Genomic DNA, 144179 nt, shown 5'->3' with positions numbered 1-144179 from the left:
TCCTCCAACACTCAGATGATCATTAGCATATTTTAGCAATAAAATATTTAAAAATTAAGGTATGTATGTATTTTTTTTTTTTTTTTTTTTTTGAGACAGAGTCTCACTTTGTTGCCTGGGCTAGAGTGCCGTGGTGTCAGCCTAGCTCACAGCAACCTCAAACTCCTGGGCTTAAGCGATCCTACTGCCTCAGCCTCCCGAGTAGCTGGGACTACAGGCATGTGCCACCATGCCCAGCTAATTTTTTCTATGTATACTTTTTTAGTTGTCCAGATAATTTATTTCTATTTTTAGTAGAGACGGGGTCTTGCTCAGGCTGGTCTCGAACTCCTGACCTTGAGCAATCCACCCGCCTCGGCCTCCCAGAGGGCTAGGATTACAGGTGTGAGCCACCGCGCCTGGCCTGTATTTTTTTAGAACTTGATACTACTGCACACTTCATAGAGTACACTACAGTATAAACATAACTTTTTTTATTTCAGCATATTGTAGGGGTACAAAAGTTTAGGTTACATATATTGCCCTTGCCCTCCACCCCCCGAGTCAGAGTTTCAAACATGTCTATCCCCTAGACAGTAAACATAACTTTTATATGCACTGGGAAACCAAATAATTTGTGTGATTTGCTTTATTATGATATTGTTTTATGGTGGTGGTCTGAAACCAAACCCATAGTATTTCTAAATTATATCTATACCCAGGTATGGAATTGCTGGATCATATGGTAATTCTATTTTTAATATTTTGAGGAATCACCATATTGTTTTCCACAGTGACTGTACCATTGTATATTCCCACCTACAGTGCATAGGTTCTGTTCAATGGAATCTCTATTCAAGTCTTTTGCCTATTTTTGAATCCAGTTGTTTGGTTTCTTTTTGTTGTTGTTGTTGTTGAGTTTTAGGCATTGTCTATGTATTCTGGATATCAATCCCTTATCAGATACATGGTTTGCAAATATTTTATCCCATTCTTTGAGTTGCCTTTTTACTCTGTGAATAGTGTCATTTGATACATAATTTTTAAAAATTTTTATGAAGTCCATATTTTTCTTTTGCTGCCTGTGCCTTAGTGTGATAGTCAAGAAATCATTGAAAAATACAATGCTATGAGGCTTTTCCCTTAAGGTTTCTTCTAAGACTTCTGTATTTTTAGGTCTTACATTTAGGTCTTTGATCCATCTAGAGTTAATCTTTATATATGGTGTTACATAAAGGTCCAACTTCATTCTTTGGCCTGTGGATATCCAGTTTTCCCAGCCCCATTTGTTGAAAAAACTGTCCTTTCCCCAGTGAATGGTCTTGGTACCCTTGTCAAAAATCATTTGACCATATATGCAAGGGTTTATTCCCGGGCTGTTTTATTTGACCTATATATCTATCTTTATGCCAGTACCACACTGTTTTGATTATCATAGCTTTGTACCAAGTTTTCAAATTAAGTAGTGTGAGTCCTTCAGCTTTATGCTTCTGTTTAATATTGCTTTGACTAATTCAGATTCTAAAATATGAATTTTAGGATAGCTCTTTATATTTCTCCAAAAAAAATCATTGAATTTTTGATAGGGGTTGCATTGAATCTATAGATTGCTTTGGATAGTATGAGTGTGTTAACAATATTGCCTTCTAATCCATGAACATACAATGTGTTTCCCATTCATTTGTCTTTAAGTTCTTTCAGCAATGTTTTGTAGTTTTCTTTGTACAAGTCTTTCACCTCTTTAGTTAATGTAATTACTAAGTGTTTTTTGATGCTGTTATAAATGAAATTTTTTAAAAATTTCCTTTTCAGATAGCTCATTGTTAGTGTATAGAAATGCAACTAATTTTTGTGTATTGACTTTGTATCTTGTTACTTTGCTGAATTCATTTATTAGTTCTAACATTTCTGTGGGTGGAATCTTTAGGGTTTTCTACATATAAGGTCATATCATCTGCAAATAGATCTACCTCCTGATCAAACTATCATTTGATCCAGCAATCCCACTATTGGGTACTTACTCAAAGGAAAAAAGTCATTTTATCAAAAAGACACTTACACTAGAATATTTATAGCAGCACAATTCACAATCTCAAAGATGTGGAATCAACCCAAGTGCCCATCAATACATGAGTGGGCTAATAAAATTTAGTATATGTAGATCATGGAGTAATATTTAGGCATAAAAAAATTGGTGAACTAATATCTTTTGTAACAACCTGGATGGAACTGGATACCATTCTTCTAAGTGAAGTATCAAGAATGGAAAAACAAACATGATATGTACTCACTACTAAATTGGAACTAATTGATCAACACTCATGTGCACATATGGAAGCAAAACTCATCATAAACCAAGCAGTTGGGACAGAGTAAGAAGGGATAGGTAAATACACTATTTGGATGATGGTCACTCTTATAACTTTGACTGAAATTGTACAACAGCAATTCATGTACCCAAAATGTTTGCACCCCCATAATATTCTGAAATAAAAAGAGAAAGAAAAAAAATCCAAGAAAGAAAAATAGGAGAGGAAAGGAAGGAAGTGAAAGAATGAAAGGAATTAACAAAAAAAAAAAAAAATCAGGCATTAGAGGTTTTAAGCTAAGAAAGTACTCATATTAAATGTTTGGTTGTTTCTGTTTTGTTCTTCCCTAGAATACTCTAAGAGTTTTTAAGGGTTTCCAAGGTTCCTGCTTTAGTATGGCTTCCCATCTCCAATAAAATTAGATCTAAAGAAGTTATCCTAATAGAAGTGTATAATAAAACAAATTTTTAAAATGGAAAAAAAATAAAAAATAAATAAATATATGGGATTTGATTAAACTAATAAGCTTCTGCACAGCTAAGGAAAATAATTAACAGAGCAAATAGATAATCTATAGAATGGTAGAAAATATTCACAAGCTATATGTTTGATAAAGGGCTAATAACCAGAATCTACACAGAACTCAAGCAAATCAACAATAGAAGAACAAAGGACCACATTAAGAAGTGGGCAAAAGACATGAACATAATTTTTTCAAAAGAAGATAGACAAATAGCCAGTAAACATATGAAAAAATGCTCAACGTTGCTAATCCTCAGGAAAAAACAAATTAAAACCACATTGAGACATCACCTTACCCCTGTTAGAATGGCTTTTATTAAAAAGTCCAAGAACAACAGATATTGCCATGGATACAGAGAGAAAGAAACGCTTCTACATTGTTGGTTGGACTGCAGATTAGTACAGCTTCTATGGAAAACAGTGTGGAGATTCCTCAAAGAACTAAAAGTAGACCTACCATTTGATCCAGCAATCCCACTACTGGGTATTTACCCAAAGGAAAAGAAGTCATTAATCAAAAAGACACCTGCACTGGAATGTTTATTGCAGCACATTTCACAATTGCAAAGATGTGGAATCAACCCAAGTGCCCATCAATTCATGAGTGGAATAACAAAATGTGATATATGTATATCATGGAGTACTATTCAGCCCTAAAAAGCATGAATTAATGCCTTTTTCAACAATTTGGATGGAACTGGAGACTATTATCCTAAGTGACGTATTCCAAGAATGAAAAAACTAACACCATGTGTACTTACTATTATACTAGAACTAACTGATGAGCACACATATGCACAGAAGAATGTAAAACTTAATGGAAATTGAGCAGTAGGGGATGGGGGGAGGGGAAAAATCCCCTAGTGCTGGCAGACAGGGAACTCCCAGACTAAGCAGTCCTGGGTCCACTTCAGGTCCTCAAGGGAAAGGTGTGGGCCCCACTGTGGTGATCTCAGACTGGAGGACACACCAGGAAGAGAGAGGCAACCGCTCCCAAAAGTCTTAACTCAATCTTCCCTCCCAGCTGCAGTGGGCAAGGAAAGGGCAGGGGAGGAAAAAAGTCTGAAAAGAAAAGAGCCAGGACTCCAGCTCCTCTGGTTCCTCTTCCTGGAAGGAAGCCCACACAGAATGTCCAAGCTCTTGGATCACACAAGTTTTCACACAGTTCAGTGGTTGCAGCAATGCTTGGGCTTATGAGGGTAGAAAAGCTTCCAAGCAATCAGTAGCCCGCTGATTACCAAAGGTGAGTGGGAAGGAGAAACAGAAACCACACTTACTCCTTCACTGGGCGCTGAGCCTCTCTAGGTTTGATCCTCACTGAGATCTTTTTTTGTTTCCTGTTCTGCTTCACGGTTTCCCTCCATGAAGTCCCTGGCAGGCTCCAGTACTTCTTCCTCTGAACTACTCCTGAGCTGTGCCAATTCCTCCCTCTCCTTTATCTGAAACCCCTCCTTCCCTCTGGGATGATCTGGAAAGTGATGTCTCTAGTCAGCCATCTTGCTTCAGAGTCTGGAGTATTTTTTTTCCATCTTTTCACTTCAATCTATTTGTGTCTTCGGATCCGGAGTAAGTCCATTGTAGACAGCATATAGTTGGATCATATTTTTAAAATTCATTTTGGCAATCTCTGTCTTTTGATTGGGGATTTGAATCCATTTACAATTAAAGAATCATTTCTAATAATTGTGAAGTCATTTTTAAAGGTTACATATTATGAGTTTTGTGACTATTATCTTAATGCTCTGCCATAGCAGAAAACGTGATAGCACGAAACAGGAGACACTTTGAAATGCCTCTTAGAAACTTGTAATCGCAGGTTACTTTGAGGAAAATTTGATCACCATGGCAAAGAGGCAGTGGATCCCATTTGTCTAGCATAGGCATTGGTCCATGTCTTCATATTTACATGGTCTATGTCTTTAAATTTATACATTCTATATCATATTTATATTCTATATCTTAATGAAATATAGTGACCTTTAAAGACAAAAGAAAGTAATTTAGATGAATTCAAGCCTTTCTGATGCTCTGTCTTCCAGTTCTTAGTAAAACATATTTTTTATTTTTTTTAATTTTGTTTTTTTGAGACAGAGTCTCACTCTGTTGGTCAGCCTAGCTCACAGCAACCTCAAACTCCTGGGATCAAGCAATCCTCTTGCCTCAGCCTCCCAAGTAGAAAATTGACTACAGTTCCTTTGGCACTAGGGTCCCTTGTCATCTAGAAAATAGTGATTGGATTACAGAGTGGATTAGCATAATTTAGTGGCAAAAGCACTCGTAACCATTTATCTTCTGGACAAATGGCTACCGAACCAGGTTTCTTTGATTCCTTTGCTTCTACCTGCCTCAGTTTGGTAGGAAAAAAGGGGATGGGGACCAAAGGAGTATGATGTAACTCTAAAACACTAAAAGCACAAGACCACATGGCACAGGAAGACTACATGCATGTGCCACTGTGCCCAGCTAATTTTATATATATATATTTTTAGTTGTCCAGCTAATTTCTTTGTATTTTTTTAGTAGAGACAGGGTCTCGCTCTTGCTCAGGCTGGTCTCGAACTCCTGAGCTCAAATGATCTGCTCGCCTCAGCCTCCCAGAGTGTTATGATTACAGGTGTGAGCCACCGCAGCCAGCCAAAAAAAAAAAAAAAAAAAGTATTTTTTAAATGAGATGCTATAAATGGAGAGTGAAAAGAAGGAGAATGTCCACATTTTTATGATTGTTCTTGTTTTCAAGGTCAGAAGATAATATATGACTATATTTTTCTGGAATTTCTAAGAAAACAGCTTAAAACTTACATTGTTCTCTAATTTTAGATGTTTCCAAATAAACCTAGGAAAAAGGGTGAATGTGTGAGGTTAATATGAGTGAATACTCATATTCACTAGAGAGATATGTGTTTATAGGCCATGTTCATTTATTTATTAAACAAAGGTAATGGACATGTACTATATGTTGGGCACTATGCTGGAGGAACGGCATGAAAAAATAATATGATTTTTTTCTCTTTAAGGAATTCATAGTATACCTTAGTAGATATAGACCTAAATGTATAATTATAATACAGTGTAATGAGGACTCTGTTTCTAGGTGGTCTTTTATTAGCCTAAAGCTACAGACAAAAATATATGTTATGGGAGCTTGAAGGTGGTAATTACGTCACCTTAGGGAGCCAAGGTGGCTTCCCAGAAAAGGTGACATTTTTATGGATAAAGTAGGCATATGAGTTTTTTATTTTCCTTCCAAAAAAGAAAAATAATTATAAAACTCAGAAAACAATAAAGCAAAACAAATACAGCAAAATATTACAAGAGAATAATGATCTAAGTAAAAAGCAAACTCAAATATGGCATGATTTCTTATAACTAATGATTTCTAAGAATAGGTCATTCATTTGACTGAGTGTTTGGTTCACTTGATCCTTCTTCTTTGAATGGCACAAATGCCATGACTTTGAATCTGTGAAGAGAAAAGTATAATCTTGGCACACTGCCTAGCTCTCCAGTGAGCACTATTTTACATGTCATGTTAATCCAAGCACTTTGATTGGTTTTTAGTCTTAACCTAGCTAAATCCTTATCTTCAAGTTGAAATAGAATGCCTTCCCAAAAATCAATAATTTCAGTATAATGCATTATTTAGGGTCAACTAAATAACTAAAAATAGTAAGCTTAAGGTGATTGTCTCTGGAAAGCAGGACCCTGGGGTGAAGAAAGGGGGAAAAATGAGATGAGGACAACTCTTTAAATTTTAAAACCACTCCTGTAGTATTTGACTTTTTATACTATATATGTATTACTGTAGTTTTTTAAAAAGGACTCATTAAAACTCTAAAGTAGTTCATCCAATCAGTTCAATGTAGAGGAAAATAATTATTCAAAATGGCCACCCTTCCTTAGCCATATGAAATCTAGAGATCCAATGGTACTATATGCAGCACTTGTCATCCCTGCTCACAGTGGGACCCTTCCTGTGCCATGTGGTCTTGTGCTTTTAGTGTTTTAGAGTTACGTCATACTCCTTTGGTCCCCATCCCCTTTTTTCCTACCAAACTGAAGCAGGTAGAAGCAAAGGAATCGAAGAAACATGGTTCGGTAGCCATTTGTCCAGAAGATAAATGGTTACGAGTGCTTTTGCCACTAAATTATGCTAATCCACTCTGTAATCCAATCACTATTTTCTAGATGACAAGGGACTCTAGTGCCAAAGGAACTGTAGTCAATTTTCTCCTTTGTCCCAATAGGTCAATTATTCTTTTTTCCTGAGGTAAAAGAATAACTTTCTTTCCTTAGAACTTGTGAGGGCTCTGAAATGTACACCATCCACAGGATCTGCCGGACTGTTATCGCTCCACTAGAACTGGCTGAGATCATAATTACCTAGGAAATGCCATTCTTCAGCGGTCCTGGATGTCAGCAACTCCAGGCACCTCAGCTCATTCGGGAGCTAAGGTTCATATATCCTGCCCTTTATTTTCCCTCTGGACTTCTGTGATTCCACGTGCTGAAGAATACTTAGAGCGTTGCCTTACAGTTACTTGTGTGGGAGTGAAAATCCAACCATTTGGAACTAATATATTTATTGCAGTATCCACAAGAAAGATGGCATGAAACATTCTTATTTTTAAGAAGCATGAAAACTCCTCATACTCTGGTTCCTGAAATAACACCATACACACAGAGAAAATGAGAAAGGACTAAGAGATTTCTCATCATTTGGATAGCTGGTATGTATAGAGATCCAGGAATATAAAACAAATAAATATAAGGCATACACTTTTCAACATTAATGAGGCTCAGAGTTGCTGCCACTGTAGAATGCGATGTGAATAGGAGCCTTAGATAATCTCTCTCAAAATAACTGAATTTGATGATTTTTTTTCTCTTTGTTTCTACCTTAGTATACTATTACTTACTAATAATTTGCCTTGTTTGGAAGACCTGGAGATGTGTGTGTGTGTGTGTGTGTGTGTGTGTGTGTGTGTGTGTGTGTGTATGTGTGTGTAGGGCACAGGGTGTCTTGATTAGCTTTGAAGTGTCCTTGTATAATCAATATCATTCTGACAAGAGCTGGCTCTACCATCCAGGCTTCATTGTTAGGGAGGCTTTATCAGCACTCTCCTTAGTCACTGACACATTCAAAAGAATGTTATCAGTGATTTTTCATCCTTTGAGGGTACATGTGGATTTGGAAGATTGTCAAAATGTATTTGGAGCCAAGCCTGATGAGTAAATGGTGGGTGATGAATCTGGGAAACAGAATATTTAGAGAAGTGGTAAAAACCAAATGATTCTAAAACTTTGTTTTTTCTTTTCTGGAAATGAGCATTTTGTAATAAATAGAATATATAACACCACAAGGTAACTTGCTGTAGGACTTAAGTTTCTTCTCTGCAGAAACTCGAGAGAGGCTACAGAGGCCTGCCTCTGAGAAAATGCCAGGTGGGTGGCGATGTTATTTATGTGGACAAATAGCTCGGGAAGTTTCGCAAGGCTCTCTCCAGACAAATGGAGGGTATTATACTAGCCCTGGGATCCAGCCTCTGGCTTCTTTTCTCCAGCTCCCAGTTCTATAGTAATCACTCGGCCTTCACAGCAAATGTCATTAACCTGGGGAAAGGAAAAAAGAAATTTGATCTATTTCAACATCTTAGATTCTTAGATAGAGCCTGTCAGGTGTGTGGACAACAGAGAGTAACAGAAAAGGCCAGAGAAAGCAAGCAAATTAGGGACACCACCTCTTTCTCATCCCTCAACCCAAGGATTCAATTATATTCCAAAAACATTTGTGTACTCTAATTATTTACTAATTTACTATTTACTAATTACTCTAAAACATTTTTAATGGAGTAAAGAGAGAATAAAAAGCTGCAAAAGAATCTGTTCTTTGTAATACCAAAATTTTTCTTTCAGAGGAGAACTATCAAGGAAAAAAGCCCTATCTCAACAATACTCCCATTTCCAACCCCCCAAAACCATACCCTACAGATTAGTTTCTTGATTTTCTAAAACACTATTTGCTTTGACAAGGTTTGGGTTACATATTAAGAGTAGTTGTTATCCACAGGAATTTTAACCACGTGTTTGTCCTACAACAGAGATGAATATACATGTATGTATAGTAATCAACAATGGAAGTACCAACGAACCACTCAGCTAGAAGAAGAAACCTCACTAAAGGAAGGCGCAGTTCAGAGAGGTGTCGACTTTGATTTGTAGCCCTGACATTGAACTTAGTGCTGTGCAACCATCACTCTGAGAACTATTTTAGATCTTCTTTTCATCTAGGAATAAAAAGAACAGTTTCATGGATCTCTTTTCATAGTTGTTTTGGAAATGCTCCTTTGGAACATCATATAATTATGTGATCATTCAACTTTATATAAATCTTTTTATTCTTTCCTGCTTTACTTCATGTATTTGTTTGGCTTCCTGGTCAGTTTTAGACTTTGACTTACATTTTAGGGTCATAGAGATTTTATTAATTGCTTTGTTTCCATAAATCAATTTTTTAAAAAATTAAGAAGCACATCAAATCAACCCAATAGAACAAATGGTGGAGTCAGTTAATATGTACTCAAGTGTGAGTGATACCAAGAGTTTCAAGTAGTTCGATTTGTGTTTATATATACATATTAAGGAGGAACATTTTTCACATTTTCCCAAGTGTAAAATAACATCTGATTTTAGTCTTTTGTGACTTTGAAAGAAAAGTTTTGTTCCCATATTTTCTATATCAGGTCATGAAATGGCTAATGTTTATAAAATACAGTTTATCTAGACAGTGTTTTTTATTATAAAAGGGCCTAGGATAGACGTTGAAAGCAGACGTTTTATATATAAATAAAAAATTTTAAAGCCTGCATGAACTCAACATGTTTATGAACTGGTTCCTGTCATGTCTGCTTCTTTCGTGCTTATATTTCAAACCTTTCCATGAAGGGTTCCTTCTCTTAAATTGAGAAATATTGTAGGATAATAAAGTAGACAGTATCACGAAGTGAGTTTTTCCGCACTTTTCTGTGAGAAACACTTGTTCCACGAGAAGAGCCTAAGACGGAGGCTGGGCCCAGAGAGTCTCGATCCCTATGTTTTAGTTCTGTGTTGGGTGGGGCCTGTGCTTTGGTGATTTCGCAGTGAAGTCATTCTAGACCAAATTATTTGCCTTTAGCACCAAACATTGCTGAGGAGCTGAAATGTGACTTCAGATAAATTATCTAGTAATTTTAAATATCAGAAGAATATTATTGGCTTCAGACAAATCTTGTAATAATCAATTAAATTTGAATGATACTTTAAAGTTAGCCCTTATGGATAAAGAAAAAAACCTGGAATTCTCCACAGTTAGAGGAATAACTTTCAGATACTCACTGCCCAGGCATGGCCAGTTTTCAGGTTCCATGTGGTTAGTGTTGGTCCTCTTTGGGGACACAGGCATGTATATTTTTGTTTTGAGGAACTCATTTTTTTTCCTATAGTGATGAAGGACTTAGGTTTCTCTCCTCTAACAGGCAACAGTTACAGGTGGCATCACAGTCAATTTGTCATTACTTTCACTATTTCCAAATGTAAATATGTCACTCTGTTGTGATCTGACTCCATTAACATTGCTACAGTACATTAAATAATGTTTTTATATCTAGAGCCCTGTGCATTAAAAGAAAACTTTTAAAAGAGGCCCATTATATTAGTCACATGAATGCTAGCAAAAGAACACGGGTGTTTTCAATTAACTTGTCTTCCTTTTGCTGCTCTATGGGGAACAGATGGGAGACTCGTACCTAACTGCAGGGAAAAGAGCACTGGATGTGACACTAAAAGTTTTGAGCTGGGGGACACTTTCTTGCTGTGAGAATATGAGCAAGTTGTTTAAACCCTTTGTGACTTTTTCCCACATACAAAGTGTGAACAATATCTGGTCTACTAATGTCAGAGTGTTGTGGGGGTGACATGGGGTACTAAGTGAATAAATGCATTGTAAACTGTGGGTCATTGTATAAATGTTGGTGTTAGTTACATGCCTTAGATTACAAGCAATTGAAACGAACTGTGGCTAAGGGAATTTCTTAAGAGGACATTGAGGCTCACAGAATTGCCAGGAGGCTCGAAGACATGCTAGGGATGTGGCAAGGCACACAGCAGCTTCTGGAGCAAAGAAACAGGACATTTCAGAGACCAGCAGGAGGCAGCCATGAGGTTGCAGTGGGCTCTAGTCATTTCCAGTCCCTTGACCCTCTGCTCAGGTTTAAACACTGGGGAAAGGGCATTCAGTTGGCTGAAGTGGAATCTTGTGCAGGTCCCTTGGGCAGGGAAGGGCATGGCCCCTGATTACTGTCCCCACCATACTGTGTCTAATAAGGAAAAAAAAAATTCTCAAAAGGAATCAGAGTGCTGGTAGAAAATGGATGCTGGACAATCCAAAAATCCACAGATGTGAAACTGATATTCCTTACTTCCCCAGTTTTGGATATAAAATTTATACAAATTTAATGACTTTGGGCCCCTGTACCCTGTGCTATGGTCTGAATGTTTCATATGTTGAAATCCTTATCCCCAAAGTGATGATATTGGTAGGTCAGGCCTTCGCCTTCATGAGGTGATCAGGTCATAGGGTGGGGCCCCCATGAGAGGGATTAGTGCCCTTCTAAAAGAGACTCGAGGGTGGCTCCTTGCACCATGTGAGGCCACAGTGAGAAGGCACCATCTACGAACCAGGAAGCAGGACTTCTTCAGACACTGAATCCACTGATTCCTTGATCTTGGACTTTCCAGTCTCTAGAATTGTGAGAAATATATTTCTCTTGTTTAAGCTCCCCAGTTTATGTTATTTTGTTATAGCAGCCCACATGGACTAAGATAACATCCTGAAATCAATATTCCTTATTTCCCCAGTTTGGGATATAAAATTTATGAATTTAAATTCAATGACTCTGGGCCAGGCATGGAGTAATTCAAGGATTATAGCTCACACCTGTAATCCTAGCACTCTGGGAGACCAAGGTGGGAAAACTGCTTGAGCTTAGGAGTTCAAGACCAGCCTGAGCAAGGGTGAGATCCCGTCTCTACTAAAAATAGAAAAATTAGCTGGGTGTGGTGTGGAGTGCCTGTAGTCCCAGCTACTAGAGAGGCTGAGGCAAGAGGATTGCATAATCTCAGAAGTTTGTGGTTGCTGTGAGCTACGGTGATGCCACTGCATTCTGCCCAGGGAGACAGAGCAAGACTCTGTCTAAATGAATAAATTCAATGAATCTGAGCACTTGTCTCCTGCAATGAAGGGATGCCTTATTTTTCCTCCCTGGGATTTCACTTGATGACTCCCAAGAGCAGCAGTAATTATGGTGCAGACCAAAGGGTCAGTCCTGATTACTACACCTCAAGCAGAGAACAAAAAACCTGAGATCTGGGTCAGCCCACTGAGGAGTTCTTGTTTGGGGCTTGTTGTTATTGCAGCCGATTGTTACCTATTGAAATCCAGATGGTCCAGCTTCCCTGGGGTTGGCCTCCTTGTATACTGTTTGAAGTTGGGAGTTGGCTGGGTCTCTAAATCAAGGGGCTTTTCCATGGGAGAAACACACTGTCCATCATCCACAGCTCCTATCCTGGTAGTTGTTTTTCCTCTTTGTGTTGAGGTGGAAGAAAGAATCTGTCTCCCCATCCCCCAAAGTTTCAAGGCTTGGCCATAATGCCAGTAACAGGGTCCAGAGGGTTTCTTGTCAGTCCTATGCTGTGCCTGGACTGCTCCTTTCTTGGGATCTCTGAGCACTTGCCCTGGGAGTAGGGGAAGTTCCTCCCTTTTGTGTCCCAAGGCCAAGCTCTCTGCTATCTTAGTAAAAGTAAAGATTTTCCATGCAAAAGAAAAATTCTTGTTGAGGGTATTATTTACTGACTATATGATCTTTCTTAAAGATTTAAAGGGAAATGCAAGAATGATGTATACAGACTAATATGTCTAAGCCACTCATTCAGATGGCACAGCAACTTAGTTTTGAATGAAAATTGAGTCAGAGAAACTTAGGGCACTTAAAGGAAGGAATGAAATACAGCTAGGGAAATACTACTGGTAGCTTTGCTGAGGCAAGAGCTGCAAGTGTCTTGTAACTCACCTTCTCCTTCCCCAATCTGAGTTTCTGCCATTCTTTTCACAGGGTCGGTCTGCTTTCCTCATCTGAAGATGGAAAAAGCTCATCTTTCCATGGGCCCCTACAAGCACCTAGGTTGGTATAACCAAGTAAAGAAGAAAAGTGATAGTGCTTGAGTTGGCAGTGCAAGGACAGAGAGGGGAAAAAAGACAGGTGAATTTGAAGTAAAAGACAGTGGTGGACATTAGAGAAGGCATGTGTGGGGGCTGGCCTCTCAAGCTGCCAAGGTGAGGCCAAGAGAAACTTCTAGTGAAGACGTACATGGATGCCCTTCCCTTCTTCCCATCACAAACCATGCTCTAGTGGCTTTTGTGTGGAGACAAGGTTAGGATAAGGAGGACTTGTTCATTGGCCGCCTGGGCTGATCTCAAACATCAAGTCACTTGCAAAGAGGATGGGAGCTTTGTATTTGGATGAGTCGCATGGGACATTCAGGAAGAACAGAAACAGCCAGAGCTGCTGACTCCCTCTGTGCCTTGGGTCAAGCTGCATGGTGTTAGGGCTTTTAGTGAAGGTCAAGTGGTTACCAGTCTGTGTGCCAACGAGCAGTGTATGTGAAAGTCTGAGATCATGTCCTTACTCAAGATTCCTTTTCATCAAAGAAACTCAGTGGACACGAAATTGAGTTATGGTGATACTAGGCTTTCCCATAATGCATAACCATCCAGAAATGCTTCCAAGAATGCCACAAATGGTTTGTTTGGGAAACTTTCTCTCCAAATGTCAACTGATCTATGTTTGCTGTGAAATCAGAACACATGAGAGTAATCAGATCTGCTGGGAAGATGATAGTTTGGAATTCTTGCTTTCCAAAACATTTCACAATTTCAGTTGTGGTTTTTCCTGAGAGCCCTATATCCTCTGGTATTTCTATCTAGTTATAGATACCTTTAGGCTATGTTCTACTGCTCAGCCAGCACACTAGCCAACAAAGGTTATATTCATTTATAATACATTTCAACTATTTGGCAGGAGCTTATCAATGTGCTTTGGTTCATCAAACAGAACGATTAACATCTAGTTTGTGTGTTTGCTTTTTTTCTCTAACGCAGATGTATTTTTTTTAAATCAAGACATCTTGTTCAAATATTTTGGTTTGACTTTGAATAATGTTCCAGAAAAGGTAGGAAAGAGGCTCTGTGAAATGTTTTTGGTGTGATCTAATGAGTCAAATAAAGAGCAGCATACAGAAATACCTTGCAGGTTTTCAACACATCAGAAATGTGCTCAGAGCATTAAAGGAGAGAACTTGAAATACACTTGTTTTCTGTTTGTTAGCAAATTTTGACCATAGCCACAATTTATATGGGGAACTTGAGTCAACCTAATTTAACATGATGTCAGTGTGTTTTGGTATAAAAATGTGTGGAGTATATGATGAAATTATGCACTGACACTAGAATCAAATAATATCAGAGCTGAATGAGCTAAGAAGGTATCCAGCTTCTTCCTCTCATTTAAGAGATGAGAAAATTGAGGCATGAACTTGCAAAGTGACTTGCCCAAGATCAAATAGGTAGTCATTTGCAGAGCTGAAATAAATTGAACTTATGACGTTTATCTGCTATGCCTTCTACCTTTCCATAAAGATAGAGATATATTTTCTCTATGGTTCTTCTAGAAGACCACTTTGAATTAATACTTCCATTGAGGTGACTAAAGTATATCAGACTATAAATGAAAGACTCAAAATTAAAACCAAGACTAAATGGTTGCCTAGGCCATAGAACCTCTACACTTCCTCTATTAGCCTGAAAAATTTAAATAAGCTCTTCAGGTAAATTGGAAAAATTCATGTTTTCTCTGAAGTTTACATCACGATTCTGTGACTGAATTTGGCCTGAATTAGAACCCATTTCTATACAAGGGACATAGACCTTAGGGGAAGGGAAAAATTGGAGACCAGAGAGAGGGCATTAAAGTCTTCCAAAGGAGAAGCTGAATCTCTTGGATAAGTATACTTAAAAGGAATCATTTGTTTGAGTCCTGACGTCCTGACATATTTTTTTTTTTTTTTTGAGGAAAAGTCTTTCTCTGTCTCTGTGGCTAGAGTGCAGTGGCGTCATCGTAGGTCACTGCAAACTCCTGGCCTTGGCCTCCCAAAGTGCTAGGATTACAGGCAGGAGCCACCGTGCCTGGCCGGCTTTTCAGGATTTAATCAACTGTACAACACTGCTTCAGTTTCTCAGTCTCTCACACTTACAGTCTCTTAAATTTCAATATATATCTATATATCTACATATCTATATCTAAATATATCTATGTCTATGTGTTTATCTTTACATTAGACATTAGGTTATTTTTTCTAGCTTTGGTTTGATGAGCTTCTGACCACCTACTGGTGAGAGGAGCAGAAAGCAGGGTTAGGTCCTTACTAAATATGTTTGATTCTTGTTCGCTTTTGCTATTGAATGTGAAAATGCTTGATTTTTGATTATAAATTTGAAAATGATAATGACAACTGAAATTTCCACATATATATTAAATTACATAAAAATTACCAGTGACAAAGAAAAAAGAATTATATTACCTTTATCAGTGTTAATTTTGAAGATATTTCAAACTTTCATCAAGGATAACCCTAAAGGTAAAGTATTGAATGCAGAAACCAGTAAAAATTTTGGTTAGCTTGTTGGAAAACAAAATGCTCTAAGAAATGTCCTGAACATTTTCACTAGAAAAGGGAAGATAATTTTTATAGTTGTTTGAGGTGTTGTAATATATCTACTGATACTCCCAGCTGGCTAAACTGGCTATCTGTTCTAAAATCCAAATGAAATTTGGGTTTTCAGACTGTGCATGCTCCGATGTTTTACAACATCCTAAATATGAACAATCTATCCCACTAGGGCTCTTGTTACAGTTTTTGTTAAACTCAGCATTATTTTCACAGTCTTTCATCTGCAGCTTCATGGAGGAGTGTGCAATTTCCATAGGAGCCTTGATCATAGGAAACAAAATTCAAATCTCTAGGTTCAACAGTAAGTGTTAGACAGACCTTGGTTCAAACCTGGATCTGCCACACAAGCTGAAGTTCTCTTAAGCTTAGGTCTCAATTTCCTTATCTAAAAAATGGATAATAGTTGACCTCATGGTATTGCAGTAAGCTCATGGCATTGTTATAAGTAAAATAAGGCTCCTGTGTACAGGTGGGGTGGATTAAATACAACATATGATGTTCTCCAATGTCAAGAGGTAGAGTCCATTCCTCCACCTCATTGCATCTGGGCTGGCTTTATGACTAGCGTTGACTTTGAATGTAGCAGAAGTGCCATTGTGGGAATTCTGGGATCTAGGCCTCCAAAAACTATGTATTTGCTTTTTCAGAACAGTGCCCTGACACCACCTTGAGAAGAAGCAAGTTTAGCCTACTGAAGAATGAGAAGTCACACGGGAGAAATGATCTGCCCCAGTCAACAGGTTGGTGAGCTGCTAGACATGGAAGTGAGGTTGTCTTAGACCCTTTAGCCCAGCCAAACCTTCAGCTGCATGCAGCCACATGTGACAGCTCCGGTGCTGAATCTGCACGCCATGCAGGCCACGCCCACACTTGGTAGGGCACACACATGCTCACCTGGGAGGCATGTGTGTGTGAGGCTGTGCCCCGACCCAACTTTGCTTTGGGTTTTCCCGGAGGTGGTTTCTTTTGGAAGTCTGCTGCATTCAGAGCCCCATGTCTGCCCCTTCCCCCATCAGCATAGCTGGGGACACTGAGTACCAGTGCTACTAGCGGTGCTGTGCCTTGATGTATGGGGCATGTGTGAGCATGTCAGCCTATTATGACTGTAGCCGGAGCTGCTGCCCATGGATGGTTATACAGATTATGTAATAATACACTGAATTAAGAAAAACGCCACATGAGGTTGGGATTTCTTTTTCTAAGTACCATAAAGACACCATATTTGCTGGACTTGAAGTTCAGCCCCAGCACAAAACAAATTTTCAGTAAATTTAAACTATTCTTACTGTTAATAAGTGTCAGAAAATAATAATTTACATAGTGTTTTACAGTTTATAAAGCAGCCTCAACAACCTTATCTTAATTAACCCTCACAATAAACCCATAGGGAAATTACGTTTTCTATCTTTAAAGTTAGTGACTTTTTGAAATCACTAGGATCAGAAATTAGAAACAGGGCTCATACTCTGCTCTTTTGATGCCATTTTTAGTTTCTATGTCCCTGCTTCCACATAAGTGAGATGTAAATATGTGGCATTCCTGATGTCACGGATGATAAGAGTGTTACAGTTTGGTTTTATATAGTAAATTAATGATGGGATTTGATTGCAACTTTTCCTCTTGGCTTAGCCTCTGAAACCCTCCCTCAGTGTATAGTTGGTTAACATGATGTCTGCCTTCCTGATGCTCTTGCTTTGAGACGAGCAAGTTATTCCTAATGCACTTCCCTTCTTCTTTCCCATTGCAAAATGCTGTGTAACATGTTGTCACAAAGACCTAGGCTGCAAAGCACCCTCTCAGGCAGCTGTCTTGCTGCAGTAAAGCCTACATTGGCTGTTTGTCATCTAGGAAGCACAAGGAAGCCAGAGCAAGATACTCTCAAAGGCAGTGGCTTATGGTGGAGGTCACTGAAATATTTTCTCAACAGACTAAGACAATGAGCCACTGGGAAAGTGCAAATCCAAATTGCAAGGAGATATCACCTCACATCCCCTCTGATGGCTGTAATTACAAGGACAGATAATAACAAGTCTTGGCTTGATGTGGAGAAATTAGAATCTTTATGCACTGCTGGTGGGACCTTAAAATGGTGCAGCCACTTTGAAAAACAATTTGGCAGCTCCTTGAAAAGTTAAAAATAGAATTATCATGTGACCCAACAATTCCTACCCTGACTATATACCTAAGGGAATTGAAAATATATGTTCATGTAAAATCTTGGCGTGAGTGCTCATAGCAGCATTGTTCATGATAGCCACAAAAGTGGAAACATCCCCAATGTGCATCAGCTGACGAATCAGTAAATAAAATGTGGTCTACTCATACAATGGAATATTATTTGGCAACAAAAAGGAATGAAGTAGTGGTTCGTACAACATGAATGGACCTTGAAAACATTATGCTAAGTGAAAAAGCTAGATACAAAAGACTACATCTCATATGATTTCATTCATATGGAATGTCCTGAATAGGCAAATCTGTAGATAGAAAGGAGATTACTGGTTGCCTAGGACCATGAGGGAACAGGAGGCTGGGAAGTGATGGCTGAGCAGGATTTCTTTTTGGGGTGGTGAAAATGTTCTAAAATTGACTGTAGTGATGGATGCACAACTTAGTGAATATACTAAAAGCCATTGAATTGTGCACTTTAAGTGGATGAATTATGTGGTATGTGAATTACATCTCAATAAAGCTGTTAAAAAAAAAGATGAGAAATTAAGGCTCTGGCTCAAGGTGTTAGCATGCTGAAAGCTGATCTAGTATGCATGATATTAATATGTTCAAGGAGAGGAGTGGTCAGGAAGGGAGCAATCTGGTCTATGGCCAGACCACCCTGAACACACCCGATCTCCTCTGATCTCTGAAGCTAAACAGAGTGGGGCCTGGTTAGTACTTGGATGGGCAAAAGGGAATGAATCGCCTAAAATACAGAATATAGGAGTTTGAGATAAAAATACTAGAGATTTGTCTCCATTACCAAGGAGGAAAGCTGTGACTCAGGCTCAGAGATGTGAACTCTGATTACTGGGGATGGTGTTCATTCCTCCAGATGCACTAGGCTGTTGTTGATTCCATTAAACACTTGCACCCGTGGTCCTGCTCGTTGCTCCCCAAACAGCAGGACGCTGCAGGAAGAGGTGGTGCTGGCCAGTGTTCTTGACAGCGGATTGCTCACTGTTAATTAAGAAACTGGCATTGAGGCCTCCGCGAGGGCAGTAGAAGGAGGAGGCTCAGAGACAGGGGGAGGGAGCTAATGTTTGTGCAGATCAGCTACTATATTTGAGGCACTATATTAAGCTCTCTATCTTTTAATTTTCACAATTATCCTACATGGTAGATATCATTATTTCTAATTTAGAGTTGAATAAATTGAGGCTGAAAGACAACAAATGCTTGATCACCCATCCCACAAGTGGCAGCACCCACGTATAAAACCAGGTCTCATTCTCACCAAAGCCCATGACTTTCCCACTTAAATGTCCATCAGTGTGATTCAAAATCCCCGATTCAGGCAAATATGGGGATTTGACATACTAGAGTTTGGAGCCTGAAGAACTGAGGACAGACAAACACACCATACAGGAATTGACCAGGATAATCCTGGTTCAACTAGTCATACTTCCCTTTGGTTAAAGGGAGGGGGCTGTGCACTGAGGCTGGAGACAGGGACAGGCGGTCCTGCTGACCATTAGTACCCAACCTTCTCTTGCTGAGCACATCTGACTGTTCTTCTTTGCAGATGGCCAAAACACTGGCCCTTCCAGCTAGGTGCACCCCCTGCTTCTGAGTGTCCCCTTGGCACCCAGGGGCTGCTTTGTGTAACAGGACTCCAGGCAGCTGCTGTGAGCTCGGAGGTCAGGCAAACACGGGCTGAGGACGTGCGGACACCTGCCTTTTGCATGCAAAGATGGAACAAATGACAACATTTGTTGCCTTGGATCTGAGCAGCCCAGGCAGCATGTGTGAGGGCCTCACAAGCTCTGTTTTCTTCACGAGCTTGGGTCCCTCTTTTCATATCTGGAGCAGGGAACAGATGTTTCATCAAAAGACACATTTAAAATAAAGATAATTATGCAGTAAGAGGCTTAATTACATCAGCTTATTCAGGTCCACTTAATTGCTTGACAGCCCGAGTGCCTCCCACTTATTTGCAGCAGAGGCTCTTGTGTTTTGCTGGTTTATCAAATCCTTTGATGGCTCAAGGAAGATGTTATTGACTTAGCAATTCAGAAAATATCAATTCCTTATATACAGCTGGTAGAGGAAAATGTAAATATTTTTAACAAGCAATAAAGAATCATCATTTTCCTAGAGGTGGCTTTTGGTGTCCTATAAATGATTAATAACTGGAATAACTCTGAGAGGTAAGCCTGGACAAGATATTTCATCTTTAGTTGTCTCTTGGTCATATTTGAAACGTTTCTGTCATATTAAAATCCCAGGAAGAAGGTGATTTGTTAATTTAAGGAGGCCATTTGAATCATGTGACAATGAGGCAATTGACCAAAAAAAGCAGTTTTATGGTGCTATTTCCATCTCTCCTTAACTTTAAAGGCATAGATTAGTTCTGTTTCACAGTGGTGTTCTTTCTGTTTCTCCCATAAAACACCAGCCGTTTTACTCACTCTCTTACCATTCACTTCCTCCACCAGACTCTGCAACCTGACTCCTGCCTGCACCAGTCTTCTGAAAAAGAAAAAAAACCAAGTCAAACTCTGTTTGTTTTTAGTCCTCATCCTATTACGTGGTCTATAGCATTTATGTAAACTCTTCTACCATGACTTCCAGAATGTTGCACCCTCCTGGATTTACCCCTAAATCAATATGAATGCTAGCAGGGGCAGATGACACCTTCACATGGAGTAATTGAAGGGAGAAAAATGAAGAGAGCTCTTTGAGAAGAGGGGGCATGGTACAGGGAGTGCACAGGGATGGGGCAGTACCATGGGACTAGTGACAGGAGGGGTTGTGACCAGAACTGCTGTGTGGAGAGGACCACCTGACAGAAGCTTCGGACTTCAGAGAGGGACGCAGCTAATCTGGACCAACCCAGTAGGGAGGGAACCAGGAGAAAGAAATAGACGAACTTCACTTTTCCCAACCTTTGCTCTTGACCGAAGCTTCCCAGTGGCCCCATTAGACCCAGTGTCAGAGGACAAGAGAGCCATGTATGCAGCTCGACAAATCAGCCTCCCAGGGCACAGAGCAGGGTGTACAGCAGATTTTGAAGGACAAATGGAAAATATCCACCTCGTCTTCATGTCTCTTATGTTTTCTTCTTAGTCTCACGAGTTGGCACTTCTTCCATCAGCATCTCTGTAAGTATAGTGTTCCTTAGGGCTCTCTATTCCCTCTTTTCCTTGTCCTGGACAATCTTACCTAGTCTTTAGCTTCAAATATCACTCAATGTTGATGATTTCCAAGTTCCCTATTTAGTTCTTTCTTTTTTCCTAATCTCCATTTGCTGCATGTGTCCATATTAAATGACTAGTCACTTCCTTCATTTTAATACATTCAAATGGAACTTCTCTTTCTCCCCAATTTAATCCTGAATTTATCCTCTGGGTTAATGTTTTCCTCCCAAACTCTTAGGCTAAAATGATTATACTCACCTTAATTTTGTCACTCTTGTCAATTGACTACTAAGTCCTGTGGATTACCTCCCTGAATTTTCTACAATATTCCTTCCCTCCATCATTGTGGGCAAGGTCATAGGTCACACTCATATTTTTTTTATGTTCACATTTCTATTAATATAATACCCTCCTTGTTTCTACTGTTTAACTTTTAAACTGTGTCCTTCACACTGCTTCTGACGTTATCTTTCTAAAAGAGTTCACATTTTGTTAAACTCTTTGGTAAAAGCCTTCTTAACATTACCTAAAGAATAAAGCTCAATAGCTTCTTACGGTTCTCACACCATTCCCATTGTAGCTCCAACTGCTGTTTCCATCTGAGTAATTCATTCTTTATACCTCCCTTTCTTTTATCATGCTATACCCACTGTCTTCTTTCTTCCTTTAAATTAGGATATGCAAACACAACTGTAGACAAGGGAAGCAGTCCCTATAACACAACAGAAAGTGGAGAAGATTGTGGCCATTGGAGAGAACATGCCAGGGTAAAGGGGGTAGTTTTCAATTCAGGTACTATGGATTGTTGCCATGGGGGAATGTAGAGCCTTTGTTTTAAGGTCTTCATTTTTCAAGAGAACCTGAAAATTCGGTGCATATCTACGTGATGAGTGCAATGAACACTGTCTAGGGAATGGACACACTTGAAGCTCAGACTCAGGGGGATGGGGGGGCATGGGGAATATATATAACCTGAACTTTTGTACCCCCATAATGAGCTGAAATAAAAAAGAGAAAAGAAGCAGCAAAGAAAAAAAAAGAATAGTAATGGTGAGAAAAATACCTATAAAAAAAAAAAAGAGAGAACCTGAAAATTTAAATTTTATATGAAGCTCCTGTGGGTATGTTTTTAGGCCACCAACAATCATACGAGTTTATCATTTGTCCGGGATCTACTTGGATTAAAGCCTCTCTGACAGTTCAGTCCGACAGAACCTTTGATAGGCACTTCGGGCATTCCCCAAAGAGAGCAATTTGGACATTCCTTGTGTTACACAAGGTTCCAGATCCAGCTGCTCATTTTCCGGACGGGGTCAATGGCCACATGCCATGCCTGGCTACATACATGCCACCCTGCTGTATTACACTACATAGCACTGTGGTAAAAGAAAAAAAATATGGAGCAAGGCAGCCATCTGATGTTTCCCAAATGTTGGAAGCTGAAACCTGCCCACACTCTTGCCTCCTGAGAGAGTTTAGGGGAGTCTGTCAGTTTTTCCCCATATATAATGGTAAAAGCAGATACCTATGGAGACCCAGGGTTCAGTGCTCAAGAGAGAATGCAATAAAGTACTGTTTTTCCAAAGAGGTGGAGTAATGGGTGGTTTGCAGCTTCAACATGGTAACCTGGATGCAAGGCTGACCCCAGATTCTTCAACTCAGAAGAGTCGTGTTTGATAGCTTTATTAGCCAGGATGTGGCCAGTGCTGCGAATTAACTGTTTAAGGGGTAGATTTTGTGGACTTATGTGAACTGAATTCTGCATTCGCACCTGATCACCTGAGCAGAATTGTTCAATACCTTGACTAGAGAACTAGAAAAGATCTTAAGAACGTACATGTGGAGTTATCTAGAACATTAGAATCCTCCCACTTCACAGCACTTATCGACTTCGGCAAGGCTAGAGTTTTGCCAAAACTCATACCATAGCGATGAGTGGCTATATTGGAGTGGAGATATGTGATGTGCCAGCTACCTAGCTGCTTGCTGGGTCTCTTGTGTGTACTTGAAAACTGCATGCATCACCAGTAGGGGCAACAGCGCTGGTGGTGTGGTGAGGCCAGGCGCCTGGTGCTAGCCACTAGTCTGAGGGATAGCAAGCGTGCTTAGACAAATAACCAAGCCACTGATGGGGGAACTTCCCACTCCTAACGCCTGCACTCCTTTGGACACTCTCATGTCCTCGGGCTTTATTTGAGATCTCACATCCTCTACCTCTTGCAGTCATGATGGTGGATGCACTTTCTTAAATGGCATACTTTATCCCTTGAACTTAGCCATCCCTCCATTCTCCCCACATTCTCGATCACTTCTACAACCCTTCTCATAAAGGAAGATTTTTCAGCTCTTTGAAGTACCACTCTTCCTAATCTCAGACATTTGCTCTAAGCTTATATCTAGGGTAGGAGAACACCAAATTCCTTCATGTTCACAAACGTGTTCACCATCACCCACTACAGACTGATGACTTGATGGAGCAATTTAACTGGTCCCACAAGCAAGTTCTGTTTCTACTTATCCTGCATAAATCATGACTTCTTCAGACACTACAGAATCTGGACAAAACAACCCACTTATTGATCACCCACAATACAGCCATTCACGTCAACTAACTCATCTCTCAATGTCAGGTTGTTAGCCACCGCCTGTAGAAGTTACAGACCACTCAGAAGGACCTAAATGACACATTCCAGTAATCCTAAGAACCATGTACAACCTAATTTTCCTGTTGCTGAACCCCACAAGAAACCATTTGAATAAGATATGACGTCTGAATTTGTTCTCAAGAAATATCTGTGTGCTTAGAACTGTAGGATTTGCCCCTGGGGTCCAATACTTCCTTTCATGGTTGTCTGCCATGAATGGCTTTCTAAGCCCTCCTTCCCCAGATCTGAGCTCTGGGGACCTGGGGATTACCTTATGCTCCATCCTAGACCCTATAAATCTAGCCCAGAGTGCTTCATGCCACATGATGGGGACATGTGAACGCAAGTGGTGAGCAGTGGTGCCTGCTCCAGACTTGCTCCCTGCTGCGCTACGGGGACGCTGTTTACCACACTTGGCCCCGCAGAGCCCTCGTCAAGTGGCCTTCCCCTTCCCCCCATCTCCCTACAATAAGAGACTCCAAACCTTAGAAAGCCCCCCATCCCTTCTTTGTCCATGGAAATCTTTCCCATCCTTCATGAATGGCCAGTTCAAATGGCCACTTGCTTTTGTGACATGTTCCCTGACCATCCAGGCAGAATTAATGGATCCTTCTGAACTTCCATTGGCATCTACTGCAGGGGAGGGAAAGGATGAGTACCAATACTCAGAAACTACACAATATGACAGGTCCTGTGCTAATTAGAAATATTATCTTGTCTAATCCTCATTACTATACTGTGAGAGAGCATTCTTAGGTCCTTTTACAGGTAATAAAACTAAGGCTCAAAGAAATATAACTTATTAAGATCACATAGATATTAAGTGGCAGAACCAGGATTTATAAATGAGTCTCTTTCAGACAAAAAATATGTTTTCCTCTATGACACATGATCCTCTGAATTATTTCATTCACTTATGTTGTACATTTAGTTGTTTATATCAGCATTGCAAGCTCAATTCCTTCAGAGTTCCAGTGGGTAATGTAATTCTGTGGAGTGACCAAATGTAAGTCAGCGGAAAATGAGCTGGAGAGTGTATGCCTAGCTTAGAACATTCAAATTAAAAACTCAACAAAACAAATAACAGAGGTGTGGACTACATTTGCCTACAGGCCATGAGTTTGCAACCCTGGTTAAATATCTGATTCCATGATTACAGTGTAAGATCTTCAGGGCTGGACCTGTAACCTACTCATCTTAACAAATCCTATGGTGTCTAGCCGAGACCTCTTCACGAAGTGGATATCCAGTAGATGTCCACTCACCTGAGTAAAAACGGAAAAAACTTGTCTTCAATCTTTATATTGATAGTCATTTTATTTGTATAGAATCTGTCCATAACAAGGTAATTTAAAACTATTAAAATGGTTTGGTTAACATTCCTCCACTCCCCCCCACCCCATGCCCATCTAGAATTTGAAATGAGATGAGACACTAAGGCCAGAAATTACCAATTAGTCTGATGCCTTGTCATTGGCCTTAAAAATCACAAAGCAGATGCTTGGTTTCCCAGTGGCCCTGAAGATGTGGTCTGCTCAACAGGACAGAGTGATTTTACCACTGAGATGCATTTTGTTTATTACCCACAGGCCTTGCTTAAAATGAGTGCATTATGCAATGAAGTCTTGAATGAGACTCAGGTGTGCCTCACGAATGTACCTGTGAGAACAATGGCTCTGACCAGTTCTGCATTCCAGAGGTTACCCATCCCCACTAGCCAATACATCAATCTAATTGGCCTCAAGGAGAAACCCTGGTATGTGGTTTTCAAAATACAGAAAATGAAAGAGAATTGCTTCAAGGAAGCCAAGATCCAAAAAACACTGTCAATTACTGTTGGTTTACTGACAAGAAAGATTTATAGGTAATCTTATTTTATAAAAATTATAGAGCCTCCAAGCTAAAAATAAGCATCTGCACCCAAACGGGAATGGAAAGATTATTTCGTCACTCTAGAATGTGTTTGCCTTCATATTCTACTATTGTAGACTTTGTATGAATTTACACATACAGTTTTCTCCAAATGAAGTTTAAAATTGTCCTTAAAATAGCAGACCTTACTTAAGATGAAATTACCAAATTTATCTTAAAGGAAAAGAAAGATATCTTAAAGTCATTAATAGTAATGACTTTAAACCCACGCTCATGGGTAGAGTCATTTTAAGCATATACTGATAAATTTTGGAAATCTCCCCAATAAACATTGAGATTTCAAAATCATTTATTATCATTCTGGAGCTACATTAACTACTCTTTTTAAGGACACCCACAAAGGTTGACCATTTTCAGTTGGAAATCTTAAAACTGCTTTCCCTATATTTATTTAGGTGTAATTAGCACATGCTATGAATTAAGTTTTGTACTACTTTGCCCATATTTCTTCAAATTAATTTATTTTTAGACAAATGCAGATACTAATATATAGGACAACCTACATTTCTAACAATTACTGCCTAGTTTTACATCTCTGCTTTTTAGCTTGCATCTTGGGACTTTCTCAGTAAATCAAAGACTTGTCTCAGTTCCTACCAGTAATACTTGAGATATTTTGAGTTTTCTACTGATCTTTGGATTTTTATTCTCCAACTCTCATCCTGTTCCGTGATTCAAAAATATACACCTCTCCCCACTTTATTTTTCCACTCTAGTTACATCACACTTTCTGGCCATTAAATGAATATCCAATGTTTGCATTATTATGACCATGTAAATATGTAAGTAGGTAATTATGTAAATATGACCATAGATACCGTGAAATCCATACTAGACTATACTTAATATATTTGAAATCCTTTTTATTATCTCTGAAGCTAATATTAATATGAATATTTTAAAAGTTGGGCATGTACTCTCCAGCTCATTCCTTGATAATTTACATTTGGTCCCTTCACACAATTCTATTACCCACCTGACCCCTGAAGGAATTGTTTTCTGTGATCCTATAATTCATACTAGTGTTTTCTGACAGAACTCTAAAACACTTTTCAATCTGATCTAACACATCAGGGTGTATATTGGTTCCTTTTTTTTCCCCTCTTAGAAATTTCCCTCCTGAAACCTCCCGGTCCCCCCTCCCTGGCGTGTGGTGGCTGTCCTCCAGACCCACTGCACAGCTGATGTCTTGGAACTTCTGCTCTAGGGAATGGCAGATTACAAAAATGCCAAATATCCTTTACTCTTTTCTGAATTCATACCCTTTGCAATGTGACTTTGCAGTTTCTCTCATCAAGCAGAGAAATTTGCTTCTTTTTTGAATCTTGACTGGGTTTGTGACTTGCTTTGGCCAATAGACTGCAATGGAAATGATGATGCTGCCCCTTCCTCTAAGCACACTTTTTCTCTCTCTCTCTCAGAATCCTGCTGCCCCCCTTCCCCTCCTAATAACAATGCCAGCCTAGCTGGAGAATGAGCAGCTACACCCCAGCTGAAGCTGCCCTTGACTAGATGGCCCCTAGTTGACCCAGAAGCTGACTACAGACACATGTAACTACCCAACACCAGAGAACTGCCCAGCTGAGCCCAGCTCAACATGCCAACTTGCAGAATTTTGAGCTAAGTAAATAGCTGCTGTTTTAAGCTACTAAGTTTTGTGGGCGGAAGAAAGATAGCATCTTGAGGATGTGATAATGGTATTGGTCCTCATTAGGCCCCAGGGGCACAGAATTCTGAAGTAGCAATAGCAGCTTTGGTTCAAGAACATGTTGAGTGATTTTGTTTTTCTTTGTAAATTGAGATATAATCCATATACCACAGGATTTACTTTTTAGTTTTTTTTTTTTTTTTTTTGGAGACAGAGTCTCGCTCTGTTGCCCGGGGTAGAGTGCTGTGGCATCAGCTTAGGTCACAACAACCTCAAACTCCTGGACTTAAGCAATCCTTCTGCCTTAGCCTCCCAAGTAGCTGGGACTACAGGGATGCACCACCATGCCTGGCTAATTTTTTATATATTTTTTTAGTTGTCCAGATAATTTCTTTCTATTTTTAGTAGAGACGGGGTCTCACTCTTGTTCAGGCTGGTCTTGAACTCCTGACCTCGAGCAATCCTCCCACTTCGGCCTCCCAGAGTGCTAGGATTACAGGCGTGAGCCACCACATTTGGCCAGGATTTACTTTTTAACAGTGTAGAATCCAGTGGATTTTAATATATTCACAAGGTTGTGCGACCATCCCCACTATCTAGTTCCAGGGCATTTTTATCACCCCTAAAAGACACCTGTATACATTAGCAGTTACTCCCCATTCTTCTCTCCCTGTACTCCCTGAAAACCCCTACTCTATTTTCTGTATCTAGGGATTGACCTATTCTGGACCTTTCATACAAATGGAACCATGCAATATGTGCCCTTCTGTCTTTGACTTCTTTCAGTTAGTATATAGTTTAGCTCTGACATTCCATTTTGAGTTAACTTTTGTATATGGTGTGAGGTAGAGAAATCAAATTCATTCTTTTGCAAGTGGGTATCCAGTTGAGCATGCTTTTCTAGCTGAATATATTCAAATGAAGGTGAAATTCTTCCCTAAGCAATTCCAGTGCAAGGGGTAGAGGTAGCAGCACAAGCTGAGCAGTGCTTTCTCACAGACACTGTGGAGTCTCTATTATTAGATTGCACTCGCTGGCACTGAAGTTCCAGGATCCCAGAAGACAAAAAGGCAAGAAAACCTAAGTATTTAAATACACTGGATGGAAAAGATGAACACTTCAAATAATCCCTGCTGACTTTGCCTTCATCATTTCAAATTTTGAAATTTTGTAAGAAGGCAGTAATGACTTAAGTGACACTCTGAGAAATGAGACAGTAAGTTTAGAGAGATCACCTAGGAAATGCTGAATGAATAGTGCCAACATTAACATGTTGGCTGGTAGATCTCGCCCACTGATTATAAGTTCACAGCTTGCGGAATCTGGACAACAGGCATCAACTGCACATGGTGATGCTGAACCAAGAGTTTTTCCATTTACTCTTATTCCTTCAGCTATCATTGAATTTTGCTACATGGCTTTTAGCAACTCTTAGAACTGGGTTTTCAGGATATACTTTTGCCTGTAGTAACTGTTCTAGAGGCTGGGAATTGTCTCGTTTTTATCAAGTTGGTGGCTATGGAGCCAGGCTTATGATAATCTTGTTGGTCTTCATAAATGTTCAGGATCTTGGAAAAACGATGTATACAGAGAATCAGCACTGGACTAATACCACTTTTGATGTACAGAAGGAACTACATCCATTGCAACGAGAAACAACCCAGAATGAAGCTGCTAAAGGAACCACAACTTTACCGAGGCATCAAGAACTCCCTTACCTGAGAAATGAAAGAATATTAAGTTAGAGAGAATGGATTTTGAACTTAAAAAATTTCAGACTTTGGACCATTAACTCACTAGGCCAAGAAAAACTGATTTTAAACTTAAATGCCTTTGGACTTTAATTTGCAAAAGCTTTTACTCATAAGGCCAAAATAATATGATTTGGACTTTAATATATTTGGAACGTAATACCTGGAAATTTGAATATGTTAATGGGAGGGTGTTTGTATTAAAATTTGGGTCATTTCTGCATTGATGACATTTTATTATTAGAGTATCTTTATGCAATTTTTATTGAATATTTTAATGTTTTCACTTCATTGATGAACTTCTCATATATTATGTTGGACAACATACTCAGACATTATTTAGAATGGGAAAAAAATAGTGAATGGTGCAGAGAAACCTTGAAGTTATTTTAACTACCACATTACTCGAACTCACTTTAGAGCATTTTATGAGGGAAAAAAAATCAATATTTCTCCCCAGTGGCCCCAAAGGAGAGTGGTATTATGGGAATGACCTCATGAAGGGTTGTCCTAATGAACCCCTGTCCTTATCCCAGTGTGATAGACCCCAAGCCCCTCCCCTCACCTGAAACTGACCATATATTTCACGGTTAAGTCCAATATCTTAAGGAAAAAAAACAAAGTTAGGGAATTCTGTGGAGAAATACTTCCCTTCTATTCTAGATGTTTCTGTCCACACCAGGGGACAGAATTATACTATATGACAGTATAATTCCTTCCTCCTTCCCCTCTTTTACTCATTCCACAGGGGAGGACCCAGGTTTCTCACTACCTGGTGGTTCGTTTCTCAAAGGGAGCACCAAAAGCCAAGCATGCCAAGAGTCTCAGGCAGAAGCTGCAAAGCTTATGGTCAAGTAGCCTCAGAGGTCCCGGAATGTCATGTCTGCTATATGGTGTTCTTTAAATAAATAAGTCACTAAAGCCAGCCTAAATTCAAGAGGGGAAGAATTAGACTGTATGTTTTGATGTGAGGAGCAGCCCGTTTGTCTAAGCAAGGTAGGAATTGCTGGTGGCCTTTTCTGGAAATTATCTTCCATCCTTTTATTTCAACCTGTCTGTGCTTCATAACTAAAATACGTTTCTCATAAGAAGCATAAAGTTAGGTCTTGATTTTTTCATCCAATCTAATAATTTCTTTCAATCAGCACATTTAGTTCATTTACATTTAATGTAATTATTGGTATAGTTGCAGTTAAGTCTCCCACGTTGATGTTTGCTGTATATTTAATCCATTTGTTTTTTTTTTCTGTACCTCCTTTACTGACTTCTCTTGAGTGAATTGCATTTGTTTTAGTATTCTGTTTTGTCTTATGTATTACCTTTCTAATTCTTTGTGTTAAATTTTTTTTAGAGATTGCTTTAGAGTTTACAATATGAATCATTAAGTTGTCATCTACTTTAATAAACCTCATAAGAACATTTAAAAAGGAATAATTCTTTCTATCTCCTTTCACGTTTTGTGTTCTTGTCATTTTATAATTTACTACTATATGTGGTATAAATACCATAATCATTGTTAGTGGTTTTGCTTTAGACAAAATTTTTTTTAAAGAAATCATATGTTTATATGTGTCCATATGTACCATATGTGTATACATTATACTATTGGCAAATATATATATTACATAAAATGCTGTATAATATAAAGAAATAATATATAATTTCACATTATATAAAGAAGTTGTATATATGTATAGTTGCACAATACGTAATGTATGATATAAAACATATTTATACACACGTGCGCACACACCCTAGCTCAAGGGCGTCTCTGTCGGATCTCTGTCACTGCCCCTACTCTCGGTCTATACTACTCCTGAGCACTCAGTGAAGACTCTTGGAAATGACACTGTGAGTGGCTGGGGCTCCTTCCGCCTGTCATCTCTCATGCCTCCCACATGGAGCTATTAAAATATCGTTAGAATTTTGGCTAGTAAGTCTTTGGTGGATTCTTCTTCCTGCAGTTCTTCCAGATCTGACAGCAGTGGTGAGGCTTTTCTGTCTTGAAAAGGGTTTCTCACTCTCTGGAGTTTAGTTCATGTGGGTTTCTTTGTGTCCTTTTCTGATGGCTTTTTAAAAGCTATATTCTTCAGTTTTTCCAGCCATTTTTTTGTTAGAATGAGAGCCGCTGCCTCTTGTCACTTTCTACATGTGAACTAGGGCAGAATTTTCTAAATTCTTTAGAGTTAAGAAACTTTACATTTAGGATTCTTTAACCTCAAGCTCTTGAATTTTTCTTACTTCATGTTTATTCCTCAAATTTCAGATTAAATATCACTTCCTCATGGGAAGCTTGCTCTAATAATCTTACATCTTTTGTAATTGCAAATCATTCTCTTCATGAGATGCTCAGTAGTTGTCATAGTGATGGGACTAATACTCTGTGATTAGTGTGGCTATTGTAGCCCACAGAAAATAGGAGCAGTTAGAGAGAGAGAGGATTTCCAGGATAGTTGTTGTCTGTGTTTTTGTCGTCTTGCATTTCTTTTGTTGTCTTTTGCTAGCAGTGGCCACCATTCCTTTGGGGAAATGCCGCTCTTGCATTTCGTGGAGACTGGGGGGCTGTTGTCCTGCAGCCCCTCTCCGCAGCACCTCTCCCCACTCTGGGCAGGCAGGTGACCTAGGCTAAGCCAGCCAGCACACCCACTCCCCGCACCAGTGCAGGTGCTACCCAGCGCTCCTTGGTTGCAAGTGACAGGACCCCAACTTAAAGAAACCCAATCAAAAAGGGAGATTCATTTGTTTAGATAACTGATAAGTATAAGAATTTTGTTTCAAAAATTGAACGACAAGCATTCCTTTTTAAGTATGTGGGAATTTTCATTTAAAAATAAAAAAAATCATGTTTTTAAAATTCAACAATAAAAAATTCATTTAACAATAAAAATAATGAATGTTTACTCTTTCTCTTCTTATACTATTTTAGATATTATATAATTTAATAAGTTCCTTAGGGTCTGGTTTCATTGCTGGTACCTTAATAATTGGCTGATATCCTTTGGATTGTTATATACCTTCATTTTGGGGATAATACTTTATATGCTAAGTGGGAAATGCCAGAACCACTTCAGTTCATTAATGAAAAACAGATTATTATGGAAGAAGCGTATGTGTGGCAATAACAATTTCTTTCACTAATTTCAAATGGTCTAGTTTTAAGGATATAGCATCAACCCCACAGACTATGGGAGGATCTATTTACCTCCTTGTCTCTTTTTCTTGTTTCTCCCTTCTTGAATTAGAAGGCACATAAAAATGTTTAATTAGGATGCATATAAAGAATAGAGTAGGACTAAATAAAAAAGATAATTTATTGGGACAGTATAGGCCAATGGAGAGTCCCTGAGATGTTACAGCCTCTTCTGAGGGTGGGCCAGTTTCTATTTAAGTCATTTAGTGGAAGAGAATTGCCCAGGGTAAGGATCTGGCTAAGTCTGGTAGGCTCTGGGGCAGAGTTACTGCCTCTCCAGGGCTCCTCACTGGGTGGGTTGTGATGATAACACCAGCTCTGCGTACAGGAGATTTTCATTTGATGAGTGGTCTGAACATCTACTTAGTGGTTATAAAATATTTGCTGCTGAAAGCCACAGAGCATTGATAAACAGATCCTAGACAGCTGAGTTATTGCGATCTACTTAACATGAGGAGAACAAATTATGAGTCAAATGTTCCTGTTTAATAACCTCACTCGGGGCAGGGAGCTGCACAAGGCTGGCGTTAACCCCGCGCGCACCGCGCCTGGCCGCAGTCCCGGAGAGGGCGACGCAGGCACCGAAGCAAAGCAGGTGGGGTTTCCATTAGGACTTAGGTACACAGAGAGGAAATTTAAAAAGGTCCATCTGGTAAAGGAAATAAACAATTTGTAAAACTGCTGTATGGTATTGAATATACTATTAATACCTGGCCTCCCTCTGAGACTTCCATTCTGTCTTGCTTAGATTACACGTGTTTATGCTTATTAAATCGTGTCTTCAGCATGACACTGTGTTCTTTTATGTTATTGGGGGAAGGGAAGACATGTTTGTCTGCTCTCCATCCGTCATTTGAACCTAGGTCAATCCTCTCGGCCGAAGTGCTGTAAATACTCTCATTGAAAACTGACTCCTTTCCTCTCCTGCCAAGACCATTCTTTACTTTAACACGTGCAGAAAGGGATGTCTTCATCTCATTCACAGGAAACAGATGAGAAATACATTTCCCGTGCACATTACTTAAAAAATAAATGAATTTTAAATAGTGCCTTTCTTAACTGGCTCCCAAGCATGTACTTAAGGGCATGTATGGAGCACACATGTTTGAGGGGGAGTCAAAGTATTTCTGCTGGGCAGCGGGAAAACAATTTCTTTGATGCTCATGACCTGAATGTTGTTCTGAAAATTTTGCTTAATCAGAGCCATGGAATGAGGTTGTCTTTGAGCCTTAGCCAGAATGGGACATCATATTTCTGTGCTACATGTCCACTTTGTTTACTAGCACTCTGCCACATGCCCACTTCCACCTCCTCCTGCAACAAGCACACACATGCACATGCATACACACACGTGTACACATGCACGTGTACCCCAGACCTGTGCTGTAACTACTTGGGAAGCCTTGACTCCCACAGGCCACTCTTCATTCTTGTCTTGATCCCAAGGCTGGAATTGCTGCTAAAAATATACCTGCAGAATCCAGAGTCTCTGCAGACACAGCGTTGGAAAATAAAGGTATGCAAAATATATGCTTAAAAAAAGTACACAGAACCAAATTAAGGCCACACAGGAATTTTTTTTTTCTGTTGGCACATTCCCAATAGCCTCAAATTGGTTTTCCTGAGCCAAGAATTTCCTTAAATGAAATGCAATGTGCTAGGAAGGCTTTTAAGACCTTTTCACCTTAAAGTGCAAACCTCTGAATGGGGCCCTAGAAAGCAAAGCCTAGATTTGGCATGCCACTTAAACCGTGATTAGTCGAGAGTATCAGCATGCTAGAAATAGCTGTATTTGTGAACCTCCTGTTCTTCAGCTCTTGACTGCCAGCCAAGCCCCAAATCAATCCCAGAGAATGAAAACTAAGATAATAATGAGAAAATGGACTTTTCATGCCAAAACTCAGAAAAGCATCTTATTCTCCATATGCTGACTTTGGGCCACATAAAACAGGGAACAGCACCCCTGGCCTGCTGGCCCTGTCTTCAAGACGCTTCACCGTGTCACTGTAGACATATCCTCTCTATTGTTCAGGCTTCAGTTTCCTCGTTAGAAACCTGGGGGCCGATTGTGCTGGCTCCCTCCTGTGGAATATCACTCATTTCTTAAACCTGTGTACCTGGTACTTTCAGCTGGCATATTTTTGGGAGGAAGGTTTTTCAGTAGGGCCAGATACTAAGCTTAACTCCTGCTCTGAGTTAGCTGGAGGCAGACTTGATTTTTTTTCTTTCCATTGAAATATGTCCTTGTGCCTTACTTGACAAGCTGTTGTAAAATGCTTAGAAAGATCTCTTTTGTTTTGAGGCTGCGCTTGCTTGGGTTTGAACCTGAGTTGGGTGGGGAATGGACACACTTAACTTTTCCTCTCTACATAGCCGGGTGGGCGTTTTCTTGCTGCCGCTATTTGTTATGAAGAATCGGCCATAAATTAGTACTCATTTTCCATTTTTTTCTTATTAATGGAATTGCTGCAGGAAGACAGCTTGTCTCTCCCTCCTGGAGCCCTGCAGGACTGAGGGCTGCACACAATAAAAGTTGTTTTGACAGAAAACTGACCAAACATGACAATGGACAGAGGGGAAGACAGAAGGGAGGGGAAGGGTGTACATGCCTGTCTGTTTTGAGCAAGGCGTGCTCTCTCTCTTTTTTCTTTGTTAAATTACTTTTTCGTATGAAGGACACAAAGGGAACAGCCCCTACTGGCAGCCAGAAGGCAGAAAACAAACCCTTTGAAATTTCTAATTTGTTTATAGATGGTCCTCCAGGAGCCGGCTGGAAAATAATTTTGTCTGCCAGAGACAGCGAACAGCTACCCGAGGGTGTTGTGCTGAAAAAAATGACTCTCTGGTTTTGGTCCTTGAATGTCTTATTGTTCAACACTCAGTAGTCGTTCTGAAATCACTCATCTGACAGAGATAGAAAATGAAAGAAATTCCCCCTCCCCTACTCTCTGGCCTGAGTTTCTAGGAAAAGTGGTTTTAAAAAAATTATTTTGATTGGGCTTTAAACTGCATGTTGATTAATTTTAGAATTACACAAAGGTTTTCTAATCTTGTTCCCTAATATGTTTTTTTCCTCCTTGAGGAGGATGTGTATTTTTGTGGATACTTTTCAGATCAGTCACTTGCATGGTTCAGGAGGTGCTGTCTTCTCTGGATGATATGCTAATAAATTGAGCTGCTTTTCTAGACAATGCCACGGATTCTCTAGACGTCTCACTCTGCAAGCTGGTCTGAGGCTGTCTCTGAATGTGGGCAAGATGTGGGTTTGGAGGTAGTCAGGTGATTGCTGCTTTCCAGTATAAGGGGTCTTCTGGAAGTTTACCCCTCAGTTTTGCTGTTTGGGAAATGTTTTCTCCGATTCATGGTGATGTTGTGGAGACAGTCCTTTGCCCAATATAGTTGGGTAGCAATGTTTTCACAGAAACTTGGATCACTGACTTGGAGAAGAATGTCTCATCCTTTTATTTTATAGATCAGGGAACTGAGCTGCAGTGACCTGACGAAGCAGGCGTAGGCGTTGGGGGCAGAGTTGTCCGAGTCCTGACTGGTGGCACACTGCTGCTTCCACTGTTCCTGTTGTCCTTGTGGCACTGAGAGTGGTGGTCGTTTTATGCATTTTATGTAACATGCCAATTTTACACGAATCCCTTAGTCTGTGCATTTATCTTTCTCCTGTAAGCCCAAGTGAGGGCCAGCTATTTGTCTTCTCAAGCTAGAAGGATAAGCCAAGTGGTTCCATCCAACTGCCTGCTGCTGGGGCCTACGGGTGCTGAAATGGCTAAAATCACGCAACTCCAAAGTTTGGCCCAACCACAACTTGTGATCTCCAGAGTCTGAGGCCCCTCAGTGATTATCGTTCTCTATTTTCCCAATGTGCTCTTTTTTCTCAAGCCTCTGTTTTCCTCCAATTTCCTATCCCACCACCTTCCCCCAAACTCTCATTAGACTTCACTTTCTGTCTCACTGAGAGAATGGAAGCCGTCAGCCAACGTCTCTTCGATCTCTGACCGCCACACCCACACACTTGCATCTCTGGCCACCTCATTCTCCTTCGTATTTTTGTGGAATATGTTTCCCTTCTCCCAAATAAATGCCCTCTCTGAACTGGGCTCTTTATTCCCATTATTTATGCTTTTTCAGAGGCCTCTCTCTATTGATTGTGCTTCTTCTTTCTTATGCCTTTAACTTTGCTCTCCTTGGTAATTCTCTGTAGTCTGTGCATACGCCACGCCTGCTGGCTCTAGCTCTTCCTTTGGCTACTGCCTCAGCGGTCTCTCTTCCTTCACAGCAAACCTTCCTGAAACAGGAACTCTATGTGCTACTTCCATTATTTCACCTTGAACTCACACTCTCGCCCTAAAGAACCTGGGTTTTGCTCCCATAACTCTTCTGAACCTACTCTTATAGGTCACAAGGGATGAGCTTGTTGCAAACTTTATTAAACAGACACTTTTCAGGCATAATCATATTTAACCCATTCCCAGCATTTGACACTGATAATAACTTCAGTTATCTTAAAACAGTCTCCTCATTGACATGATGTGGCATCATATGCCCCTGGCTTCCCCAGAACTCTCTGGCTACTACCTCTCAGTTTTCTTTGTGCTATTTTCATCTGCCCAGGTCTTTAGTATTGGTATTGGGTAGAGTCTCCCCTAAATGTATGATCAAGTCCATTTTCTACTCATATTCTGCAAACTTCCAAATCTTTTTTGTTTGTAAGAAATGACTTAAAGGTGGACTTTATAATTAAAAGGGAAGCAAAGCAGAAAGGTTTGGAAACTTTCACCCTGGCTGTGTAAAGAGTGAAAAGGAATCTTTAGGAGAGGAAACCAAGCGTGTGGCCATGCAAGGCTTTGCTAAAGAGATTACCCTGGATAGTAGGGAGCCAGGTACTGTTCATCAAGACAATGGAAAAGTGGTCGTAAAGGCATTTCAAAGATATTTGAGGCTGTTCCACCCATCATAGGCCCAGAGAGCTAGGAGAGCAGAAGGTTCCGGAGGATGGGTTCATGGTGCCCTCCATAGGCCTCCTGTCCAGGGCCCTCTTGGGACTCTGCTCCTTTATTCTGGTGCCTCACTCCCCACCAACCCCAGCTGTGGCTCAAGCAGTCAATCCAGAAGGTACAAGCTGCAAACATTAGCAGCATCCATGTGGTGCCAATTCTGCAGGCACACAGAATGCGAGAGCTGTGGGGACATGGCTTCCTGTACCTAGATTTCAAAGGCTGTCCTAGCTAGCCTGGGGGCCAGGCAGATACCTGCCTGGAGGTCGAGCTACCACAGAGAATTCTCACTAGGGTAGTGCCTAGTGGAGCCATGGAAGTGGGGCCATCCTCAAGTCCACAGAGCTGTAGGACCACTGGTGTTCAACTCTGGCCTGGGAAAGCTATAGGCATGGGACTTCAACCCAAGAGAGCTGAAGCATGAACTAAACCCAGCAAAGCCATAGAGGTGGGGCTTCTTGAGGCTTTGGGGGATCAATCTCCCTGCTGTATCCAGGAAATGGGACATAAAATCAAAAGAGATTATTCTCCAGCTTTAAGACCTAATATTGTTTTCCCTACTGGGTTTTGGACTTACTTAGGGCCAGTTAACCCTCTTCTCTTGCCTTATTTTCTCCCTTTGGGAAGGAAAATGTTTATCCTATGCCTATGTCACCATTGTATTTTGAAAGTAGATAGCTTGTTTTGATTTCACAGGCTCACAACTAAAATGGATTTGTCTCCAGATGAATCATGCCTTGAGTCTCACCCATATCTGATTTAGATGAGACTCTGGACTTTGGACTTTAGAGCTGATGCTGGAATGAGTTAAGACTTTTGGGGCTATTGGGATGGAATAAATATATTTTGTATGCAAGAAGGACATGATTTTGGGGAGCCAGGGGCAAAAGGCTATGGTTTGAATGTCCCCTCAAAAAATTATGTTGAAATTTAATTGCCATTGTAACAGAATTAAGAAGTAGGCCATTACGAGGGGATTAGGCCATAAGGAACCATCCTTAAGAATGGATTAGTGCCATTATCACAGAGGTGGGTAGGTTACTGTGGGGGTGGGCTCCTGACAAGGGGGTAGGCTTAGCCCCCATTTTCTCTCTTGCCATGTGATGCCTTCTGTCATGTGAAACAGCAGCAGGGCCCTCACCAGATATGGCCCTTCGATCTTGGACTTCCTAGCCTCCAGCATCATAAGACAAATAAATCTCCTTCCTTTATAAATTACCCAGTCTGTGGCATTCTAGTACAGCAGCAGAAAATGGACTAAGACACATTTTCACCAATATGCCCTGCTTTCTCTCTCTCTTTCAATCATCAAGGGATTACCGAGCTTGAGCTATGTGTCAAGCTCTGTGTAAGAGATTCACTTGCTTGCTTTATATGTGTGTTCACTGTTTCCTCTGCCTTTACTCTTTCTTTCCTTCATCCTCTTTTTAAAGTAGTTAAATTTACTCATTATCCTAGACTTCTCTCAGGGAGTCCTTCCTGATATTTTTCAAGTTAAGTGTTCCTGCTGTATGTTGTTACCTTGAGTCTCTTCTATGGAAGTGTTTACTGCTCTCTCTTATAATTGCTTGTTCAATTAGCAGTCTTTACATTAGGTTTTATGGGTATAGGGGCACAGATTCTATTTGCATTGCTTGCTACTATGTTTCTACCATCTAGAAAAAATGGATAGGCTTAGGAAATATTTATTGAATGAATAGAAAAGTGAACATTTATAAAGCTTGGAGAGTGAGCGTGCATCATATTAATAATAGTATCACCATTCCACTAAATAATAATAATGCCTCTTACCTAGGAAGTTAAGAAAAGATATTTTAAATTTCATCCTTTCATTCCAAAGATTTTAGAACATGCCTGGAAATACCTGGGTAAAGGAAGGGTGAGAGAAAGAAATTTGTTGGCCTGATGTAGTTATAAATGTCTACAGAGGGCCCCCAACCAGTACCATATTGACATAATTCAGGGAAGGCCACAGCAGGGAATGTCATTATTGTTCTTTAGTACTTGGAGCTAGATACTCAAGTCACACTTATGTGGGTGCAATATCCAGATTCTCCCTCAGGTGTGTGGAGAATGGGAAAGGAAAAGAGAAAACCAGAAAGGAAGCACAGAGGTTTATAGTGATTGTAGAAGTGCTGCAAACTGTGTGTTTTTATTCTGACAGCTTAGTTTCAAAGCTGAATGGGCTGTAGCACATCTAACCTGTGATAAAAGATAAAGCAACATTTGTGGCAAGGTTGCTAACTGCAAGGAGTCCTTATTAGTATAAAATCACCCAGAGGAGAAAAAATAAAGAGTGACAGAGGATGACTTTATAACAGTACAAAGTTAATGAGCACAGGAGTAAAGAGCTTAGGGCTAAAAGGCAAAGCTTAATATTTGTGTACAGGACAGCACAGCGATCATTAATAGGACCAGTAATACATTGCTAATGGAATCAGAGCTCGCAAGAAAGCAAAGATTCCAACATGTTTATTCTATTAGTCTGTTTATAATCTGTGTGGCTATGTAAACAATCCCCTGGAAATATTCTCATATCACATCTAATGGTAGATCAGATTTAATAAAAGCTATACTGTTTATTGAGTTTTATCATATACCGTAAACTGCACTAAGACCTTATGAACATTATTGGATTTAGTCTTAGCCCCAACCATGAAGTGGATATTACTGTTCCCATTTCACGTACTGACTACTGGAGTGGGGAGCGTGACTCCGCAGCCCGTCCTCTCAGCCTCTGTGCTGTGCAGTTGCTCCCCTCTTCTCAGTTACTAAGAAAATACATCTAACTGGTATGCATCTATTTCTCATAATAAGAATAAACCATGAAATTCATATCTCACTGAAATAAAACCATCTAAGTTGTGGAAAAGTCCTTTTCCTACCGTGATACATAGGGTGGGCATGATGGAGTGAGTGGTGGTGAAAAGGAGAGACTGGAGCGTGAACTGTAAGCTTCCTTCCAACTCTGAGATCATGTGTTTCCAATTGCAGTGATTTGATGTGCTTAGATGAATTGCTTATCCAAAAGTGTAATCTGTAATTTTTATCAAAACTTAAAAAACATTGGGCAATATTGCTAGAAGATTCCTGCTATGATTGAAAGAGCTCTATGTATCTGATTTTTAAAATAGGCATTGGGGACATTGTTTAAAGCAATATCAAGCTCAGCAAGGGTGATAGACATATAAACAACACAATGAAATGCAAAGTGTTAAGTACCATACTTAATATCGTAGCAGGAGTGTAGTAAGCTGGCCCTCCCATCATCCCTTCCTCTTTCTCTGTGGCAAAAATTGCTTTTTCTCAAGAGAATCCATTCTGACTGTGACAATGAGTGCTATCAACCACCAGTGTGGTTGACTGATCCTTAGCGAATGGTTGACTGATCCTTAGCCAATCAAAGGGAACTTAGAGAAGTATCAAAGAGACACTTAGCCAATCAAAGAGAAAGTACTCCATTCCCACACCTCACCCCATCCCAAATAATTCAGGAATGGGCACCTGACTCAAACTAAAACAAACACATTCTCTTCCTCAGGAATTCGAACCTTGAGCTAAAATGGCATGTGGGTAGAAAATAGCAGGAGTGATTCCATTCTGACGGCAGCACTCTGGAGAGATGGCCTACAATTTTCTGCCACCAAGATTCCTAGAACTGCACTGTCTCTGTCCTTCCTGGAGCCCGATGGTCCAACTTCTCCTGCCTCATGGGAGAGACTTTCAGTTCATCAATGAGTTTCTCTTGTAATTTCCTTCCTTCCCTCCCTTATTCTTTTTTGTTATTTTTAGCTGTTTTTTGTTTGCTAATTGGCATCTCCTTTTGTTGCTTATAACCAACAAAACCCAACTGGTATGGAAATTAGTATCAGGAATGGGGTGTAACATATAACCAAAGCTAAAAGATGGAGTCAGCTGAGTCATGGTGGGTGTGGAGCAGTGAAGATTCTCCCGTCTCTGAGGGAGAAGCTGTCAGTATTTAAGTGGCAACAAAACAGCTTGTTCTGATGTCTTTGCTGGTTCCTTGACATAGAAATACACTTACTGCAATTTAGGACGGTTTTGTAGGAACATATGAGGATCTTGGAATTTGGTGATTACTTTTTTAAAATTAGTAAGCTTTATGCTTTAGAGTAGTTTTAGGTTCACTGCAAAATAGAGCAGAAAGTGTAGAGTTCCCATATACCTTGTTCCACACAAGCACAACCTACCCCTATTAATAACTTTTTAAATTTTTCAATAAGGAGTTATAAGAAAGGTATCAGCTCAGGTCTAAGCTGGGCTATGTGGAAGCAGAGAGATGAGGAGAGCTCTGCTGTGGAAACACTTCATATTGAGGGCTGTGAGGATGACTGCCATGCACACCTCTCACTAGTAAGATGGAAGTAGAAAGAGTAACTCTAACCCTAACCCTGATTCAGAGACCGTGCCTTGACAAATTATTTGACTTCAAGTACTGGTCTGTGGATTTACTAGCAAATTAATTGTGCAGTGGCCAAGTGAAGTTTCAAGGTCCTTATTTTCCAAGGCTTAGGTCTGTAATCTACTATACCCTAAAATTTAATCCCCTAACAGGAATTGGGGTACTATGGCAATTAAATCCCCAGGAAAGGAATATTCCTCAATACTTCTCTCAGATGTGCTCATGAAGAGCAATGGACAAATATAATTTTCCCGAAGGACAGAACCAAGGGCAATATCAACTGACCTAGCAAGCCACTTTACTTCCAAGGTTGGGAATCTTTGCAATCCCTGTCTGGCAGGATATGATATATGTTTTGGAGCGGTAACCATTGTTTTGCAGGTGGTTTCTAAAAGGTAGTTCTTGGTTTTCCTGCCACTGTTCTATACTGAGTGTATTGAGGTGATTAATTTCACAAGCTACTATAGCATTAGGATCCTCATTTACTTTGACTGAGACCAGAGGCCCTGAATATGGTACTGGGCATATTAATTGGAAAATTTTTTGGATTGTCTCTTTTGAATATTTTTGAGTGTTTTTGGTTGCTAGTAGAGGAGTTCATGGTGAAGGTGTTTTTGAAATATTTTGTACAGGTGTACCTTGTTTTATTGCACGTTGCTTTATTGCACCTTGCAGATATTGAATTTTTTACAAATTGAAAATTTGGGGCAACCCTACATCAAACAAGTCTATTGGTACCATTTTCCAACAGCACTGTATGTCTCTGTGTCACATTTTAATAATTCTTACAATATTCAAAACTTTTTTCATTATTATTATATCTGTTATAAACATGCATGATTTGTTATCTTTGCTGTTACTATTGCAATTGTTTTGGAGCACCATGAACCATGCCTGTACAAGACAGTGAATTTAACCAATGCATGTTGTGTGTGTTCTGCCTGCTACACCAAGTAGCTGCTCTCCCATCTTTCTCCTTCTCCTTGGCCTCTCTATTCTCTGAGACACAAAACTATTGAAATTAGGGAAATTAACAATCGAACAATAGCCTCTAAGTGCTCAAGGAAAGGAAGAGTTGCACATCTCTTGCATTAAATCAAAAGCTAGAAATGATTAAGCTTAGTGAAAAAGATAGACCAAAAACTAGGTCTTTTGTGCCAAACAGTTAGCTAAGTTGTGAATGCAAAGAAAAGGTCTTGAAAAAAATTCAAAGTGCTACTCCAATGAATACACAATTGATAACAAAGTGAAACTGCCTTATTGCTGATACGGAGAAAGTTTGAGTGGTTTGGATAGAAGATCAAACCAGCCACAGCATCCCCTTAAGCCAAAACCTAATTCAGAGTAAGGCTCTAACTCTCTTCAATTCTTTGAAAGCTGAGAGAGGAGAGGAAGTTTCCAAAGAAAAGTTGGAAGCTAGCAGAGGTTGGTTCGTGAGGTTAAGGAAAGAAGCCTTTTCTACATCATAAAGTGCAAGGTGAAGGAGCAAGTGCTGGTGTAAAAGGTGCATCAAATTATCCAGAAGATCTAGCTAAGATTATTGATGAAAATGGCTACACTAAGTAACAGATTTTCAAATTAGGTAAAACAGCTTTCTGTTGGAAGAAGATTCCATCTTGGACTTTCATAACTAGAGAAGAGAAGTCAATTCTGATGGCAAAGCTTCAAAGGACAGGCTGACTCTCTTTGTAAGGGCTAATGAAGCTGGTGACTTTAAGTTGAAGCCAATGGTCATTTACCATTCTGAAAATCCTAAGACCCTTAAAAGTTATGCTAAGTCTACGGTGCCTGTGTTCTATAAAGGGAACAACTAAGCCTGCATGACAGTACATTTGTTGACAGCATGATTTACTGAATATTTTAAGCCCACTGTTGAGAACTACTCCCAGAAAAAAAGATTCCTTTCAAAATATTACTGCTCATTGACAATGTACCAAAAGCTCTGATAAAGACATACTAAGAGATGAATGTTGTTTTCATGCTTGTGAATATAACATCCATTCTGTAGCCCATGGAAGAAAGACTAACTTTGACTTTCAAGCTTTATTATTTAAGAAATACATTTCATAAGGCTATAGCTGCCATAGATGATGATTCCTCTGGTGGATCTGGGCAAAGCAAATCGAAACACTTCTGGAAAGGATTCACATTCTAGATGCCATTAACAATATTCATGATTCATGGAAGTTCAAAATTTCAACATTAACAGGAATTGGAAGAAGTTTATTGTAACCCTCAGGGATGACTTTGAGGGGGTCAAGACTCCAGTGGGAGAAGTCACTGCAGATGTGGTGGAACTAGCAAGGGAACTAGAATTAGAAGTGGAGTCTGAGGATGTGACATAATTGTGGCAATCTTATGATCAACATGAGATCAACATAACACAACAGATGAGAAGTTTCTTCTTATGGAGGAGCAAAGAAAGTGGTTTCTTGAGATGGAATCTACTCTTGGTGCAGAAGCTGTGAACAACAAAGGATTTAGAATGTTATATAAACTTAGTTGATAAAGCAGCACTAAAGTTTGAGAGGCTTGACTCGAATTTTGAAAGTTTTACTCTGGGTAAAATGCTATCAAACAGCATTGCATGGGGCAGAGAAATCTTTTGTAAAAGGATGAGTCAGTCAATGCGGCAAACTTCATTGCCATGTTATTTTAAGAAATTACCACAACTACCCCAAACTTTAGCAACCACCACCCTGAGCGTGAGCAGCCATCAACATCAAGGCAAGATGCTCCACCAGCAAAAAGATTATAGTTTGCTGAAGGCTCAGATGGTCAGATTCATGGGGGCATCACAGGAAAAAAAATTGAATATCTCAGAAAACAGTGAAATATAGTAGCTTATGTACCTCTTCATAGGGGAGGGGAGGATACAGACAACTTAGGGGAGAGTAAAGGATTTTTGCAAAAGATGAATGGGCCACTAGAAGAATAGGTGACAGCCTGAGACAGTCTGTCTGGGTGTGGTTTGGGCCTCCAGTCTCCTCTCTTGTGATAGGAGCTAATCTTCCCTGGTTAATGAGACTACCAGAGAGGGGACTCATGACAATGGAGTTCTTTTTGGAGGATCTGTCTGTAGGCGAATGGGGGAGTTCAGAGAAAGCTTCTTCCTGCATTTGCTATTTTTCAAATACCTTCAATTTGAAGTAATCAGTATACCAAGTGGCATATTTTGGGGTGGCATTCTTGAATTTTTTCAGAAGGAAGACTAACAAGGATATGTATTATATCAAGGGAATGCACATGCCAAATACTGGCATGTATAGAGAAATGGAGGATTTCAAAGGGAGTTTGTGACCAGATTATGAAGAGTTTGTTTGCTCTTTGGGTGGTGCCAGCATCATCCAGCCTTTGAGGTATTTACGTAGCAGAGTGGCAGGCTGGCTCGCACTAGGTTGACAGAGAACATGCAAGGTGGAAAGAGCAAAGCGGCAGCAGCCAAAATGCCTGGAAGAAAATCCTGGCTCTATGTGACTTTAGGTGAATTATTTAACCTCTTTAAGCCTCAATTTTTTTTATCTGTAAACCGAGGGTGATAATAATAGCACTTAACTCACAGGGCTGGTATGAAGATTAAATGTAAAACACTTGCATAAGTGCTTGATCCATGGCAATTGCTCAATAGGGGACTTAGAAATAAAATTCTGAGGAGAGAAATGAGGGTTTCTGGTGAGGATGGATGGAAGGAGAACTTTTGGTCATTTACAAATGTTATCCCTTTAACCTGGGTTCATTTCTCAGCCCATCTAGCTGTCCCCTAACACAGTGGTCCCCAACCTTTTTGGCATCAAGGACCAGTTTCATGGAAGGCAATTTTTCCATGGGGGGCGGGATCACGGCCTCAGCTCCACCTCAGATCATCAGGCAGTAGACTGTCATAAGGAGCTGCAACCTAGATCCCTCGCATGCGCAGTTTACAGCAGGGTTCTCACTTCTATGAGAATCTAATGCCACCGCTGATCTGACGGGAGGCGGAGCTCAGGCCGTGATGTGGGCAGCGGGGAACAGCTGGAGCAGCTGTAAATAAAGACGAAGCTTCGCTCACTCGCCCACTGCTCACCTCCTGCTGTGGGGCCTGGAGGCTGGGGTTTGCAGCCCTAACAGAGAAGTCCCAGGAGAACAGGATGTAGGACTAGCATGTTTGAGTAGGAGAAAAGGAAGAGGAAAAAAGAACAGTTTCCAAAGATGTGATGCCACCCAGCAATGCGTTGCAGGTGTACTTCTCAAGTTGGAGGGCTGAGATGGCCAGAAATAGCCTGAGATCACTGGGAGTTGGGGGGGAATTTCTGTGACTGGGGAGAGGCCTCTAGAATTCAGCAGCCAATGGGAAAATCTTACCTAGAAATGGCCTTGACTGTAGCAAATCAGTGTAAGAGACTTTGAAGATGTGTGGGATATTCTTCAATTGAAACTGCAGAGGAGGGTCTGCAGGAGGCCGGAGCAACAGCAAGGGGCCAGCTGGTGCCGTTAAGACCATAGTGAGAAATTCCACAGGCTCTCAATAACTCAGCCTGTCGGGGATTCCATTTGATGCCCCATCACCCAGAACACAGGCTTAGCAAATGCCTTAGCCCCAGAAGGCAGCACCAGGGCAGGCACAGCCCCTGAGGGCCACTGTTAGGCTTAAGGCAAAGGCAGAGAAACATTTAAAGGTACAGAAAGACAGGAGAAAAGCAAAGGAAGGAAGGAATGTGTAAGAGCATTGAAAAGGAGAAAGTGAGAAAGAGGGTAAAACGAAAAAGGAGGCACATAGGATGGGGGAGAATGAATAGCACAGATACTTTGTATGTTCTCTAAGGATCATTTTTTTACTCTGCCAGTGAGCATTCTGGGGAGGTATGATAAAACCAGAGAATTACACTATTAAGTCTCTTCAATTTTTCTGCTGCCTTCATTTAAATTATTGCCTATCTTGCCACTATATTGTTGAAATATATATATATATATATAGAATTTTGCTACATATTAAAAATCCACATTCAACTTCATTTGCTGCACAAGCTAAACCTACCTTCAGATACTGCAGGCAGTTGTTCCAGACTTTCCTAACCATTGAAAACTTGAGTCTGGCTGCTGTCTCAGATGAATAATTTTAAATAAGACTTCATATTTACATTATATCTTATATTCTAGACCAACAGAAGACTGCTTCGAAGGTTGGAATTACCCAACTTTCTATCATTCACAGTATTTAAGATAGTGTCTGGCAAATAGTAGCTGCTTAATAAATGCTAATGAATTAAGTATCACCGACTGCTGCAGCTTAAGTACCATACTAACTGAAGGAGAAAAAAAAACAGTAGTTGAATTTACCTGGGTTTGAATTGTAGCGCCATTAATTACTACTTTGTGAACTTGGGTGAGTCACTACTTCCATTAGGTCATTAAATATGAAATGTCTGATTTTGAATAAAAAGTGTAGTTTATTGTATCTCAAACAAGAAGCAGTACAATTAATGAAAGTACATGCCTAAACTATTGACACAGCTAACGGTAGCTTGTTTATGTCAACAGCGAAGAAGCCTGAAGAGCAAGTGGCAATGAAATCAAGAAATGTGTTTTCCACAGCTTGTTGAGAATAGAATATTTTTCTTTGCAAGTACTGGTCCAAAACCTGGAAGAAGTGGTAGTCAGTTGGTGCAAGGTCTGGTGAATACGGTGGATAACAGGGAGTTTCCAAGTTCAGCCTCTGTAGTTTAAGCAGCATTGTTCTTTATGACATGTGGTCTTGCAAGAGGACTGGCCTGTCTCTATTGACCAATCTCGGCTGCTTGATCACAAGCATCCTCATCATTTCATCCAACTTGTTGCAGTAGACATCTGCTATAATCAATTGACTAGGTTTCATGAAGCTGTTCACCGCTGGACCACCAAACGGACACCATTAGCTTTTTTTGATGAATATTCGGATTTGGACTCTGTTTTGGCACTTCATCTTTATCCAACCATTGTGCTGAACACCTGCGATTATTAAAAAATCCATTTTTCATCACATATAACAATATGGTGTAGAAATGGTTTGCCTTTATATTGTGACAGAAAAGAAAGGCAAGCTTCAAGAGGATTTCTCTTCTGATGCTCATTTAATTCCTGTGGAACCCATCTACCCAGCTTCTTTACCTTGCCCATTTGTTTCAAATAGTCCAATATTGTTGAAATAGTAACGTCAAAGCTGGCTGCTAATTCATGCGTAGGTTGAGATGGATTTGCTTCCCCTACAGCTTTCAGCTCATCATTATCCACCTTGGTCTCAGGTCACCCACATAGCTCATTTTCAAGATTAAAATCACCACGATGGAACTTCCCCAACCATTGACGTACTGTGTGTTCATTAGCCACATCCTTCCCAAACACTTTGTTCATATTTCGAGCTGTCTGCTCAGCATTGGTTCCATGATGGAACTCATGTTTGAAAATAACACAAATGTTTGACTTATCCATGGTTTCACAAAAATTGCTCTAAAAAATTTTCAAAGATAATCACAAGCCAAAATATGCAGTTGAAAGAATGAGGATGTACCTTCACAAAACACAAAACAAAACAAAACAAGAAGTGTCAAAATGTCAGAGATATAAACTGTCAAACTTATACTTAAGGAAATCAGACATTCCGTACTTAATAACCTAATATCAGCCTGGGTTTCTTCATCTGTAATATGGGGATAATAATAGCACTGACTCTTCAGGGTCCTACTGAAGATTAAACGAGTTGATGTATAGTGTGTGAATTAAGATCAGTGCTCAATAAATGTTAGCTAAAAACAGAACTTCCTTTTCTACTGTAGTTTCTTAAACTATTGTCAACCATACTTTTAAAAGTTTACAAACACGTGATGTGAAATTTGGAGAAAAATGCTACCTCAAACATTGTCATTTGTACATCCTTCTGCCTGGTTTCGTTATGAAACATGACCTCCTCTGTGTAAACAGTAGTTGGTCCTTACAGGGAAAGTGAGAATGTGAAAAACCCAACGTCAAATCCAAATTCTGCAATTACTAGCTGTCTGATCCTAAACAAGCTGCTTATTTAAATTTATTTTAGATAGATCTGATCTTTCTGGAGTATCATTGTACTCTCAGTGTCCAGGACAGAATGTAGCACATAGCAAGCATGCAGTAATTATTTGTTGAATGAATATATATGTAAAATGAGAGCTTGTAATTATTAACTGAGAGAGCAGTTAATGTTTTCTGAAGACTCACTATGCACCAGGAACTCTTCTGAGTGCATTACATTTGCTAATTCATTGAATTCTCATAATAATTCTGTGAGGTAGGTAAGATCATCATCTTCATTCCATAGATGGGCAAATTTGGGCAAAGAGAGTTTAATGAAATTATGCAAAATCACATGGCTAGGCCAGGCGCAGTGGCTCACGCCTGTAATTCTAGCCCTCTGGGAGGCCGAGGCGGGTGGATCGCTCGAGGTCAGGAGTTCGAGACCAGCCTGAGCGAGACCCCTTCTCTACTAAAAAATAGAAATAAATTATCTGGCCAACTAAAAATATATATAGAAAAAATTAGCCGGGCATGGTGGTGCATGCCTGTAGTCCCAGCTACTCAGGAGGCTGAGGCAGTAGGATCGCTTAAGCCCAGGAGTTTGAGGTTGCTGTGAGCTAGGCTGATGCCATGGCACTCACTCTAGCCTGGGCAACAAAGTGAGACTCTGTCTCAAAAAAAAAAAAAAAAAAAATCATATGGCTAGACATGAACAGAGGCAAGATTTTCCCCAGATTGTCTGGCTTCAGAACCTAAGCTCTTAGCCATAATGGCATATCAACCTGCAGTGTGAATATTGTATTATAATTTCCTGCCCAACCTCTCATTCTCCCATATTTTGGTAATTACCTACATTTTCATTCAGCTGTTTAAATCTCCCCATGTCAAGTCCACGTGCTTTGGAAAAAGCATCGAGTAGGTACAGCCTAAACTCATGAACATGATCCCATTTCCCAAACATGAGTAATAGTTCAGGAGTCAGTATGTAACCCAATGTAGGGCGAGATTGAAAAAGATGTTTTCTGGGGGGTTCCAAAGAGAGGCTTTGTAACTTTCTAATTCTTCCTAGAGAGTTTCTGGAAGCATTTCTCCCCCATCTCCCTCTCTCTGTGTTGGCACCTGTTTTGGGACCACGAAGGGAGCCGCCTTAGAATGAAGTTGACACCGTGGGAGGGAGCATATACAGACAGAAACGGGGTCTCTATTGACACCACTGAGCCACTACGTCAAGCTTTCACTTTTGTTTTTGTCTAATACGGTACAAGGAACTTCTAATTCCTCAACCAATTTGAGAATAAGTTGCCAACGTGATGCTCCATCATTCCTTAATACTTTGGAATTTATTGCCTACAAACAAGAACATTCTCTTGAATAACTAAGATAGAACTATCAAAATCATCATATTAACCTTAATTCATTACTTTTATCTGATCCTCAAATAGCATTCAAGTTTTGCCAATTGTCCCAATAGTGACAAAATAATCCAGTCTAGAACTTTGCGTTGGTTCTAAGCTAAGTCTAGAACTTAGTTTTCACGATTCTCTGCTACTTTCAAACTGGAACAGTCCCTCGGTCCTTTACTTTCATGCTTTTGACACTTTAGAAGATTACATGCCAGTTATTTTGCAGACTATGCCTCAGTTTGAATTTGTCTAGGATTTACTCACAATGAGCCTTAGGTCGCGTGTCTTTGGCAGCAATGTTACAGAAGTGATGCGAGTTCTCACCATCGCATGCCCTCGGTGGAGCGCCATGTCTACGGAGACGCCCTCTCCCCAGTCAGGTCTCAGCCCCACTCCAGGTCGTCCACCGTACCCCACAGGCACCCTCCTGGCCGTGCCCAGCCTTTGGCGCTCCACTCTGGGCTGCCGCAGCTCCCTCTCTACACAAATGCCTGCTTTGCTCAGGCTCTACCTATTGGCCTTTGGACTGAACTGCTCAGGGATGGAAAGGAGGGGGAAAATGAAAGGAAAAAGACGATGAGGAAGAGAAAGACGAGGAAAAGGAAAAAGAGTAAATCCCCAGCTTTGAAGTCCACTATAGCTCTTGGTTCTTAACTATAATAGCCAATTGATCCTCTTTGTAGTTTAAGCCACTATGAGGCATTTTTGTTTGTTTCCGCAAACCAAACCTTATTAACCAATATATAAAGTTTATGATCAATAGCAGGCAATCAATAAATGGAAGCTATTACTGTGACGGTGATGCAATTACAAAAAGGCATTAAACTTGGAATCATAAGACCTGAGTTTAAGCCAAAGTGTGTCACATTGGACAAAACACTCACATTGTTAAAGCCCCAGGTTTCTTATATATAAAGCAGGGCTAATAATTCTTAGTTTACGAATTGTTGTTAATGTGCTGTTATGGGTTGAATTGTGTCCCCCCAAAAGATACGTTGAAATTCTAGCTCACAATACTCATTTGGAAATAGGATCATTGCGGATATAATTAGCTAAATTAAAGTGAGGCCATACTGGAGTAGGGTGGGCACCCAACACAATAGACTGGTGTTCTTATAAGATGGCCATGAGAACACACAGAGGTATGGGGAGAATGCACGTGAAGACAGAGAGAGAGATTGGACTGACACATCTACGAGCCGAGGAAGGCCAAGGATTGTCAGTCATCACTAGAAGATAGGAGAGAGCTATGAAATAGATTCTCCCTCAAAGCCCTCAGAAGAAACCAACACTGCTGACATCTCCATTTTGGGCTTCTTTTTTTCCCTCTCACCACTTCTGTTCAATTGATTTTGGACTTCTAGCATCCAGAATTGCAAGAAAAAAAAATTCTATTGTTTTAAGCCACCCGGTTTGTTATGACAACGTTAAGAAACTATTACATGTGCTTTATAAAATTTAAAGATTATATAAATATCGGCAATTATTATCATATCTTTCTAAGTCATTGTAAAATTCCATTCTTTTCAAAAGCTGTTTTGTATTGTACTTACATAAATGCTGGAGGATATGTAGATGATTGTGAACATCCAAGAAGATGACTTCATTCTTGTTTATATCCTGTGACACAAAATCATTGCCCCTGAACTTATCAAAAAAAATAACGGATTCATCTTTAAGATGTCCCCTGAAGTTTAGGCCTCAGATGATGTATCCAGGCAAGACTGAGCTTAGTCCTAAGGGATGTTCCTGAGTCTTTTGTGCTTCTAGAAATAATACTGACAATACAATTTCATTGCACAGTTACTTTGTATTGGACTTTGCTCCAAGCACTTTAAGTGTGTATCCTGTTTAATCTCCACAACAATCTTGTAAGGCAGGTACTATTATTTTTCTTATTTTCTATTTTAAGAAACTGAAACACAGAAATTAAGTAATATGCCTTGAGTCGTTGTGTTGGTAGGTGGTGGAGCTGGCTCTCAACCCAGGAATCTGGCTCCACATGTTCCCTGAATCACCACACCATGCCGCTACTTACGATCAGTTCTAAAAATCAGTTCTACACAGGAATATGGCTGTGGGTTAAATCATAATATGTCAATTTAAGTTAAATAGCAATTTGAAGACGGTAATATAATAAAATAAATGGCACAATTTTACATATGTTATACATCAATGAGTAGAGATACATGGGTATTAGGTATTGATGAATAGAGAGATATATATGTGTATGCAACAATAGGAAATTACTGTTTTTTGTAAGTTCATCAAATATGTGCTTGGAATAGTGCATTCTTTCCAGTTATTTCTTTTCCAGATAAATGTATGGCCATGTAACTATGCAATATAGTAGTATAAAAGATCAGGTGAGCACTTTTTTTAGACTAATGTTATAGTATTAATAGTATATGGAGAAAAAAATATCTTTTCCCCCTTCATTCTGGGTTCATAGTCAAGGTCCCCATAACAAAAGACAGATTAACAAGAGAAAAACATACAAGTGTATTTACTATATGTTTTGCATGACATGAGAGCCTTCATAAAGAGAAAGAAGACTCAAGAGAAACAGTTAAACTTGTGTTTTGTTTTTTTTTTGAGACAGAGTCATGCTGTCACCCAGGCTAGAGTGCAGTGGTGTCATCGTAGCTTACAGCAACCTCAAACTCCTGGGCTCAAGCAATTCTCCTGCCTCAGCCTCCTGAGTAGCTGAGACCATGGGTGCCACCATGCTTGGCTAATTTTTCTGGTTTCTTTTTTTTTTTTAATAGAGATGGGGTCTCACTCTTGCTCAGGCTGGTAAACTTGTGTATTTTTATGCTTAGGCTTGATACAGAGTGGACAGTGGTGGAGAAATATGACTGGACAAGGGGAGTATGATCTAATGGTAATAAACTGGGGGGGAACTTAGCAAGGACTGTTTATTCAGACTCTTCTCTGTGACCCTTCATCTTCAGAGGTAATAACATTCTTTTCCTTAGGGTGTAGGGTGGGTGCCTCTCACATGAGGGTCCTATAATCTGTTTCAGGGTGAGGTTAGAAAATCCTTCCTACGTTTTATTACCTGCCTCGGGGGAATAGAGGGAGAAGGTGAGAGTGACCTTCCTGCTGCTGCTCTTTCCTCAAATGCCAAGGTGCCATATTTGGGGTGTATGTCCTGAATCCCATCAATAGGAAGGGTGATAAGATGGATTGTCACCAAGGAATGCTGTAGGAAGAGAAGGCTAAAATCCTTATTCCTTCAAGAGGGTGTGAATGTGTCTATGAAGAGGCAGGTGGGCCCAAGGGGTTTCAGATTTGGAATGAGGAAGAATCAGTGTGTATTTACCAACTTCGGGCTTGGGGCCATCCCAACATACCCCACTGAGAACAGATGGCAGCCACCAAAGGCCAACTGGGGATTGTACATCTCAATTAAAGCCACTGTGGACAGTGGCCGATGACCATGGAAAGAATGCCCTTCCTGGTTAGCTGCTCTGGGATGCTCCTCCTAAAGCTCCTCTTGGAGAGGAAAGAAAAAGAAGGAGGGAAAGAGGAGTGAGAGGGAAAAAGTCCTACGTTTGTCAATATACCTGAAAAATAAAATATCCAGAAGGACTAAAACTATGTCTTGAATTGGCAACATTCAGAAGGCCAAATGATCTTCTGCCATTTGGCAGAGTGGTAGATAAAGAGTAAAGAGAAGTTGAGTTATAAACAATAAAGTTTACACTTTTGCCCACCTGAGTTTATGGTGATGAAGTTTATTCCTGCTGCATTAATAACAAATATTCTTCAGCTACTTCATTTTCTCTTGAGTGTATAATTTGTGCATGGTTCGTGTTCATTGAACTGCAGAGTTTACTTCTGTTGTACGACCTGCCTGAGCCTAGCTGAGATTTACCAGTAGAAGACCACCTATCGGAATGAGTAGACATACCCATTTCTCTACCAAGAAAGGAAAAGCCTAGGAGAGAGCCACTGTGCTACAGGGGTCTTGGGGAGGTGGATACCCATGTCCATCACAGCCATCTCATAACCCTCCAGTTCTCTTGCCCCTGAGCATTTGCCTTCCAGCAATCCCACCGCCATGTATGTCTTCGAATGTGTGCAGCATTTCATGAACATAGGTTATAATCTCCTGCCATGTCTCCGGGTTGGTTAAAGCCCCAGTGGCACTGCCCCTTCATCATTATTTCCCATGGACAAGTTGTTTGTAAAGTACACATTTTTGGTTACACAATTGTACAAGAACATTTCTTTTGCACAGGTCAAAGAGCACCTGTGACCTCTGAAGAGCGAAGGGGAGTTCTAACATCTACCTTGAACTTTTGTTAGTGGCATATTACACCCCAAGCAGTTGCTCCTCAACTTCCTCCTTGGTGCCCTCTCTGGTAAAAGTCCTTTCAGTGTTGCATGAATTTGTTCACAATAATTATGTTTCTTTGATGCTGGTCAGAGCTACTCTGGTCACCCAAATTTGCTTTCTAAATAGCTTCTGGTGATTTCCTTGGTCATTCTCTCACTCTGCTCCACCACAAAATCTTTCCTTTCGAGGTACACAAAGGTTAGTCTATATCAGCTAATTCCAGTAGCTAAAAATAAAAGCTTATTTCTATTGTCTGCCAAAAAAAGGGAGGTGCTTGTCCACTAAGGAGAATTTGCAAAGTTACTTTCCTCAGTGATTATCATTGATTCCATCTGCACACAATGCTGTATGTTATAGATGTAGTAGCACCCCTGCATTTCTCATGGCGGTACTTTATGACTCACTTGCTTTGGAAAAGGCTCCAGGTACAGAGGTCACAATGACTATGCCTCTTACAGCAGAAAACACACCTAATAAATATCACCTGGCTTCTCCACTTTGTCACACAGAGAACAGCATGTGTTATAAATCAAAATAATCATATAATTGGCTTTCCCACTAATGTTAAAACCAATTATCTGTTTTAGTCATGGAATTTTATCAAATCTAAACCAGTCAATGGTATTTATTAGGTACTGCAATGTATTAGGTATTTGTCTAGGTGCTTTGCTGTATTAATCTGCACAACTCTAGGAGGTAGGAGAGATTATTAGCCCTATTTTGCTAATGGTGACCCGGAGGCTAAGAGAGGTTAAGTCAGTCATCCAAGTTCTTGGAGTAAATGACAGAGGTAAGATTTGAACCTGGGCAGTCTGGCTGCAGGCCACTGCTTTAAAATCTGCTATAAATACTGTAAACTGTACTGACAGCTTCTCAAGAACTGTGGATCTATTTTAGGCATTGAGTCAGATCTTCCCCTTATCCAAGCTTAGTTACCTTCTGAATCCACAGTTGTTTGTCATTGATTTCAAATGCATTATATCTAGCTCCTTGAAACATTAATTGAATTGATTTAGAATTAAGTAGTGCATCTTTCAGAAACGGTCAGACAACAGTGAGCTTTGTTTGGGCAAGTCTCTCAGCATTTGGTTTATGTTTTAGCAATAGAGTTGCAGTCCACCTCCACCTGATATAAATTCTTTTTTTGACACCAAAATTGGCTCTATTGATGGCAAGATAGAGGACGGGCTGATCCACAGATTTTATCTATCATCACTCTCACTGTGAAGTCCAGTGGGTAGACAAAGGTGCACCAAATGTCCTGACGAAGGGAAGAGGTGGAACTGGCCACAAGAAGCTCACCAATGACCAAAAGCAAGTTCTCTACACTAGCAAGACATTAAATTTCAAAAAGGATATGACATTCACTGTGTCTGCAGAGACGCTTTATTGTCCCAAACTGTGGCCTATTTTGCAGCATTTTTCAAAGCTAGAAATAGTATGTTACCAATGCAGAAAGGATTTATTAATAGGTATATATTTTTTCTGTTGCTTTCCCTCCTCCCCCAATGATGCAAGTTCAAAGAGGAGTTAGATTTAAGTTATAAGATTAAGATGAGAAATAAAGAACAAATAGCAACAAAAAGAAGAGTAATAAATATGCAGGCTGTGTTCGAACAATGACCCCTCATGAAAAATATGCAAATGACAAGAAGACAAAAATTGAGAAAAACTTCTTGGATTTGAAGTGGCAGTACATACAGGGAAAAGGCAATTAACTAAAAAAGAGTGATCTGGTGTCCTGAAAACTACCACTCAGCATCAGTCCTTTCCATCATCCTCTCTGGAGCTGGGTGTGGAGAAAGCTCAATGCCATCTGTAATGGTTAATTTTATGTGCCAACTTGACTGGGCCCTGAGATGCCCAGATAGCTGGTTAAACATTATTTCTGGATGTGTCTGTGAAGGTGTTTCTGGAAGAGACTAGCATTTGAATTGATGGACTGAATAAAGCAGATGGACCTCCCCAGTGTGGGTGGGTCTCATCCAATCACTTGAGGGCCTGAATAGAGCAAAGTGGTAGAGGAGGGTTGAATTCTCATTCTTTGCCTGATTGCTTGAGCTGAAACATTGGTCTTCTATCCTTGGCCTGGGACTTATACCACTGATGCTCCTGGTTCTCAGGCCTTTGCATTTAGACTAGAATTCACGCCACTGGCTTTCCTAGATCTCTAACTTGCAGATCGCAGATCATGGCATTTCTTAGCCTCTGTAATCATGTGAGCCTATTCCTTATATAAATAAATCTCATTTATATATATATATAAAAATATGTATTTTTTATATATATCCTCTTGATTATGTTTCCCTGGAGAAGCCTAACTAATACACTATCAGATCAATCCAGAGGAAAATCATATAAATCGTGGCAATCCGTGGTGACTAAGTCAGCTCTCATCCTTCCAAAACCTGTCTAGCAGTCATGACTGGATCAATGAGAGGTCAAGGTGAAAGGGCCAAAAGCATGGTCTGCTTTTATCCCCTGTAGCTGACAGAAAGAAACAAAAACTTTAGGGTCAAATTCTGTGGTTTTAACCTTAAATGTTGAAGACATATCTCTAATTCCTACAGAGGAATTCATAGTGTCAGACAGCCACGTATGTATAAAAATAAATAGAAAGCAACATAGTTGCAGATACTTTGCAATATTTAAAAAAATTTTTCCATCTGCCCTTCTTCATCTTCCCTATGCACACTCTCTCACACACACAGACTTTTGAGTCAAATAAAAATATAACCAAAAATTCATTAAGCAATTTCTTTAAAATAAGAGAATAATTAAGATCTTCAGTTTAGGATTATACATGTGTATGCATGCACATGTGTGTCTAGTGGTGGGGATAGTCATATATAAACTAGTTTTCTACAAAATCAGCGAGAAATCTGGTATTTTGGAAAGTATGATATTAACAAGAATGTGGCTCCTCAAAAATTCCTTGCCGCCTTGCTGAACCACAGCAGCGAGTCACTTCAGAGTTCACCGGGGCACATCACATCCTGTCATTATGTCACGGATCATAATGAAGCACAGAGACTGATTGAACCAACAGGCCTCAACCCATGCTAATCTCCGTGCCAGACTGGAGGCTTGAGAAGTTTTCTGATGGGGATAAAGGGGAAGAGAGTGAAAGCTAAAGTTAATGATTAAAGCAAAATGAACCCCATAGGTGAAATTATTTCAATAGCAACATGTCTCATAGCCAAAGTTTTCATGATTAATAAAATGAATAGAGCAGGTCAGAAATTCCCAGGCCGCCTCAGGTCACTGAGTAGAAGGGTCAATCAACGCACAGCAGGATTGCCTGCTGCCAGGGGCCAGCCAGAGATGCACGGGGAAGAGGGGAACTGGGTCATTGCAAAGAAAATGGTTCCCTTTCACCCCTTACAATTGGAAAAAGTAGAAATGTATGCATCTTTTGTTCATGTCCTACTCATTTTTTAAATTTAAGAAATACTTCAAAGAGCATGTTTTCTTTTAAAAATTCACAGAAGAGTATTTTTCACAAAGAAGGATAAATAACAATATGCAAGTCCACGTATAAAAAGTCCCATCAGCAAATCACCATAATAAGTCAGTTTAAAAGACTTTTATTTTATTTCTATTGTTTTTTTCTGAAGATAAAAATAATACATGCCTATTGTCGAAAAACTTGAAAAATATAGAAAATATATGCAGGAAAAGAAACAATCACTGCTACATCTGCTTTCAACAATAACCACTGCTCACATTTGGGTAAATTTTCTTTCCATTGCTTTTCTATACATACAGGTTTTTTTTCACAGTTAAACCTATAATTTAGATCCAGTAGTGTATCTTAACTTGTTTAACTTTAAGGTATTCATTTTTATCATTAAAATTAATTATAAGCATTTTTAACAGCACCACTGTATCTCACCCTATTTATTGACTATAATGCATTGGTCCATTCCCATATTGTTGGACATTTACTTTCTTTTTTGTTATTATTATTTAACTTTGTGCTGGAGGTCTTAGAATTAGGATCACTGCTCACATTTCTTACTATTTGTTAAATGATTTATCCTATGGATTTTTATAAATGTATGCTCCTATTTGGGGGGAAATAGAAAGGGCTCTCAGATGAGTATATGTAATATGTACGAAAGCTGGAGCCCTCCATGGCAAATTCTTGCCCTTATTTAACTGTATGAATCACCAGTGAATGTGTCAAATACATATTGTGTAATTTGCAAAAATCATTCTTGTTCCAGCTTCATCCACCACACATATGAGGTGCAGAGCCGATCTGATGGGCCATGCGAACCTCGTGGAGTTTTGGCTAGTGTGAGAGATTCATTGCTTTAGGCGTTGTAGAAATGCACCACTTCAAGGCTGAGTAACTCGTTCCACAGACACGATCCCAGCTAGATAAATGATACCTTGGGAAAGTTATAAATTTCTATCACTGGATTTTAACTGGAGAATGTAATACCACCATGCTGACTCCCCCATCCTCATCAGATCTCAAACAATGATAGACTTTCCATCTGATCTGACACGGCAGCTGAATCTACTGTATCCATTTCTGACTCCACAAGACTGTCAATCTCGCCACTGAATAATATAAGACCTGCATTTGCCAAGTCTTTTGCTAACATGCCAGATGGAGGAAAACTGCCACCACATCTAATTTGTAAGTTTCAGTCTCTGATCAGAGGAAAAAAAATAATTATTCTTGTGGCCAAGAATGGAAAGAACCATGTGATGATTCACAAATGATAAATTTATGAAGGAGGAAAAAAGGAGAGTTATATAGATTGACAATACAATCTGCCTATTGGTAGACAAGGTTAAAGCTTATTTATATAAACATATTACAGCTACACTTTATAAAAACTGGTATGCTCTACAAAGTACTTCTCAACTTTGCAAAATTGCTGTAGTCCTAAAACCCTTTGATAAATGAGTTTTCCAAAGATATGCTTAAATAGTAGGTCAGGGGAAAGTAAAATACATTATAGGTGAAGGAATTGACCTGATCAGAATGTAAATATTTTAGAATGTGAACGTGCACTGGTAAGACTATGCTATTTCTATCTCTCTGTTTAGACCTGGCATAGAGCTCTACGTATTGTCAACTGAAGAATCATGAGGTTCGTAAATTCAGAAAGGAGGGCTTTATTTCTCATAAAGGCTTGCAGCCTGCAGGCTGGCTATCTCACAGGCTGGGAAGCGTAACCTTGGACAGAAGCCGAGAGCAAACACTTCCAAGAGGGTTGGAGGAAACAGAAATTCATGTTGAGCAGGGTGGCCAAATGTACATATTTAAGAAGCTATAGGAGGAGTCATGACTACTTATGAAAGAAGAAACATGCACATGTGCAACTGAGCTTTATACCTCTTCATAGGTCCCATGTGCAAAAAATGGCAGTGTTAGCATGATCTGAGGTGGAGGTTTTGGCCCTCTGATGTCAAAAGGTTAAGCAGAGGACACCGAGGTATTCAGTTGGCAGCCTCTGTAGACTGGCCAGAACCACTCCGTTGCTGGGGGTCTCTTTCAGGAAGGAACATTGGTCAGAAGGAATGCTGGTCAGTTGTGCCTAAACAACCAAAGGGAGGTCACGGGGATTGGTTGAAGTTAGCAGTGGAGAAGGTCTTTCCATAGGGGTGGTCTTTGTTTAGCTCTTAGGGAAGAAAGCCTAATGGAGAGGGTATAATGAGATGTGTCTGACCTCCTGTCCCATCACGGCCAGCAACTCAATTTTAAGGTTTCTCTGGGGTTCCTTTGGTTGGGGGTGTTCCAATCAGGTGCTTGGGAGGCTTAGGATTTTGTTTTATTTCTTAGTATCTAGGCATTCTTTTTATTGTGTGACGATAATGATTGGGGTAAGAACAATAACATTTTGAGTTTTTACAGCACCTTATAGCCAATGAAATGCTCATGTCCATTATTTTATTTTGATGTATAATTGCCCCCCTTATCCATGAGGGACACATTCCAAGATCCCCATGGATGCCTGAAACTGCAGATTGTACTGAATCCTATATACATTATGTTTTTTCCTATATACACATACCTATGGTAAAGTTTAATTTACAAATTAGGTACAGTAAGATTAATAGCAATAACTAATGATAAAATAGAACAGGTACAATATATCAACAGCACTACTCTTGTGCTTTGGGGCCACTGTTAAGTAAAATAAAGGTTACCTGAGCACAAGTACTGTGATACTGCAACGGTTGACCTGGTAACCAAGACGGCTACTAAGTGACTAGCAGGAAGCACATACAGCACAGAGACACTGGAAAAGAGAGGAATAAGGTCTGGGAGGGTTGGAGTGGATGGCATGAGATTTCATCTGCTACTCAGAATGGCATGCAATTTAAAACTTATGAATTATTTATTTCTGGAATTTTTCATTTAATATTTTTGGACCAAGGTTGACCAGAGGTAACTGAAACTGTGGAATACAAATCCACACATAAGGGGGGATTACTGAACACACACACACACAAACACACACATATAGTAAAAACACTCAACGGTGAATAGACATGATGTTTATATACGAGGAAACTAAGATTCAGATGAGATTCATACCCAGTATTTAACAGCCGGTAAGAGCTGGGTCAGGGATCAACACTAATGTTTTCTTATTTCTTGTCTTTTTACTTTTGTCCATAAAGCAAAATTCTAAATTTAGCATTAAGGGACTCCATTTGGAACTCTCAGACAAAGACTTTGAGGGTGGAGATTTTCTGCCCGTGATTTAAAGTGCTGGGTGTCAGAAATGGCTTATTCAACCATAGATGGTTAAGATTAGCATTTCAATGGTTAATCATCAGCGGAATAAACAATTCTAAAATAGTTCCAAGAGGAACTTTGTGGTTTGGCTTAATTGGCCATTATGCTCTTTTAGCATTTCTTTCCCTTTAACCTTTATTTCCCACTTGGTTTGCTTTTCAGTTAAGGACAAAGTCAGCGAAAGTGTCACTCAATATCAGGGCAGCCTGTTGGAGCAGAAAAGCAACATGGACTTTGAAGATGTGGGCACTGCTTTTGGGTTTTCAGTGATTTTGGGGTATATCAACCAAAAGGGAAGTTGGTAAAGATTAGTGGTTATTGTAAGTGAAAGTGTGTTGAAATCAGAGTGGTAAGTGCATAGAATTTTGCTGTTATGACTAGGATGCTATTCTTAAATGATATTCTTTCTGTGTGGCTACATTTATATCTGCACCTGTATGTTTGTAGCTGCATGTATATTTCCATGTGTATATGTATATGATGCTTATATGTTTGTGTGTCTGTGTTTAATGTGTATACATGTGCATGTGTGTATGTGTGAATATTTCATATCATATAATAAAATGTTTGGGCAATGGGTTAGAGCTGTGAACTGATGGCCCAAAATGTCCTTGTAAGGTATTTTTTTTCATGTGAAATATCTCTAATAACTGCCTGAGGCCTTTAGTCCTCTTTGAAGACTTTGCCAAAAATGAGAGGGAGGATCTTAGGTAACTTGCTTGCATTTGAGGATGTTCTCAGTCTGACCTAATCATTGATTTGCCAATTGCAGTTGTGCAGAGTTTGAGTCAAGGGTGTAACTGTGTGTCCTGATGCATGGCCACTCTCAATCTGAGTCCCTGTTTTTTTGTCTTTCTCACATCTTCACCTCTTCTTAATAGGCTACCAGGGAGATTGGAGAATATGCTCTAGAGTTCCTCAATTTCTCTGATTTTGACGACTTGGCACAGTGGAAAGACTGTAGACTTCCCTCCAATAAGGCACCTCCTGTGTTCCATTCCCGGACACTCCCTGAATGCCTCCTTTCCACCCCTTGCCACGGTGGGTGTCATTCTTTGTTGTCATGTTTTACTACTAGATTCTGTGTACCATGAGGGCAGCTGCTATCACATTTGTGCCTGGTAGGTGGTAGACCCGTTGACTGAATACTGGCCTGAAGGCATGAAGGAATCAATAGCAGGGAACTGGGGAAACCTCGCAGGATTTAATGCAAATGCTGAGTAGAAAGAATTAGTCCTGGAGGTGGAATCCTTCTTTGTTGACTAGGCAAACAAAGCCAATTTTTAAAATAACTACATTATAAATAACATTAGTGGTAGAATTTAGTGGAGAAATAAGGCAGCCTATGTAAAAAAAAAAAAACCCCAAAACAAAAACCTCTTTTCTCTATGTGAGGTTTCAGATTATTCTGCTGAATGTAAAATTCTTTCATATACTTTTATCCAAAGGAAGGGGTAATACTTTGAAAGAGAAAAGCAATTGAAATTCTGTACAGAAAATGTTTTAAAAGGCTAATGAATGCACACTGTTGTATATTTGGGAGTAAAGTGACCATGAAAAGGAAAGAAAAGAGGCAGAAAAACTCCCTCTTATTTGTACCAATAAAATGTAAATGCAAGTTATTTCCCTGTGAACATCATCATATTGGATCTGTAGAACACCATTTTCCAGAATTTAAAATGCAACAACCCATAGAGAGAAACTGTTCCTCTGGCAACCAAACCTTGAAAAAAAAATTAAGATTAAAAGCAAATACAGAAAAATTCTTTCTCAACCCACACTCTGGAAATCAAACCAATTTTATTTCAAACTATTAGCAAGGAATACCCTGCCTATTTACCACCTGCATTTTCCCAATAATTTATAATTACAACCCAGCAGTAAGTATTGATTTCCAATTGATGGATATCATCTGTGCCCTAATAAACTAACAGACCTTCAGAAATCTATCTAGGGAGACCTTTAGAATACATGACATGCGTTAAACATATTTTATTTAACAACAGAGGAAATTTGCATTTCATCTCTCAGGCTTTTACGAAGCTGCTGTAAATGATTTAGCTTAGCTTTTAGATTTCAGAGTCATTTCATTTCAATTTGGGCACACTCTTGTATAATTCTTAGCCTTTGTTCAACCAAATGTAGACTACTGACATTTAGCATGTGGAATAACATGTCAAAAATATGAGATGCTTAAATTCACGGTTTGTGGATTTAGTAAAGATGTGAAATAAAGCTTTTGATGCGTGTAAAAATCACAGTAAAATGTAAGTGAAACCTAATTGTAAAATGTAAATGAGGTCTAATTGTTTACCATGCTCTTGTAACTGGAACCCTGCTGGGTAACATGCCACAGCATCCCTTAGGATGGGGTGATGCCACAGTCGGTGAAGTCCAGGGAGGGTTGGCGCCAACAAATGCAATCATTGTTTAAGAGCAGATGGGTGGGGCATTTCTTCAGGAGTGAGATCTTCTGTTTTATGTGGTTGGCAGCCTACTCCAGGCATGGCTGCTGAGAACAGGGTATCCACACAGAACAAGGTAGGTTTTAAGAGGGAAAGCAAAGAATTAGCATCCCTAAAAATTTGCTCTGAACAAACTGAGGTGCCTAGGGTAGTGCATATTTTATTAGCACCTTTTCTAATCTGAGAAAAAATAGGGTGGAGAGGGTCTCATCATTAAATACCTTGCATTACTAAGGGGTCAATTTACCATATTAACTTCCATTTAGATTTGTGTAGCAGAACCAAGAATGGTTTTTAAAATTTATTTTGTTTTTGAGGAAGAGAACAACACACACACAGGTTTAATATAAAGTGGGGACCCTTGAGCATTTCTATGTGGATTTTGTTTGTTTTCTGGAAAAAAAAGGGAACCTATTAGCAGGTTCATTTGTATAATAATCATTCATTAAAATAGACTCTGTGGCAATGAAATACTGTACTTGAATTCCAGCACAAAGCCTTTAAAAAGCTAAAATGTCAAAACAATAAAACTAATTAAGGCAACAAAATAGCTTTTTCCAGCTTAATGACAAGCTGGTCCAAAAACACACTTCAGTGATTTTTCTTTCCTCCAGAGACACTTTAAGTAAAGCAAAGACAGAATTTTCCGCAATCATTATCTATCCCAGCATCATCTAGGAACCTAGTCCCACTGAACTGTCTGGCAGAGGGGTCACATGTCTATTTTGGGCAAACTTCCCTCCCCCTCCCTCCCTCTTTTCCTCCCTCCACCCTTCCCTCCTCCCCTCCTGTCTTCCGCAAGCATTTATGAGGTGCTCTGGAGGGACAGCACTGAGCCAGCTGTGACCTTGCAGTCAAGCAGCCAATGGACTAGAAAGGGAGACAACACACAAATAACTCTAATCCACGGGAGGGGGAGGGGGCGGGAGCAGCAAGTTTCAAATTGACGAAAAGTTGCAAGAATAGTCCAGGGAAATCCTGTATACCCTTTGCCCGGAGACTGGATTCAAATTTGGCCAATCGTTCCAGCAGTGTCCTTTGTAGCTGAGAATTTCAGCTGGGATCAGGGGCTGATTGCTCTCAGTTGTCACCCTGTCTCTAGTCTCTTGGATCTGGAATAGCTCCTCAGCCTTTCTTTGATTTTCAGGATCTTATCAGTTTTGAAGATTAGAGGCCAGTTATTTTATAGAATGTCTCCCAATTTGGAATTGTCTGTTGTTTCCTCAAGATCAGATCCTGGTAATGTATTTTTGGCTGGAATATCACAGAGACTGTGCTCTTTTTGTCAGATCCTATTGGGAGGCATGTGATGCCTATTTCCCTGTTACTGGTGGTGCTGACATTTATCATGTGATTTAGATAGTGTCTGCCAGGTTTTTCTACCATAAATTACTTTTTAAAAAAATATGGATTAATAAATATTTTGAGGTAGATGCCTTAAGGCCATGTGAAATTTAGTTCCTCACCCCATGTTTACCCACTAGTTCTACCATCCATCGATGTTTCCCCCCTGAAACAGTTATTACTATAATGGTTGCTAAAAGATGGTTTTATAATGCCTCTATTTCTTTTCTATTTACTATTATTTTTATTAGCTAGCTTTCTGTTATACGGAACAGTTTTCTCTTCTCTCTACTTATCTGTTATTTTATTTATTTATTTATTTATTTATTTATATTAATGTTAACTCATAAATTCCTATTAACTGAATAATCCTATTATTTATTGGGTTATAATGCATTGGGTTGTAATATTGGGTTATTTATAGTCAATGCAATATAACCAATGGGTTATTTAAGTCATTGTTATCCTTTGAGCACTTCCTTGCTTTCTGGTACCATAAGATATTTCAGGCTTCTCTTACACCCCAACAGTCATCTGTTTTTCCAAGGAGTTCTGGCACATTGAGACTGGTCTTTGGAAAATGATCTAGGCTACTGGAGTGTCACTGGTTCCTTGACCTTTCAGTGGAAAGAGTTAAGATATATATGCAAATATGTAAACTTTTCTACATATGTATGTATATATATGTACATTTATAAACATATTTATTTTATATTGCAAGGGAGAAAAAAATATTTTTCCTTTACCCATCCTACATTTTCTGGCTGGGGCCCTATAAATTAGACTAACAAAAGACAGATTAATGAGAGAAACACAAACAGAAGTCTATAAACATGTGCATCACACATAGACACGGGAGCCCTCAGAGATGAGTGACTCAAACGAGTGGTTAGAACTTAGGCTTATATAGCATCTTAACAAAAGAAAAAAAATCAATTATTCTATTGTCTGGGATTCTGGTAAGTTCCAGGTATCTGTATTTTTTAAATCTCCCTAGGTCCTTCTAATATGCAGCCATGTTTGAGAACCAGCAAAGTAGTCTAGTCGTCTTCATTTCTAGCAATAGAAGCTGAGACTCAGAGAAGACTCTGGTCTTGGTGGTTGGCTCAGCTTTCTTTCCACTGTATCTCACTTTTTCTTTCAGACACAAGATCATGGATGGGAAAACTGGAGAACAATTTTCACTGGTTTTGAAGGCCTTCTTTTTTCCCCCTCGCATTGGTAGGCAGTTGTTTTCACAGTTATTACATTTACTCTTTTTTAAATTTCTCCTATGACAACTAGTGTGTCAATGCTTTCATTTAATATTTCCCTTTCCGCTCTCCTCCCAGTTCTGGAAGATAAGCAGAGGGCCTTAAAGAGCTAAATATTTACTGGGCACTTTCATTAATACCTGAAGGTCTGACCTTTCCACTTGGATATTGGCAGTGGACTGAAAAGAGACCTGGGATGTGCAAAGAGGAAATGGAGCAAGACACGGGGACAAGACAGCACCAGAGCTAGGAAATAGCAGAGGGATCCGATTCCTGCTGCCTCATCGCCAGTCTGCTTAGATGGGGGTGACCCCCTCCTAAACTCCAGATACCTGGGGGGAGGGAAACGTGTGTCAGAAGCAGAGGGGAGCAGTAGAAATCACTTACGTAGCTCAGGTGCCAATCAAGTCTGTGATGATAGGGACAAAGCTCTGCATATCTGAGGCACCATGACAACTAGTACAGCAGTTTGGGGCATTTAAGGCCTCTGCTTTAGAAATGAAGGTAGTCCTGAGGAAGCAGCTTTGCAAATGAGCTTCATCTGACTATTTTCACTTCCAAATAAGATGAAAACACATTTCAGAATAAGTAAGCCAACCAGATGTAGGTGCTACAGGAATTTTGTCTATTTTGTTTGCTATTATAATCCGAATACTTAGAACTGTGCTTGACACATAGAGCTGGGGCTCAATTAAATTAGTTGTTTAATGAATGAATGAATATCACGTCCAAGTCATAAACCCAGATTCTCACTGGGTCAGGCAGACAACATAATGAAGGGATCAGGCTGGATGGAGGATGAGAAAGCTGGGTATGAAAGCAACATACGGTACCCCATAAATATATTACAATTCTCATTGGTCAGTTAAAAATAAAAATTTAGATAAGTAAATAAGCTGGGCACTGTGACAAACTGGACATCTTTAAAGGGTTAATGTTTTTTGTTTGTTTGTTTGTTTTTTTAATTAAAATGGTGTGCTAGTGAAGGAGCTCAGGAAATTTCATCCCCAAATATGACTCCTTGGTATGGAGACTGTTTTGAATTGAGGGCCCTTGGAGATCAACAGGCCCTTGGGAGAGGCTTTCCCTCTATCTGCATGAATTGGACTGATCCACCAAAAGAAGGATTGACTTCCCCTCCCTGTTATCTCAATATATTGCAGAAAAGAAAATCAAGAATGCAACCAGGCCTGGCCAAATCATTTTAAACATATTACCTGTCTTTCAGGTTAATTTACAAGTCAATCTGTTTCCCCCCCATCCATTCATTCTCCCAAGTATCTATTCCTTCTCCCTAGCAACCATTTATGGCCCCTAAACAGAATTACCTATACTCCTGACTCCCCCGCCCCTCTAAAAGTCAGGTATAAAAATATCTGGATCCCATTGGGATATTGGTTAATCACTCTGTGACTCTCCCCATGCTCATGGTAAATAAACCTCTTCCTCTTATTAATCTGCCTTAATTGTGAGTTGATCTTTCCATGAACTTTTGGGAGAAGGGGAAGTTTTCCCCTTGCCCCCATACTATTCAAAGCGTTAAAGACCAAATTTGGTACAGTTGCCAGTTTGTGATCTCTGTATGTTGTCACTGTGTTTTCTTAATTTTCTTGAGTTTAGGTTATAGTGACTCCAAGCTCCTTTCAGTATTTTTATTTCTCCATGCTAGAGGATTTCTACAGATTGCTTAGATCACAAAGCCCAGCATTTCAAAGCTAGATGAGGTCTGAGAGATGGTAGGTAGGATTTCATTTGTCATCCTCAAGGAAGCTGTTGCCCAGAGAGGTTAAGTGACGTGTGCAAGATCAAAGAGAAGACAGTTGAGGGCCGGGGACTGGAATCCCAGCCTGGCATTGCTGCTCCCACACCACGCTGACTGTGCACTTTATGGAAAAAGCTTTATTGCATTAATTCTCTAAATGATCATTGCTTAACTGGAACCATGCCTGCTTTTATTTTAATTGAGATTTTATTTTCGCCTGCCTGGAGCAAGGAGAGCATTATGGTATTTTAAATGAGAACCAAGGAATTACCTGCACTTCAAATATTAGCAGTTATATTCCGCTAAAGACGCATGTGGACTATCTATTAGAAACATGTCGTAGGTAAACCAGAAACATTTCATACTAATTGTTATAAGCATATTATCCATCAAAATGTAAATTTCCCAAAGTGGGCTTTATGTGGATCATAATTTCCTTTATTACAAAATGGACTTGAAAACTCTGGCTGGCTCCTTGTCCTTATGTAAAACCTCCATTTCCTGTGGTGCCTCCAATTTATTTTTTCGCAGCTTTAACAGCTTTCACACTGTGATTTTCTATATCTGTTGCAAATGTTCAACAATTTACAGAGAAAATTTTAGTCCATGGCTTTCTGCTTTTAGCTTTTCATGTATAAAGATTAAAGAATGAATGTGCAATCAGCAGATATATAGAAAACATCTCCTGCTAGAATAAAATAGATGGTTCAACTTCTGAAACCCCAATGGAATTTATAATATCTACCTACAGCACTTCCTCTCTTTTGTATTGCGCCTTCTGATAAATAGGCTCCCAGAAGAGACAATTTGGGAAGCTAGAAAGTACTTTATTTTTCTTTATAGCATGACATGGCATTGTCCAGGCCTTGCAGGAGGGAGAAACATCGGAAGCAGGAAGGCAGAAGGAGACCTAGGGGTGATAGTGAGTGACAAATCAAAAGAAACTTTACCTGCCTAATGTGAACCTTAAAGGCTAATGCTCTTTTAGAAAATAGCACAGAATTTGAGACTACACCTAGAATATTGATTGTCAGCAGTCCCTACCTCAGGACTTAAAAACACAGTAAGCAGTGAGGCTCATAATGGTACATTTAGTTAGAGGCAAGGGGCTGGTTCTTGATATTGTATACCGGGTATGTGTGTGTGTGTGTGTGTGTGTGTGTGTGAGAGAGAGAGAGAGAGAGAGACTGATTTGCTTTTCTTTGGAAATAAATGCCAGCATTTGTAAAAATGGTTTCCATTGAGGTTGGATCTATAAAAGCACAACTAAAACAGAGGGGAAGGACAGATCCAGTCTGTCTGGTTGCGCTGACTTGTTTACATGGAGGACCATGAGTATTTCTCAGGCTGCAGGGGCATCACTCACATAGATCCCAAACACAATCTGTCTGCCCTTAATCCACCTGACCTAAGCCTCCCTCAGAAACAAGAGCTACTATTTCAGAAATGCATTAATATAAAAGCTGTTATTTCCATCTTTATATTGCACTTTTTTATTTGGGGGAGACTGATGGAAATATGTGGGATGCTTTAGGAGGTCTAACTCAGGATGTTTGTTTGAAGGACGTTTTCACTGCTGGTTTCTCCATGGCACAGGACACATGCATGGTGAAGTGGGTGCAAAGCCAGCGAGGACTAAGACAGAAAAGTTACAGGTTGAATGGTGTCCGCCCAAGTTTACATGTTGAAGCTCTAACCTCCGTACCCCGGAATGTGACTGTATGAGGAGACAGAGCCTTTAAAGAGGTGATTAAGGTAGAATAAGAGCATGTGGGTGAGCCCTAATCCAATCTAACCGATGTCCTTATAAGAGGAGATTAGGACACATAGACAGAGGAAACACTATGTGAAGACACAAGGGGAAGATGGCCAAGGAGGGAGGCCTCAGAAGACACCAACCCTGCTGACACTTTGATCTCAGACTTCCAGCCTCCAGAATTGTGAGACAATAAATTTCTGTTGTTTATGCCACCCAGTCTGTGGTATGTTGTTATAACTCCCTGAGCAGACTAATACAAGGAGTTTCAAAAATAGATTATATTAGTTTTAAATTATGTGTTTTATATGGTGTTTGACATTCTGCTAGGAGTCTCATGTCCAGCTGCTCTGTTAGTCCCTCCTGCCATTATACTTCTAAAGACCATCTTCGTCTTTTGCCTAGAATGCAATTGTAATTGTCACCTAACAGGTCTGCCTCTTCTGCTGACACTCTCTGCTGATACCAACTTCCTAAAAAATGGAGTTGCTGCCCGCTCAAGCACTGTGATTGTTCCCCATCACCTCTAGAACGAAATCTAAGTTATTCAAAGAGCACTCCAGGCTGGCCATTGTCGGGGTGAGGGGAAACCTTCCCTTTCCCCTGAAAGTTTGCTGAAAGATCAACTCACAGTTAAGGCAGATTAATAAAAGAAAGAATTTTACTTACCATGCGCATGGCGACAATCACAGAGAAATTACCCAATATCCCAGTGGGATCCAGATATTTTTATACCTCCTTTTAGAGGAGAGGGAGATATGAGGAATATAGTTATTCTGTTTAGGGGCATTAAATGGTTGCTAGGTAGGATGAATGGGTGAAGGAAATAGATTGACCTGTAAATGATTCTCTTTGCAAATTAAATTAACCTTGAGAGACAGGTAATATGTATCTTCAAAATGACTTGGGCCGAGTATGATTGCATTCTTGATTTTCTTTCTTGCAATATAGTGAGATAACAAGGAAGGGAAAGGAAGTTGATTGTTCTTTTGATGCGTCTGTCTGGTTATGCAAATAGAGGGAAAACCCCATCGAATGGCCTGTTGATCTCTAAAGGCCTTTAATTCAAAATATTCTTTCTACCAAGGAGTCATATTTTGGCATGAAATTTCCCGAGCTCCTTCACCATCATCTGGTCTCACCTACCTTATCTGTCCACCTGCCACAATCCCTGCCAACCCTCATGTGTCTGGTCCTTGCTGCAGTTCTTCAATAATCCCTGTGCTTACACATCTCTGGTCTTCTGTTGGTGAAGTCCCTCAGTCTGGAGAGCCCCACTGCTATCTCCCAGCAGTCTACTCATCTTCAGACGTCATCCCTTCCTTGAAGGCTTTCCTCACTTGCCCAAGTCAGTATGAGTCATTCCCCGCTTTACACTCTCACCGTACTTATTTCACTCTGCTTTTACTTAGATGAGAAAATGCTTGTCTGCCCAGCAAGATTATAAAGTATTCATAGGTAGGCTTTTTGTTAGCAATGTTTATAAACCCAGTACAGGGCTTATGCTCAATACAGATTTGTTGAATGAATAATAAGTTTTCTCTTGGCGACCTTCATTTTGTGTAGCAAAAGGGAAGTTACTGTATCCAGTAATACTCTGTATATGTGTTGCACCTGTTACACAAAAATTTTGGGAAGCTGTTGCTTTGGGCTGAATTCCTGCACTAGACCCCAACAGACCAGACCAAACCAAAATGGAGTCACTCATGCTAAATGCCACATACTTAAAGTGCAGCTTTAAGGACACAGATCCTAAAATAGACCAATTCTTCCTGAAAACAGGTGATTCCAAGTCTACCTGAGTAAACATAATAAGGAAGTCCCTCTGCTTTAACCCTTACAAAAAAGTAACCTGGTGTTAATCAATGAGTTTTTTTTTTCCTATTGCTCGGTTTCCTTGCTCCCACCTTACAAAAATCCACTATTCTGCTATTGCCCAGGGGAAGTTCTCATTCCATTTTATAGAATGGAGGCTACTCTGATTCATGAGTCATAAATAAAGGCCAATTATATCTATAACTAAATGTTTTGTAATTTTGTCTATTGTTACAAGGATGTACATGAGACTTTTAGACATTGATCCACAACTTTGGGTCAGTTGATCACCAAGAAAGGCATTGTGAACATAGCCCTTGGCACAGCATACACAGGGCACACAAGTGACAACGGGAAGAGGAACGTGTTAGGGTGATGAGTGGAGAAGCAGGGGGAGGAGACAGTGACGTAGTAGGAACAGCAGCAACAGTAATTGCAACTATTTTTTTTTTTTTTTTTTTACTGTGTCTTTGCCAGGCACTGTTCTAAGCACGTTGCAGGCACTAATCTATTCTGTTCTCATGCCAACCCTGTGACAAGTAAGGCCAGACAAAAGGGGCTGGTGGGTAAACATAACTTATTTTGGAGCTTGGGCCCAGGGCAGATGGCCAACAGTGAGGAGGCACTAGATCAGGGGTGAGAGGAACCGTAGCAGCAATGTGATCGAAGTGATTACTGGGGAGGGTAGAGAAGGGTTTGGGAGAAAATTTTCACTGTCTTATGAACCCCACCTCCCTTACCCCTCCCATGTGCTGCCTGGAGCTTATGGGTGTGGATCATTATGTGAGAAAGAAAATAGAGGACATTGGTGTTGGTATTATAAACATATCATATATATATATAAAAATACATATTTGATATGAGAATATATGTTTACTCTTGTAAACCAACTAAAAAGACGCAGAGATCATATCAGCCCAAACTGTTCTGAGAGTGCGATTTAAACTGGATATTGTGGCAGCGCCCAGAGGACACTGATCTGCACGTGCCGCCCATGCTAGGGTGCACAGATCAGCAGCCTTGCAATCCCCTCAAAGTTCGTGAGAAATGCAGAACCTTGGGCCCTGCCTTAGAATGAAGAAATCAGAATCTGAATTTTAACAAGAACTCCAAGTGATGCATGTTAAAATTTGAGAATCACTAATGTATGTACCAAGTAAGAAACATCTGTCAAGAGAGGGATCCCAGCTGATGGAGAAGTTAGGTAGTAGTTGAAGGCCCATGGTGAAGCTAAAACCCACCTACGGGGGTAGGTTCCAGAGGTAAGACCCATCATTTATGCTGGTGGCTGTCACTACCAAGTTTCTCCAAGATGGCGCAGGGCACAGAGCTTCCTTCTAGGAGTCTCTTCAGTGTTGTCTCAGTCATCATCCATCAGCCCATGAGCCCAGAGCTGCAAGGACTTGAATTTGCCAGTTCTAGCTACTCGTTTATGTCTTCTCACCCCAGTCTGCTTTCTGCATCTAAAAGTGGGAGGAGAGAGGAAAAAGAATGACGAGGGAGAAGCTTGGAGAGCCACAGGTGATGTCTTTTGCTTAGATTATTTTATTCATGATTGAGCATAGAGTAAAAATCAATTCCTGCAAGGAAAATGAAGAATACTTGATGAACAAGTTGACATTTTTTTTTTTCAAAACTTGATACACCGAGGACTAGAAAACATGGTCGCAGACACCTCACTGTTACTGAAAGTTTGGTACTTGTCCATGAGGCCAAATCAGTGAGAACAAAGAACAAGGACAAGCGGTTTGAGGAAAAAGGAAAGAGACATTTATTAATTTGCTGGCAAATAAGGAGGGTGGAAGACTAGCATCTCCAAGACCACCATTCTGTCTTTAGGCAGAAAAATAGGGCTTTTTAAAGCGGGGGTTTCAGCAGTGGGGCCCAGGCCTCCTTGACCAGCATCATGCCTCATAGCTTTGGGCTACTGTTGCTAAAGTAAAATTGGGTTTTCCGTCTTGGGTCATCACAAACTTATCTCCAGTGATGACGACCTTGTGACCCTTGCCCAGACAATTCTGCTGAGCCATCTCCTGTGATTTAAGATAATAAAGAACAAACAGCAAAGAACATTCTTCTGCCCCTTTGATCACTGGCCTCAGGAAGGAATGCAGGTTTTAATTCCCAAAAAGGGAAGAAGGGTTTAAAGAAACAACTCATGAAACATTTCTTTGCCTTTTTTCAGAACTTTACCTCTGTTATATCACTTTGGTACTACCATTGTCATTTAATAAGGATCTATTTGGTGTCCATTGCGTTAGCTGTATGGTTTCTTATTCTTACAACAAGATGTTGTCACCTCTTTATGTCTGATGTAAAAATTAAGATTCAAGGGATAAACATTAGTGCCAGAGTCAGTGATTTCATACACCACTGACTCCAGAGCCTGTAGTATTTATCCTAAGTTGGGTTTTTGCTCATCCACCATTCTTTCTCCCTTCTTTTATAATGCTCTGTTGAACGTTCACAGAAAGGATCACTTCTTCTTCTGGGACCTCAGTTTTCTCACCTGTAAACCCAACGTGTTGGAATGGCTGTTCTTTGAGATACTATTGAGCTCCATGTTTCTATAATACACAAAAACGGCAACCCCACACAAGCAGATATCCAGTCACTTAACTCTGAAACTCATTGAAATAATGCATTGTTAAAGGTAAAGAAACAAAAATAACAGTGTGGTGGGTATCCAGCTATACACAGACAAAGCCTGATGTTATCCTCACATAGTCTCTCTCTCTCTTTTTTTAATTCATTGTCTCTGCTTGATGCACTGATGCTGGAAAGATGACAGGGGAAGGGCTTTGGTCCACAGAGTAGGGATGGGTAGAGAAGACGTGGAAAGGAGAAGGTCCTTTGGAGAGGAAGGTGCAGAGCAAAAGTGAAGGAGATGTACATGGTAAGATGGGCACTTACTCTATTCCTCTAGTGACTTAAAAAGTTGAAAATAAGATTACATGAATTTATTAATATAGCATTTACTAAAAATGAAAGAGAAATGAGATGGTGGGAGCCAGGTATAAAAAGTACAGATGTGCTAAAAGTTGATATTTCCTATGTCACATTTCGGCTTCCCAATCAGAAGGCAGCGTAACCCTCCTTCCCCAGCATTACTCCAAAGCGTCAAGCACGACTCTTTTGCAGAAAACCATCAACAAATATTGCTGATTAAATTTTCCAGTGCAAAGCCTGTTAGCAGTCATGTTCATGATAAGAGTATATGAAAAAACAAGCAAAAGTTTAAAATACCGATTCATGTCTCTTAAGATTTAAAGAGTTGAGTTGAGAAAGTAGACATAGTATTTTTAAAACATAAACAAGGCTGAATTTGGAGATTGTTGGAAAAAGCAAGAAAAAAACAATGCAAATAATATATAATAGTGTAAATCAATGCCTTCAAATAAGGGATTGTCCTATAGAACTTCCGGTCCTCCAAAGCAAACATTAAGAATATTTAGGCCCAATATATCATGTTAGTAGAAATGCAAAATAAAGCCTATATTGGATCAGATAAAAGTCGTTGCCTCTTTTTCTAATGAGAAGCCAGAGTCCAATTAATGAAAGCTTTGTAAATGTGCTCCAGGCTGTTAAGATTACAAAGAGTTCCGAGCTGGGGATAAAGAAGCATGAGAATAGGATCCACAATCAATTACAGAGAAGGTCCTCCTATCTCGGACAGGCACACACATTTTGATATCTCATCAGGGAACCAATTGCATCCAGGTGCCTTTTGGAAGAAAGATGTAGGAACATGCTCCCTCCTATTTGGGGAATGATACAAGGGGGCTACTTTTGAATGATTAATTAAAGGGAATCAATCTTCATTGCTTTGCTACTGACGTGAAAAGCGCCATGCCTGTGCAATAATCGCATGCAATTATTCAACTACCCCTTTGGCAAGGACAACGTAATTAGTCCTGGTGGTGTCGAGAGATTCTCTTTATTCCCAACAAATTGGCAGTTTTAATCAAGTGTTGCTGGAAATTTATCATAACACAGGGAAAACAATAGGTGAAGGTACAGGGCCCCAAGCTGTGTGACTCCTATCTACAATGGTACAAATTTACAATGCTAACAACATGATAAATACTACCAATCCGTGAATGCATTGATTATAATTTCATATCAGCACCAAGCCTTGGCCGTTCTTATTTGTTTAGAAACATAGCTGTAACCCTTTTTGTGCTGCCTTGCGTCTGTTTGCTGAGGAAGCTGAGGTAAGTCCTAGGTGCTGGTGGCCTGGATCTTGCAAGATTTAGAACCATAAGGAACAGAGAAGGCACCCAGAAATGCTTACCGGCTCCAGCTGCAGGAGTCTGGGAGCTGCAGAGAGCAACAGAGACAAGGCAAAAAGCAAGCTCATCATGTCCTATTTTGTTTTTTTCTCTGAAGAGACTTCTGCTGGGGTGATTTTCCAGGTACCTAAGGACAAGCTCTCTTCACTCTCTCTTTTCCCCTTCATTCATATGTTCTCGTGCCTCTTAAAACCTTCGCTGGAAAATAACAGCTAATATTTATCAAGTAAATTGCATAGTGCGACATGTTGGGTGTTATACTAAGCAACTTACTTGTGTTGTCTAATTTAATTCTCTTTAATACCTTATTTAAGGGAACTACTATTGTTTTTTTATCATTCCTGATTTTATAGATGGCGACGCCGAGGCTTGGAAATCACAGAGCAGTAAAGTAGGGATCACAAACCCACGTGGCCCCACTCTAGGTCCGTAAGCTTCGCCGCTGTCCTGTGCCACCTGCTGGTCATCTGGTGGCCCACTTGCCCTGTACCCTCTTGGGCTTGTATGCTCGGTATTCTCGGAGGCCTGGCAACAGAAAGGTAGACTATAAAGGCTTCAACCTTTGTACGCTTCAACTTGCCTACATTATCTCTGCCTTCTTTTTCCAAGAAGAAATTATCTCTATGGCCTTCAGGGCTTTGTATAGTTTATGGTATGCCTGCCTAGCTAACACATATTTGTATGTTTGTACGTGTAGGGGGCAGGCAGATAGAGATCGGAGAGGGAAGGTGTGTTGAAAGGCAAAATTTCTCAAACTTACCTCATTATAAGAATCACCGGGAGCCCTTGTTAAACATCAGATTCCCACTTCCAATCTACTAAGGCAGGTTCCCTAAGGATGAACAACTCCGTTAAGAAAGTGCTCCAGGTAGACTCTCTGATTATGCTCTAAGGAGAAATACCTCAGTGCTCCCCCAAGAATTAGATCTGTGAGATATTAATTATTATGTGACAAAACATTTCCCCCAGTCAAATAATTTAGGAAAACCCGGGTTAAATGATATTCAATAAGTTTCTTCTAAGAGACTTTAAATTTAATGCACAGTGAGAATTTCAAGATAAAACTGCGGTATTCAAATGATTCTCTAATTTCTTTGGCCACGGAGTACTCTCTTCAAGGAGCATATCCTGGGTCTAGGGATTTGCGGGCCTTACCCTGGGAGACCTGGTTCCAAACGAGGCTTAATGAAACGTAGGATCACCAACAAAACTTGAGCCACCAGCTTGAACAGTTCTGGAATCCTCTGGAGCCATAGTCACCGATAGCGCTTCTCTAAAGGCATTTAAGGCAGTTTCTATAAAATATTTATAAGGAAATAGTATTCAGTTTATCCTGGAATTAGAGGGTATGCTGAATTTACTTATTGCAGGTAAGCTGGAGAAATGTCTTGTTTATCTGCTGTGAAATTTCAACAGCATCTCCTTAGATTCATGTTGGAATCGTCCTCAGGAAACAAACACAGGATCCAATTTTTCTTCTTCTGTTTCTGCTGTCATAGTAGCAGCCTAGGCTAAGGGAATAAAAGTGGTTATTTAATGCTGTTTTGGCATTCGGAGGGAGTCTGGGATCCTAGGCTGAAAAGGGTTGGAAAGCATATCTCATAAATCAAAGGATGTTAACCCAAATCCTATTGCTTAAAGGTGAGCCCTCTTCCAAACAAAATCTAAAAGCTCTGAGAAGTCACGATCAGCACAGTTAACACCAGAGCAGCTGATTTCTGGCCTTTGTGAAATGCAGTGCAGTTAAAGCAGCTTCAGGAAGGAGCACACCAAGAACTGACTCCCAAACCCGGCAAAGCTCAACGCGGACAAGGCCTTGTCAGTGGCTGCCCTGATCTCACTCTCGCTCCTTTGTTCTACTTGTTGCAAGAAGGAACATCTGGCTCAGGGCCTGGAAAGCAGACTCCATTCTCCATTGCACCTGCCCCAGGAGGAAAAAGAGAAATGCTTTACTGACAAAAGGTAGGATTTTCAGAGCCACATGCCCGCCCATTAAAGCAGCTTGTTTGATCCCTTCAAAGCTCAAGATCAAAGGAAGGCTTTTCCGGAGCTGCCAACCCATAAAGCCACAGGCAGAGAGAAGGACCTCTTTGTTTTTACACAGCCAGGTGGACTCGCCATTCTAGTTCCCAGCCGGAGGAGGGGCTGTGGGCAGGCTGAAGGGTTTTCTTACATCTGGCTGGTGCCATTTGGATGCTGGACCTTCCCAGGGAAGTAGGAACTCCTCCAGCAAGATCCTGGCAAGTCAGAACCACCGTTTGGCAAAGAACCCCGTAACACCTTCTCGCTCTCCTCATCTCCACCTGGAGGCCAGATCCCCAGCATTCATGTTATTTCCTAATCCCAAAGGCAAACTACACGTTTCTGTGCCCAGGCAAAGCTCCCAGCACCTCTCCTCCTCCGTAATTTACTGAGTGCAATCATGAGAAAACAATACTCTAGTTTTAAGTGTATTTAAAAGCCTCCATTTTATGTGGTGCTTGCTGGCTTTGACTATAATGGAATGTATGAACCAGGGAAATGAATTTGGACCAGCTTCCCTGAGAAAGTGTGGTGAGAGGATTCTGAGCCCCTTCAGCCTGTCACCACCTCCCTGCCAGTGCCAGTAGCAGAGTCCTCTTGGCCCCAGGCCAGTGCCACATGCTGGCCCTGGCCACGGCTCAAGGAATGACGGGATAGAGATTTTTCTGGTAGAGAGGCAGCCAGATTGTGACTTCCCCTGGCAAGGGCTACACAGTGCTATAGATTTTTGCTTTAAAAATAATAACAACCTCCTCCCACATACAAACAAACATTTATAAGCATATCCAGCAAAAACCTCCCAGCCATTGGCAGATACACAGGACGGTATAGAAAGTAACCATGAGCCTGTGTCTGACAATGGACATATCTTAAGTGCAGAACCTACAGATGGGAGAAGTTCAAAACAATCATGAAGCTGCAGGGAGAGAAAAGAGTAGAGAAGAAATACTCCCCAGATAGCTAACAATAAGAAGAGAAACCAGACAAGGCAAAGGCCAAGGGAATGGGATAAAGAACACTGTGTCTGGATTCATGATGGGCCAGGGTGCAACAGCACCAGGCCTGCTGTTGGTCCAGGGATTCGGTGTGCCTTGAGACAAATTTTTCCCATAGAAAAGAATCTTCCTGGAAGCAAAAAGGGGTGGTATCATGGGACCCTATATGCAGAACTTTGCTGATGCATGATTTATTTTTAAGTGAGGCTTCTTTTCCAGGTTCTGGGTATAAGCCCAGTTGGCTCAACTCAAGGCCGAAGTAGTATCAAAAAGGCCATTCTGGCATTTATTTTTCTTTTACTCAGAAAACTGTGATGAATTCACTGGGCAGAAAAAAGAAAAGCTACACTCACCTAGAGGGTTAGCTGAGGTCAGAGATACAGGGAAGTGGCATCATCCATTAACCCGGAAGGGCAGGTGGGAGCCTGAGCAACAGGCAGGAGCACGGCTATGAAAAGTGAGGAAGAGAATAGTGGGGGGCCAAGCAGGAGGAGAGAAACCTGCCAGCTCCTGTGTGTCTCTGCCAGCAGAGCACTGATCCGTAAAGGAGCCAGATGGTTTTGGACATGACTGAGCCACTGTCTTATTCTGGGCTCAGCCTGGGTGGTTGTTCTGCTCCTGTTTCTCCAGCTGGACTTCTGCTAAGGTGGAGAGAATGACTGTGGTGGTTCCACCGTTATCCAAAGTCTATGTAGTGTTTGGGCTGTGGTGGTGGAAAGGCTGTGATCCCTTTCCTCCCCATCGTAAGTGTCAGGGCCATCACCCCCAAAACAAAGACAGGTTAACAAGAGAAAAGCATAACCAATTTATTTAACTGTAGTTTCATGTGACACAAGAGCCTTAGAATGATGGCCCAAAGACCCGGGGTGAACTATCCATTTTTGTGCTTAGGTTCAGTGAAGCACAGACAGTCATGTAGACATAGGATTGGACAAAAAGGGTATGATCTGATAGCAATAGGCTGCGGGGAGGAACACCCAGCAAGGTTTGTCTGTTAAGATTCTTTTTGGCGTCTCTGTGCAGCATTCCTTCCTTCCAGGTAAGGGGCAGGACCCTCTCTGGAATGAGAATGTTATTATCTATAATCAAACAAGGTAGAATTTCTTTATAGCTAGTTCTTACACAGAAAGACAGGGACGAGTTAGAGTAATATTTTTAGGTTTTATGACTGGCTTTGGGGAAAAAAGGGGTTCTTGTTTCTATGACCTGCCTTGCGGAAGAGAGATTCTAGTTTCTGCGGCTTGCTTTAAGGGAGAATGAGGCTGAGAGACAGGAGGGCAGGAAAAGGTCAGAGAGAAACTTTGCTTCTGAAACTGCTTCTGAGGCTTTTACTTTGGGGTATTGCTTTTTGAGCCCTAACATGATGTAGAGAATGATACCCAAAAGCACGGTGCTTTGGCATGCTGAGCACTTTGAATTAAAAGAAATTGCAAAGACTTATAAGCTTCTTTAGGACCAAGGACTTTCCAACCTTCCCCCGCGCCCCCCCAAGTGCAGGGAGGGGCTCTCTGTGGAATTTCCTTATCTGACTAAAGAAACTTCTTTCCAAAAAAGAAAAAAATTATATATATGCAATTGTCTTAAGACCCTCTCGTTCCAGGAAAGTTAACCACGGGAGAAAAGACGAAAAGTCATCACCAGGCCCAGACAGTTTTCATCTATTCTTTGGAGGGCAGCTCCTGAGAGATTACCTGGGAGACTTGATCTGCATAATAAGACCACCTTTGTTCAGAGTGAAGTTCTCCCTTCACCTTCCCGCCCCTCCCACAGAGCTCATAGGAATATTGTACCAGGCCAGTCATTATTTGTGCTTTGAGCTCATTCATTTTCCCTGAAAATCATTCACTACTCCTCACAATTGCCTGCACCCCCCATTTCCCTCTCCCCTATGGAAAGGGTATTTAAGCCTCTACCATCTGGCCCGTCTTTGAGTCTCATATTGTGTACGGCTCCTGTGCTGATGCTTGTTAACAAATTTGTATGCCTTTTCTCCTGTTAATCTGCCTGTTGTCAGTTTGTTCAGTAGACTCACTCAAACATTCAGAGGGGGAGGGAGAATTCTCCCCTGCAGTAGCTTTCTCTACTGATGAGAAAAGTAGTAGCAAAGGTAAATATTGAGACAATGAGACATAAACAAGGCCTTTCACCATCTTGGAGAGATCAAGCTAGAGCACACAGAGGCCAAGTTCAGGGCTGGGCTGCAACCCTGGCCCTTGCAGCTTGTGCTGCAGAACCGTGAGCCAAGCATTTTGCTTCACTGCTCTCCTGGCACCCCAAGAAAGCAGGGAGGGATTTCCCCCAAGTTAGACCTCCCATGGGTCTCATTTTTGGGCAGGTTGGAAGCAGTGTGTTAGCAGGTTGTTGACCACAGCTCAGAGAGGTGGTGACATGTGTTTGCAGTCACATGCTTTTAGGGGAGGGCTGGATTTAGGGGAGGCCTCCTGGTGTCCTCTGATCACAACATTTCCAATTGCTAGAGAGATCCTATGTTCCCTAAAATATGCAGTCTCATCCCATAAAAGATAATGAAAAATAGCCCTCCTCCTGCTTCTTTTTTAGATACATAGACTCTTAGAATATTAAAGCTAAAGGGCACCTTAGTTCGTTTGTTTTGTCAACCCCCTATGAAAAAATTGAGGCCTGACATGATGGGAGATCAGTGAGAACTGCGGTAACAGGGAAACGCTGAAACAATGAAGTCATTGTGATCCACATTGGGAGGTGGCCGGTCACAAGGAACTGACGAGGTTGTAAACTCGAAAAAGGCAGGAACCACATCTGTCAGCGGCATCATGGCACCCCTCACTTACGTCCCCGGCACATGGTGAGGACTCCACAAAAATATTCGCTTCACACAGCCCACGTTTCATCCCTCAGCAGGTCCTTTTGGCCCCACTTTCAAAATATATTCTCAACCCAACCACTTCTCACCTCCTCAACTGCTGGAACTCTGGACTCAGCCATGTCACCTCTTGCCTCGATGATTGGAACAATTTCTATATTAATCTTGCTACATCCATCATTACCACCTCCTCCATAGAATCTGTTCTTCCTGTAGCAGCCAGAGTAGTCCCTACAAAAGGTAAGGCAGATGATGCCAATTTTCTGCTTAAAACCCTCCAATGGCTTCCCCACCCCCAACACACACATCAACTGTAACTGCACCTGCTCGCAATCCTACCCTCGGCTCAGCCACGTGGAACCCCTTGCTGTTGCTTCAACAAGCGGGGCATTCTGCCACCTGGGTAGAATTGGCAACTACTACTCTGTCTGCGTGGCATGTCTTGCCCCAGCTACCGCTTAGCTGCATTGCCTTCCCCAGACCTTTGCTCACGTGCTGTCATCTCAGAGATGCCTTTCCTGACCTTCCTGTCTACGTGGCACACACCCACTCTGCTGCTCCCGCCGGCTCCCACCTCCCTTCCCTGCTTTATCGTTATCTGTAAACTCACGACCATCCCATGTAATTGCCTTGATTACTGTCTATCTTCCACTAGAGCATTAACAACACGAGGTCAGTTATCTCTGTTTGTTTTATTATAATATATCCCTGGTGACTAGAAAAGTGTCTGGTACATAGTAGGCACTGGAATTGATATTTGCTCAGTAAAGGAAAGGAAGAACAGATGCAGATCTTTTACATAAAAGATTCGCTTATAGTATATTCATGGCCCTTTTTCTACTTACTAAAATTATGATGCATTTGTATTTCCTAAAATTTTTATGGAAGCCACTGACGACAAAACTGTGGGAGTCAAAGGCCTCAGTTTGAATTCTGGCTCCACTGTATTAGTTGGGTAACCTCTCTGAGTTTTCATAAAAATAAAATGAAAACGATAATATCTACTTTTCCTAATTCATAGAGTTGCTGTGGGGATAAAACGTTATGTATGTAAGAGCGTTTTGAAAACTTTAAAGCACTTTTTATGTGTAAGTTATTTTTCCTGTGAAATCTTCTTCCCTAAGGAAGTTGCCTTGTGCTTCAGGTAAGGTAACAACGTGTTACTCAAGCAAGACAAGTCATCGTAACAAATTGGATGCCTTGTTAATATTATAGGCCAGAAATAAGCGAGGTGACGGGCCCTTGGAACGCTGTTTCACCATGAATTCTAAGCAGCAATTATCAATGCCTATACGAAGTTTGCTTGATCTACCTGACTTAGTGAAAACCCCCATGATTCACTTGGCAGAAATGAGTAGAAAATTGTCAGTGAGGTTGGATACTAAGTCTACAAATATTTATTGAATATTTCATGCCTTTGGTCAGGGTGATTCGTCCACCTCAACAGCCTTCTTCTTTTTCCTATTTGTCTTTTTCTTTCCAATCTTTTTTTCCTAGTCTCGTTCTGCGAAAACATGTTAATCCTTTAAGACTCAGCTTAGCCATGACTTTTGGAGTTCATGCAGGTTACATTCCCCATCAGTCTCGTGGAGCTAGATGCTGCCCTTCTCTGCTTCTCCAGCAGCACTTAGAGTAAAATCCGAGTCACAGTTACAAGGGAATGTAAAGTCTTTCCCTAGGCGACATAATCTGATCCTGGCATCCTGCTGGGTCTTTTTTCCCACTATGCTCCTCTGCAAATACTGGCCTTCCTTATAAAGTTCTTCAGCTTCTTCCAACGTGCCAAGCTTAAGTCTTAGGGTCTTTGCATTTGCTGTTTTTTCTGCCTAGATGCAACATTTGTTTATTAATTCAAATCTTATTTTTTTTCAAATGTCTGTGGAACGGTTTGTTGTATATCTGTGCCCCCAATATCTAACAAGGCTAAAGAAATGTTTTTTGAGCTGACCTGAAAAGATACTATAATCTCTGAAACCCACTGTCAAAACAAAAGAAACTGTAGCCATTCTTCCTTCATGTAGATGTTATCTACACAGCAGCGTCTTCTCCACAATGTAGTTCTGAATTCATGGGATTTTGCTAAGTAACTAATAACTCACAAGATCTTAGAACTTTTGTCTTTTGGCTTCAGAGTTCAGCCCAATTTCTTCATTGTATAAATGAGAAAACGGTGGTATTTCAATTACAGAATTCTGGGACATTGTACGTTCAGGATTTTCAAAGCAGAAGCTTGGATTCTGAATGATATGGTTTGGATGTTTGGCTCCTCCAAATCTTATGGTGAAACGTGATCCCTAGTGTTGGAGGTGGAGCCTGGTGGGAGGTGTTTGGGTCATGGGGGCAGATTCCTTACTAATAGCTTGGTGCCCTCCCCAAAGTAATGAGTAAGTTCCTGCTTTTTAGGTCACTTGAGAGCTGGTGTTCAAAGGAGCCTGGCACCGCAGCCCCTCTCTCTCCCTCTCTCTCTCCCTCCCTCTCTCCCTCTTTTGCTCTGCAACACGTCTGCTCCCCCTTCACCTTCTGCCTTGATTGAAAGCTCCCCGGAGCCCTCACCACAAGCAGACGCTGGTGTGATGCTTCTTGTATAGTCTGCAGAACTGTACAAGAGTCAAATAAACCTCTTTTCTTTATAAACTACCCAGCCTCGGGTATTTCCTTCACAGCAATGGAAAACGTACTAACACAGTGAGTTAGTAGAAAGGTGGGCTTCTGTGTATACAGGTGTGCTGATCAAAGCAGGGAAGTAGAAATCGTAGATCAGGGTCAGAAGTTATTGTGGAGTCTGTGCCTAAATGCCAGCCTCCCAGCCCTCTCTATATCCCTTGTGTCCCATTGTCCCCTGCATTCTGCAATCCCTCAGTAACAACACACAGGAGAAGGAGGTGTGATCTCAAGACTTGACAGGAGGAGACAGGTAGTAAAACTTTTGTGTGGCAACATTTTAGTGCTCAGACTTTGTCCCCGGCAGTTTGGGACTATGTCACATAGGAGAGTTGAAGACACCTGTTTAATGTGGATTGTTGAGTTTGAATTTTGATAGCCTCAGAGTTGTGGTACCATCTGTTGGCTACCCATTGCGAATGGCCACCCCAATGTAGACATAAAGGCAGAATGGAGCTTCCCAGAGTTTGAAGGATTCAGTGATTATTGATTTGCTTGGAATCAGAGGCCAGGCAGTACTTCAAGATTAAACTTCTGTTGGTGATTACTGCAGGCTCTGAGACATGGAATTGTGCAAGTGCCACTGGGGATGTTGACACTGGGGATATTGAAGCCTCATGGCTTTAGGAAGAATCTCTTAATGTCAATTGAAAACAGTGGTCTACATCTACCAAGCACAGTGGTCTTAATAAAATTTTAATCAGACTCCAACAATCAAAGAGTCATAGACTTTTCAGAATCATTTGGTTTAATATCCCATGTTAACAGGAGCATGTCCAAAAGTGTGACAAAAGCATGATCTATCCTACTGGCCAGAAGCAACTTGAATTCAAACCCAAAATTAGCTTCTATATTTTTCAAATTCTAATGAACACACTTTTAATTATACATGAAGAGGAAGCTCTGAACAGCTGGGTAGAAGCATTGAAGTTCTTGGTTTTCTTTTTACTCTTGCTAACTAAGTAATATAATTAGGCTGCTGCATTCTTCTCCCTACATTGCCCCCAAATCTGCCTTTAGTCAACATATTGCATTGCTTAAAAATATTGTGAAAACCTTCACAAATCACATAAACAAATGTTACTAGTATTGAAGTTTAGTTTCCATCCTACATTTGATGTATTATTATAATCCTTTAAATTTGTTCATTGAAAAAAGTGTATTTCAGGCTGACTGTGGTGGCTCATGCCTGTAATCCCAGCACTTTGGGAGGCTGAGGTGGGAGGATCACTTGAGGCCAGGAGTTCAAAACTAGCCTGGGTAATAGAGCGACACTCCATCTCTAAGAAAAAAAATTTCATAGTAATTAATGGCTATTGTAATTTCAATGCACCATTGTAATACGTGTCTGAAAATCATGACCAAGTAGGATATAAAAAAATAGAAGTAGAACAAGTAATGCATGCTCTCTTCCTATGTGGAATCTGAAACAGTCTAACTCATAGAAACAGAGACTGGTGGTTACCAGGGACTGGGAGGGGAGAAGAAGAGGGGAGATGTTGGTCAAAGGGAACAAAAGCTTCAGGTAGGCAGGAGGAATACATTTTTAAGCTCTATCGTACTGGATGGTGACTAGAGTTAATAATAATGTAATGTATATTTCAAAGTTGTGAAGAAAGTAGATTTTAAATGTTCACACCACAAAAAATTAGTATGTGAGGTGATGGATATGTTAATTAGCTTGATTTAATCCTTCCATAATGTATACATATATCAAAACATCAAAAAATTAAATTAGTGAGCTGGGCTAGAGCAGAGAGTTGGAAAGTCAAACATCTCCGCAGGACCCGGGTTGGCTGAGCATGTGGGGGAAGCTTGCAGGCTGGAGCAAGGCTTTGGCAAACGGGGTGACGAGCTGTAAAGGGGAGAGCAAGAGCTCAGCTCCAAGTGGTGCAACCGCCAGGTAGTCAGACAGAGCCAGATATAGATGCATATACATGAAATCTCATCGTTTTTTAATTCAACTTTATTCTTACAGCAGTTTTAGGCTCACACCAAAATTGGCAGAAGGCACAGAGATTCCCCATATATTCCCTGCCCTCACACATGAACACCCTTCGCCATTATCAACACCACCCACCAGAATCTTATCATTTTTAAAGGTTACAATTAATACAGAATATTAATAAAAAAATTTATGTGTACAATAAAACCTATCTGAGGTCATGTTTAGCTTGTAGACTGACACTTTGTGATCTTTAGATAAGAGAGCACTTAAAATTTTTCCAAGAAAAATGTCATGAAGGAAATATAGGGTCTTTCTATCTCTCAAGAGTTGTAATGACTACTCTCAGCAGACAATGACATACAAACAAAACAAAGAGGATTTCCTCGTCCACAGAGGGACATCGGTGTTGTCTGCATGGGCTGCTCCTTCCCACCATATTCCACCCCTGCCGGGTCCACAGCACGGGGTCTCACCGGGACAGGAGAACCGTGGGATCCAGGGGGAATCGCCACGCTAAGCCTTGGCTTTCCACATACGGAGTCTTCTCTTTTCATGATGGAAGTAAGAGGAGTGCCACGGCCATTTTCTGCCTGACAATTTTTGGCAAGTTAAAATACTCAAGACATGATAACGATATCATTAATAGAGAGTCATGAACAAATAAGGTATTTTCTGAAACCTGGGTTATTTTCCAGTTTAATAAGCAAAATGGAGACTGTAAAGCTCTGCACGCAGCATTGTCTAGTCATTAACACCACGTTTCATGCAAATTGCCCGTGATTACGTGTGGAGTTGAGTTAATGAATTACATATGGAGAGGAAGCTCTGAACAGTCAGGTAGAAACTTTGAAGTTGTTTTTGTGTCCTGCTTGCTAAATAATATAATTTGGCTCATACCATTTTCTCCTTACCCAGGTCTCCCCTGAAACTTTATCACCCACAGGATAAACTGTTGATTCTGCTGAGCTCAGGCTGACAGTGGATTTTGAGGTCATCATTCAGTGACACTGAAGTTCGAACATGTATCTTTTGTTAGCCTGAAAATTCTGCAGCCCCTAAAGGTTTTCTAAAGCACATATGCACTTTTAGAGAATGCCATGCGTGTGTTTATCTTGGGCAAACACACACACTGCACCCAGACTTAACCCAATTCTTTCATTACTGCCACCACCAGAATCTCCAGAAAGAAGTCGTGTTTAACATTCACTGTCTCTGAAATCACCTCGGAACTTCCAATGAATTTTTTTCCTCGGGCTACATTTCCATGTTGAATGTTTTATAATACTGTGAGTGAAATGGTTTTGCACACTGCCAGAAACCTACATTACTTGTGGCAAAGTGGTGATTTGTTATACTGAATGACATTTAGTTAAAGATACAAAAAAAAAATTGTGAGGTAGAAACGGGAGAGAAAGAGAACAGAAAAACCATGGCTCTCACAGTGAGGCTTTGTGTCTAATCTGAATAACTTCCATCCCTGCTGAGGTCTCTTATCTTAATGACTTTGCTAAAGAAGTTGTCTTGTCAAATCTATTTAAAAGCTTTTGCCTTATATGAATAATTTACCAACAGAGGCAATTTGGGAACATTCTGATGAGATTAAAAAAATAGCTCAGTGATAAGGAGTGAGCTTGAAAGAGCTGAACATAAGAATAGGAAAGTGTCACAGGCTCCTGAGGGACCGGCCCTCAGAAGGTCGCTAGCTCTGTTCTGGGTTCAGGGAGGGCTCGCCTAAAGATTTCTAGTTTGAGGAATGGACCGTTTAAACAAACAAAGTCAAGGAAGGAAATCCATTATGTTCCCATGGTAATTTAATCTATTTTTTTTAAACTTACCTATTAGGAACATTTATTTATATTTTCATAATTCCGTTTTGCAGACTCTACACTTAGAGGACTTAGAGAGGACACAGGTATTATCCACATAAGTCGTACGACTGTATCGACCACCGGGCTGTCCATACCCGCACGCCGTTCATCGTCTCCATCGGTGGATGGTCTGACATGCCTGCCGAGGCAATGGCCTGATTTGGGGGTCACATGGCTACACTCAGATAATCCGTCCCAGAACCCCAGAAACACAGACTGAAAAGAACCCCTGTCAGGCCCTCCCTGGGACCTGTTTGGGGATATTTCTGAACTTACGCTCATTTGAAAGCTGAGCGTACTTCAGGCAGGGAATGCTCATAGGGAAAGGAAGGGATATTTGAAAACCTGCCCTGTGGCAAATGCTCAGGGGTGTGTTCTTTAAAGATGTTAGAACAGAGAAGTAAGAAGACTTATTGAGCAAGAGACTGGAAGACGGCATGGCCCTCGGTACGGGCTAGTGCAAATCACTCCCTGTCTCCACGTGCCTGGCCCGTCTGTTCACAGGTGTGAGAGTCGGCAGAGGGGACATCCAGGTCACTTGCGAGATTTTCATGGGCCTGAATGCTTGGCGTTAAGCCACAAAAGCCTTATCCATGCTTATCTTAATGTAGGAAATCTCGGTACAGAGCAGAATAACTTAAGTAGGTAACAGGCAAGAAAAGGGTTTTGTTTACTGTTGGCTTTTTCAAGGCTTCAACTCAAATCTTGTCCAAAACAAACATTTCATCACATGCGTTAAGCTCCAGGATTAGGATCTGACGGGATATTGGGGGCTTAAAGGTAAGTAGAAAATGTGTCAAGTGAAAATGTGGCCGTGGGCACGGAGGAACAGTCAGCCTGGGGGACACTTAGGAAAAGTGACTGTGCAGCGTCAGCTCTGACAGGCCACCCCCAGCTGGAGCCACAGGGCTCCTTCCCAGGAGGAGTTTCTTTCATGTGCACAAGGCAGGCGGCAAAATCGGCACGGCACTACAGCATAGGGCCAGAGACCAGGGACAGAGCACGGGCAAGGACAACACCAGGGCAGCGGGCTCTGTGGAGAGCTGGGTAGCCAAGAGGCAGACCAGGCGGTCTGTGCCGGGGCACTGGGGGTGTCTGGCTCTCATGGAGCACTGACTAGGGGCCGTGAGGGATGGGTGTGGCCCCAAGGGCTCAAGATTTGCATCCTCCACTGTTAGTTCCCAAGCCCTAGGACTCTTTGGGTCAAATTAGGAATGCAGGTCTGGAGCTTTCTAGAACTTGAGAAGTTGGAGTTGAGGTAGTGATGTGATTCCGTTTATGTCTATTAGAATGGCTGATAATTTAGAGTCCTTTGGAACTCCAATAAACTCTTATTCAATGATATTTGTTGAATGCTTTTATAGCTACTGAGGGAAGAAGGTAAGTGAGATACAATCCCTGCCATCAGGGGCTTCAATAGAGGGCCTGTGATTTTTATTCACATGTGAAAGTGAATGCTTTTTTTTTTTTTTACTTATATTCTTCGAAATTTTTCTTGATTACTTTTTATTACTTGCAATCCAACCAATCAGCCAAACATCCCAATTAGAGTTGCCAGATTTAGCAAATAAAAATACAGGATGCCCAGTTAAATTTCAATTTCAGATAAATGATAAATAATTTTTTAGTATAAATATGTCCCAAATATTGCATGTTCCAAATGTAAAGAGATCTTGTTGTATTAGGAAATACATGCTTTTTCTTTTTAAATATACCTAAGGACTGCCAGATTTAGCAAATGAAAATACAGGATCCCCAGATAGATTTGAATTTCAGATAAATAACAATTTTTTAGTTATTATATATACTTACACTAAAAAGTTATTTGTTGTTTATCTGAAATTCAAATTGAACAGGGTATCTTCTATTTAATCTGGCAACACAAATCCCAGTGCTAAGAGTAGATTCTTTCATCTTTTCATCCATCTTTTTCAATCCTTACCATGTACAAGGTGTTATAGACTGAATGTTTTTGTCCCCTCAGAATTCATATGTGAAATCCCTAACCCCCAATATAATGGCTTTTAGAGACAGGGCCTTTGGGAGGTCATTAAGGGTAGATGACATCATAAGGGTGGGATTAGTGATGGGACTAGTGTCCTTCTGAGACACCAGAGAGCTAGCACGCTCACCTGCTTCAGTTGCTCACGCAAAGAAGAGTTCATGTGAGCACACAGCAAGAAGGTGGCCACCTACACCCGAGGGGAGAGCCCTCACCAGACGTAGACCATACTGGCACTTTGATCTGGGACTGTTAGCCTCAAGAACTTCAAGAAAATAAATTTCTGTTGTTTAAGCCACCTAGCCTATAGTATTTTGTTATGGAAGCCCAAGTTAAGACACAAAGCACGGGGTTAAATGTTGCGAAGGGATTCAAAATGAGTATGAAAGAATCTCTGCCCTCAAGGGCTTCTCTTTCCAGAGATGCATGCACAACCGTGCTTGGTCTGCCCTGCTGCCCAAATCTCTCCTCCATCTGTGCTTTCTTGCTCTCGTCATGCGCTCTGCCCTGGGATGAACCATGTGTTTCTCCTGAATGGTGGTAATACCCAGCTGAGGTAGCCCTCTTTCCAGGTTCCTCACGGTCCAGTTCATCCTCAACCCTACCCACCAAGGTATCTTCTAAAATATGGATCTGACCAAACTGCTCCTCAGGGTAAAATCCATCATTGTTTCTTTATTTTCTACAAAAGAAAGTGCAAACTCCATAGCATCACAGAGTTCTGTTCTTCTAGCCTTTTTGACCACTCCTGCCTGCTTGCTACCCACTCCTTCTTCTCTGTGAACTCTACACTCAAGCAATACCACCTTTTGTGTGTTGAACTGTGGCCCCCCAAAACATGTTCTGGAGTCTTAACCCTCAATTCCTCAGATTGTGACATTATTTAAAGATAGGGTCTTCACAAGTTAAAATGAGGTCTATTCCAGTGGGCCCTAATCAGTATGATGAGTCCTTATAAAAAGGGGACATTTGGACACAGAGACAGACATGCACAGAGGGAAGATGATGTGAAGAGACACGGGGGAACACCATGTGAACACGTCGTATTGGAGCGAATCGTCCACAAGCCAAGCAACGCCAGCAATGGTTGTCAAACTGCTGGAAACTGAGAAGAGGCAAGGAAGATTCCTCTCCTGGTTTCAGAGGAAGCATGACCCTCCCTGCTGACACCTTGATTTTGCACTTTTAGCTTCCTGAAGTCTTACAAGATAATAAATTCCTGTTGTTCTAAGCCATCCAGTTTGTGGTACTTTGAAACCCCACCTCCTGACTTGTCCTTTTCTTGAATGTGTCATGCAGTTTCCCGTCATCTGATTTTGCTCATGCCATTATCTTGATCTACGATGTCCTTCACCTCTCCTCCCACCTCTCTCTATTGACTCTTACTCCAAGGCCTAGCAAAAACTCCAGAAAACTTTTCCTGACCACATACCCTCCAGGCAGGATAAGTTGGTCCCTCATCTGAGCTCACACAGAAATTTGTTTCTATCTCTACTCTAGCACTATCATGTGCTGTTGTTTTTAGTCACTTAACATTTAACGAACACTGCAAATATTTGTTGGGCATGTAATGTGCATAGCACAGTGCTGTCATTTAGCTTTCCCATAAACTCTGTGTGAAGTAGGTTTTATTAGTAGTTTTATTTACAGAGGGAGAAACTTAATGATAGAAGAGTTGAGTAACTTGTAAAAGATCATGTATCTAGCAAGCATCAAAGCCAGAATTTAAATTCAGGCAGTCTGATTTAATAGTCTGAACTCTTTTTTTTTTTTTTTTTAAATGGTATCAGTGGTTGGCCATTTAATGAATTAGAGCAGTTAATCTTAGTATAGCACATAGAGCATATTATGTATTCTTCCAATGTGCTTACACATCTTTAATCTTATAGTTTTAAATATATAGCACAAAGATTCATTGAAAAGAAGCATAAGTTAGTTAGCACATGTACAATTATCATAGGTAACAGTAAAACCATCACAAAATCAATTGTTTGGGTATATAAGAAACATATTAACATAACAAATGCTACCTAACTTTATTAGCAAGATGGATTAGTTAGGTGTATAGACACATCCATAGTCTGAACTCTTAACCACTCTGACACTGTGCCTTCCATTTATGTGTCTTTCTCCCTCTTCAGAGATTGGATTCCACGCTTTCAACTTCTTACCTTACCACCCTGCCTATAGCAGCCCTCATAAATTGTTTGTGGGATTGCAGGGTATTGCATTTCATTCATTATAGTTACAACAACTATAATGTGGGTAGTGTGTCTTAAGTGAAAAGAATAGAACAAACTGCAAAGAAGAGATATCAAGTTTAGTAGAGAATTGACAAATGTTTTTAGTTAATATGTGGTTGCAATATTTATCACATATTCACTCCTCATGTAGTAAAGAACACTATTAAGTCATCATTAAGTATCATATTTCTTCAACATTTACTATACTTTTTCCAAACTCTTAATTGATTTTTGCTTCATTCCAGATATCTTTTCCAATATCTCTACTGACTTAAATTGGAAAAAGCTGGAAAAATTAGTATTTCTTTGTGAGACATAAAGATTGTATGGTCTTAGCATATAAGGATTTTTCACTAAACAAGTAATTATTGCAGGATTACTAAGTGCAAGGTAGTATTCTAGAAGCAGTAATTAAGAATATGTCTGATGCAATAAGGAAATACCTCCAATGAAGATCATATCATTTTTCCCTAAGGGTATTAAGATTTGCAAATATTTGTTTTGATCTGTTTGAGAGCATAGGGATGTTCATTTTTTTAATGTCATTGTATTGTTAGAATCCAAGGACATCTTATAGGAGAGAGTAACGTGCTTAATGAAATATTCCCAAATGTTGGATGTTAAAGACTGTTATAGGGAAAAAATGTAATCAAGTGTAGGAAATAAAAACAAAGTCAACCAGTTTTGTTTATTTGTTTTAACTGCAGGACATCTCTAAGCCTTGATTTGCTCATGGTCATTTTCAATCCTAAAGATGAGAAATCGTAGCATTTGGCATATTTTTTGACAACAGAATTTTTTCTCTTTACCTCCTGAACAGGGGATGATCCAAGGAAAATATTTTTAGGAACCTCTGGTTTAATATTATCTTGTTAGAGATTAGAAGGAATGTTTTTCCCCATTGTTTTCATATCAGTTTATTTGTTTTGAATAATATTTATCCTGGACTGACCTTCATTTAGTTAACAAGTTTGTCAATAATTTAAGACTTCCCCACTACACTACATTATTTATAAATACTGTACCCAATGAACAAATTTTAGTGTTTCCTTTGTTCAGTGAGGAAATTGCAACTGAACATTGAGCTTTTTGCCCACTACTGCATTATCTTCTTGGGTCTAGACTAAGAAGCACTGCTGCCCATCATATTCCATCATAGTATTATAAATGGAATAATGAGTAAATGAATTAAGCAAATAGCATATTTACTACATGTTGGAAACTTAGGAAGGTATTTGTATAATTACTGATGTATCATTAAAAAGTAACTGAATTCAGCCTTAGTAAGTGAAATCACAAACACTGAAAACCTGAGAGGGAGTAAAGAGTTGAAATCAAACAGCATTGTCGTTCAGGCACGTCAAGGATGCTACAGAACTAAATATCAAGTGAGCATTAAGATTTCCAGCCAGCTTACTTGTCAGTAATAGGTAGCAAAATTAAGGCTATGCTAGTGGAATTGAAAGAATTTCCAATCGGGAACTATTGCATTTTCTAAAAGTGGCCCTAGAATATTCTGAAAGCAGATGCTGAGACAATTCCTGAGCCTAGGACCTCCATTCTTTAATCAGGTTGGCATATTTTGTTGGGGTATAAATAATCACAATCTGAAATTGTGGGAGAGAAAAAAGCAAGGGCAAGACTATTTTTTTACATATTTCACCAACAGAGATTCATATACAAGGGTTAGCTGACATTCACCTATAATAACATCAATGAGTCTACACACTATAAATAATTCAACCCACATTCCCTTCCTCCCTCCTTTCTTCTCCTCTCCTTCTCTCCCTCTCTCTTTTCCATCTAGCCCATGCCAGGCAATATTTAGAAATATTTAGATAATAGTTAGAAATATTTTGATTCTAATATTTAGAAATATTAGAATATATATTTCTTGTGAGAAAATAAGGTATAGAAAAGAACATATTAGACAGCAGTTTGTCATGAGAATTAGCAGAAATTTTTCTTCCACTGTGTTAGCTCTCAATAAAGGATCAAGAGCCTTTAAGATTTGATCAGAAGTTATATCTATAACTAATAATACAGGTTGAATGTCCCAAAAGCTGTTTAAAAAATTCACTCTTAAGGGGAAACAAACTAATGTTTATTAAATACCTATTATAGCTGCCTTATATATAGGTTATTTCATATAATCTTCACAATAACACTATGTGGTGGATACTGTCTCCATTTTATAGATAAGTGTACTAAAACTCAGAGGAATTATGTAACATGATCAAATTTGCACAGTATGTGAAGTAGCAGATGTGAAATCAGATCTTTTGATATGGATGAACTTGATATATTTTGACACTTATTCCTTTCTTTCAGCACGCTTTGCTCTCCTCTTGACTTTCATATCACTGGGGGATAAAGACCCAGACTGGAGAAGTCCTGAAGACTTAAGATCTCTTACATCTCTGTGCAAATCATCATATCTTGTTTCTGGAGATATCAGATTAGTTTTATTTTAATCAAACATAGAATTAGCCAGAAGAGTACAATGGTATAGAGTATCAGAGTCTACTCCAGGATTACTCAATGGATGCTTCATTCCTTGCATTCTCTCCCTATCCCCATTATAGGCGTGTGTCCTTTGTACTGTGGATAACCTAGGGTCAGGGTACAAGAACAGCTTTTTCAATTTTTCTTTTTCCCTCCCTCCTTTCCTACGTTTGTTCTTCCATTTCCACTTCCTTCCTTTCTCCCTCCCTCCCTTCCTTCCTTCCCTCTTCCCTCCCTTCTTTCCTTTCTTCCTTCCCTCTCACCTTTTTACTTCTTATAGAATTTTCTTGATACCTCTCAGTATCCATTCTCCATTTCAACTTTTAGAAACTTTCCTAGTGGTTGTTATGGAAGGATTAATGCCACCTGTTTATCCAGAAGTGGGTCTTGATTGACTTAGGCCAGGCAGTATAATCTTATCCCCCTTTGTCTCAGTTATTGATTCAAAAATAGGAGCAACTCTCCAGGTTTAAGTGGCCTTTTCTCTTCCCCTGGGTGGTGAGGTTATGAAAATATAATGCCTAACACTGATGAAGCCATTTTGCTGCCAGGGGGAAAGCCAACCCAAGGATAAAACTACTATGGAGGAGGACAAAGCCAAGAGAACACCACAGAAGTGGAGATGGAGCTGATCAAATCCTCTGAAGTCTATACCTTCTGGATTTTCAATTTATATGGTCCAATAAATTGCCTTAATATCTAAGACAATGTAATGTAAATTTTTAGTTACTTGCTATGGAAAGGATTCTAAATGATATACTCTCCCTTTCTCTTCTCAAAGGGAATTGAGTGCCTACTGTGTTTCAAAGTTCTATATTATCTGTGTCAGGAAATACAGAGAAGTAAAATCTCTCATAGAAACAGGCTAAACCTCCATTTCTCAGTCTTTAAAGTTCATTTGTCTCACTTCTACACCTCTTTTACTGTGGACAAGCTGTTCTTGTTTTTGGCACAGCCCTTGCCCTGGGTACTGGGATTACCAAGCTGTCCTGACATCATGTATTACGCCTCATACATTTGAGGGAAGGATTTACATACCAGTTGGGTTAAAAGATCTCTATGACCTGAATACAAGTCCACTCTGTGGGCCTGTTTTGATGCACCAATCTCTAAGAAACAATATTATTTTGTTGTTAAAATAGAGGGATTTGATTTGGATGATCTTTCTTCCATTAACACTATTCTTTATATCAGGTAAGGCCCAACTGACACAATGGAAAGTGGTGGAAGAATGGGATATACAATAAAACCTGGTGTGGGAAGAGTTGGAGCTAGAGGCCAAATCCGTCCCATGCCGACAGCGGTTGTAGACCTAGGAGAGTGGAGCCCACCTTATTCCACCTCGCACAGTGTCAGCCCTGCGAGAGTGGGGACTAGGAGAGGAACGACAATGTCTAGTAGTCATGCATCTGTATTGATTATCCTTTCATTCTTTCAGGACATTCGATAAAGTGCTGATATAATATTAGCACACACGGGGGACCCACAGGTAAATAAGACCCTAACTTTAAGCAGCTCACTCTGTAGTAGATGAAATGGGCACATAAATGAGTAGGTGTTAAGTGTAGAATGATAGATATTAAAATAGAAGCAAGAGGAAATAATCCCTCCATCTAGCAGTCAGAAAAGATTTGATACAGGAGGCAATGCATGGATTTAGTGTTCATAAAGCAGCTTGCCCATGGTCTTGGCAAAACTGGGACCAAATCTGGGTCTCCTAATTCTCAGTCTAACATGTGTTTTAAAAGAGGAATCATGTCACCCTGTTGTGAAGAACCTAAGCAAATTGATTCAAAAGATTACCCAGAAGAATGGAGTTGGAAATGACAAATAATTTTGAGATATGAAAAACCCACACACCAAGGCATAAAATATCAGTATAGAAATATCCACTGGGATATTTGAAGAAGCAGGAAATTGAGTTAAACCTGAAAGAAGGAGTTCTCATGAAAAAGTCATCTTCCAAAATTAATCTGTGCAAGAACACTTACATACAGCCAGGGCAGTGGATTGCAAGATTAGGAATGGACAAATTAGAGAATGTGCCCTAGAAAATTTCTCTAAAGACACACTGCCAAATTCTTCTGGGGGCCATCTTTCCTGTAGCTGTGGTGGTTTGGGGTTTCTGGGTGAGTGGTTTATAAAGAGATACATTTCACTGATGCTTTGCAGGAATTTCCTAAAGGGAAAGGAGTGTTTTAGTAAATTCATATTGAGGGCCTACTTGGTGGCAGCCATTACACTAGGGACGGTTCTTTTAATCTTTCCCAAATTATTTATTTATACACCTCCTCCTTCTGAAAGAAATAGAACTGCTCACAAAGATAAATAAAACATCAGATGCTATAAGTTAATATACAATTTTGATTTTTGCTACAACTTTTAATTCTGTTATATTGTGTGGACTCTCTCACTGTCCTATCATTTTGGCTATTAAAATTTAGTCCAGTCTGGTTGTAACTACAATCTCCAAATTTCTACTCAGATCTCCAGGTTTAACTCTCCAGTGTCCAACTTAAAGCGCTTTTGGACAGGGTAACTATCAAGCTGCAACGGTTCGGAGGAGAGACGAGAAGGGGTGAGAGGATCCTTTCCTCCTTCTCCTTCATTTCTGCCTTACCTTCTGCTGCGTAGGGCACTGGGAGAACAGGTGGGGGAGGCAAAGCTTACTTTCCACGACTGGACATTTCAAAGGCCCATTATGGGAAGTGCCCCAGGCTTCTGAGCCTCTGGTTATGTCTGGTTCTGGCTGCCGCTGGTGTCCCCTGCAGGCACAGTGGTCCTGAGCAGATGAAAGGAGCTTGCCTGGGCCAAGGCTTAGCTCCAGACCAGCCCCGCTGCTGTCCGGGACCCCAGGGAGAGGCACAGCTGAGCCTCCGGCTCCCGCTGTGGTCCTCTGGGTCGGCCGCTTCTTGGGCAGCCCTTCTGCTCTTGCCCTTTCTCTACCCCAGGCTCCCTCCCGCAGGGCCACAAGTGAGGTTTGCTTCTATGCTTGTTGAGGGTGCTTCACGGGCATCTTGCCTCTAATATACCTGTGGGATTTTGATATTTAACGGCGACTGAGTGACGATATGGACTAGTCAACGCCACTAAGAGATGAATTTCTTATCTGTATTTCCTGAGAGAAGGGGCATGTCTGTCCACGCAGGGCTACGTGGAGGAGTTCAGGTTCTGGTCAGGAGGCAGAAGCAGGAACCAGGCAACAGCCTCGGCCAGGGCCTTTACTGGGATTGCTATGGGAAAGACAGACAGGGTGAGCAGCTTAGCCTTGTTGGGTTTGGAAACTGTCAGTGGGATCTGGGGCTTGGGGATAGTCGCTAGTCATTTGGTGCTCAGCCCTGGGTTGATTTAGGGTGGGGGGACTATGGCTTCGTGTCTGAGAGTTATGTAAAATAAGCGGTTGGGGGGAAAAGGCTCAGACTGGTTGGTTTGCATATGAAAAGAATGCTTCCAACCAAGCCCCTTGCTACCTCTGAGAATTGGCTAGCCCTGGCTAGCCTTGCAGTCTCTCCTTGGCCAGTGAGATTTTTTAAAAATGAAAACATCATAAGATACAGGAAATTAAAAACCTTATTAACACACACCCACCCTTGGTCCCTCCACGCCCTTTCAGCCAGCCCTTACAGATTTCTAGACCCAAACGTGCATCCGAGTACATTTTCTACACTTCAGAAGACAGCGTTGTATTCTTTTTAGAACTTCTCACCATTCCCCGTTTAGGAAGCAACACCGAGTAGAGTGGGCTGTTTGTGGGTGGATTCCAGCCAGGGAAAACAGAGGCTGTCCCCCTTTTTGAAATCACCTTAAATCCTTCTGAATGATTGAATCATATGTTTCCACCCCTCACCCCTCAGGAGGAACAAAGGGAAAAATCATTAATCATTAACCTAGTGTTATGGACTAAATTGTGCCCTCCTCCCTCCACTTTATACGCTGAAACCCCAACCCTCATGTGACTATATTTGGAGATAGGGCCTGGAAGGCGGGGATTAAGGTTAAATGAGCTCATAAGGCTGGGGCCCAGATATAATGAAATTAGTGCCCTTATGAGAAGAGATGCAAGAGAGCTCTTTTCTCTCTCTCTCTCTCTCCCCTCCTCCCCTTTCCTCCTTCCCTCCCTCCCTCTCTTTCTCTGCACGCATTGATGAAAGGACATGTGAGGACACAATCAAAAGGCAGCCACCTACACACCAGCCAAGAGAAGAGGTGTCAGAATGAAACCTACCTTGCTAGCACCTTGATCTTGAACTTCCCTAGAAGTCTTGGATCTTCTAGATCCCTAGAATCTACGGCTGACAGAAGTGAATTTCTGTTTTTTAAGCTACCCAGTCTGTGGCATTTTGTTATGGCAGCTCTAGCAGACTAACACACCTAGGAACACCTAGTTCCCACAGGTTAATGATGACGACTGTAAATTCTTCTTCTCTAGTATTCTCTTCTGTCCTCTGTGCATGCAGATCCAGGCAGCAGTGGTGATGGTGAGGGTGGTGGTGTCTTTATCAATAGCAGGGCAGCGTCTTCACGAGCTCCAGGAAAATTTGCTCCAACTGGCAGCAGTTAACTTTGTGGTTCTACCTTGGACCTTAACTACAATTTCAGGACAGACCCCACTCAACACATCCAGGAATATTTAAAACATAATAATTCCTTGAGAAAGGGAAGGAAGCATTAGTCATATGGAATTTGCTTACAAGTAAATTCTAACTTGCCCAATAAACCAGACTGTTTATTACATAAAGACCATTTGAAGAAATGGCAGCTCAATTGAACCCAACACTTCATTTTTTTCCTTTTTTTAAATCCCACTGTCTGTTTGCCCTGTTTCTTTTATAAGCAGATACTGCCTGGAAACCACAGTTGCTGCGGAGCAGTGACAAGGGTCCTCCACAGGCCACAGATCCTCCAATCAAGAACAGGTGCAGTCACACCCCCTTCTCAAACAAAGATATTTTGTTTGAATGGGCACAACATGGAAGAATGGGGTGTATTAATAGCTAAATAGTGTCTTTATTAACAGTAGAACAGCTGGCAGTTCTATATGACAGCGCTCATTCCAATCCATTTTATCCAATTGCAGAAGTAGAAGCGCACTCCACCAGGGAGCTGAGGCACCACACGCACGCAATCAGCCATTCAACGGCGCTCTAATTGCTGCACAGTTGGAAGTGTGTTCTCCTCTGCCAGTTATTCTCTTAGTAGGAATTGTTGGTGCACTAGCCTATCTAGAATCAAGTGCTGCTAATGCAGATAAGCTGCTTGAAGAAACTCCCTTTGTTTTACGAGGCCTTGTGATCAGTCCTCCATGGGGATGCTCCCTGGTCTTGGCTGATCATAAATCCTTGGTGCTGGGTGCCAGGAGGGAAGCGGAGGCAGGGAGTCTCAGCGTCTCTGTCATCTCCTGGCAAAGTGGTTACCCTAAAGAGGGAAAAATAAACTCCCAACTCATAAAGATCCTGTTAGACCCTGCTTGAGAACCTTTCTTCAGGGCGTCCTACTGAGCCAAAGAATAGATTCAGTGAGTCAGCGCAGATATATAAATGCCCGCGACTGTACTCCAGGTCTCTGAGCAGTGGGGAAGCTATACCGCAAGAAATCCTTGTCAGGGGGTAATCAGTTACACAGGTGAGAGCAAGGAAAGAAGGGAAGGAATTGGAAGGCAGGTAAAAGCACAGCCAAGGAAGCAAATTAAAAACAAAACGTAAAATATCTAGGCAGGCCCAAAACATTATTTCTTCAGTGTATTTATCAAAGAAGGATCTGGCTCAGCATTATTAAAATCATGTGCAATGTCAAATAAAGGAGTCTGGGTTACTTTCTCATTTTTTTCAACTACTGTTTAATTTTCTTTGTGTATTTATTTGCAGTTTATCCAGTCTAAGAAAATACTGTTTGCAGAACATTGTATCTCTGCCTTTTTACAGGGTAATTCATGTTTGGTGAGTTTTCAAAGTATCCTTTAGGGAGAATATTAAAAAGCTCTTGGCTGTATTTAGCCCAGACAAATACAGGCAGATATGAAATTATAAAATCTTCCTGATATGCAGGGATTTCTTTGTTCTCTCCGATCATGAGGGGATTAAATGATTCAGAGGAATAAAAGTTATTGTTTAGGATTTGCCAATCAGGCCACTGATCCATCTATGGCTCACCCATTGTGGGGACTTCTTGTTTTGTCCTTGTTAGCATGTAGCTCCAGGTAATAAAATTATAGGTTACTCTCATTTATCTGCCCCTTTTTTGTTAAATTGCCCCCACATGGCTTTCAGACAATATATTTTTTCCATCCCTACGGACGGCACTTTCTGAATAAAGAAGCATCTCTTTGACCATGACAATAGATTAAGATGAAATGGAAATCATTGTTGAAAATAAAATAGACCCTAGAAAGCTCAGGACAGTGAAAATCACCCTTTTCGCAAAGAAAGTCGCTAAAGCTTTAATAAAAGGCAACAAAGACACAGGAGACCAAGCAGCAGACTCCAAAAGGAGGCAAAAGGTCATGTCTTTTGTGTGAACTCTTTTATGTTTCTTCCATGATGGGTTAAGTTTTCAGAGCAGCATAAATTCCCCACAAGAATCCTTAAATTCTCAGCCTTCCTGCCAAGAAAGTGAAGATGCATATGCATCTGTTTGGAAATCTCCCAAATGCATGTACAAAATGGGCCAAGCAGCCTTCCCTGCCAAACATTCAGTGGAGCCCGTCACAGCCTCACGCAGAGGACTTCATTTTTCAGGGCGAAGGCACCTGCAGACAGTGCCGGGAAGGGAGGAGGGGAAGGTGTGGGTATTTCTGGCAACAGGATGCCAGGGTCTGCTTTGAGCGGAATGAGCAAATGGGCAGATTCCTCCCTACTCAATGTGGATGTTTAAGGAGACACGCCTCAGCATGTCAGTTTTTTAAACTAACATTATCCGTATACAGGACTGAGTTAATTTCTCTTCCCCCTTACTCCTCATTATTTTCTTGCTGTCCGGTTGAGTTTATTTGTCAGGGAAAAGATAGTATTTCTGGCCCTTACGTTTCAGGGTTTCTTAACCAGTTAAATTAGCATCTTTCATTTCAGGGAACATGTTGAACATTTTAAGGAGGGCCCTGTATCTTCCTCTGTTCAGACGGGCATATTCAAGGGAGTGTCTGACTCCTAGACCTTTTCTGAAGCTTGAAACTGTGTGTGATCTTGAGTAAATCACTTATTCTTGTAGTTAGTAGTTGCCCCTTTTTAAAAATTAAAGCTGTGAATTCCCCGAGACTAGGAACTGTGTCTTTGTTTTGTTGGCACCCCCGGGACCTAGCACAATGCCCTGAACATAAATACTGTGAAATGCAGGTGGCTACCATATCTGACACGTGTCTGATCTGGGCGATATGAACACAATCTCAGTGTTTATCATACGGTTGGAAAAATGTACATTTTTTGTCTATTTAATACTTAATAACTTTCACAATAACCTTGTGAGACGGGGCAGTTATTTTTATGTCCGTCTACATATAGAGGTGCTAATAGCTCAAAGGACAACCCCCTAAAAGCCTCCCCGCTAAGGGAAAGCTATCCCTTCATCAGAGTTCAAAGGGAGGTGCTGAGTAAAATTGCATTCCTCCTGGGAGTGCCAAAAGCTATGTCTCATCAGGATTTCCTGAAAGCAAGAGGGTAGTTGTCATCTGTTTGATTTTTGTTCTCTCGTCTATGTCTGTCTTTACGCCCAAACAGATGCCATCCAAATTTTAGATCTTTTCTTCATGAAGATTTGGTGTTCTCCTCCAGTCTTGCTTCCAAGGTACCCCTCTTGTGTAGCTGAGTCATAGTTTTTTTCACCTGTAAAACTGGGATCCTGGCCCCAGGTTTTTCTGCCGTATAAGGGATATTGATTACATAAGATGATAAACCCTCCAGCTCTGAGACTGTTCTAACTCTCCATGCCAACCGCGTGACGCTCTCGCCAATGTTGGCATAGCCTTTGCCTGTACTGGCTATGAGTAAGAACAGAAAACACCATCTGGGAGGAGTGATGCCCTTCACCGTGTGCCAGACGTGCCAGGGGCCACCGACCACGTGTGTCTGGGGGTGGGCTGCTCCCTCCTGCGTGACACCAAGCAGGGCCTCCTGCCACAGGCTGGGTGCTTGGCCAGACATCCGGTGACCTCCATGGGGCTGACGAGGGGCGAGTTTCCTGATTGCAGTGAGTCTACCAGGGCAGCTCGTCCCCCCATGAATAACTTTCTGGTTCTTTTAAACTCCCTCTGTTGATTTGGTTTGGTCTTTAATATGTAGACTCTGATGTCTCAGAGTCTGACCCAGTGACCGTCTGCTTGTCTTAGTGACTCTCGGGCTTACGGTAACGTCTGGTGTGAAACATACCAGGATTACCTCCGAGGCTGCTGAGGCAGCATCACACTATGCCCCGGATTTATTCAGTTTTTGAAAGTAGATTTTTTAAAATAAAAGAAGAATTGACTAAATAAATTATGGTACTTATATTCAATGGTATGCCAAGGCTCCATTAGGAAGGATGATGTGGGCCAGGCATGGTGGCTCACACCTGTAGTCCCCGCACTTTGGGTGGCTGAGACAGGAGGATCACTTAAGCCCAGGAGTTCCAGACCAGCCTAGGCAACATAGTGAGACCTTATCTCTAAAAAAACATTAAACGTTAGCAGGGCATGGTGGCATGTACCTGGAGTCCCGGCTATTTGGGAGGCTGAGACAGAAGGATCACTTGAGCCCAGGAATTCAGAGTTATAGTGAGTTATGATAGGATCACTGCATTCCAGCCTGTGTAGCAGAGTGAGACCCCATCTCCAAAAAAAAGAAAGGAGGCTGGGCACGGTGGCTCACGCCTGTAATCCGAGCACTCTGGGAGGCCAAGGCAAGAGAATTGCTCGAGGTCAGGAGTTTGAGACCAGCCTGAGCAAGAGTGAGACCCTGTGTCTACTAAAAATAGAAAGAAATTAGCTGGACAACTAAAAATATACAGAAAAAAAATTAGCCGGGCATGGTGGCACATGCCTGTAGTCCCAGCTACTCAGGAGGCTGAGGCAGGAGGATCGCTTAAGCCCAGGAGCTGGAGGTTGCTGTGAACTAGGCTGACGCCATGGCACTCTAGCCTGAGCAACAGAGCGAGACTGTCTCGAAAAAAAAAAAAAGAAAGGATGACGTGGTACTATATCCTTGACCTGGAAAGATGCTCATGACACAATAACATAACATTATTTCACCTGTGTGAAATTATATATATCTATATCCATACATTTATATGTGTAGACAGATGTCTGGAGAATTGCTCATAAGTTAACTGTGGTCATCTCTGGGTGGAAAATTTTGATAAGATTTAAAATGTTTTTTTCTAATGAGTATGTGCATAACTTAAAAATTTCTTATGGTGAAAATGTCTCATTTCTCACTGTAAGTGAGAAAATAAAGCTAATTTCATTTTGAAGAGAGATGTCTTCTACTGGGTTTTTATTGAGCAGCCTTGCCATCCCATCCCCTTGAGCAGTATGAGAAAGCATTTATGAAGTGTGTATTTGTGACTGAGGAATTTTATGACACTAGGCACATGTAGATGAAACTTAACCCTGGCCTTCCATAGTGTTGGGGCTCAGAAAACAACAGTCCAAAGTACGGCGCTTTAGCATGCTAATGACTTTGAACTAGAGGCGAATGGAAGGCCTGAGGAAGCCTCAGAACCAAGGCCTTTCTGACCTTCGCTCATCCTCCTGTGTCCGACCCCTCTTTCTCCCAGCCCTCTTTCTCCCCTGAAGCGAGTCACAGAAACTAGAACTCCTGTTCCCCAAACCAAGACGTAAAACCTAGAAACAGTATTCTGACCTCTTCCCCCACCCTTCTGCATAGGAGCTCCCATAATAAAATTCCCTGACCTACCATGTCTGACAGTAGGTCACAAGACCCTCATTCCAGAGGGACCCTGCCACATATCAGAGAGGAAGGAATGCTGCACAGAGAGGCCAAGGATCTGCACAGACGGCCTTGCTGTGTTCCCCCCTGAGTTTATTACAAGTAGATAGATCATCCCTTCTGTCCAATCTCATTTCTCCATGGCTGTCCATTCTTCATCGAACCTAAGCAAAAACATAGACAGGTTTTCCTGGGTCTTTGGGTCTTCATTTCTGAAGATTCTTGTGCCATGTAAACCTTTGATTAATCTGTCTTTTATGATACAAGTGTTGGCCGTGCCCCTCATGGTGGGTGAGGACAGGGATCACACCTTTCTGCCCCCATAATAGCAAAATGGAGCAGGAACATACAAGACACACTGACAACCAAATAAAAAAGAAACTCAAAAATTCAGCAAACATGAATAGCCAATGTTTGCTGAATCTCTATTGCCTGTTCCATTCTAAAGTCTGTGCGTGCTACAGTCAGAACCAATTTACATGTACAGAATCTGGGTGTGAAAGTTTGAGTTACTCAGATATAATTGCCATGGGGGTCTTAGAATTTCAAAGGTAGATAAGACCTGCAAGGTCATTTAACTCACTGTGCACCTAGTAGATGACTCCCTTCATGCTTGTAGCTCTTAAATCTAAGGAGAAGTGAACAAGTTTCTGATAATTTACAATCTACCAAAGCTCTTGAGAGAAAAGAACAGGTTTTTTAATTTCTCTGAGAGTATATTTGGAAAGCAATTAATGGCATTTTCTGATGGTTCTGGGGTTCCTTCTCCTGGCTGTAGAGTCGGGGACATTTGTGGGATGGTGGTGGGAAGCAGCATAGGAGGGGTCTTCAAACGTTCTTCATTTCAGTGAGAATTACGATGTGACTATTAAATAAGTAATAGGAATTAATGCATTTGTTGGTGATTAATAATTCATAAATGATGTTAAAATTAGGAAGGAGGGATTAGGTGATATCTCATTGTGGTTTTCGTTTGCATTTCTCTGATGATTAGTGATGTTGAGCATTTTCACATGTTTATAGGCCATTAGTCTATCTTCTTTTGAAAAGCTTCTGTTCATGTCTCCTGCCTACTTTTTAATGGGATTGTTTTATTTTTTTCTTGCTGATTTGCCTGAGTTCTTTGTAGATTCTGGTTTTTAGCCCTTTATCAGGTGTATAGCTTGTAAATATTTTCTCCCATTCTGTAGGTTGTCTACTTTCTCTGTTGATTGTTTTCTTGGCTGTGCAGAAGCCTTTTAATTTAATCAAGTCCCATTTATTTATTTTTGTTGTTGTTGTGATTGCCCATGGGGTCTTCATCATAAATTCTTTGCTTAGACTAATATCTAGAAGAGTTTTTCCAACATTTTCTTCTAGAATTCTTAAAGTTTCATGCCTTAGACATAAGTCTGTGATCCATCTTTAATTAACTTTTGTCAGTGGTGAGAGATAGGGATCCTGTTTCAATCTTCTACATGCTGCTATCCAATTTTCTCAGCACCATTCATTGAATAGGGATTTTTTTTTTTCCTCAGTGTATGTTGCTTTCTACTTTGTCAAAGATTAGATGGAATATGTGGATGGTTTTATATTGGGTTTTCTGTTCTGTTCCATTGGCCTATGTCTCTATTTTTGTGCCAATACCATGCTGTTTTTGTTACTATAGCCTTGTAGTATAGCTTAAAGTCTGATAAAGTGGTGCCTCCAGATTTGTTCTTTTTGCTTAAGGTTGCTTTGGCTATTTGGGCTCCTTTCTGTTTCAAAATGAAGCTTAGAATTAATTTTTTCTAGATCTGTGAAAAATAATGTTGGTATTTTGATGGAGATTGCATTGAATCCATAAATCACTTTAGGTAGTATGGACATTTTAACAATGTTGATTCCGCTGATCCATGAGCATGATATATGTTTTAATTTGTTTACATCATCTGCAATTTCCTTCCTCAGTGATTTGTAGTTCTCTTTGTAGAGATCTTTTACCTTCTTGGTTAAATACATTCCTAGGTATTTTATTTTCTTTATAGCTATTGTAAAAGGTATTGAATATTTGATTTGGTTCTCAGCTTGACTGTTATTGGTGTATAGGAATGCTACTGATTTGGTGTATAGACTGCTACTGATTTTGTAACCTGGGACGTTGCTGAATTTATATATGAATTACAGGAGTCTCTTGGTGAAATCTTTTGGATTTTCTAGATATAAGATCAGATCATCAGCAAAGAGCAATAGTTTGACCTCCTATTTCCCCATATGGGTACCCTTGATTTCCTTTGCTTGCTTGATTTCTCTGGCTAGGACTTCTAGCACTATGTTCAATAGAAGTGATGACAGTGAACACCTTGCCTTGTTCCAGTTCTGAGTGGGAATGCTTTCAACTTTTTCCCATTCAACATGATGTTGGCTGTGGGTTTGTCCTATATGGCTTTTATAATTTTAAGAGGTGTTCCATCTATTCCTATTTTATTAAGAGTTTTTATCATAAAAAGGTGCTGAATTTTGTCAAATGCTTTTTCTGTGTCTATTGCAATGATCATATTGTCTTTGTTTTTGCTTCTGTTTATGTGGTGAATCACATTTATGGATTTATGCATGTTGAAGCATTCTTGTATCCCTGGGGTAAAGCCTACTTGGTAGTGATGGATTTTTTTTTTTTTTTTGACATGCTGCTGAATTCAATTTGCTAAAATTTTATTGAGGATTTTTGTGTCTATGTTCATGAAGTATATATTGGTCTATAGTTTTCTTTTTTTGTTGTGTCCTTTCTTGGCTTTGGTATCAAGGTGATACTGGCCTCATTGAATGAGTTGGGGAAGATTCCTTCCTTCTAAATGTTGTGAAATAATTTCTGCCATAAGGGTATCAATTCTTCTTTGTAGGTCTGACAAAATTCAGCTGTGGAACCATCTGGTCTGGGATTTTTTTTGTTGGAAGATTTTTTATTGCTGCTTCAGTTTCATTGTTCATAGCTGGTCTGCTCAGGAGTTCTATCTCTTTCTGATTGAGCCTTGGGAGGTTGTGTGTTTCCAGGAATTTGTCCATTTCCTCAACATTTTCAAGTTCATATGCATAGATATTTTTATAATATGCACAGATGATATTTAGTATATCTGTAGTATCAGTTGTAATATCTCATTTTTCATTTCTAATTCAGCTTATTTGGGTCATTTCTTTTCTATTTCTCATTAATTTAGCAAAAGATCTATCAATTCTGTTTATCCTTTCAAAGATCCAGCTTCTTGTTTCATTAATCTCCTGTATTATTTTTTTATTTTCAATTTTGTTTAGTTCTGCTCTGACCTTAGTTATTTCTTTTCTTCTGCTGGGTTTGGGTTTGGTGTGCTCTTCCTTTTCTAGTTTCTTGCGATAATCCATTAGATTGTTGATTTGTGATCTTTCTGGTTTTTTTTGATGTAGGCATTTAAGGGTATAAATTTTCCCCATAGGATTGTTTTTGCTGAATCCCACAGATTTTGATAACTTGTGTCCCTTTTGTCATTTAGTTCAGGGAATCTTTTGATTTTCATCTTAATTTCCTCCTTGACCCAATAATTATTCAGGAGTAGGTTGTTTAATTTCCATGACTTTGTGTAGAATTGAGCATTTCTGTTTGAGATGATTTCTAATTTTATTGCACTGTGATCTGAGAAGATACACGATATAATTTATGTTTTTTTGAATTTGTCAAGACATATTTTGTGGCCTAAGATGTGGTTTATATTATAGAATGTTCCATGTGCTGATGAGAAGGATGTATATTCAGTAGTTTTTGGGTAGAAAGTTCTATAAATGTCAGGGAGGCCCATTTGCTCTACAGTCCCACTTAAGTCCAATGTTTCCTTATTTATTTTCTGCTTGGAGAATCTGTCCAGTTCTGTCAGTGCAGTTGTGAAATCCTTGGCAATTATGATGTTGTTATTTATCTTTGTTTAGATCTAGTGGAGTTTGCTTTATGAGTCTGAGCGCACCTATGTTAGGTGCATTAATATTTAGGATTGTTATACCTTCTTGATAAATTGCTTCTTTTACCATTATATAATGACCTTCTTTGCCTTTCTTTATTATTGTTGATTTGAAGTCTATGTTATCTGATATGAGAATGGCTACACCTGCTTTCTTTTGATTTCCATTTGCATGGAGTATTTTTTTCCATCCCTTCACCTTGAGTCTGAATAAGTCCTTGTGTGTTAGATGTGTTTCCTAGAGACAGCAGATACGTGGATTGTATTTTTTTATTCCATCAGCCAGCCTATGTCTTTGAGTGGGGAATTTAAGCTGTTCATATTTATTGAAAGGATTGATAAGTGGGATGCATTTCTGTTCATCCTGTTGAGTAGAACCTTGTTGCTTTGTTTTATCTCTTAAGCCATTAGTTTATATGGGCTCTGAGCTTGAGCTTTTGGATAATTTTACACTGGTAGGTTTCTATGTACTGATCAATGTTTAATGCAGATCTGAGTACTTCTTGCATGGCAGGTCTGGTCTTGACAAATTCCCTCAGTGTTTGCTTGTCTGAAAAAGTCTTTACTTCTCCTTCATATAAGCAACTCAGTTTTCCAGGAATCAAAATTCTAGGCTGGCCATTGTTCTGTTTAATAATATTGAAGATGGGGCCTCAATCCCTCTGGCTTGTAAGGTCTCTGTTGAGAAGTCTGCAGTTAGTCTGATGGGTTTTCCTTTGTAGTTAGCTGATGTAGTTACCTTATGGCTCACAGGAGTTCCTCCTTCATGTTAACTTTGGTGAGTCTGATGACTATATGTTGTGGTGATTGCCTCTTTGTGATGAATCTCCCAGGTGTCCTTTGAGCTTCTTGCACCTGGATATCTAATATTCTAGAAAGACCAGAGAAGTTTTCTATTATTCCCTCAAATAGTTTTTCCAACCTTTGTGTGATTTCTTATTCACCCTCAGGATACCTATAATTCTTATTTGGCCTCTTTACATAATCTCATATTTCTTGTAGGCTTTTTTCCTTCCTGTTAATTCTCTGTTATTTATCTTTGAATGACTTGTTTAATTCAAAAGTGTTGTCTTCAAGCTCTGAAATTCTTTCTTCTGCCTGGTCTACTCTATTCTTAAGACTTTCCACTGTGTTTTGCATTTATTTGAATGAATTTTTTATTTCCAGAAATTCTATTTGATTTTTTTAATAATTCAATTTCTTTAGTGAATTTTTTTGTTCATTTCCTAAATTTTTTGTGGGTTCTTTGTGTTGGTTTTCCATTTTCTCTTGTATTTCATTGAGCTTCCTTATAATCCATATTTGGAATTCTTTATATGTCATTTCAGCATTCTGATTTTTATTGAAGTCTATTGCTAGAGTGCCGATGTTCACTTTTGGGGGTGACCTTTCATTCTAATGCTTCATACTTGCAGAGATTTTTTTGCTGATCCCTTCATATTTGGAGAAGCTGTTGCTTCTTGTTTTTGGATTTCTTTTGTTTAAATAATGTTGCACCCAGTTTAATCTCTGAGATAGTGGGTGGTGCTTGTGAGTGACAATCAACCATACCCTGTATGATTGAGCCAGAAAATGCTATAAAGGGTGTGAAAATTGACCTCCCTGTCAGTAGGTGGCACTTGCCAGAAGGAACATGCTGCAATATTGTTTTTGCATCCTGTCACCAGCTCCAGTCCCTCAGAAAGAGCACTCAAATGACCCAGGTGGTGGGTGGGGTCCTAGAACTGCAGGTGAGTCCTAATTCTCTTCCACAGCAGATGCGGGTTAGGGAGTGTGGCTGGGTGGGCCTGGGTTGGGTGAGCTTTTGCTCAGGCTCCACAAAAGTTAGCAAGGTATCTGTTTCAGCAGGGGTCAAAGGTCTGCCCCCAGCTTCTGGATAAAGCTGCCTGCAAGGGACTGAAGTGGCCCCATCCAACCAGAAAGTCTGCTTGTGGAGGTGGGGCTGTGTGAGATTCACAGTCTGGCAGCCTGGGGTGGGGCTCACTGTTCTCCACCTCCCTTGCTCTGAATTTTTCCCTCCAGCATCTGCTGGCAGGCAGGAGCTCAAGCCAGCCGGACTCCCTCATGACTGTGATGCGGGCTGGGAATCTCCCTCCCCCAGATCTCAGCCTGAGCGGAGAATGGGGCCCTCTTATGGGGGAGGGGTGTCCTGTGAGCATGTTGCAGCTATGACCCATACTGCACTCTGCCCCCAGTCTGCTCATGTGCGTTCCCTTGTCTCCAAAGACTAATTCACACATCTCACCTCCCTGCCCCTGAGCAACGCGATTGAGACCTGGGAATATGGGATCTGGCCTGTAGGTCTGTCCCTGGGTCACAGAAGATCAATCCCTCACCATGTCAGAGAGAAGAGTGCTGGTCCCATGTTGCCCGTGGGGTGCCCAAACAGGTTTGATGTCCCTCTGCCTTGGGGCACGCTCTGCTCTGATGCACTGGGCAAGCAGCACCAGGGAGAACTGATGGACAGAAAGGTCACAATCTGAGCACCCGTCAGTCCATTGCAGGACCCTAAGAGGAAAGGGCTGAGCCCCATTCTCTACGAAAGCCTTGGTGTGGTGGCTCAATTCTCTCTCTTGGCAGCTATGGGTTGGGGAGGGGAAGGGGAGAAAAAGAGTCCGGATGCAGGAAAGCTGCCACTCTGGTCATGCCTGTCTCTCGCCCTGGGAGGCCACCCTTCCAAAATGTCAAGGCACTCAATTACACAGGTCACCTGACAACCACTGGAACCCTGTGGCTCCTGCAGTCTGGACCAGAGTTGGAAAATGTCTGCATGGAAACCAGCAAGACGGGACCTGAGGAGTCGAAGGTCCCTGGGGTGGACAATGGTGCACGGTGGGTAGAGAAGCAATATGGTGCCTGCCATCCTGGCTCGGGTCTGTGGGGTGGGAAGTGCCCGGAGGGGGCGTGGTGGTGGTGGGGATCCTGGTGCCCTGTCCACAAGAAGCTCCCAGCTCACCAGCAGCAGCAGGCAGCCTCTGGGCTCGTGTGCGCAGAAGGTCTCTCCAGCAGCTCAAGGACTCACCGACTGTCAGAGATGAGAGGGAGGGAGAAACAGACTGCTCCACCTGCCCTTCTCTCTGGTCTCCAAGCCTCTCAGGACTTGATCTCACTGGTGCCCTGCTCCTTCTTGTTCTGCTCTGCAACTTCTTCCCATGGAGTCTCTGGTAGGTTCTGGAATGTTTCCCTTGGAATTATAACTGATCTATGTTTGTTTGTTTGTTTTTCTCTTTTTGTCTAAAACTTTGCCTTCTTTCTGAGATGATCTGGCAGCTGATGTCTCTGGTCTGCGATCTCTACAATCCCACTTTGCCCTGAATCTTGACTCTTATCTCCTAGCTGTGCGACCCGGGCAAGTTACTTAATCTCTTTGAGCCTATGTTGCCCTTCCTGGACTTCTGTGAGAAGTGGTAACACAATTTGATAAGATTCCTCTGGAAAATAAATCATATTAACATAAAATTTTATGTTTATAAAGGAAATAGATGTATAGAAGTGATACTCAGGACACCTCTGGGTTGAGGATGATTTAACTGTTCCTAAGTTGACAAATACTTGTGTCAGTGCTCATGTTCTGAAAGTTCCCATCTTTTCAGTAGGTGTAACGATCCCAAACCCGGTTCAAATGAATAAAGCTTAAGTACGAAGGTGCAAACATCGGTTTGCTTTAAGTAATTGTATTTTGCCCACATTGTCTGTGCCAGTCTGTGCGTATAACACTCTTGTGACAATTCCATCCAAATGGACAGACGGCAATGGAGGGGGAAAAAACCCAGGAAAGCTCCACAGCTATGGCGTGTGTGTTTCCAACAAAAGACGCACCTACCCGACTCTGCCTCTTTCGAGCAGCTACAGTGCGGCGCGTGTAGCAGATGGTTCTGCCACGTCAGGCCCACAGCTGTGTGTTTCTGGCACAAGAACAATGTTTGAATTCTGTACAGAAATTTTGTAAGATATGTTTCTTGTTGCCTTTTCATGAATTTTATTTGGTAATTTTTTTAAACCATAAAGAGTCTGGAGACCATATTGAGAAAATGTTGGCAGTGGAAAGCTATTTGTTAGCTAGCCAGATTTATTTAAAGAGGATCAATCACATATAATTTCTGGAAGGGAAGCAGCCATTGGCACTGACTGTGCACCCAGCCAGCTCTTGAGCTGGAATGGCAGCCGCTCGGCGTTTCCTTCCCTGCTCTACTAAAATGAGATTTCTCTCCAATGCTCATATCCTGGTGGAAAAGAGGGAGGAACATTTACTCTCTGAGTATATTCAACACATATCCTTTCAGACTGAAGGGAAAAGAAGTAGAAAGTAGTCAGATTTTTTTTTTTTTTTTTTTGAGGTAATAAGGTACAATGTTGCCTGATTTCATAGAAGTGGTACCAGGTCATTTCTGGGGCCACTTTGAAGGATTTTGGCTGTTTTTATTCTAGGAACACTCAGGATAACATCATGGGACAGTTTCTATGTCACCTACGTTGCCTTTCCCCCAAGGAAGCTTTAACCTTGCACATGAGGAGTGTGTGTGTGACCAGACCCCACTTCCATTTCAGTTGACTTTCCAAGATAACCTAGCAAAGCAAAATAAACACAGACATAGGACACAGGCCTCTGTAAAACCAATCACAAATATAATTTAGCAGGATGCACTGATATATTTAAAAATACTGAACTGGCCACTTTCAAGCAGAGATATAAACACTGTGTGGGTTTTAAGACATTTTTTGTTTTTAAACAAAATGCATACTTTCCCTCTGGTAACCCTGCCATTTCCTCCTGGATCCCTTAATCCTAAACTTGGTGTCTAAAATAAATTTAGGGTGGTTCCCACTATGTTGCCGAGAGGCCCCAGGGATTGCTACTGTTATCAGAGACAGGGTTCCAGTGCCATTCTCGGCGTTATTCAATAGTGTGTCGGGCTGTCTGCACCTGGCAGCCAGCACTCACTCCGGGCTGTTCTTAGGTGACAGTCCCCCGATTGACAGTATCCTGTGACCAGGGTCAGGGCCGCAGCAGCTGCGCATGGGAGTGGATTCCTCTCACTCACATTTGATGGAAAAAGCAGAAGAATCTGGCAGTGAGATACATATTAATGGCTGTAGCTAGCTTTCTGTTTCATGATTTTCTTGCTTTTTCATTTTGTTGAGATTGAATTTGAAAGTGAACTTTGTTCCACACTGTAGCCTATGGCAGTGGGCAAATGAGATGAAACTGCACGGAGGAATAGCATGCATACTGCACACACCAAAAGTAGACGTATGAAAAATGGAAATGACAAGGGTGGTTAGGCCTAACTTGCTTTTTACAGGAGCTAAACTTCCAGCAGCGTTATCGAGGGAGGCTGTATGGTGGAGAATGCACTGGAGTTTTAGGACTCTTCACATAACTGGCTTTCCTGGAGAGAAGTGAAGGCCAGCTCCCACATACTCAAGCAGATATGAAAAGCAAGGAAATTACCATGTCAGCAACCGCAACTCAAACACCCATGCATCACCTATTTGCTGGGTGTGATGCTTTGTTAAGAATTAAACGGCTATGCAAACCTGCTGTCGGAAAAGAAAAACACAATGGCTAGTAATGAACATCTGAAAAAGACAATGCCATCTCTCAAGCAAAGTCCCCCCGCCCCACCCCACCCCCATGTCCATCTCTATCCTGCCCAGATTCCATCACCACCAAGGCAACAGTGGCGGTGGGTTGGGGTGCATTTTACTTGTAATGAAATTTACTATAAAATATTCCCATCCTTATGATTTTATATTCCTGGTATTTCATTTGCAAATATTTCCTCCCCATCTGTGGCTTCTCTTTTTATTCTCTTGACAGTATCTTTCACACTGCAGAAGTTTTTAATTTTAATGAAGTCCAGCTTATCAATGATTTATTTCATGGACTATGCCTTAGGTAAAAAGTCTTTACCATACCCAAGGCTACTTAGACTTTCTTCTATGTTATTTTCTAGGAGATTTATAGATTTGTGTTTGCATTCAGGTATATGATCCATTTTGAGTTAATTTTTGTGAAGGGGGTAAAGTATGTGTCTAGATTCATTTTTTGGGGTGTGGATGTCCAGTTGCCCCAGCACTATTTGTCAAAAAGACTATCTCTTCTCCCTTGTACTCTCTTTGTAAGCTGTCAAAGGTCTGTTGGCTGTTTTCTTTAGTCTGTTTTGCACTGCTATAATGGCATAACACAGACTGGGTAATTTATAATACATGGAAATTTATTGACTCAGATTCTGGAGGCTGGGAAGTCCAAGACTGAGGGGCCGGCATCTGGCAAAGGCCTTCTTGCTGTGCCATCCTACGACAGAAGGGAAAAGAAGAAAGGAGGGGAGAGAGAGAAAGAGAGAGAGGGAGAGGGAGAGAGACGGAAGAGAACTGAACTCATCCTTTTATAAGGAACCCACTTGTGATAACAGCATTAACCCATTCATGAGGCCAGAACCCTTATGGACCAATTATCTCCCATTAGGCCCCACTTAATTGGGGATCCATATTTGGGATTACGTTTCTAACACATGAACTTTGGGGGACACATTCACACCACAGCAACTGTATTTATGTAGGTCTGTGTCTGGATTCTCTATTCTGTTCCATCAGTACATCTGACTTTCCTTTCACTAGTACCTCACTGTCTTGATTACTGTAGCTTTATCCTAAGTCTTGAAATCGGGCAGTGTCAGTCCTTTAACTTAGTTTCTCCTTCAACGTTGTGTTGGCTGTTCTGAGTCTTTTACTTCTCCATATGTACTTTAGGATCTGTTTGTTGATCTCTACAAAATAACTTGCTAGGAACATTTCTGTTACTTCCTTGACCTATAATCTCTCACAGTGACTCACTTTAGAGAGTTTAAAAAATTGTAATGCCCAGTCCTTCCCCCAAGGGTTCTGCCTTGATTAGCCTGGGTGGATGGGCTCATCAGTACGGCTTAAATCTTCCCAGAGGTGATTTTACTACATCAAACCAAAATATCTATACACAAAACTGCTGTGGTTTATATAACGAATGTTGGTAGGAAAACAGACAGGAAAGGCCATTCCGATGAGGCCCCAGATGAAGAAGAGGGATATCTCATTGGAAACTGGAGCAAAGGCCATCCTTGTTGTTATGAAATGACAAAGAACTGGTTGAATTGTGTTCACACCCTAGGGCTTTAGAGAAGGCGGAATTTAAAAGCAGTGGACTAGGATTTCTGGTGGAAGAAATTTCTAAGCAAAAATATAACCATGTGCCACATAACATTTTGGTCAATGATGGACCAATGGTGGCTCCATAAAATTACAATGGAGCTGAAAAATTCCTATCACCTGGTGACATTGTAGCCATCATAATGTAATGCGCTAATGTGATGCATTACTGAAGTGTTTTGCTTGTGGTGATGCCGATGCACACAAATCTATTGTGCTGCTAGTTGTATAAAAGTATATATAGCACATACAATTACGTGCATTATATAATTCACATTGAGAATGATAATAAGCAATTATGTTACTGGTTTATGTATTTACTATACTATATTTTTAATCACTATTTTAGACCGTACTTCTTCTCCTTATATAAAAAGAGAATTAACTGTAAAATAGCCTCAGGCAGGTCCTTCAGGTGGTATTCCAGAAGAAGGCATCGTTATTTTCATAGGAGATGACAGCTTCATGCATGTTATTGCCCCTGAAGACCTTCCGGGGGACAAGGTGTGGAGGAGGAAGACAGTGATGTTGATGATCCTGACCCTGTGTAGGCCTAGGCTAATGTGTGTGTTTATATCTTTGTTTTTAACAAAAAAGTTTAAAAGTGAAAAAAACTAAAAATAGAAAAAGGTTTATAGAATAAGGACATAAAGAAAGAACATATTTTTGGACAGCTGTACAACGTGTTTATGTTTTAAGCTAAGCATTATTACAAAAGAATGAAAAAGTTAAAAAAATTAAAAGTTTATAGAGTAAAAAATTTATAGTAAGCTGAGGTTAATTTATTATTGAAAAAATAGTTTTAATAAATTTATTGTAGCCTAAGTGCACAGTGTTTATAAAGTCTACAGTAGTTGATAGCAATGGCCTAGGCCTTCACATTCACTCACCACTCACCCACTGACTCATCCAGAGCAGCTTCCAGTCCTGCAGGCTCGTCCGTTCATGGTTAGTGCTCTATATGGGTGAACCATTTTTTATCTTTTATACTGTCTATTTACTGTACCTTTTTTTAATGTTCAGGTATGTTTAGATACACAAATTCTTACCATTGTGTTAAAGTTGCCTACCGTATTCATTACAGTAACATGCTGTACGGGTTATAGCCTAGGAGCAATAAGCTATACCTTGTAGTCTGGGTGAGTGATAGGCTATACCATCTAAGTTTGTTTATGCATGCTCTGTGATCTTTACACAATCATCTACCTACACATTTCTCAGAACATACATGTCCCCTTCATTAAAGCAATGCAAGACTGTATTCAAGGAGCTCTGTGGCTACTTTTAAGCACACATAGTAAGATGTGAGAGGAAAGAAATGACTTAAAGATGAAATTCATAATATTATAAAAAGAGAGGCAAAATGGAGAAATTTTGAAAATTTTAAGCCTGGCTAGGTAAAGAAAGTGTGCTTGTAAAACCAAACCAAGGGTGTGGCCAAGTGATTGCTTGCTTGCTAAGGTGATTAGTACAGATAGAAGGGATCATCATGACAATGGGAAAATGATCCCGAAGGCATTTCAGATTTTCAAAGCTTTCCCTCCCATCACAGGCCCAGAGATCTATGAGGGCAGAGTGGTTTCTAGGGATGGGCCTGGGTGCTGTGCGTGGGCTTGCTGCCCAGAGCTGCCTTGGTCTCTACTCCTCACATTCTGGTGCAGAGCTCCTCAGCTGTCCCAGCCATGCCTCAGGCAGGCCCAGGTAGGGCTCAATCTGCTACTCTGGAAGTTACAAACTGTGAACCTTGGCAGCATCTATGTGCTGCTAAATCTGTAGGTGTGCAAAATGCAAGAGTTGTTGGGTCATGGCTTGCTCCAGCTACACTTTAAAGGGTATCAAGACAGCCTGGAGACCCAGACAGAGATGTTTTACAGGGGTGGACACTCCACTAGGGCAAAGCAGAGCAAAAGTGTCAGGTCAGACCTCCTACTACAGACAGTCCACACTATGGCAGTGCCTAGAGGAGCCATGGAAGTGGGGCCACCACTGAGGCCCCAGAACTGTAGAGCCACCTGCATGCAACACAAGCCTTGGAGAGCAACAGACACGTGACTCCAACCTGTCAGAGCTGCCATGTTGGCTGCACCCAGCAAAGCCATAGGGTGGACCTGTCTGAGGCTTGGGGGCTCAACCCCCACACCAGTGCACCTAGGGTGTGGGACATGGAGTCAAAGGAGATTATTCTGTCATTTTAAGACTTCATGTTGTTTTCCATGTTGGATTTTGAACTTACTTGGGACCAGTTATCTCTTTATTCTTGCCTATTTCTCCTTTTTGAAATAGGAATGTCTCCCATGTCTATCCCACCATCACATTTGGAAGTAGATAACTTGTTCTAATTTCACAGGCTCACAGCTGGAAGGGAATTTGTTGCCAGACAAATTGCACCTTGAGTCTCACCTATATTTGATCCAGATAAGACTCTGAATTTTGAACTTTTGAGTTAGTGCTGGAATGAGTTAAGATTCTTGGGACTATTGTGATGAACTATTGGGACTATTTTGCAATGTGAGAAAAACATGAATTTTGAGGGCCAATGGCAAAATACTATGGTTTGAATGTGTCCCCCAAAGTTCATGTGTGAGAACTGTGATTTCCAATTCAATAATGTCAGAAAGTGGGGCCTAATAAGAGGTCATTAGGTCATGCTGGTGAGCCCTCATTAATGAATTAATGTCCTTATTGTGGGAGAGGGTGGCTTTGTTATAAAAGTGCGTTTGTTCCCCTCTTGTGTGCTACCTTCCACCCTCTCTTGCCCTTCTGCCTTCTGCCATGGGATGACACAGCACAGAAGACCTTGCCAGATAGCTGGTGTCATACCCTTGGTCTTCCCAGCCTCCAGAACCATGAGCCAAACAAATTTCTCTTTATTACAAATTAACCAATCTAATTTATAATTCTGTTATAGCAACACAAAATGGACTAAGACACAAACCGTATATCAAAAAACTGCAGTGATGAAAAACACTGCCCTTGTTCTCATCAGCATCTTCACCACTGTGATGCCAATATATTTCCTTTAAATTTGTTTGAAGTGGCACTGCTTTAGTAGAATGGCTCCGGGAGTGTCACTTCCTCCTCTGCCTGGATCCATACACTTTTCTAGGTTTTTCTATTTCCTTTTGCCTTCCCTCTGCAGTGAGAAGTCTGTATCAGACAACATCCTGGAAAGGGATTTTGTTTTTCTTCTGATGCCAATTCCACACTCTCCTTCTTTACCTTTAACAATAGTTTTTGTGAGGAAAAATTCTTAGGAAAAAAAGCTTCAACTATGCCATTATTTTTAGCATCTGAATATTCACTAGATGTAAAATACTGATAACACCTGAACTTGGAGCCCTCCCTTGAGTCCACATGTTTTCACACTCCAGCTCTGCCAGCCTTTCGTCCTCTCTCCCCTTCCTCCCTTTCTCCTCTAGCCTTTTCCTTTATTTCTCTTTCTTCCTCTTCCTCCCCTTCTCCATGTTCCCCTGTCTTCCCTCTTTAGGGTTACCTTCCTGCTTTCATCCTCTCTCTTAGATTTCTTTCTTCACCTGTTTCACTGCTCTTATTTTTCTACCCTCCCCTAATCTGTGTTTCTTGGTCCAGGATCCCTGGTTTCCAAGTAGACAGGTTAACTTGTTCATTTATTCTAATTGGAAGAGGAGGTGCAGACTTGATTAATGAAACTCTGAGTGATCAGAGGCTGATTTCATCAAAGAAAGAGGCCACGTGTAGAGTGTGAACCGGGGTTGGCTACCTACTTGTAATGTGACCTTGGAAACATTATTTAGCCATTAGGTGACTCAGTTTCCTCATTTGTGAAATTGGGATCTGGTAGCACCTGCCTCCTCAGACTTGTTCTATTTGTCGAGTTAACGCAGGTACAGTACCGTTGTACCCGGCACACAGTAAGTGCTTGGTAACTGTTGGATATCATTCTTATTACTACTTTTAAGATTAGAGAGTAACCCTTCCAAAAGGGGAAGAACAAAGTGCTTGAATAAGAAGATAAAATTATAATTTATGCACATACTGTTTGGATGCAAATACTACTCTATTGTGTCAGCTAACATTTCCCTTGTTAACACTATTAATTTGCTTATAAATTCTTTTGTTCATAATGCAGGTAAGTTTGAACAATTTTTTTAGAGTAACGCTATTCCCATGTGTCCACCATAGAATTTGGCAGCTGAAATTTGTTAATCTGGGTGCAACATAGTCTCTGCATCATATAACCCTGAACAATTAATGCTCTTTTTGGTTCTCTCCTGCCTGCACGACAGTTCCACAAGGAATACACTTGTGATTATGTGCTATTTGGTTACTAACAAGGCAGGAACAAGATGTAGTGTGGTTGCAGCTGAATCCTTGGTTCTTTGTTCTACTTTTAGGTAAGAAAGCATCCCATCACCTTTTCTAGAGCTTAAAAAAACAAATATTTGTTAAAAAAAAAAACCAAATAAACAAACTACATCCCTTATAAACTTCCAAATCATAAAGCAAAACAGATACTCGCCAAAGAGCAGTGGGGGAAAGTTGATTTTGAGCGTTCTCCTTCCATTGACAATTAGGACAGTTTTCACTAGGGGCTGCAGACGCTCCCCTAGAATCCTGCTTTCTGCTCCCTGGCACCCTCTTGCCTCCCTGCAAGCATCATCACAGCCTACCCTGCACCTCTCGATTCCATGAGCCTTAGGGAGCTGAGGGCCCAGTGGCAGTGATCTCTTCCTCCCTCCCACCCCAGCAGTGGCATGCAGAGAAGTTGGGAGGAATATAAGGAGGTGGGGACTATTTGGGATCCCTTCTTTACCCATAGGACTAGCTCATAGGAGATATCGATAATCATTTTGTCTAAGATGTAAGTAGGGGACCAGCCACTCTGGTTGGCCCAGGACGGAGGAGTTTCCTGAGACATGGGAATTTCATTGTTAAGAGAAAGACAGTCCCAGGCTGACCAGGCCTGTCTTCAGCTTAGCAAGTGAAATTTCCACATCTACATGGAAGGGTGTTGAATTGTCTCTTCCTGCCTGCATGGCACATTACCCCAAAACTTAGTGGCTTAAAACGATTTATTATCTCATGCTTTTCATTGATAGGGCACAGCAGGCATGGCTTATACCTACTCCACATGTCTGGGGCCTCATATAGAAGGCCCAAAGGCTGGAGACTGCAATGATCTGAAAACTTGACAGAGACTGAAGAGTTTCCTTCCAACGTGATTCATTCTCATGGCCTGTCCAGAGGGCTGTTCGAGTGTCCCTGCAACGTGGCAGCCAGCTTCCCCCCAGAGCTAGTGATCCGAGAGGGACCATGGCAAGAGTAGAAATGCCTTTAATGACCTAGCCTTGGAATTCATACACCATCACTTCCACTACATTTTAATCATTAGAAGTGAGTCACTCAGTACAGCCCACATTCGAGGTAAGGAGAAGTGAGTTCTACCTTTTGAGCATCAAAGAATTTGTACACGTTTTAAAACCACCAAAAATGTTGTGAACAAACTCCTCTGAACATGAAACACAGTTGGGAGTATGGTGATGCCAAAAACTTTTTTGAAATGTTGGTTTTCATTCTAAAAGTAGTAATACAATAGCTTACAGTAATAGAGTGCTTATTATATTCCAGACATTGTCCTAAACTTACATGCATTCTCTTGCTTAAAATGACAGCAATCCTGTGGACTGGTACTATTATTATGCCTGCACAGCAGATGAAACTGAGGCCAGAGAGGTTAAGTAACTTCCTCTAGGTAACACAGATAATAAGGGGTAGAGCTGGGATTCAAACGCAGGCCAGCCACCTTCACAACCTGTTTGCTACATATGATCACATTACAGTGAATTTTTTTTTTTTAAATCTAAGAAAGCAAGGTTTGTAATCTTATTTGTTTCACTGGATTATTTTATGGTTATTAGTCTTTTGTTATTTATAAAATCTGATTCTCCTCATTGACTTCACGGCTTCAATTTTATCTTATGTCAGACAACTTTAGTCATCTTCAGAAGTTACATTTTAGAAAGGAAAAGTCAAGAGTTTATAAGTTATCCAAAACTTTCTGGAGATGATGAAGACTGCCCTATCAAAATGATAATTTTGAGATCAGATGGCAATAATGAATGAAGGCATCATGAAATCTGTAAAACTCTCTACAGTTAATTATATGCTCCCCATCTAAGGTGGCATCTCTATTTTCTGTTCTATTCTCTGCCTCACAACCCAAAGCAAAACAAAATGACATTAAGGTAATTTGGAGAGTCACTATTAATTTGGATTCAGCTCATGAAGACTCCTGGGGTTTTCTCCATTGCATGTTTTTCTAGAGTAACGGTTTCCCATTTCCCAAGTACTCTGTGAACTCACTAGGTAAATATCAGCAAGACCGGGAATGTCCCCAGGTGCCGATTGTTTGTGAGCGGGTCAGCCTCCATTGAATGGGTCACTGCCACTGTCACTAAGGCAGGTTATTGTGCACAGCTGGCCTTGGCCGGAAGCAGTGATGGCTGTTGAGATGTGGTATGGCCACTCTGCTGTGGTCTGAATGTTTGTGTTCCCCCCAAATTCGTATGTTGAAATCCCAACCCACAATGTGATGGTATTAGGAGGTGGTGCCTTTGAGAGGTGATTAGGTCACGAGGCAGAGCCTGCATGCATGAGAGTTGTACCCTGTTAGTGACAGGTGAAAGATTTATTCCATCTGAAGAGAAACCAGAGCATAGTAGTGCTCTTTTAAAGGAGACCCAGGAGAGCTGCCTTGCGCTTTCTGCCACGTGCACCCCGGAAGAGGACCCTCAGCAGCACCCAACAATGCTGGCGTCCTATCTCAGGCTTCCAGCCTCCAGAACTGTGAGAAATACATTTCTGTTCTTTGTAAGCCACCTAATCTATGGTGCTTTGTTATAACAGCCCTAGTGGACTGAAATACACCTGAAGCCTAAAGATAACCATGAGCATGAGGAAGCTAATTGAGTGCAAAGGAAATGACAAAAAGTTGGGGAGCGGGAAACAGCAGAACAAATCAACCATGCAAACTGTGTGTTTTATCTATTTAGCAAACATGTGGCACTTACCATGTGCCAGAAACTGTTCTAAGCCCTTTGCAAAAATTAACTCATTTATCCTCATAACAACCTTGTGAGGTCACAACTACTTATGGGCCTCATTTTGCAGATGAAAATTCTGTTCAGAAGCACAAAGCAGTTAAATCACTCGTCCAAGGTCACACAACTGGTGAGGACTGAAGCTGGAATTCCAGTCTAGGGAATTTGACTCCCGAGTCCCCGTTTTTATCTATTCTGCAAAGCGGCCTCAGTTTTGCCTCAGATTGGTCTACTCCAGAAGGTTCATATCATTGCTGATCTCAGAATAAAAGCCCAAGTCTCATCTGAAGGTTCAGGTAGGCGTTTCCTATAGAGAGAAATGGGGCGGGAGGGAGGGAGAGGGGAACGCCTCCGCTAACCAAATGTCAGTAGCTAAAAATTCAAGTCTGAATTGATATATATTGCAGCATGCTGTCTGATATTTCCCAGATGTGTGGATATAATATTAGAAGAACATTTAATGTAATAGTCCTTTTGGCATTTAAATATGGGTGACAGGAACTCTTTAAGGTTGCATAAACAGAGCACACAGGTGTTAGAAAAGCAGCTGTGAATAAAGGCCAGGTCTTTTCAAACAGAGAGAGAAATGGTGCAATAACAGGGCTATAACCTTATGTTTTTAGGCTTATGACCTTTGTTTCATTAGGTGCACCTTTAACTGTGATAAACATCCACTTAAATGAATATCATTTCCTTACAATTACAGAAGGGTCATACATAATACACTAAGTTCCCCTGGCAGCCTACGTGTTAGTCATGCATATTTCATGAGCAGTTTTATTCCCCAAGTCACTTGCAAACAGTGCTCAATCCCGTGGTTTTGGTGCCTAGGAAATAAAGGTCTTGTCCGCAAAGAGATCTCAGGGCAATTATTGTAGCTCTGCACTTTATCAAGGAGAGCAACTGAATGACCTGTTTGTAACATCTGACCGGCACTATTATCAATTTTCTTCTTAATATACACGATTCCTCTTATTTATCAGTGGATATGGGAAGCATATTCCTCTGATTTTATTTGCCTGATGTAAATTGTTTGAATGATGCTGAGTGATATAAGGCAATAAAGTGCTCAAGAGAATACTTGTAGCAACCTAATGAATGTAAAAAGAAAAGAAAAAGAGTCGTGTCCCTATGCCTGCAACATGCTGAATACTTGTGGGGCAGCAAAAAATAGAACGCGGTCCACGGAGCATGGTCAGGAAATTTAAGTGAGTCGACATCTGTTTGTGCAATGTGATATTTTTCCCAGCTGCATCAGCTGGTGGGAAATAAAGTGTTGGAATGATAATAAGCAGAAAGGAAGTTTGCAGTAACAGTGAAATATAAGCCTCTTTATAGTCTCAATATCTTTTGTGGGCAATTTCCCTTTTTCTCTTTTCAAGACTATTAAGTTCATCAAGACAGCTTCATCTTTCTGAGATCTCCCACTACACTTGGAATATGATCGAAGAAACGTGAGTCCCATCTGCCAGCTTTCACAGGTCTACTTTCTGTGTTGGATAAAACAAAAAACAATTTACTTTTTAAAAATTCTGGCTTTAGAAACATTGCCTGTGCAGAAAGGAGCTCCATTGTTTTTTGCCCCCTACAACTGTCCCCAGTCTTCCCTAGTTGATTTACTTTAAAATAGTAAGATTTGGTCCTGGTTAGGGCCAAGACACTTGAATCATAACTGTTAGTTCAACGTCCTACCTTCCCACCCCATCCTGCCCCAGATTTGGGTTGAAGCCTTTGTCCTGTGTTCTGCAAGGTATAGAGAGGAGGAGGAGGGGAGACAGAGATGTTTCCTCTTAAACCAGCAAAATTAATATTTACGTTGTTAAAACATTAGAGAAGCCACAGAAAATTATTAATCTAAAAGGTTATAATTATCTTTAAAATGGTGGCAGCCATTGAAATGTAAATCCTAATGTGCAGGAGGGGGCTCGCGTTCTTGGTGCCTGGGGCCGCCTGCCCGGCAGCTGCAGCTGCAATTGATCATTTCAAATCAAAGCGAGAGGGAGATATCTCTGGTGGCGCAACCAGGGGGGGGAAAGCAAGCAGAGAAAGATGCTCTGTTCTTTGGATCTGTTATCAAAAAAATGAGCTGGAATGTGCTTCAAATCTCTCTTCTGTTGAATTTGCAGCCCTTCAAAGCTTACCCACAATAAATAAAGTTTTCAAAACCCATAGCCTCTAAAAGATTCATTGAAAATTCCTCTGAATTAAGCATCTCTCTCTCTTTCTCCCTCTTTTCCTTCCTTTCTCGCTCCCTCCCCATCTCTCTTGGTCTACCATTACCAAGGCCAGCACAGTTTGAAACAAAAGTGAATTAGATGATTAAATATGAGGCATATTTAAAGTGTTTTAATGCTTTCATTAATAGTGTAGTTATTGTGTGGCCCACACTTCTTGAAAAGTGAATGTGTTGGTTTCATTGCTCAAGAAGACACTGATGGCCTGGTCTAAAGAGAATCAGGGGGGAGGGAAAGAGAAAGAAAGGGATCCAGGGATAAAACAGGGACCAGAAGTGTGAATTCCTCCTGTCCAAGCTGAGTCCCAAGGCCAAGGATTAAGGAGTTCACCAGCAAATGACAGGAGACACTGGAATCTTCCCCAGCCCCTGAATATTACTGACTGTGTAGACATTTCTCGAGGTCCATTAAATTCTATTTGACATACATTAAAAAAGATTTAATCACAGATGCCAGTCAGCTAACCAACCCATTAATCTAGCTGTTTTTCCTAAGAAAATTGTATTTAAAAAGGTCTTTTTTTCTCAATTTAATTTAGTCATCCTTTTAAATTTCATGTATTTATCATGTAAATGTGCCTTATTTGCAAAAGAAAAGCACAGGATTCAATGAAATAAATAGTTATTTCATTAAAATGGATACAAAAAACCCTGTGATTAGGGTAATTAATTTGCACACTAAAAGCTATCTTCCTGGTTCAGATCATTAATATTGATGGCATTCAATTTTGTTCTCAGTAATGTTCCTTGAAACATACTCGGAATACTCAGAACTGGCACCGGGGCTGAAAGAGCAGCCGTCAGAACACAAGTGAGAATGAGGCATCAGCGAGCATTTGGGGCTGCTTCCCTCTCCTCTGCTCCAGCCATAGCTCACAGCGTGCAGGACTGTGTCCTGAAATAAACTCAGCGGACTCTGTCTGGCTGAGCCGGTGTGGTTTATCTTATCTCAAATGTCAGTTATTGATGCCTGGCACTTATTGACGTGTGTCTTCTTTTGGAGGAAGAAAAAAACCATTTAAATTGCAAAATAACATTACAGGAGATTATGTCTAGGTACCACATGCTGTTATGCACAGCATTGCCAGATAACAAGGCAACGTCTGTCAATATACCTTTCTCATTAGATTTCCATCTGCATATTATGCAAATGCATTTGAGCAGGCTTCCACTTTGATAGCTCTCCGCCACAAGTTTGAGTCAAGGCACATACTTTGTTTCTGTTCTGTTCAGCAGATGTATTCCACCAAAGACCTTGTAGAAAAGGTGTCACATCAATGTGGTGCACTATCAAATGCAGCTGTAGGCTGCACTCACACGAAAATCAAATCCTGGAACAATTTTAGATTGTTTCACCTAGCTGTGTCAGCATGCTCAACATTCCTGGTGATGGAAACTGAATTAACATTCTGCGCTAGATACATGTGCATGCAAACCTGATCATGCAGCAACATAGGAGCTGGTTGGTATTTTAACTTGCATTTCAGGGCTTGCTGACAGAGATGTTGTTAATACTTTTTAATTAGATAGGAGTATGATTTTGAAGAACAGTTTTCATTTTCTCAGCAGCTCTTTATTTTTTTCTGACACATTGCGCTTGAAGTACCCCTTGCAAGAGAGTTATCCAAAGTTATCAGAATTACTCTCTTGCTTGAAGCTTACTTTAGACCACTAATCTCTTCCAAAAACAAGGAGGGCAGAACAAAGGTCTTTAACAAGCTTCATTGTTGTTTTAGTGTCGGAAGTACTTGTGTTAAAATTTGAACACTGTTTCATTGAGTGCAGATTGTGTCCAGGGCCCTGTCCCACCTCTGATCTTGATAGTGTGAGTTCTATTGTTGGTCTCGCACTTTCTCTACCATTTAAAATGCTTTCAGGTTTTTAGTGCTATAGTCTGAACAGCAAAGAAGTAATTCAGAGATTATCAAATGAAGACAGCTTCATGCATTTCTGGATTTCTACAGTGTTTTCTAAGCAAAACAAGACAAAACAAAGGAAAACCTAGCCAGAACTCTTTTTAGACTCTGATGTAAACTTCATGGGGTGGAGGAAGGTGGGGAGAGGGAAAAAAAAACCACAAGTTTTCTAGATCTACTCCAAGACCACTCACTGGGCCTCCTTTGCCCATCTAATTTTGTGCGACGCTTCCAGTGGGGCTCACTAGGTGCCCTGTCATAAGACAGGGTGCTGCTGCAGAAGGCGACGTGCTAATTAAAAAGAGGAACACAGCACAAATCTGCTCGTTATTATTCATGGCAAGTGTGCAGCAAATCACTTAGCTGTTTGCTTTTAAAAGAAAAGCTTTTTTTCCTACCCTATTTTTCCCTTTCTTTTCCTTCTTTCTTTTTTCTTTTCTTTTGTTTCTTTTTTTTTTCTGGACTGCCTTGTTTAAAAAGACACGCATGGTCTCAAAGACTTTTTCTAAAGAATGACATTGAAAAGACATTGCCCCGAGGTTTGGTAGAGCAAAAGCCTGGATCACTTGTACTGTTTAATGTCATGCCTTCCCCCCTCCCCGCCCCCCCAGCCCGCGCACCCCAGTCTTTTTTTAAACAGCTATTCACCCATTACAATATGCTTTCCACAATATGCTTCCTTTAACGACTCCCGATTAACAAGTAGGTGAGATGAGTAGGGAGTATTATTGCAGACTGTTTTTTTTTAAGCATTAGGAAGAAATGGTAATAAGAAAAACAGTTTTCTATAACTCAGATCCTCCAAATGCTGACGTTGAAAGGGATTTGCAGCCTGACTCTTAAGCTATGCTCACATTTATTAAGATGCCAGACACTGAAAAAAGCAGAAATAGCATTATTTTAGAAACAGCAATCATTCAACACCCCTCCCCAAACAAAATCGAAGTTCAATCCCCATAAATGTGGACTCTGAGATTCCAGTACCTTACAGAAGGCAAACGTAACACAGTAGATAACATTTTTTGTCAGCATGAACCTTCCACAATTGCTTTTCTGAAACATACCACCATTTAAAGGAAGCTGCTATAATTATTATTTCAGATTTATACAATCCTTTACTTCCGAGGCATCTAAGAAGTTTATAAATGAGCAATCCACCCACACACTTCATCACTGTCCCTGTGTTGGGTTCCTTATTTTCCACGTGTGGTGGCTCAAGAATATAAATGCTCCATGGCTTTTTCAAGAAGAGCAGAAGAATTAGAACCATAAAATAACCGCTTATTTTGTTAGATTTGGGGGACTTGGGAAGCCATTTAAGTATTGCTCTTATCTTCTTTTTTTTTTTTTCAGGCAATGCTCCCTAAATAAGATGTACATAAACTCTTTTTGTGGTAGTTCGGTTTCCATTGGTATTTCTGATGCTCCCTCTTAGACTCATAAAAAGTATCAAACTTTTGCTCAGAAAGGATATTTTTATATAGAAAGAAGAAGCTGAACTGTTAGGCACTGGGATTCCCCAACCATTTACAAATGGGCTGCCTTGCTTGAGGCTAGGGTCCTAGTTCACCGCTGTGATCACTTCACTCCAGCTGCCAGGTGTCCTGCTGACCCCATCCTTCATAGTGCAGTTATGGTATTGTAAGCATCACTGCACTGTGTGGCAGACAGGTTAAACTGTATGAGTTCGTCTTTGGTGATCTTGCCCTATGCCTTGATGCTATTCAGTAGTGTGCACGGGTTACTCAAGGAACTGGACAAGATCATCATGGTAGCTCCAAGGACTTCTGAGGTTTTCAGCTTCTATCTATTTATTTTGAACCAGGGTTTGCTGCTGTGTTAGTGACATACTGATAGGTTGAACAATTCAAGAAATCTTTATTTTAGAACAGAGTCTGTCTTCCTCTCTCAGCTGCAGATTAGTTGTCAGAGGATAAAACTTTCTTGCCGGCAAATGTCTTATTTTCCTTGTTATTATCTGCTGAATTGTGTCCTGTCCCCACAAATAGATATGGTGAAGCCTTAACCCTCAATACCTCAGAATGGTACTGGATTTGGAGATGGGGCCTGTAAAGAGGGGATTCGGTTAAAATGAGGCTGTCAAGGGGAGCTCTAACTCGATCTGCCTGGGGTCCCTAAGAGGAGAAAATGTGAACATGCAGAGGAAGGCCAGGGATGCACAAGCACAGCGGGAAGGCCATGTGAACAGACGCAAGAGAGTGGGGAGGGAGGCCCCAAAGGAAACCAATCCTGCGGCAACTTGATCTTATGCTTCCAGCGTCTAAGACTACGAGAAAATAAATTTCTATTGTTTAAGCCACCCCAGTCTGTGATATTTTGTTATGGTGGCCCTGGCAAACCACTGCACCTCTCTTGAACAGCATGAGCTGTCTTTCACTGGACTATAGAGAATCTCAGTTACAGCCACAAGCTTCATAGGATGGTGATGAGTAAGCCCTAAAGTCCACTAAGTTTTACAAATGGCTGTCAATGTTAAGTTCAAGTTGATAAATGAGAAAACTGCTTCTGTGATGCTAACCTCCAAAGCTATCCTTATTTTATTGGCTAAAAAATCTGTTCTAATTTTCTCCTTGGCATTCTTATATTCGAGAGATTTCATAAGGCTATTTTATTTTTCACTTTTAAAATGAGGCATGCAGGGCAATTTTATTTTTTCTTAATTGACTCTCATTAAAAAATGAGAGGGATTTAATAGATTAACTGAAAAGGCTACTGTCAATAGATATGTGATAATAGTACTGATCTTATCTTTCTTTAAAATCTTGCTATCTTATTTACTGTGGATTTTTGGCATTAATTTTGATTTTAAGAAATATTTTATAATAAAATATAATTTTCTTAATTTCTGAGTTTTGGGGTGTCCTTCAAGTTTACACCTAAGTTGGATGCCTCACTTGCCTCATCCTGGCCCTGGGCCTGGCCCTGAATCTGTAGAAAAGATGATGTTACCAGTCACACCCATGAGTTAATTCCTCCAAACTTTCCCCCAGCAATTGGCCAAAGAATGACTGACTCTGCTGTTTAGGGCATATGTGGATGTTAGCACACCATCTAGAAAATTCCAAGAGGTCTTTTCATCATTTCACATTAAAGTTCCTTTAAAGAAGAAGATTGTTGGCTGAGTTTTGGACAGTTTCACAAGTGGGAAAAAATCCAAGATTAACTGTCATGATAAAGTTGGCATCGAAAGGGGAAAATGGGAAGCACCAAGGACAGAGGACTGGTGGGTCAGGGAAGAAAGAATACAAAAATGAAAAGCACCAACAGAGAAAAATCACGGCAAACTTGCTCTAAAAATTCAAAGAAATGCTATATAAATTACCACATTAGCAATTGTCATCAAGGGTGTGGAATGACAGGAATTCTCATATTCTGCCGGTGGGAGTGTGATGTGGGAAACACCTCTTTGAAAAGAAATTTGGCAATGGATATTAAGGTTTGAGTTAGGCATGCCTTGTGACTCATTCCACTCCTAGATATGTAGCCCACAGAGACTTTCACATCTGTGAGCAGAGAGTTATACAGGAATGTTCAATGTGGCATCAGTTGCCATAGTAACAAAATGGAAAATAACCAAAATACTACATGCAGGGGTTGGATAATAACTTATGTTATATTCATAGAATGACATATCATACAGCAGGTAAACTGAATGAACTTGATCTACCTGTATTGATATGGAAAAATCTCAAAAAGAAAAAAAAAGCTGAAAATATTGGCATGGATGTAGAGAAATTGGAACCCTTGTTCCATCATTGGCGAGAAGGTAAATTGGAACCCTTGTTCCATCATTGCATCATTGGTAAGAAGATAAAATGGTAAGCTAGGATGGCAAACAGTATGGCAGTTACACAAAAAATTAAACACAGTTACCCTATGATCCAGCAATTCCACTTTGGAATATATACCCCCAAAAATTGAAAGCAGGGACTCAAACAGATATTAAATATTTGTACACCCATGTTCATAGAAGCATTATCTACAACAGCCAAAATGTAGTAGTAACCCAAGTGTCCACTGACAGAAGAATGAATAAACAAAATGTGGTATATATGTGCAATGGAATATTATTCAGCCTTAAAAAGGAAGGAAATTCTGACACATGCCACAACATGGATGAAACTTGAAGACAGGCTAAGTGAAATAAGCCAGTCATAAAAAGATAACTACTGTATGATTCTACTTACAGGAGGTACCTAGAATGGTCAAATTCATAGAGACAGAAAGTAGAATGGTGACTTCCAGGGGCTGGAGGTGCAGGGGAGAATGTGGAGCTATTGTCTAATGAGTGCAAAGTTTTAGTTTGGGAAGATGAAAACGTGCCAGTGACAGATGGTGGCGGCAGTTGTACAACAATGTGAAAGTACTTAATGCCACTGAACTGCACCCTTAAAAATGGTTAAAGGGGTACATTTTATGTTATGTATAATTTTGCCACAATACAAAAAGGATGAGTCAAAAAATCAGGTTTTGAAAAGATACATTAGATACAATTTATGTAAGTTTTGGGAGTACATAAAACAATACTATATACTGTTTATGGATACCTACGGTTGTATTAATAGCAAAAATATGAAAACCTTGCTGTGAAGAACACATACCACCTTCAGGAGAGTGGTTAATTTGAGGAAGAGAGAGGGAAGGAATAGAGGTGATGGTGGGAGGTGAGAACTTCTACTTTATTAGTAACAATTTTATTGCTAAGAGGAATGGCTAAAGAACTGCAAAATAAATACACTTGTTAAATCAGAAATGGTGGTTATATGGCATGGATATGGTTCTTTGGTTTATTGCACTATTCTATATGTTTGAAATATCTCATGATTAAAAGGAAAAGGAAAAATCCTTGAAGGTAATACTGGTGTTTCATGTTTGGCTATCCCATCGTTTCACATGTGGGCGAGAAGACAGGACCTCCCATGGGTCAGATGGACAGTGGGCCACCAGATGGATTCTAGATGGATAGTGAACCTCAGGAAACTCAAAAGCATGGGTTTGCTCCTATCTCTGATGCTGAGAAATGAAACCTGTTTCCCTTCAGGGTCCTCTTATGGAGACCAGGAGCGAGTCGTCAGAAACACGGAGATTACATGAATGGGCATAATCAGGTTTCCTCACTATGCCCTCCTAAGGACCATTTTGACCCGCTTAATTTTTGTTGATTAGTGTATATCATTGTATATGGTGCTTCCTATACAGGCCTAGCCAGTGTCAGTATTTATTTCTGCATTTCTGATGACAACATTAAGCTTTATTCATTGTTCAGGCATTCATTCATGTGCACACCTACTACATAAAGAGCATTTTCATAAAAATGCTGTGGGCTTCCCAGAGATAAGTAGAAGCTAATACAGTGGAAGTGTGCTGGCTCTTAAGTGAGATTGCTGAGTTTAGTATCCCAGAACTGACAAGATACTTAACCTCTTTAGTCTTCAGTTTCTTTATCTGTAAAAATGGGGATGATAATAGCACCTACTTCACAGTGAAGAGTAAATGAATGTGTATGTAAAGCACGATGACTGCCACATTGTAAGTACTTGATAAATGTTAACTATAATTATTTTAGTCCTACAGGTTTATTCTGTGCATAGCAAACTATGATTAAAATAAAGACCTCCTGCTTTAAGAACTATTTTAAAGACTCTTCTCATGATTTTTAATATATGTATAGCTTATTGAGTTGGGAAAAATTTTATAGATATTTACCAATGCACTACATTAATAATATTCTAAGTGTCTGGTGGAATTTTCCTGTGGATCTGTGTGGCCACAATAAATTTTGGATCCTGTCTAATTTTATTAGTGATAAATGAATGATCAGTTTCAGGAAACTTTCATTTTTGCTGATTTTACTAACCATCGTGGTGTAGACTTGTCTTAATGGCAGACTTTTTCAGGCAGCTTAATTATATTTCAGCATTCAGGTTTGCAAATAGTATTGTAGGCTTTTTAACTTCAAAGAAGGTTTAAAAACCTTCTTTAGTTTTTTCTCTAACTGACACAAAGCATTAGTGGTAGTAGCTGCACCATGCTATAGTCAGCTTGCTCTATGATCCATGGGTGGCACGATTTGGGACAAGAGCAGGAGCAGCAACTATTAACTATTATTTGCAGTAGTTGTTTGGTGTTAGCTAAAAACACAGCAAAGAGAAACAGAAATTAGGCTTATGAACTCAGTCTTCCCCATTTATTTAACTGCATTGAGCCTCAGTTTCCTCACCAGTAAAATAAGGATAACAATGCCAGCTACATAAGACTGCAACAATATCTCACATGTCTATGTGTAGCATGTAGCAACCACTCAATATATAGCATTATTGAAAAGACCATTGTTTACATCCTTCTTGGAAATACTGTTCTCACTTTTGTCATTTTGAAGTTATTCCTTCTATTTCCAGTATGGAAAAGGAGCAATTTGATATGCCAAAGAATTCTTTTACTACAGCAAAAATGCTATCTATTTCTAGAATTTAATTATTCTTCATGGCTCTGGCTGTGACGATAATCTCTTGAAAAGTTAAGTCAATGTCCATTAAATTATCATGCTTGAGCTTACGGGATTTTTTACCCTCAGTAGAGGAAGCTGTATAAAATTTTATTCTGGTGCATACCGATGAATCTGTGAGTGATCTGAAATGAGAGGTTCTAGGGGAGAATACAAAGAACAAGGAAGCAGAATTCTGGATTATATTTCTGTACTATTTCCCAGAGTGCTGTTTGACCTTGCAAAATTTTCCCATGAGTCAAATGAAGATGACAGTACCCATTAGCTCTTACACATTTCCACCTTATAAAGAAAAGGGTTGCTATCAGGATTAATGAGATGATGTTTGTAAACAGCTTTGAGCTCTTTGGGAGACAGATGTTCTATAAATACAAATTATTAATAAAGTATTTATACTGATGATTGCAGGGAATGTTAACAGTTCTGGGGTGAAGAAGCCATCAATTAAATGGCATATTCAGTGGAGGGAGAGTGTGGCTATGGAATAGAAATGCTCAGAAGGCTCATGTAAATCTTGGAAAATGTACTGTGAGATTAGAATGGTATCAGTTACAATGATGCCAAGGAATTGTGTTAATTTAGGATCTTTCTCATTACAAGGATGGGAAAATAGCTTAGAATATCGCAATAGTAGTGATTTATTGTAAGGGACACCTGAAGGACTAGGAACATGAGATCAAGTCTTACAGCTGAAAAGTCAGACCCCAAAGACGTATAAACTCATTCACCCCTGTCTGGAGCAAAGAACAGCTCTTGACATCTCAGAGGACATCTGTGTCCTTTCCACTTGATCTCTTCTGTTCTATTCATTATTGAGCCTCTCTCTCTCCTTTTAATGTGCTAGTAGCATGTTTTCTTCCTTCTGTCGTTTCTGTCTCTTTTAACTCCCCTCCTTACCTCATGGTGTCTTTTGATTCATGGCTTCTACAGCCTCATGGTTTCTGCTCACTGACTTTTCTCTGTGTAGCTCTTGCCTTTGACTCTTGTCAGTGGCTCTCTCTCATGTGTTGTATTTTTACACCCTAAGAGGGAGGATTTGAGCAGTCTGCTCAAGGTGAGTAGTCATTAATGGGTATAAGAAGTATCTACTGGAAAAAGCTCTTATGTTAGGATACCTTACAGGACTACTTATGCTCATTTTTGTTTTCATTCCTTTTGTATTAGACACTAATTGTTATTAGAGTGAGTTGTGGAATGAGTTGCAGGGGGCATTAGACAAGGAACAGAAGCCAACAGACAGAAACAGACTTTGGGCACCTAGCTGAGAAGTAGCTTGAGGGTACAGCAGTTCTCCGCGCTGCATTGATTGTCTAATTATAAATGAGAATGAAAGAGGTAGGAATAAAGTTTAGAATTCTGATATTTATTTTTACAAGCTTTTTAGGTTTTTTACATGTTAATTCCTCTGAATATTCAAAAAATAAGACAGGATATTTCAGTTTGGAAATGTTGTTTTATTTGTTGTAAATGTTTGCTATTTAAAAAATTGTTTCTGGTGTCTTTCACCATGAAAGTTTTTTAAGTTTTGTATTTAAATATGCTAATCTTTTTTAGTGGTCTCTGGACTTTGTGTCTTGTTTATAAAGACTTTTTCTTCACCAAAATTATAAAAATATTTTCATGTAATGTTCGTTAGTACTTTCTATTTCACTCTGGTTATTTTACTTTTAGGACTTTAATCCCTCTTTTTAAACTGAGAGAAACACAATACTATGAGGAAACTTTAAAGTACTACTTCTAGTCTTTGAAAGACAAATAAAGAATAAAGATACATAGGCTTTAAGTAGTATAATTAATGACATTATTGATTTTTAGCAATATTTAAAACTGTATCCAACAAATAAGGAATATAAATTTTTCTTCCAGCCCTTATGAAACATTTATAGAATCTGATCATACAAAAGGCCACGAGGAAACACCCATTATATCTTCCAAGAGGTTAACATCCCTCCCCCACTATAACTCAGGTGCTTTCCTCAGCAACTCTTGGATGAAAGGGCTGACCAGAATTGAAATGGAAGACAATTTGGAGAAAATGAATAAATTCATATCATTGAGGGCTTTTATTATTAAACAAGAATGAAAATCAATAAGCTAGACATTGATTCACAAAATAAGAATAATAGCAACTCTTAATTAAACCTGAGAACAATAAGATAGTAATAAATAATGATAAGAGAAATGGTAAATAGTAAGAGTAAATAGGAATACTAAAAAAAAAAAGGTTAAAATAATTAATTAGAAAACAGGAAAAATATATATTTAAGGAGTAAATCTAAGAATTTTGAAAAGCTGCATAATAGAATCAAACCTTTGGCCAGGCTAAATAAGGGGAGAGGGAGAGAGAAATATGAAATAACAAGGAAAATGGCTGGGCATAGTGACTCACCCTTGTAATCCCAGCACTTTGGGAGTCTGAGGTGGGAGGATTACTTGAGGCCAGGAGTTCAAGACCAGACTGGGCAACATAGAAAGACCCCATCTCTTAAAATAAAAATATATATGTATACATAAAAAAAACCCATAGACATAGAGGAAATATCATGATTATGCCTTGATGGACAATGAACTTAAAATTTTTAAATTAAATGGAAGATTTCCTGAGAAAATATAAATGGCCAAAATTCATCTAACGGAAGTTGAAAACCTAAATATATAAAGGATATAATAATTAAAAGAGGAAGCAGTGGCATAGAAAATAGTAAGACAGATCAACAGAACAAAACAAAAAGTCCAGAAACAGACCTAAGTATGTATGAGAGAGGGAGGGTGGGTGCCTCAAATAAATTGGGGAAAAAGAGGATAATTCAATGAGATATGTTGGGTAATTTAATAATCATTTGGAAATCAGTCAATATTCTTTCTTTATACCTTACAGAAAATAATTTTCTATTATATTAAAAATTTAAATGTAAAAGAAAGAATTGTAGAAAAATACAGGTGGATATTTATATCATCTTGAGAGGAAAGGGCTGTCCAATCAAGAACTCAAGGGCAGAAACCAAAGGAAAAATGCTACTGGAGTTAACTAGGTATGGATTTAAAAGTTTTGTTTTCAAAACTATCAATTCATTTAAAAAATAACTTGGGAGGATATTTGCAATGTATGTCCTAAAAAATATGTTGCTATTCTTAACATACATATTCCTATAAATTTGTAAGAAAAAGATAAATGTCCTAAAGGAGAAATGGACTAAAAATTTCTAGAGAAGAGATTCAGCCAGCCTATGGAAAGAAATTAACCTCACTGCTAAGCAAGAAATGCAAAGTCAAAAAAGTTAGCGTTTTCTACTTTTCAATTGGCAAAGATGAAAACAGAATGAAAAAGGTGAAATTCCATTCCTTGCTGGTAATTGTTACTATAAAAGGACAAACTTTTTGAGAAGCAATTTGGCAAAATTTACTAGTGTTCTTGTGGAAGTATTTTTAAGAAAAATGTATTACAAAGAGCAAAAATGTATTATGTATCAGTATATTTATTGCTTCCTACAGGTTGTTTATGGTAGTAAAAGATAGGTAACAAAACAAATGATCTAAAATAGGGTATTAAGTAAATGATTCATAATATATTACTGTAATAGAATTCTATAGAGCCATTAAAATGATGCAAATAGATTTCTATGGAATCTCTTCCCAATATATTACATAATAGAAATAAAAGCCTTCCAAAGAATAAAATCTCACATTTGTTAAAAATGTAACTATTTTAAAAATCTGAAGCATTATAATCAAGATATTGACAGTCCATTTAGGGTAAATTATATTTTCTGTAAGTAATTATTTTCTTGTCACTTATTTTTTGTGTATTTCTTAATGTTTACATTAACTATGCCTTATATTTTTAATAAAATAGTAAGATATTGACAAAATGTATTGATTTTCTGTCATTATTGTCGACTGCATTGTCATCGACAAATATTTTTCTAGTATTTTACTTGAAAACTCTCAAACCTATAGAAAAGTTGAATAAATGATACATTGACAACCCATAAACTCTTTAGATACCTTCAGCAATTATTATTTTGCCACATTTGCCATAGGTCTCTCTCTGCAATGAACTATTTGTCAGTTGCAAACATCATGATACATCATCCCTAAATACTTCAATATGTAGCTTCTATGCAAAGGGACATTCCTCAAAAGCACATTCTTCTACATAGCCAAATACTAAGACCAAGTCCAAGAAGCTCATTGAAATGCCTCTGTGTCTCAGCTCTGAAATACTGTCACGTGATCTTTTATTTTTCTGGGGTGACATGACGTGGAGACAAGGAAGCCCATAATTTATTTTCCTTAAAGGCCTTCAAAATAAATACCCTTTTTCATCCTTGGTAGATGTTTTCCAAAAATTGTGTGTATCCAATGATATGTTCTCTTGGAATTCCATTTGAATTAGAAATCCCACATGTATGTAATTTTCCTAATAGTTCTTCCATTGGTAATGGCTTCTAGTAGTTCATCTTTCAACTTGCCACTTGCTAATAGCTATTTTAGACTTGGCTTTCAAAGAACGTTCAGGCAGAGCTTACAAAATATCTTCTGGCTTATTTCCTGAGACAATTCCTCATTGTTTTTCATACCCAAACTTTACAGAACTTATGTATTTTTCTTAACAAAATATTTTTCAGCTCATGTTTGTACAGAAAAAATTTATACTTATGATCTTAAAACTTAGTACAACATTTTAAAGTGAATGATGTCCTGAGATGATCTCAATTTTTATTCTACATTCAATTGTTAGGACCTCACAATCCTGAGTAGAAGCATTTTGAAAGCAGGGCGAATTACTGTACACCCCCAACTCTTGGTTAACAACGATACTAATTGTTTGGAGGCCAGGAAACAATGCTTTAGGCATATTATATCCTAACATGATAACTTGTTAGTTCTTCACGTAGGCAATATGCTGTATTTTAGTTACCTTATAGGAAATTGGTAGAGGGCTTTGCATTAAAGTCTAATGGATTCTATATTTTTCCCATTTAAAATAAAAAGAAATAGGCTCCTGATCAGCATTCTTAGGCAGAATCTTTTCCTCCTAGGCATGAATTACTTATGTTAAGCAAGAGATGCCTGTATTTACTGAATTTTAGCTTTTCACTGGCTGAATGTGTAGACTTTAACACTCAGGGCATGTTTATTTTGTTTGCTCCATTTGTAAAATGATGGCAATATCAACCTCTTCTGAGGGTAGATCACATCAGAGTTACAAGTAAATGCCTCAGTGAAAAGGTGATGAAACTATTTCTGATTTTTTTCATTGGATGTGTCATGGTAGACTCCGTTGATGCAGATTTGAATGCCCTGGGAGCAGGAACATTATAGCAAGAAAATTGAATAAACAATCATCCAAGTAATAACAAAACACCACTTACTCATAAACTACCAGTTGCCAAGAATATTCTCATAGAGGGTTATTATTCATCCATATAGAGAGGTGAGGATATGAAAGTCTTGAAGGAGCCCAATAGAATACCAGAGAAAATACACATGTAAAAGGTATATTGATAGGTGGAGCACAGGGAGTTTTTAGGACAGTGACACTACTCTGTGTGATACTAGCATTGTGGATACATGTCATTATATGTTTGCCAAAACCCATAGAACATACACCACTGAGCGTGAACCCTGATGTAAACTACGGACTTTGGGTGATAATGATGTGTCAGTGGAGGTTCATTGATTGTAACACATGTGCCACTCTGGCTTGGGATGTTGGGAGCCGGGGAGGCTGTGTGTGTGTGAGGAGTGGAGTATGTGGGAACTCTCAGTACTTTACACTCAATTTCACTGTGAGCTTAAAACTGCTCTAGGAGATAAAGTTTTTTTGTTTTTTTTTTTTGAAAAAAGAAGTATTGAAAAAGCTTACTCTATGGGCTATATAATACAAAGCAATTTTACTTTTCTTCATTTTCTGTTTTCAACTGCTTTGTCAAATCTCTAGGTGAGATTCCATAACTTCACATGGGTAAGCCTAGACCAGTCTGAAACTTTGCTTAAATCCCTTCTCTCTTTCCCCTACAGCAGGCATAGCTTGGGACTTTTACAGCGGGAGTGGGTAGGATGGGACGGAGAAGGTGGGTGCTCTTGCTTGGAGATGCCTTCCTGTCTCCCCAAGGCCCAGCTCCTTGTGTGAGTTGGGGTGGAAGGGAAGGACAGACAGGGGACAAATGTCTTTGTACTCACTGGTTGATACTGCAGCTCTGTCTGCTATGCCTGCCCTCCGAAGGTTGGGCCTTCCAGTGCGGGCTGTTGCGTGGGGCACACGTGTAAATTTTATGGAGGACCCTGTAGTGCCCCTTTACTGCATAGTTCCTTGACCTTGGTAATCCAACTTCAGGCAAGCTCTTCCTCTGTCTCTCAGCTCTACCCCAATGTATTGCTCAGTCTATGGCTGTTGGGGTCCCTTGCTCATGTCCCCCTGCAGGTCTCATGAGGGGTACAGAGAGGAGGACAAAACCCAGGCATCTTCCACACAGTCAAGTTAAGCCCTAGAAAACTCATTAATTCTTACCAGTTTAGCAAAAGGCATATATATTACGTAATTCTATGCTGTTCCCTATCATTTATTTCCAATACTCATCTTCTCTGATCATGAAAACTCAGAGCCAGTTTAGCAAGTCTGCTGCTTAAGCAGATGTCCAATCGAGAGTAGAATGTCATTTTCCCCTTCCATCATCACTCTAACCTCTATAAATAATTCTTTAGAGTTTCCCCCTCACTCAAAGTGTGTCAAAAGAGACGCACATCAACAGAGTACTCCCCCCAAGGTCTATGGCTGTAGACTGGTTCTCCTTCCCTCTTCTCAGTCTTCTTATACAGCTCAGGGGGGCATGCAGGTGGGAAATTTGGGTACTGGCTGGCGGTAGCCAGGCCCAGTGATCACACTTCAATAACATTAGCAGAAGTGTCTAACCTCATATGTAGGTATCTCTCTTTAGAATCTCCTCAGAGTGTGTGACCTTTAGAATGTGACTCTTTGGACAACATATTAGCCTAATACATTCTAAAGAGAGCCAATTCCAGGGCAGCAGCAAAAGTCCTTCTCAGCATCCTGTGTAACTGGTTGCATTTTGTCTTGATCTAGTTCCAGCTTTGCAACTGTCCTCTCCTGGTAAGGTTGTCTTAGCATAGATGCTGTGTTTACCTTGGAGGGGCAGCTTTATGCCCAAGTTTTTCCATTACCAAGGACCCACAAAGAGAGAGGCAGCCATACATCACTTTAACCCTGCTAAGTGGTCCATACTCCAACCCCCTTCTCTAAGCAGGACTTTCTCTTTCTTACCTGAAAATCACCTGTGCAGCTTTATGGAAACTTCCTTACTTACAATCTCTAGGAGCCTTTCCAGAATCTCTGAGGTCATTGATAACAACCTCCAAGAGCTGTGAGGCCCTGGGTGATGCATCTTCTGTGATTTTCTTCTTAGGTACATGGTGGTGTGCTCCCTACTCAAGCTCTGGCTCAGACGGCTCTGACAAATCTGCTGCCTTTAATTTGATTTTAAAGTGAGAAGAAGACACCAAGTCTCTATGTCTTTAGATGTTTCCCTAAACTCCAGGGACACATGTCAGCTGCATCTATGAACTTCACTACTTATTGTTCAGGGATTAGATGACTCTGATGGTTTTGCACTTCATCCAAGACCCACAAGATGCTGGTTTCCCTTTCTCATTGGCACCCTGATCTCCTTGAGTGAGTTTCTTCGAGCTCCAACCCCACGCCCCACCTTCTACGCACACACTTTGCTTTGGAGGAAGGAGGGATGCAGTCTTACCATCAACTCCCTCCCTAAAGACTCTAGTGACTCTCTTTCCAGTCCCTTCCTCAGTTGATGAGAAGAGGAAGGATGAGCTGGGGAACCGGGATAATAGCTGCAAGAACTAACATAAAGTCACTCTTTGTAAGCCTCAGAAAAGTTGTCCTGCTATAATTTTGGGATCCTTTCTTTAAAATGTTTGTCTTTTAATGCTTTCTTGACATCAGCTCCGGTTTCAGGCCACTGATTCTCAGGCAACAGGCAAAGTTCCCTCCCAGTATCTTCTTACTTACAATTAGAATTGGAAAGTCATGATTCCTATGATGAAATTCCATTTTTTTCACATTTTTCTTTTGGATTTGGTATTTGCCCATATGAGGATTAACTCTGAGGAGAAGGAGGAAGATAAATAAATATATTGCCATTGTGTTACCATCTTTCCTACCATGGCTGCAGGGTAATTTCACAATTGACATATCTTCAAAATCCCACAGGCAAACATGTTCTGAGTAGGTGTAAGAAAAGAGAGACACTGTGAGTGATTAAGGAAGATATATTCTGTCAACTCTATGAAAATAAAACAAGTGTTATCAGGAAGATTTTAGTAATTTAATCTCATTTAATCCTCTTGAGTAACACTAAACCAAGTGTCAAAAACTGACCTAATTCTCTCAGGGATTCACCACTCACTCGCTCGTCAATTAATCATCTGAGTTTTGGTTGACTTCATGCGACTCCCTTCCTTGTCTGAGCACGAGCTGTCCCAGCACCTGCGCTGACGCTCGCCACGCCGTCAGCACCCAGGAATGAATGGGCGCCCTGCTGGCTTCTGCGCCAGCGGCAGGCAGGGACGGCCCGGGGTGAGACCCTGCCCAGCCCAGGGTCTTCCCTGCCAATTTCTAGCTCTGTGGCCCAGGACACGTCAGGTAACTATATCAGGTCTGTTTCTTCCTTTGTCAAATTAGTTTGTGGATTAGATTAAAGGTTTTTCCCTACTGAGAAATCCTATAGACATCGCACTTCTAAAAAATGTAATTCTTGCCAAATACTATGTAACGCCTAACCAAAGATTCCTCTTCTCACAAAAGAGTCTATGATTTTATTATAAAATTATGTAATTACATGGTCAGCCTGGAAATTTATATTCTTATGGACCAGGGAAAGGATGTATTAGTCAAAGCATGAATTATCCTGAAATAATAGGCTAATATGTGGCTTTAGATTGTTTACCTTCCTAATTTTGTTTTGCTTAACTTAATATGAAATTAATTCATCTGCTATGGGGAAAATTAATTTTTCTGACAATCTAAATAAGAAAAACCTACATGTGGATAGTTGATAGATTATTAATAATTATTTGAAGCTTCTTATGTATTAGACATTATGTCATATGATTTTTATATACTGTCTGTCTAATTTATAATAACACTTTGAAAGGAGAACCATTATTTTTCCCATTTTACAGAGAAAGAAACTGGGGCTTAGAATAGTTAAGATATTTGCCCAACGTCTCATGATGATTAAAGGGCTGGAATTTCAACTCAGGTCTATCTTACTCCACAGCTTGAACTTCTGCCCACTGCTCTGCGCTTTTTCTCCTTTTCCTCCTGGGTTTGATCCCGCATTACACATGGTAACAAATCTGTGTGTTCATACTCTGGGCAACATGTATGCAAATGTTAGTTTCCTGGACCAGTGCTCATTTTAGCTCCTGAAAACTCAAGAAGTTGTTCCCTTCATTTTTTTTCACTATATCTTTACTTATGTGAAAATACTTGTTTTATATTTAATAGCAACAATACGATCAGTTAACACACAGGAAAATAGAACAGTTCAAAAATATATAAACAGCAATCTCACTATCTGGAAATATCCACTGTTAATGTCTCAGTTCCTTTATCCTGTCCTCATTGTTATCTATTTAATCTCTATTTTAAATTTTTTCTAAGTGGTATCAAACTGTAGACACTATTTTTAGCCTACTGCTTTTCCTTTCATTTCGCGATAGATGAGCAGTTCTACACTTCTTTAAATGAAGTGCTTCTTAAAAGAATGAAAGCCAAATGTTAGGTCCAGTAGTAGACTCATATTATCAGGATGGGGGTGGGAGGATGAGAATCCTTCCCAGAGAACAGAAAGGTCTTACAAAATCTGTATACAGTTTCTGCAGGTGTGGCCTTTTGGAGGCATAAGGAATCCAGCAGGTGGACAGAAGCCTCCCTGGCCTTCAGGAGGGACTGGAGGTAGTGGCCAGCTGGACACCAGTGTTGGGCACCCAGCCATTGCACAGTGACTCCAGGAAGTAGAACAGTCGAGCCAGGAATTTTTCCCTTCACTGTTGCTCAATTTTCTATTTCCACACCTCTGTGAGGTCCAGGAGGAAGGTAGGCTATACCTCAGTCTTTATTGCAAAAATGGCTCACATTTATTCAATTACGACATTAGATTTCACCACTGTTATTTTTAAGGAGCTGATGATTTCTTCTCTTGGCTCGTAATCACTGGGCTGAGGAGCACCCTGAGCCCTGAACCACTAATTAATCAAACGACTATTTGCATGAATACATATTGTGCACCACATCGTTTCCTGGTGCTGCCATAACAAATGACCGCGAACTGGGTGGCTTACAACAGAAATTAACTCTTTCATAGCTCTAGAGGCCAGAGTTCAGAAATCATGCTGTCAGCAGGACCACACTGCCTGCAAAGGCTCTAGGGGAGAATGCTTTTTTGCCTCTTCCAGCTTCCAGTGCCTGTTGGC

This window comes from Lemur catta, chromosome 12 (assembly GCF_020740605.2).
Source record: "Lemur catta isolate mLemCat1 chromosome 12, mLemCat1.pri, whole genome shotgun sequence".
In the NCBI taxonomy this organism is placed as follows: Eukaryota; Metazoa; Chordata; class Mammalia; order Primates; family Lemuridae; genus Lemur; species Lemur catta.
The sequence above is the reverse complement of the archived record's forward strand: the minus strand, read 5'-3'. Positions refer to the sequence as shown.